Below are 144,179 nucleotides of genomic sequence, written 5' to 3'. Positions count from 1 at the left end.
GTGACATTATCCACGTCTTGACCAGTGTGCCATATTCGTCGAACCATCTTACCTTCTCATGCTAATTTTCGTTCACGCAAAGTAAATGTAGTGACCACGAGAGCACCTAAAGGTAAGCGGCTAGATAGATACGCTCATAGTCACCAAAGTTCGCTATGAAATGCTTCGCATTTAAAATTCAGCAGACGCCTCGTACTATGTGAACCGAAGTCATGCGGCGCATGCGAAAAGCAGGTGACTGTGATGCAATTTTTTTATTTAGCGAAAAGTGTCAACAAGACACTAAACGCAGCAAGAAATATTTACCTACAAAAATGTATGGTAAGCGTTGGCATAAATTTATGTAACCATACGTTTATAGTTACGCAACAATGCCAACAACAACCTTAGTATAACCTACACCAGAAGCGGTAAGCTGAAATGTAGCACTTGCGCTTGCAAGATTGGTAGCTTTGAATACTGGTAGGTAAACAAACATGTGTGGATAGTGCTTAAGTGCCACTAACGCTGATCCGAAGTTCCGCCTGTACTATTGGAATACATACTTGTAAAATCATGCTTGTAAAATCAGATAGACAGCACTGCAACCACAAACAGAATGAACGTTTGACCAACACCACCCTGGTATAGCGTCGTTTTCCAAAATAGTTCTTAGACGTGGTTTTCGTAGAATACTTCCTGCCACGCAAAATGCATTAGTTTGCTTCCTGCCGGCACGAAGACATACATTCTTTGCATTCGTCAAGTAATCGTTGCCAATGTACGTTTTAGAAGCTTTCTATTTTTCTGGGGGGGATGTTGCTCGTCGTTGCACTCGTGCGTTAACTAGTGTGCATTGCTGCCGCTAGAGGCGAAGCTGTGGTTTTCGTTTCAAGAGCGCTCACTAGATAGCTTGGCGCCGCTAAGGCGACGCGAAATAGGAGCTCACGGGAATACACCCTTAGGAGTTCACGGGAATACAGCAAATCTGGGAGTACAAGGTGATGTGGAATGGACATCATTTGAAGGCAGGGAAGTTAGCAGCAAGATTAAATTTGAGAAGTGATTGAGAGAAATGGGGGATGAGCGTTGGGCTAGGCAAGTATTCAGCTACTTGTTCATGAAGATTGTCGATACAAAATGGAGGAAGCGAACCAGAAAATTGACTGGTATATACTTAGAAAATACCAGGGGGCGAAACCAAAAAAAAAATTATCGGTTAAGAAGAAGGTGAAGGAAGCTGAGATCGATATGAGGAAAATTGGCATGATTACGAAGTCTGCACTAGAGATCTATCGTACCTTTAAGCAGGAAATCGCTAAGCAAAGGATCTATGATATTACTCGGGGTAGTTTTCTACTGTTTGAGGCCAGGACGGGAGTAGTGCGAACCAAGACATATCGTGTCAAACACGAAGGGGTAGACACGGTATGTAGTGCGTGTGGAGAGGAAGAGGAAACTGCCGAACACTTGTTAATGTTCTGTAAAGGACTTCACCCTATAGTTCAGGATGATGGCGCAGAGCTTTTCAAAGCACTGGAGTTTAGAGACTGAGGGGGCAAAAAAGACTTTAAGCGGGTAGAATTAACAAGAAGAAGGTTATCTGACTGGTGGCTAAAATCGAGGCACGAGTGAAAATTAAACCCTTCACTACAAAGTACGAGTCCTGAACCTCACTATTTAAAGGAAAAAAAAGAAATCTAGTTTTCAGAGTCACGAAGTATTACAGCTTGGTGGCGTGAGCTACCGCCCGATCTGAAGGGTACAGCCATATCAATCCATTCATCCATCGACGCTCGCTCCACCCCCAGCGCGTGCTCTAGTTTGGTAAGAGACCACAAGGTGGCCGCCATGTTTAAAACGCTCCCTCTCGGAACGCTTCCTTTCTCTTTCTCCGGGCATCACTCAAGGTGCGTCGATAAAGCTATTCATTATGAACACCGCTGAAGCCAAGGTGGCGGCATGCAGGGCTCGCACTATGGTTGCAGCGTGGGCTCGCCATCAGGGCCCTTCTCAAACTTTCCACTACATTCTATGATTGAAAATCTTCTGGCTTTGGTCTATACAGATGGATCACAAAGACGTTACACTAAAATGAAAACATTCTTCCGAGCCTATGTGATCAGTAAAAAGATTTGCTGCATCAGTATGTATTTATCTGTAGTACGTATAACCACGTATATATTAAACATTGTGATATAACGTGTATATAGAAACACACCGCAACAACGCTCTTGTCGCTTAGTTATATGATGATGATTGAGCACAAGTATAGAAGATTCATGGTTCACCGAATTTAACCTCTGGAGCAAGCTACTTCATGATCATTCACTTTGTGGATACGCGGAAAATTTTTTCCTCACGCTTCCGCATTCAAATTACCAAGTTCTGTTCTCGCAGTTTGTGGGCAGATATCAACTTGCTTAACATGAGATGTGGTATGCGGGTATGTGGCTCATACGTGTCTAGAGAAAAGTCCTGACGTAGTACGCGACGGCGTTATCACATTGTTCATGTTAAAAACAGACAGTCGTAATCGTTCAACCATTTTGCCCTCCAATGAAATTTTTTCTCATTGATACCCACAATTAGATTGTCCTCATGAAAAGTGCTACCTGCACCAAATGAAACTTGAACAGCGGCAAGCCTTTGTGAGGTGGTTGCACGTTAAAGAACCCATTGTGGTCAGAAACCCCGGAGCTCTCCACTACAAGGCGTTTTTATATTCACATAGTGGTTTTGAGACTTTACACTTCACATGTCAATAAGGCCTTCGTGATTGTATGGTGCGTGCTATCCACTTATCATCATAGATATGCTCGCATATATGTGCAGAGCTACCGAAGACGATGCGTGCAGTTTTCAGTTGTGATGACTCGACGGTGCGTACTGTATGGTTGTGAATCTTTGTGGCTGTTCAGGTTTCATTTGACGCTGATGGTACATGTGTGATCAGTCATCCGTTGCATAGAAGGTATTTGTATAGGTTAGCATTAGGAATATTTCACTTCATTGCATTGTCACTCAGGCTCCACTTTCTTCTGACGAAAGCCTCAGTTTCGATGAAAAGTCGTTCGATCGTACGACTAGATTGTTTGCAAAATTAATCCAAGCAATTCCATTTTTGTGATACACACAGAATTATCAAACCAAATAGTGCACATTTACGTTTCGCGCGGACTAAGAGATCAAGCTAGACGTCACTCGTTTTGCTATTTATGCCTCCGTTCCAGTCTATTTTCACCGGATCGATAGAAAAACTCATTCACTTGCCGGGATTCACCTGGCTTAGTAGGGCACGTAATTGAAAAGTCAGCTTAACAAGTTGAGTCTTATGCTGGCACCCTTGCTTATCATACGTCGCCGTTTTGTGGAGTAAAATTAATTTCTATGGCATTCTACATGCTCCTTAAATTTGGCGTCTGCAGTAACACCACCCATTCTTTTGCAAAGCAATAGCGCCATAAAATTTAGCCCCACTAAATAAAATTCATACTCTAACCGTGCTAAATGACAATTAAGTATAAATAAATTTAGAAATTAAAATAGTTGATAGAAATTTTCACGTACCTCAACGGCCAAATTTATCTCAATTGAAGAAAGGGCATGAACAGGATAATCAAGTGATATTGCATCTGAACATATAAGCTCAAAAGACACATTGTTGCAATAATTACATACTTAAATACCATTAGGTTACTGGTTTTATTCACTTTTCGCCAAATTGAGACATTTACAATTGAAAGAAGATACCACATCATTTTTTTGCCTGACATATTGAAGTCATTCCTATACATTAAATTCGTTTCGAATAAGTATACGTTGTATACATAGCGGTATAACTAACTTAAAGAGTACACTGACGTTTACAAAAGTTGAACGAAAAAAAAATGGTTCCAAATATGCATGTTACACCGTAAATGTCGTCGAAAGATGATAGTCTTGCTTCTGGAGAGAGCGAACAAAACGTTTATTTGATGTTCTGCGCAACAAAATCAGTGAATGGTATTCTGCAGGCGCTGCGTTAGAGTGCCTCGAGCGTGTAGCGGAGGTGAACGAGCGCATCAAAACACGTTAGACACAAGTGTCACCTGGCAGTTGTCTTCGAAAACGAAGGCGTGCAGCGCGTGGAGAAAGATGCGTACCAGTCTCGGAGGAGATAAGGTGTAGAACGCAAAGCGATGGGCAGGTGCCACCACTGTGACACCGTAGCAAAACGTTTAAAACACCTTTTTGAGCATCGCGTTGCACTGTCAGTGCAGCGCGAATAAACGCAACATTCCTTAGATTTGCTCGTGTGTGCCTCTTCTAGTATAAAGGCACACATAAAAAACATCGATGTGTTGTTATGGTGCCTTAAATATGCGAAATTATTGCTTTTTAGTTGCCAATCGCACGAGTATGAGCGCTAAATCTTGAGCAATGTTGGTGGGCGCTGCGGATGGGGTTAGCCGTTTGATGCCGTTTGAAGTATCGGTAAGGCGAAAAAACAGACAAGTGCACAGACAGGTGTTTCCGTCAAAGGTCCCCAAGAAATGGTATCGTCTTTGAAAAATGAACAAAAACGGGGCCAATCCCTTGAATATGCTCCCGTGGTTGCTCCGGAAACGATCCGGCACATCAATTTTGCCCTGGTGGATTCTTCCCAATCGCTCCAGCTCATCGCTCAGCGGCAATCATTGGCTGCTCGAGGAGTGACGTAGGCAGCCTCGCCACCGGGAGGCCATTCCACTAAAACCAACATTGCGCAGACCAAGCTAGTGCAGTGAGGATTGTGCGATTCGTTAGACCACATTAGGGAAAAAGAAATCGTTGTGTGCAACTTCTGGATATCACAAGCGACTACAAGCAGCAACGAAGGTTGTCATCGATGGAAGGTACTAAGTGGTTCTAAGAGAGAAAGTAAGAGAAAAGTGAGCCCCGTAACTGTCTGCTTCAGGGAGCGACACCGCAACAGTAGCTCACAAGGAATGGGGGTGAGGAGGGAGTAAAATAATAGGAATAAATGTATATATATAGAGAGAAAGATGCACTAGGCCAGCGAGCGAGGACACATCGAGGGGATAGGAGAGATAGGAAAGATGGAAACACTGTCGCAGGAGTCCGAGGACGGGGCACCACTTGCAAGAGCTCTTGTCGGCGTCAGGAGATGGCGTAGGGCAAGTACGGTAGGTCAGAGCTGCTCTGTCGTCGAAGGTAGGCATCGAGAATTACGTAGGGCCAGCACAGTCAACCAGAGCTACGCTGACGTCAGAGATCGCGAGGACACAACCGGTCTGCACGGAATCCAGCGAACGAGTGCCCAGCGACGGAAGCTAGTTATGTGAACGGCAATCGCGTGACGGTTCCTGACAGCGACACATTATGATCTCCCGAGTGGTGAGAGACTCGGTGGTCGCTGGTGTGGTGCAAAACTGGTGAGTGAGCTCTTCTTCAATTGCCTGTGTCACCTGAGTTATATGTCACGTAGTGCTAAGATAAGTAATGTTTGGTTGATGAGAAAACAGGTTATCACTATTAAGCTAGTTTACAGGTCGTCCGCAAACGTTAGTGGAAAGTCTAATAATGCATTATTTGGTCTAAGAGTGTTTTTATTTACATAACTTCAGTAATTTTAAACACACCACTCTAATATATGCAGCACTCATTAGATATGCGAATGGAAATTTAATGGCTGTGTGTCGATGATATAAATAGGTAATAATTGTTATCAGTAAACGTCAGCGGAAATTTCGGTAATGCGTTTTTTGGCCTAACGAGTCTTTTTCTTAACATAACTTCGGTAATTTTATTAACATCACTTTAATATTTGGAGCGTTGATTAGATACGCAGTAATAGAAATTTCATGGTTGTGGGTTGATTCTATAACTAGGTAATAATTGGTATAGGTAAACCTAACAGACTAACCAATATTTTTGGATTCGTCATCTTACAAAAGCAGTAAAATTTGTTCGCTTTTCATGCTAACAAACGCCGGGTTGAGGTCTACCACTGTGTAAAAATTATTTTGACCTATCGTCTAAGCTGTACTAAATAAAGATGAACAACTGAAACGAGATTTAGTTCTTTTCAAATGTAGTAAATTGAACCATGGCAATTGGTTTGGTGCATACTTTTAGAAATTACACACGCACTCATTTTGGTGAAATTTTTAATTGTATACGTGTAATCTGAAATATTATTTTTTGGGCGCCATCCTGCTTTTAGAAGAAGAAAAAAAGAGGGAGGAAAGCAGCTGAAGAGACCAGTGGTGAGCAATGCATAGCGAAGGAATGGTCTAGTCGCTAGGCAAACCAGGTTGTAGAGCTAAGAAAAACCGAGCGTTGGGTGAGTTGGTATTTCATTGTATATAAAGTTTCGAGCCAAAAAAAAAAGGACAAGAAGACAGAGAACACAGACAGGCACATTCGTTTTTTTAACCATATTTCGCGCAAACCACCGTCCCCAAACGTTGTGGGACGCCCGACGTTCCTGTGGAAGAGGAGGGAGGGGGTAAAAGCTTATTTCAGCAGACTGTTTGACTACCCAGCTAACGTAGGACGGAGGGGCAAATTATGAAAGTAAGAGAGAAAAGAGAGGGCACCGTCTCAAGAAACTACAATTTTCTGTGTTCATCTAGGGAGAAAGTAGTGCTACGCTGCATATATTTTTTTTCAGTCCTACATGGACGTGAATGCAATATTTAGGGAGGATGGGGAGTCCTGTTTTATTGACGAAACAGGTAAAACTCAAAATTTTCGTGGTCTTTATCACCTTCTCTCTGAAAAAATAAATGCTTGTTTCTAATTCTCCTTATGAACAGGGCTGGAATACCAAAAGCAACAACGCTGGTCTGTGAGCAGGACTACGAGGAGGGACGAACGGGTGCTTCTTTAAAAAGCTTCGTCCCTAAAACAGTACCAACATTTCTCGAAGATTATTTGCACTGCAGAGTAAAGGTATGCGCAAATGGTCTAATTTGCTTGAAGTATGGCGATGAGCACCTACTAAAGTGCACGTGTAATATCAGCAGTATTGTCTGATAAAATTAGAACATCATTTAGAGAGGCATTTCTGATGTCTTTGAGAGTACTGAAATTCGCTCATTCTAGTGAAAAAAAATGCTTTTGAATGTTTAGGAAGAACAAGACTATTCACTTAAAAATACATGGGAAACTTGCGTCCCTTTGAACTTTGTTCGCATCACGGATGTGTGTTTTTTTGCCGTAACGGCTGTCTGACACCAATGTACATAGAGTCGACTACATGATGATAAACACTGGTCTTGTTCTTTTGTGTTTGTGTGGTCAGTTTACGATGTTTGGTATACTCGTGTACTCGCATACTGCACGGAATTTAACGAGTACCCGTGACTTCAGTGTCCTCAGATTTTGTGCCGCTCGCATGATTTGCAGTTCCCGAATGTAACTACTTATTTTTGCTGAAATATACCGGAACCGATCTGCTGAACCCAGGGGTCTTCAATGAAGCTGATGAACGGTCCTTCGGAGATGGCGAAAAGTTGTTCCTGGTGGCCACGCTTTCTTGGTTTCCCGTGCATTTTTTTAAAGAATTATGGGCCTTATTTTGAAGCGCTGCGCTTAAACTTCAGTGCTGTTGATTTTGTGTGATCTGTCCCCTTTTGTTTTATTTTTGGTGGCGTTTTGCATGCTTGTTTCTTTTTGTCTTTTTTCCCAAATGATGAGCAATAAACCAGGATCGCAGCTTATTTTCGATGATTCAAATATTGGGAACTCCGCTGTTGTCTTAAATTTCATCTGCCACAGCTCTGTGGAAAAAAAATGAACAGATTCCACGTACACTTGGAATCAATAATATGCGAAGCATGAATGAGAAACGTTAATATGTCACTTTAAAATCAGCACAACGTTACGAGGTGAAAGCCTATGATGCCATACATGGCTTCAATGTCGTGATTAGTATGTTAGGATGTGTCGCTTACCTTCGTAATCTATTCACGTAACATGATACTAAGTTTAATACATGTAGAGCTAGTGAAACGTCCGCAAGCACGCTATGAGCTTGGTATGTTGTCATGTTCTTACATGACACGCTTGTCAAAATAATCATGTTTGCAACAGTCATATACCTTCGTCAGCCATTGACGTCACGTAACACCAAATTTGGTATGCGTGGAGCTAGCAAACGGGCCGCGAGAGCATCATAAAGGGCCCAATATACTCCAATGTAGCGTTGACGCACGCGCACACTGGGCACAGCGACACTGCGTTAGCAAAACGCGAGCGCTATATAGTCTGACACCAGGCTCGACTAGCGTCCTTCGGCGGGGCCCGACGGCAACCGGCGCGAAATGCGACATGCGGCATATCGCGCCGATGCCATAGAGTAACATTAGTCTATGCCGATGCATTACCCAGACAACATTGCGTGTCCTTCTTTTCTTGACGAAGGGACGCCGGACGCGCTGAAACGCGCATGCGTCAAAGCAACGCAGCGCGGGGTGCGCATGCGTCAAAGCAACGCAGCGCGGGGCGCGCATCCGGCTATATAGCAGGACTGGCGCCTGGCGTGGCAACGCCGGCGTGACGCGACGAAATGAACGCCGGTCAGCAAGCGCACCGCCTCAAGTCGAAATGTATTGGCGCCTTGACTGTTGCATGTAGTCATATTCTCACATGACAGGCATCTTATGATTATTATGTTTGCACCTGTCACATATCTTCTTCATTCATTGGCGTCATGTAGTACCAATTTTGGCTTATGTGAGGCTAGCGAAACGGCCGCGAGTGCATCATGAGTGTGACATGTTGGCATGTTGTTACATGACACGCATGTCCTGATTATCATGTTTGGATGTGTCATTTACCTATGTTGTCCGTTCCCGTCACGTAATACCCAATTTGTATAAGTGAAGCTATCTAAATGGCCGCCAGTGCATCATGGGCGTAGCATGCAGTCTTGTTCTATAACACGCATCTCATGATTATCATGTTTGCACCAATCACATACATTCCTCATCCATTCACGTACCGTAATATCTAAATTGGTATATGTGACGCTAGCTAAACGGCCGCGAGCGCATCGTGACCTTGGCATGTAGTCATGTTGTTACATGACACGCATGTCATGATTTTCATGTTAGGGTCTGTCGGTTGTGTTCGCCATGCAATAATGTCATACCATACCAGTTTTGCAACATGCCATGTGAATAAAACCACCGCAAGAGCTGCAGGACCATAAAATGTAAATCATGACATTTATGACATACTTGTCATGATTTTCTTGTTTTTACTAGCCAAGTATGTTCTTCATACAGTCATGTTATGCCATACCGATTGTGGTATCGATAGCATTATCGAAACGGGCAGGAGAGCTAAAAGTCATAGGCGGCTAGATAGATAGATAGATAGATAGATAGATAGATAGATAGATAGATAGATAGATAGATAGATAGATAGATAGATAGATAGATATGCTCAATAGGGTTGAGAGCTGGGCTACTTGGTGAGACATCATTTTACCATATGGTGTAGTAGCGCAAATTCGACGGGGACGAAGAGGACAAGAAAACACGACACTCGCTACACTCGCAACTAATTTTTATTTCAGAAGCAGCACTTCATATATAACCCATAACCCTAGCGACACAGAAAAGAACTACGAACACTGAATCATTGCCAACAGAAGCTTTTGCGCAGACTCAAGCGATAGTACACGGCAGTTAAGCTTAGACACTTTTAGATGACATAACTAAAACAGCCCTGGGTGACATCAAATAAAAAAAACAAAAAACTTTTTGCGGGAATTCACACGTGTTTGAAACGAAATTTTGAAACGACAAGAAGGAGAGTAAGACACATGCAAACACTGATCTCAATTAAGTCCTTCGAGGTAGCTGGCTTCTCGGTTACCAGAGAAATTGTCGAAGCCTTTCACATTAAAAAAAGAAAAGAAGTATGCATTAGTCAGTCATCGGTTTCGTTAAGTAACCGAGAAGCCAGGTACCTCAAAGGACTTAATTGAGATCAGTGTTTGCATGTGTCATACTCTCCTTCTTGTCGTTTCAAAATTTTGTTTCAAACACGTGTGAATTCCCGCAAAAATTTTTTTGTTTTTTGTTTTTTTGATTTGATGTCACCCAGGGCTGTTTTAGTTATGTCATCTAAAAGTGTCTAAGCTTAACTGCCGTGTACTATCGCTTGAGTCTGCGCAAAAGCTTCTGTTGGCAATGATTCAGCGTTCGTAGCTCTTTTCTGTGTCGCTAGGGTTATGGGTTATATATGAAGTGCTGTTCCTGAAATAAAAATTTGTTGCGAGTGTAGCGAGTGTCGTGTTTTCTTGTCCTCTTCGTCCCCGTCGAATTTGCGCTACTACACCATATGGTTAAAAGATATGCTCAAAGTCGCCGAAGTTCGCTAAGAAATGCTTCGCATTTAAAAGCACACAAAGTCACTCTGCAGTGCTTGGATCAGAGTTTAGATTTCCTCCATATAACTGACGCGTTACACGATCAGCATAGAATAAATAAACAGAGGAGCAAACACATGAAAAAAAATGCTAAAACATCTCACTAAAATGTCGTCTGAATGAAGTGAAAGTATTCGTAAAATATTCCACAAGTGCCCCGCAAAAGCTCTGGTTGGCGGGAGTCAAAAACCTGCGAAAAATGCTCGGGATGTTTTATATAACTCGGACCAGCCAGAGCGACACGCCGGTAAAGGATGCTCCGGTGGGGCCATGCAATTACCCCGGCTTACCGAAAAGAAATATCAGTTAGAAATGCAACGTTTTATCCACGCAATTTCTACGGTCAGCCAGAGCATTTACGTGGCGTATTTGCTCCGGAGGTCCGGAGCAAAAATGACTTCGAATAGGGAGGTTGCTAGAGCATAAACGTTTTACTCTGACCTGTGAGTAATTTTTGCTTACAGTGTAACTACTCCAGGCATTGCCTCTGACGTCAATTAGTTTTGACACTCAAGTCCTGCAAGTTCCCGATGCACGCTTTCATCGTTGCGTGTAGCACAGTTTCTAAGGTGCTGGAATCCTATTTTGTAGTTCTGATCTATCTTTTCGCAGCTGCATGAAGTATACCAAGTTTTTGTGGGTCTGTGAGTTGCTGCGAGGTGATGTGATATGGCTCGTTCACTAAGTGCTCACGTAAAGTACACCTGCAAGCTGTCATAACGAGGCAGTGCTGCGGGCCCAACTATCGGCGATATTGACAATGTTCCCAATGTACCAGTGCTTCAATTCCTAAATGGCGATTTGAAATTGAAATGAGAGCGTACCGCTTATCGTGATTATATTCATATACCCCTCTATGTGATTCAACAGTATGTGTGTGTGTCGAAATATTAGGTATAACTTGTTGTAAAAACACCAGCTTTAGAACTGCCACAGGACTGCCATTTTCGCGACCCAGCGTCACGGCAATTAACGGGCGCCGTATACCCCGCTGACCGTGGGAACGGCGGGCGCATGAAAGAGAGCAGGGAAGTGCAGAATGGGGTGCTCTTCTTCAAATGTCGCCACTGACGTTTGATTCTTTGTACCTACGGCGGCGTCTGCAGGGTCTTGGAAGGCTGCGATGTACCCCGAACAAGGTCTAGACAACGGGACGCATCGGCTGAGAGCCAAACAGTCTGACCGTTCCCAGGGGAAAACTTCTGGTGGCCAATCCGTATGACAGCACCCCAACAGGTTGTCACTCTCGCTAGTTGAGGGCCCTCTCCTAATTCAAAAGGGGTGGGGTCAATATATTATTAGGGCGGAGTTTCCAACAAGGAAACGCACATGATTAGACCCATGTAGACGTCGCTTGTCCTCAAGGAAGAGAGCGAGGAGACACGAGCAGGATTTAGGAGCAAGGATTTTGCCCTGCTAGGCAGACTAGTCGCTGACCAACATGGTTTAGAAACAGGTCAACAAGTATGTCTTCTAAAAATTTTTTGTGCGGCTCTGTATTGGCTGGCCACCTAAACTTAGCCGTTCGTCTAGTTGTGATGCGATATTAACGTCTGCAGCGTAGACATTGGGACTTCGCCTCGAGTTAGCTCAACCTGCCCGAGGTCACCTCCAAGCTCTAGCCTTCCGGAGCCACCAGCGTTGCAACACGGCCGACATCGCAGTCGTGCCAGAACTCTCTTCGACTTCTCGCATCCGATCGACTGGGACGCAACGCTGCCGGTCATCACACGTATGCCTTCACCTGTTTATATCTTCGAACTTGCTCCACCGTAGTTCTATTGTTGTTAGTTTGTGTAGTTTGTAATAGTTCTCTCTCGTAAGCTGATTTATTGTTTTTTATATGTATAGTTAGTTGTATCAAGTGTTGATGTATTTGGTAGTCGTATTGAAGTGCTGTACTAGATCCCGTGTTCTGCAATATCACTAGAGTAAAGTTTGTTTTGTTTTCTCACGTCTCTGATCTCTTCACTGTCTCTGCTTGCGTTCGGAACGAACTAACCTGCTGTCATTCCCGTCACCGACTTCGCGCTGGTGACGCTAGAGTGGCAGCATGTAACAAAACAGGCGTCCGCGACGAGGACGTTCCGTACAAGAGTAAGACAGTGAGGGGTGAAGGAGAACCGTGCGTACAACGTAGTGATAGAGTCGCACAGTTGAAGCTGTTGCATCCTGCATATGATTGCGCTGTTTTTATAGTGGCATTATAGTGACAGTTTGCAGTATGGAGTGTATGGATTTTGATAAGTGCATCACGCGTGGTAAACAGTTAGGCTTCGAGGGTGCCGAACTGAGACAATGGGTTAAGAAGCAGCAGGAACCGGCGCAGGCGTTAGCCAGAGAAGAGCGGGCACTGGCCCGGCAGGAAAAGGAAAAAGAAAGGGAGAGAGAGCGCGAAGAAAAGGAGAGCGAGCGCAAAGAAAAGGAGAGAGAACGCGAAGAAAGGGAGAAAGAACTAGAAGCAGCAAGAGAAGCGGCAAGAGAAGCCAGAGAACGCGAAGTTCAGTTACTGCAAATAAAGATTCGCCTCAGTGAGAGTAGCAGTGTGAGCCGATCCAGCAGTGAGCACGGCGATGCCGGGGAGGAGCCGATTTTGAGAATACACACAGGCAGACTGCTCGTCACCTTTAACGAAGGAAGGGATGACAGATGCGTTTATACGCCTGTTTGAGAGCATTGCCAGATGGCAAAAGTGCCCTGAAAGCCAATGGGCGACGGCGCTTTCTACATGTCTTACAGGAGAGACCCTAAGTGTTTATGGCATGCTACCGCCTACAGATGCAGCGGACTACACCAAGGTTAAAACTGCTCCCCTGAAGCGCTTTCGCTTCACGGCGAATGGGTTCTGAGACAAGTTTAATAAGGAGAGGGCAGTAGAGGGTGAGACAGCAACACAGTACGCGGCTCGCTTTAGACATTATTTCGATAGATGGGCTGAGCTGTCCAAAACTGAGACAGAACTGGAGTCCCTCCGCGCATTGTTGATTAGAGAGAAGTTTTTGCATAGATGTGGTTTGAACATGGCATTATATTCGAAAGAAAGGAGGGCGGAATCCCTGGGAGACATGCTTGAGCTGGCAGACCAGTTTTTTGAAGCTCAGGGTGGAGCAAGCATAGCGAAAACAAAGAAAGATGGTCCCATACCGGACGAATGAGGAAATACGAGAAAGGAGGCAGCAGCCACCCACCACTACCACGGTGCTATATTTGCAATCGTGGGAATCACCCGCCACACTTGTGTCGCAACAGACCTGCCGCTAATGTAGCCGTCGTCTGCTTCAAGTGTGCGAAAAAAGGACATAGGGAAAACGACTGCAGGTCAGGAGCAACGAAGTCACTCCAGGCGTCCTGCCTCTACGCACCAAAGGAAACGCGTGAGGATCTCATATGCGACGGGTATATCGAGTTAGGAATGGCGAAAAAGTTCCCGTCGTCAACACCGTAAGGGTGACACCACCGGAAAATCTGGCCGAGAACCTACCAGTGGCCACAGGGACTCTACGAGGCACAGACATATCAGTGTTGCGGGATACGGGGTGCAACACAGTAATCGTGCGGAGGAAGTTGGTGAAGGAAGACGAGATGACAGGTACAAACAGACTCGTCTACTTGTTTGACGGAACAGCGACGATGCTGCCCGAAGCACGGATTGAGATTTACACCCTCTACTTTACTGGCAATCTGACAGCACTATGCCTGCAAGATACACTGTATGACCTCATTCTGGGCATTATCGATGGCGTAAGACCTCCTAATGATCCCAGAAAGGAGACTGAAAAACCTGTCTCGACAAAGGAGTTGTATGAAGAGCCTGTAGCAGCAGCTATCACCCGTTCCCAAGCACATGCACAGCCGGAAAAATTTGCCATGCTTCGTACGCCTGGGACCACGGCGGGATTGCCGGGAGATAACTATGGCTGCGAGCAGAGGGGAGGTGCAACACTCAAACAGTGTTTTGAGAAGATCGGCAGGAAGCAAACATGCCGAAATGAATAGGGAAGCGTCGAGTATAAACAAGAACGGGGACTGCTGTACCGACAGTACACAGAGGCCAACGGACGGCTTGTACGCCAATTAGTCATTTCGCACTGCCACCGAGAAGCTGTGCTTAAAACAGCACACGATGGTATTATGGCAGGACACTTCGGCACGCAGAAAACCAAGGACCGGATCTCGGAGGAGTTCTTTTGGCCAGGCATCACAGCTGACGTAAAAAGGTTCGTCGCCTCATGTGACATTTGTCAGCGCACCGTACCAAAGGGCCGTGTACCACATGTACCACTGGGGCGGCCACCCATAATCGACACCCCGTTCAAGCAACTGGCGATCGATACAGTGAAACCGATTCACCCACTCTCAAAGCATGGGAACCGAAACATTTTGACTTTGATGAATTATGCCACCCGGTATCCAGACGCAGTGGCAATCCCGAGTATCAAAACTGAGCGAGTGGCCGAAGCCTTGGTCGAGATGTTCTCCCGATTTAGCATCCCCTGCGAGGTACTGAGCGACCGTGGCACAAACTTCACATCGGACCTGATGAAGGAAGTAGCGCGGCTCCTTTTCGTGCGCCAGCTCCACACAACCCCATATCACCCCATGGTGAATGGCTTGGTGGAAAAATTCAACGGCACCTTAAAATTAATTTTGAAGCGCATGTGCGCCGAAAAACCGAGAGATTGGGACCGCTACCTGGCACCTCTTCTCTTTGCCTATAGGGAGGTTCCGCAGGCCACTATGGGGTTTTCACCCTTCGAGCTTCTCTACGGCCGCCATGTGAGGGGACCTTTGGCCACACTGAAGAAGCTGTGGACGAACGCCGACTTGACTGAAGAGTCTAAGACGACGTACAAGCATGTCTTCGACCTTCGGAACCGTTTGGAGGGAACGTGCCGCCTAGCACACGAGGAGTTGGAAAAAGCCGGAGCACGGTACACGAAGCTGTACAATAGAAAGGCGAAGGAGCGGAGTTTCAACTCCGGAGACAAGGTACTGATTTTACTTCCCACCGACACGAACAAGCTGCTGCTGCAATGAAAGAACCCTTTTGAAGTCCGGGAAAAGAAAAGTGAAGCTGACTACGTCGTAGACACGGCTGGCGGCAGAAAAATCTTCCACGCCAACTTACTGAAAAGATACGAGGAGAGGGACAGCTTCTCCGCCGCCAAGGTGTGCAACGTGACATTTGGTGTTGTGGAATTGAGCGAGGACAAGAATATTCCAACCCCTGACTGGCTGAAACTGGAAGGAGAAGAAGACGTGAAGCTCTCCGACAAACTGGACGCTCAGCAGATCGGACACAAGTCTCGGAGCCGTGCTCATGCAGGCCCACGAAGGCAAGCTCCACACCACAGCTTCTGCCAGCCGAAAGCTGCTTCCACGGGAGGCTTCCTTTAGTACCATTGAACGCGAATGTCTCACGTTGGTATGGGGAATGCAGAAATTCTCCATGTAGTTATATGGAGTACATTTTTGTGTCCAGACAGACCACCAGCCTCTGAGTTATATCCAACAGGCAAAACAGCTGAACGCTCGAGTACTTCGATGGAGTTTACTACTCCAAGTGTACCAGTTCACCATTACGCATATTAAGGGTAGCGAAAACATGGGAGCCGATTACTTGAGCCGGATCTAGTTCTTAAGGTCTCGGGAGCATGTTATTTTTTTTCCTTTCGTCGTTTGTTTTCTGTTTTTATGAGCGTATTTCATTTTATAAGAAGTGTATTTTGAGTTATTTTCTTTTTGCTTGGTGCATTGGTTATTTTTACATGTTGTAATGCACATTGAAGGATTTCACTACAGTAGAGGAGCGCACCTGTTCCGTTTTGTTTCGTAGTATACATTCGTGCAGTGTATTCTGTATTGGTGGCGGCCGTACACGGCTATTTCTTTTTCTTGTTTGTATGGAGCATTGATATTGTTGCGTGTAACTGAAGCTGGCACTCTAACAATAGTTTTTTTTCCTTTTGTTGTTATTTTGATGCACTCTGCCTATTAATGTTGTGTATGAGAAGGAAAGTCCCAATGTCTCCCTTGTTGGTGGTGTTTTGTTCCTTGTTGTCGAAAAATTCCCCTCCGTGTGAGCAAATGTTATGAATAACATTCTGAAAGTGGGGGGCAATGTCACGGACTGCCATTTTGCGACTCAGCGTCACGGCAATTAACTGGTGCCGTACTACCCCGCTGACCGTGGGAACCGTGGGCGCATGAAAGAGAGCCGGGAAGTGCAGAATGGGGTGCTTTTCTTCGAACGTCGCCGCCAACGTTTGATCCTTTGTACCTACGGCGGCGTCTGCAGGGTCGTGGAAAGCCACGATGCACCCCGAACAAGGTTTAGACTATGGGACGCACCGGCTGAGAGCCAAACAGTCTGACCGTTACCACGGGAAAACTTCTGGTGGCCAAGCCGTATGACAGCACCCCAACAGGTTGTCACTCTCGCAAGATGAGGGCCCTCTTCTAACTAAAAAGTGGTGGGGTCAATATATTTTTTGGGGCGGAGTTTCCAACAAGAAAACGCGCATGATTGGACCCATGTAGATGTCTCCTGTCCCCAAGAAAGAGAGTTAGGGGACACGAGTGGGATTTAAGCGCAGGATTTCGCCCTGCTAGGCAGACTAGTCGTTGACCAACATGGTTTAGAAACAGATCAACAAGTATCCCTTCTAGAAATTTTTAGTGTCGCTCTGTATCGGCTGGCTACCTAAACTTAGCCGTTAGTTTAGGGTTGACGCGATACTAACGCTTGCAACGTAGACATCGGGACTTCGCCTCGAGTTAGCTCAACCTGCCCGAGGTCACCTGCAAGCAGTAGCCTCCAGGAACCACCAGCGTTGCAACGTTGCAACACCACCGACATCGCAGTCGTGCCAGTACTCTCTTCGACTTCTCGCATCCGATCGTCGGGGATGCAACGCTGCCTGTCATCACACGTATGCCTTCACCTATATATATCTTCGAACTTTCTTCTCCGTAGTTCTATTGTTGTTAGTTTGTGTAGTTTGTAATAGTTCTCTCTCGTAAGCTGATTTATTGTTTTTATATGTATTTGTTAGTTGTATCAAGTGTTGATGTATTTTGTTAGCTGTAATGAAGTGTTGTACTAGATACCGTGTGCTGCAATATCACTAGAGTAAAGTTTGTTTTGTTTTCTCACGTCTCTGATCTCTTCACTGTCTCTGCTTGCGTACGGAACGAACTAACCTGCTGTCATTCCCGTCACCGACTTCGCGCTGGCGACACTATAGTGGCAGCATGTAACAAGCACATTTGGTTCTTTCTGTGAAGTGGTGTCATGTGTGCTTCTGACATCTTAGTGGAAGTCTCGGCCTTAGACACTTTTCGCTCAGTGTGAGTGTTGTTTGCGCACCATCACTTTGTGCGCACCATCACTTTGTGTTTGCTCTACCCAAAGGATAATTTCTTAACTTGCCGATGTGGGCCTGTTCATATGTATATGTATATAAATAGTTATATTTTTTATTTTTTTTATTTTCACATTGAAACGACCGAGTGCAAACGGGTAGCCTTCACCAAGGCATGGTGACAACTCCTTTATTTTTATTGTGAAAGGAAATACATAGACACTCTCAGTGGACTTTTTGCCTGCGTAGGCGTCACCCAACGTATATCTACACACACTTATATATATGAATATGAAAGAAAGAAAAAAACAGAATAGAGAAAACCCTCCACCGGGTATAATCGAACTTGGGTCCTCTCAATCATGAGTAGATGGTGCTAACCACTGAACCTCTGAGCCACGTTCAAGCGGCCAGCTAATTATATTCACCACTTACAGCTGCTTATGGGCATCTAGGGGAGAACTATTGTGTCTTTAACATTATCACCAAGATGGCGCAAAGAGCGCGTGTCACCACATCGCACGGAGGGACGCACTCTAATTTGCCACACGTACTTTGCCCTGCTTAGAGGAAGGGAGAACGCTCCCTCGCGTGTGCTTGTCTCACCGTGAGGAGAAGGTGAAAATCGTACGTCTTGGATGGCTTCGCAGCTTTACCTGAATTGATTCTGTTGCAGTTACCGGGCGCACAAACGCCACTGCAATCATCGCAGTCGCCATTTGCGAATAGCACGTTATTCAGACACAGCGGAGTAAAAACTGAGACGCTTATTCGCGTGCATCTGTACCTGTAAATACGTTTGTCCGTTATTTGTGCGTCAGAAACGTGGGGCACGTTTTGATCTTCTTGCCATTGTGCACGTGACTTTCCAATTAGTTTTTATCGCGTTCATAATTAGTTTTATCATGCCAGGTGGGATAAAATTTTATCGCGCTCAGAATTAGTCAATTAGTTTTCTCGCGCCAGGCGCGCCGGTCGCGCCTGGCACCAGACTATAGAGTTCTTATGTTTTGCTAACGTAGCGTCACTGCGCCCGGCGTACGCGCGCGTCAACGCTACAATGGAGTATATTAGGCCTTTCATGATGCGCTGGCGGCTGTTTTGCTAGCTTCACATATACCATATTTGGTGTTACGTGATGTCAATCGATCATGAAATATATCGTTACGAGAGGGCACACAGAGAAACGATGTTACACCTAAGATATCTTATCACGACACCAAGCCTAAGTCAACGTGGCAAGCGAGAGCGTGCCCCACATCCCCGACTCACGTCGTCTTTCTCGCTGTCTGTTTTGGTTCTTCAGCGTGATGTAGTCTTGTAACATAACACCCGGGTGCAGAAGCACCGTCTCGGTGCTTTCTATGGTGTTGCGGATTGATAGAGCTTAAGTCGGAAGACATGAACAATGTCTGTAGACAACAGAATGGAGGGAGTTGACGACTACAGCGGGGATATCTCTTAGGTAACGTCAGTTACCTGGCGCAAGACGCGATAGGGTCCTGAGTACCAGGAAACCAGCTTCTCAGAGAGACCAACATGCCAATTTGGTGTCCACAACAACACAAGGGAACCCGGGGCAAAGGAAACGTCACAATTATGTGCGTTGTAACGTTGCTTCTGTTGCTCATGCGATGCTAAGAGGCGCTTCCAAGCGACTTCTCGGGCTTTGCGAGCTCTGGCAATAGTGTCAAGGGCGTATTCAGTGGGCGAATTGACAGCTGTCGGAAAGATGGTTCCGAAAGGTAGAGGTAGGTCGCGGCCAAATAAGGGATCGAATGGTGAAAACCGAGCGGTATCGTGGCGTGAGGAATCGTATGCAAATGTGGCAAATGACAATGCAACGTCCCATTCTAAGTGGTCAGAGGAGACGTACATGGAGAGCATGTCAGTTAAAGTCCGCTTGAATCGTTCGGTAAGCCCACTGGTTTGTTGATGCTAGGCCGTCGTAAATTTATGTTTAGTTTCGCAAGAGCGAAGCAGGTCGTCAATAGCTCGGGAAATAAAATAGCAGCCACGATCAGTTAGGAGTTGGCATGAAGCACCATGATGTATGGTGACATTGTACAGAAAGAAATCGACAGCATCTGTGGCACAGCTGGTTGGCAAAACCCGCGTGATGGCGTACCGGGTTGTATGATCCGTAGCGACCGCTATCTATTTGTTTCCGAAGGCAGACTGAAGGAAAGGGCCTAAGAGATCAAGACTAACTCAAAAAAGGGGGTCAATAGGAAGATAAAGTGGCTGGAGGGGCCGGCAGGATTCATATGAATTGTTTTCCGATGTTAGCACTGATCGCAAGCGGCGACGTAGCGGCGCACGGAACGATAAAGCCTGGGCCAGTAAAATTGACTCTGAACGCGGTCGTAAGTCCGAGAGAGACCAAGGTAACCGGCGATGGAGGCGTCATGGAGCTGGGCAATAACATTCGAACGTAGGTGAGAAGGCACCACAAGGAGCAGTTCCCGCGGATACGTGTTGACAATGTAGTGGTACAAGGTGACTTCTTTAAATTCAAACAGTCAAGTAGATGGATGGGGCGTTCGAGAGTTCAGCTTTCCAATAATGTCACTCAAGATGGGATCTCGGCGCTGTTCATCACGTATGTTGCTTAAAGCAGAGAGAGAGCACACACTGCGGTGTTTAATCTAAAGTCTCAGGAGGGCCCACTGGACAGCGGGCAAGCCGTCAGCGTCATGGTGTAAACGGCCAGATTTGTAAGACACTGAGTAGTCATATTCTTGGAGCCATAGTTTCCAGCGAGCAAGACGCCCAGTGAGATCCTTTAATGACGAGAGCCAGCGGAGGGCGTGGTGATCAGCTGTGACGGGGAAACGACGACCATGTAAGGAGGGCCGGAATTCGCAAACCACCCAAACTAGAGGAAGGCATTCCCGTTCAGTGATAGAATAGTTCCGCTCGGCCGCAGATATCAGATGGCTGGCATATGCGATAACGCGAACGCAGCCACTTTGATGCTGGACCAAAACAACACCGATTCCATGGACGCTGGCATCAGTGCGGACTTCTGTTTGGACAGACATGTCAAAATGGGCCAGAATAGATGGTGTTGTGAGCAAGGCGATGGGGTTGACGAACGTCGAAGCCTTCGCAGCGCCCCATGAGAATCGGAACACCTTTCTTCAGCAAGTCTGTGAGAGGTCAGGCCACGTGCACAAAATTGCCTATAAAACGTCGGAAGTAAGAACATAGACCTAAAAAGCTGCGAACTTCCTTAGTGCTGGTCGGGACGGGGAAGTTTTGCACAACTCTAACTTTATCAGATCAGGGCGTACGCCAGAGTAGTCCACAAGATGGCCTAACATGGTTATTTGCTGGCATTAGAAGTGGCACTTCGATGAGTTCAATTGCAGTCCTGCGTTGCGAAAAACAGAAAGAATGGAGGAAAGGCGGTCGAGGTGTGTTTCCAAGGTCGAGGAAAACACAACGACGTCGTCGAGGTAACATTGGCAAATTGACCACTTGAACCCGCACAAGAGAGTGTTCATCATTCGTTCGAAGGTGGCAGGAGCATTGCGTAATCCGAACGGCATCACCTTAAACTGGTAAAGACCATCACGGACCACAAAATCAGTCTTCTCGCAGTACATGTCATCGACAGCAATTTGCAAGTACCTTGAGCGAAAGTCGATGGAGGAAAAATACTTAGCCCAATGAAGGCAATCTAGGGCGTCGTCAATGCATGGTTGTGGTGGTTTCGTTGGTGTTGTGGTGGTTTCGTTCACGCGACATGTTTCAGAAATGGTATGGTATGACATGATTGCAAGGCGAACAAAAGCGACAGACCTTAACATAAAAGTCATGACATGCATGTCATGTAACAACGTGATACATGCCAAGCTCATGATGTGCTAGCGTCACATATACACAATTTAGTATTACGTACATGAATGGATGACGAAGTTATGCGAGTGGTGCAAACATGATAATTGTGAGATGCGTGTCATGTAACAACATGACTACAGGCTACACTCGTGATGCACTCACGGCTGTTTCACTAGTGTCACATATGCCAAATTTGGTAGTACGGTACATAAATGCATGACGAAGGTACGCGACTGGTTCAAACATGATAATCATGAGATGCGTGTCATGTGAGAACACGACCAAATGTACAGTCAAGGCGCCAACACATTAACGACGCTGGCGTTCATTTTGTTGTGTCACGACGGCGTTGCCACGCCATGCGCAGGCCCTGCCACATACTCGCAGGCGCGCGCCGCGCCGCGTATGGTGCAATGCAGCATGGTGCATTTCGCGCCGGTTGCCGTTATGCCGCGCTGTAGGGATACCGCACCGACGGACGCTGGTCGCACCTGTCGTGCCTTGTGTCATACTGTAGAATGCTCACTTTTTGTAACGTAGCGTCACTGTGCTCAGCGTGCGCGTGCGTCAACGTTACGTTGTATTATATTGAGCCCTTCATGATGCACTCACGGCCGTTTCGCTAGCTCATTATATACATAGTCAGGTGTAACGTGACGTTATTAGATGACGTAGTAGCTCTACGTATACTAAATTTGGTATCACGTGACGTCAATAGGTGACAAAGGTAAACGACACATCCAAACATGACATTTTTAATATGGAAGTCACGTATGGCCTAATTTACCTTCACCACGTAACCTTGTGTTGATTTTGAAGACATATCAACCTTCTTCATTCGTGCTTCGCATATCATCTATTCGCACTATACGTTGAATCTGCCAATTTTTTAGGTGTGAGCAGGGGCTCACGGCTGAATATGTAAGCGCCCATGAAGCGTTCTTCGAAAACACGCCAAAAAGGGCATTGACACTTCAGCGTCTCGATGTGTTCAACGAGAGATTCATTTTTTATTTAAAAAAAAGAGTGCATCAAATCCATCGAGCCAAGTGGTGTTTGTTTTCACGGGTGTGTTTGTCCATGTACTTGTGTATGAAAATTATGCGTTGTATCCTGACATAAAGATGTTTATTTAGTAAAAAAATCAATACAATAAAGAAGCACCTTTATTCGACACAGAAAGGCAACTTGTATCACGCTCAATGGAAGCCCATTGGAAGTGATTTGCCTCGCTCAAAGCACATATATATGGGTGACTCAAGTGCATCCAAGACACGACATTCGCAATTGGGCCAACACTCCTTTTTAACTTTGGTACCATCACACTGAAAGAATGAAGAAACAAAAAACTCTAAATACACATTATCACAAAAAGTATTTTGGCAAACAATGAAGAGTGTTCCTATATGAAGCCCCAATAAAACCTCTCAGAGTCGCACGCAGATTTTAAGCCTCCGACAAATAATCACGTACGCAGTGACATAAATAGTGTCATGGGGTCGTGAACTTCATAATAACATCAGTCGGCGTGTATAACAATAAACCCTTTATTTAACCGAGCTTGGGGCCGAGAAACAGATAGTCAAGCTGTGAGCGAACTGACTGTGCGCTTAGAGCATCGAAGAGCACGTAATCCGTCAATAATCTGAACTATGACATGCTGCGTCGGCCTTTATATATGCAGAATTGAACATGCGACAATAAGCCTTTTGCGGGTAGAAGACCTGCGCATGCGCACTTGCCTCGACTAGGCACGCACCATGATTTTTACTGGTCAAAACGCAATACCAATTGCGGAGCAAGCGACCTCTGGTGTCACCAACATGCAGATGCTTCCTTCAAAACAGGCGTGAAGGCAGGCCTCTGAAATTGCCTACCAGCATGCGGTGGACAGTTTCGGAGTTTAAGAGCCACCAGTTTTGATTTTGGTGACCTCCGCTAGGGGTGCTGCAAAAACTATGAAAAGGCCCTTTATAAGCTGTGGTTGCCTGGGAAGGAAAATAATCTCAGCTGTCATAGTTTGCACATTAAATTATTACAGGTGTTAATGCGGTAATCTGCAATGATCCCAGACATTCTAGCATGGTTTCTTTGAGGCACTATATACACGAGGAATAGACAGGCAACTCAAAAATAGAAAGGACCATGCATGGAAATACTGCCTGTTTTCCTAGTGTTACACACCTTGGTGATTGTGACTTTTAACATTTGATTTTTAAAAGTACAGCATTTAGTTTTTGGAAGCAACAACTTTACAGCAACCTAAAAAATGTGTGCTGGTGAAAACATCAAAAAGTGTCAAAACCCAAACACAGCAACAAGAAGTTTAGGTGTCCGAACTACTTGTTTAGGTTATGGTAAATGTGTGCCACGCATCTTCAAGTACTTGCAACTTTTTGTGGGAATGAATACGAGCACTACGTGTAGACCAGGGGCAATCTTATGCGAAATGAACTTCTTTTCTGAATGGCGATCGGCATCGTAGATGTTGAGATTGAATTTTTATGTAGCAAGAGCCCAGTTCGCCTGGCGCAAGTATGATAATGTACAGTTTACACGCTTTGCCAAGGGCTGTGTATATTTTGCATCTCGGCTGCCATGACAAAACTATTTGCACAAAAAAATGTTGCTCGATATCCTGAGATACGCTCAAATGCTATTTTGTGAGACCTTAGATATAATTCTGAAGACATTTAAGTTCGTACAAAACAAGACCTAAGTAATATATGACGCAGTTCTGATATGCCATATTTCAATTTTGATCACCAAATCAGCAAATACATAGGCATTAAAGCTTACGAAAAAAACGTCACGCGGGCAATTCGACCTCAAATATTTAAGCTGAGCGTTTGATTAAGTGATTTAGTTCAAACCTGCCGTAAAGTAGTTAAATAAATGAAGGCCAACACTTTATTATTAACAATCTAAACTACTACAACATTACTCAATCTTTATTATTAACGTGTTATCAAGAAAGTCTATAGCTTTCTTTTCAAGCTGACAATCGAAAGTCACAAGGCAATATAATAATTCTTGCGGTTTATTGTTAGAAAACCGCCTAATGACTATGTAAGACGCCGTAGTGGAGGGCTCCAGAAATTTCGACAACCTGGGGTTATATAACGTTTGCCTCAATGTAAGCCCACGGGTCTTGAGCATTTTCGCCTCCATCAAAAATGCGGCCTCCACGACCGGAATTTCGTCCACCGACAGACGCGTCAATAGCCGAGTGCCAAAGCGGCTAAACTACAGTGGCAGATTTAAAATCGTATATTAAGCTGTTTTTCTGACCATTTAAAGAGAAGGTGTTTGTTGAGAAGGAGGAAAGGTTGACCTGGAAATCGGGTTTTTAGCCTGCTACTGTTCACGTGGATGAGAGCAAAAAAAATATAAGAAAGAGAAGAGCATGGTGAGTGGTGAGTTTGAAGTAGCGCATGAGTCACTGCACATTTTTCCGTTTGATGGAGAACCCGACAAAAAGTCTCTTCATTAGATATATTAGGAGGTTCTCGCAAAAGGGGAATCTAAACCTGTCTTGCTTAGAAATGCAATATACATTTCATAAATATTTTCAAAACTTTAGATAGCAAGGCGTTGATGTATTGGGAAAATTGAATTCACGGCTAGTGTGCGCCATTTTAACTTCTGCGTCCGTTTGTTGATTCCCAGCTATGCCACAGTGACTGTTCGGATTGAATGCTTCATTAAACGTATTCATTATACACGTCGCACAACAGAGAGCTGTATGCAGTTTCTTGCTTCATATTGTGTCGAAATGGGTAAGGTAGCAAATAATTGTCGATTTTCCTGGATTCTGCTGTAAATTGTAGCAGCTACTGGGACATTCATCTATCTATCTATCTATCTATCTATCTATCTATATATATATATATATATATATATATATACATATATATATATATATATATATGTATATATATATATATGTGTGTGTGTGTGTGTGTGTGTGGATGTGTGTGTGTGTATATGTCAATATGAATATCTATCTGTCTATTTATTTATCTATCTATCTAGCCGCCTACAACTCTCATCTTTCCTGGCCGTTTAGATAATGGTGTCTATACCAAAATAAATATGACACAACACCACCGCATGATTAGCATAGTTATTACAAGAAACTATGACAAGTTTTAACAAGAAACTCACGACATGTATGTCATGAATGTTACATTTTACAATTTATGGTGTAACTGCTATTCCAATGTTTTCGTTCACATGATATACTGCAAAACTGTTATGGTATGACATGACTGCGTGTCGAACCTAAGTTACAGACCTTAATGAGGGAATCATGACATGCATATCATGCGAATCATGACTATACGCCACGCTCAAGGTGCGCTTGTGGTCGTTGTGCTACCTTCACAAATCGGAAATTTTGTATTACGGGACGTGACTGAACGAGGAAGATATATGACTGCAACAAACATGATAATCATAAGATGCATGTCATGTAAAACATATCTACAAGCCACGCTCATAGCACGCTCACGGCCGTTTCGCTAGCTCCACCTATACGAAATTTGGTATTACTGGAAGCAAATAGTTGAGGAAGATATACGACTGGTAAGAACATGATAAATATGGCATGCGCGTAATTGAAACATTGAGTGACATTTCAGCTTCGCTTTCAAGAGTTGAACGCGATAGTGAACCTGGCTACTCGTGCGTTCTTTATTCGCTTAGTGAATACTTATTGATATGTCTTGTTACATACATATACGCACGCACACACGCATATACACGCACACGCACACACGTACACGGCATATTGTACCAGCGCGCGCGCGAAGGGTACATACTGGTTTTTTACCTAAGCAAGAGTTGCATGGCCTCCAAGGTACACGCCGTGCGCTTGCCATCTCCGAAACCATAAAGAGTCTGACAGTCCCTCAAAGATGGCCACACATCATCACGCGTTTTCTGTTTGCTCGACTGACGCCTCTGGAAAGGCATATGTTTTTCGCTACACAGACATGGTTGTCCAACTTTAGAGCTGTTTAAAAGTTCCTGTGTGTTTTTTTAGCGGCGATGGCTGCACTATCCCGGCCTTTTTCGGCGTAGTTTCAGGCCTCCCAAATGTGTCTACAAATTGACGAATGGGCTCGTTTTCGTCAAGGTACCTGTCGAACAAAACGCCTTAAAGGGCCCTGAAACCCTTTTTTCAAATAACCATGTATTGAATTCACACAAGAGCTTATTGCCTCACGAAGTCAAGACCGCAAAAAATTTTAAGAATTCGTCCAGTGCGAGTGGAGTTACAAAGGTTTGTCGCATGCTGCAATTGCATTTTCATAATCATATGGTGGTTTTGGGACGTTAAACCATACATATCAATCAAATCAATTGCATTTTCTCTTCGCTCGTCCGGATGAAAGCGCTCGAAGCTAAGCAGGGAGGGGTGGCACGGGGCAAAGAAACTACATCAGCTGCGCCTCTGACCTTGAGCAATTTTCTCCTTTGTTCAAATGCGCAGCTTTGTCAGCGTGATCGTGTGCGCACGCGTGGAAACGTACCGGGCTCCCATGGTGATCTCTGTAACGAGCTATTACGCTCACGGACGATTTTAGGGGTGAAGCTTCTTATAGCAGCACCCGTTCGTTCCTCGTAGTCGTAGTAGTAGTGTGTAACAACTGTTACATTTTGACCTCCAAGGTGGTGCCGGTGGGAGATTTATTCTGTGCGTTGTTGAACAATAAAAAAATCGCAGCTTGCGCGTTAACTAAACCCCGAATTCTCCTGTCTCTCATTTCCCATTAGCAGCCATTGGCATGTACATTGAGCACTATCTGACAGGAAAAGGTTGCTACGTTACACTCGCTAGGCGTAACCTCTTGGTTTTAGAAAGGTTTAGCGAGCATTGGGTCGCAGTGCCATGAATACAGTGAACTACTATATACCATGAGATCGAGGTGGTTAAAGGTGGGAAGTAGACCCGAAGCGCAAGCCGTAAGAAAGTGTGCATGTGCAACCTCTCGTTTAGTCCTTGGAATGTCCGCTGAATGGCGGTGCTTCTATATGGAGAATATATGATGAAAACATGCGAGATGGTGGTACTCGGAGTATTCAATAGATGGACGAACGGACATAGAGACAGATGCATGGATGGACGGATGATTGATATGATGATATATGGTGTTTTTTGGCGCAAGGGCCATTTGATGGCCAAAGAGCGCCAGTTCATGGGACAAGGAATGTGGACAATGATTGGGATTAGCGGCTGTATAAGGGCTATAAAATTCCTCGCAGTAAGGCGGGTAAAAACATACAAGTAATAAAATTATAACCATGCCATGAAAGGTGTGTGTGGTGTGAATAGGTGACAAAAGTTGGTGATAATGAAAAACGATAGTGAACATGTATAGTGTTAGCACAAGTACCTCACTCGTTCATACTCTTGCGTCCAAGGGCCGTGAGGCAAGTGCTTTCCTGTGTAGCCACCGCAGCTAAAACCTCTCTAGAGAGGTCGTGCTACGGAATGCCTGGGTATATGATATAAAAATTATGAATTTCTTTTAAAAACGCTAACAATCAGTTATGACTAAAAGCGGTTCCCTACCAACGAACATTGCAGGGTGTAAAGGTATATGTTGTCGGTCGGGTAATGGAAAATGCTTTTTTCTTAGAGTTTCTAAGTATTTGCACTGAATTAACATGTGAACGACTGTTAATGCTTCACCACATCTCTCACACAATGGTGGATCGCCACCGGACAAAAGATATGTGTGTGTCGTGTATTTGTGTCCTATCCTGAGTCTCGTTAGTATTACCTCTGTATGACGCGATTTTGATACTGGCAGCCAAGGTGTGGCTTAATAATATGTAGTTTGTTTTGTGTGAGTGTATCCCACTTGCTCTGCCAGAAGTCCCTAAGTTTCGTTCGAGAGATGGTTTAAGATCAAGAGCCGGGATTAATATGGGTGTAGGGGCGGTGCTTGTGTGGACGGATGCAGCGAGCTGATCCGCCCTCGCATTGCCTTGTATCTCACGGTGCCCTGTCACCCAGAACACTACAACATGTTGTTTGAGTGTGTAGAGTGTGCACAAAATGGAGTAAAGTGAGACAAGGACCGGGTTTTTTTGTTTTTTAAGACTGTGCAGAGCCGTTACCACACTGAGGGAGTCTGTATAAATTACTGCTTTTTGTATTTGTAATTGTTTGATGTGTTTATCTGCCACAAGTAACGCATAAGCTTCCGCTGTGAAGATACTTGCGCCTGGATGTAGAGGGCCAGCATCCGAAAAGGATGGGCCGACAGCAGCGTAGGACACAGAGGAGTTGGACTTAGAGGCATCTGTAAAGAACTTGGGACGTGGGTATTTGTGTTGAAGTTCCAGGAAGTATGTTCGGATATGGGCAACAGGTGCATGTTTTGTAACTCCTAGGAAAGACACATCGCAGTCTATAGTCTGCCACTGCCACGGTGGCGGGTATGCTACAGGAGCCATTAAACTGTCTTCAAGTGACACTCCAGTTTCTTCAGCTAGGCCCTTCAGGCGAACTGAGACGGGCTGCCTCATCGAAGGCCTGTTTTGAAACAGAACGGAGCTCGACAGATCATTATTAGTAGAGTATGAGGGGTGCTTCTTGTCTGCTTTCACCTTAAGAAAATATACGAAGGACATGTAAGTTCTCTGTAGATGAAGCGACTATTCATTTGACTCAACGTAAGGCTTTCTACAGGGCTGGTGCGAAAAGCACCCGTAGAAAGGCGGATGCCCAAATGGTGCACAGAGTCCAGCATCTTCAAAGCACTTTGAGTTGCAGACCGAGAAACAACGGCCCCATAATCTAAGCGGGTGCGAATGAGGCTTCTATACAGATTCATGAGGCATTGCCTATCACTACCCCAAGTAGTACGTGACAACACGTTTATAACATTCATGGCTTTTAAACATTTTGCTTTTAAATACTTGATGTGCGGTACGAAGGTCAACTTGTTATCCAAGAATAAGCCTAAGAATTTATGCTCGGCTTTGACACACAGACGTTGTCCGTTCAGTCGAATGTCAGGTTCCGAGTGCATGCCTCTCTTTCGAGAGAACAAGACACACGTGCTTTTTTGTGGGTTAAGTCGAAATACATTTTCATCTGCCCATTTGGAAGCCTTGTTTAAACCAAGCTGAACCTGCCACTCACACAATGCCAAGCTGCATGACTTTAAGCCAAGCTGAACGTCGTCGACATATGTACAATAGAACATATTTCGGGGGTTGGACAAGCGCAAGGAATTCATTTTGGTAATAAAAAGTGTGCAACTAAGTACACCACCTTGTGGCACGCCTGTTTCCTGGACAAATGTTTGGGAGAGAACACTGCCCACACGGACTCGGAATGTCTGGTTTGACAGGTAACTTTCGATTATGTGAAACATTCTTCCGCGCACACCAAGGTGGGACAGGTCTCTTAAAATTCCAAAACGCCATGTTGTATCATAAGTCTTTTCAATATCGAGGAACACAGAGAGAAAATATTGTTTATGGGCGAAGGCGTCTCTGATCTGTGCCTCGATACGAACAAGGTGGTCTTTGGTGGATCTACTTTCTTGAAACTCGCACTGAAATGGGTCGAGCAAATTGTTTGTTTCAAGGATATGTACAAGTCGGCAGTTTATCATTTTTTCGAAGACTTTGCATAAGCAGCTTGTAAGTGCAATAGGCCTATAACTTGAAGCTAAAGAAGGCCCGTGCCCTCTTTCAAATTGGGAATAATAATAGCCTCTTTCCAGGAGGTAGGGATAGTGCCAGAAAACCAGATAGCATTGTACAAACAAAGTAAGGTTTTTCGTGTTTCGGCTGGTAGGTTTTCTAACATTTCATACACCACACGGTCAGAACCTGGGGCAGAAGTACTGCAGCAGTTTAGAGATGTTCGGAGCTCAGCTAGACTGAAAGCTTAGTTATATGCCTCGTATCTAGTGGATTTGTGTTCGAGTTTCTGCTTTTCTATTCTTGTTCTGTATTTTTGGAAAGCGTCAGTATAGTGGGACGAGCTGGATACCCGTTCAAAGTGTGCACCGAGGAATTTGCCTGATCTTCCAAGGTATCACTCTGAGTGTTTACGAGTGGGAGTGAATGTACTTTTCTTCCTGCTACCCTACGAACAATGTTCCAGACTTTGGCCTCTTGTGTATATGAATTTATCCCTGATAAAAACTTGTGCCAGCTTTCTCTTCTGGCCTGCCGACGTGTTCTCCTGCCTCGAGATTTTATTTTCTTAAAGCTCTCAAGGTTTTCCGCTGTCGGCGAGTTCCGCAGCAGCCTCCATGCCCTGTTCTGCTTCTTTCGCGTATTCTGACACTCAGTGTTCCACCACAGGACGTGTCGTTTGCCGGGCAGTCCAGATGTTTGTGGAATGCACTTGGCTGCTGCGTCAGTAAGAGAAGCCGTGAAGTACTGCACAGCTTCACCTATGCCTAATCCGCATATGTCAGTCCAACTTAAGTGAGTAATCGTTTGAAATTGTTCCCAGTCGGCTTTGTTTACTAGCCATTTGGGAACATGTGCAGGACATTCATATGTTGTAGGTGTACTCAAAACTAAAGGAAAATGGTCACTTCCATATAGATTATTTATCACTTTCCACTGAAGTAATGGTACAAGTGAAGGAGATGCGATACTGAGGTCTATGGAAGAGTAAGTTTTGTTAGCAAGGTTATAGTATGTTGCCTCTTTCCTATTCAACAGGCAAGCACCTGATCAGGTAGTTCGTCTATTAAAGACTGGAATAGATGTTTTTCAAGACGGTGGTGCGGGGATATGTACAAAGAGCAGACAGTGACAAGTTTGTTTAGAATAACTGCTCGGACAGCCACCGTTTTGAGGGAAGTTTGAAGGGGTAACTGTGTGCATGCTATACCTTGACTTACTATAACCTCTACACCACCGGATGGTGGCATGGCATCATCTCTATTCTTTTGGAAGATTACGTAGTTACGTAAAAAGTTTGTGTTTGTTCGTTTTAAGTGTGTCTCTTGTACACACAACACTATTAGATTGTGTCCATGGAGGAGCTCTTGTAAGTCATCGAGGTTTTGAAGAAGGCCTTGGATGTTCCACTGTAATATTCCTGTCTGCATATTTAAACAAGAGAGATGCTGCTGTGCGTACAAAGAGTATCCTGTGTTGGAGTGAGCTCGTTAATTCAGGTGGCAGGGCGATCGTCCGGCCCCGTTATTGGTTTTTTATTTTTCTTGGCGCGCTCCAAGGAGCCGCGCCGCAGTTTTGGTACCAAGGGTACCGTTGTGTCCATTGCCTCCTCAGAGACACTAGGTGCCCACACATGCGAGCTGGTGGTTTGGATTTTAGGCCTCGCCTGGTGAGGGGAGGCCTTGAGACCAGAGGACCCTGGAGTCTCCGGCCTCAATTCGCTAGGAGGCGGAGTAGACTGAACTAATGCCGCCTTGGGAGCAGGCACCACAGCCGACGGCTCGCTCTGCGCTGGCCGAAGGAGTGGCGAGGGCTAGCGTGGCGTTGCCCCCTGACGCGCCGCATCAGCATATGTAGCGCCATAATATGGCGACACTCATCTTGCCTCCTTGAATGTAATATTTTCTTTAATGTTCAATGTGATTATTTCTTTTTCTTTTTTCCAAAATGAGCAAGACCGTGAGTATGTGGCATGATTTCCGCCACAGTTCACACAGTTTTATGGTTCCTCGCCATTGTCAGAATTGTGGCCTGACACTCCACATTGTGCACAAGTTTGGTGACCACGACAGCTTTGTGAGCCGTGGCCATACTTCTGGCATTTAAAACAACGACATGGGTTAGGTATGTATGGTCTGATCGACGTCTTTGTGTACCCTCTTTGAATACTTTCTGGCAGATTACTGGAAGCGAACGTGAGTATTAGGTGTTTTGTTGGTGTTACCTTGTTGTCTCTTCTAATGATAATCCTTTGTATATTCGTCACATTCTGACTCTTCCGCCCCTCCAGGTTCCTCTTCAGTCAAGCCGAGCAAATCAGCATCAGATACTACTCCACGTTTGTGTTTATAGATCTGTGTGGCGTTACAGTGATGGGAGTGTCACCAAAAGTTGAAAGATTCTGTAGCTTTTCAAACTGTTCTTTTTCTCGAACCTCAAAAAGTAGGTCTCCGCTGGCCATTTTGGTAACTTTGTACCCGGCTCCAAGAGTTTCTGTGAGACATGTGGCTACTACCAAGGGGGATACAGTTCTGGCTTGCTTGCTGCTTATCTCACTATGTATAACATGAAAATGGGGGAAGTTCTCACTTGATCGGTTGAAAAATCCTAAGTCTTCGGTGCGCACGCGCTTTAAGGTGGTACGATCACTTAATAAGGGAAACGCTCTATGCATGCCAGTTTAATTTTCTTCAGAAGCGTTGGCGGCCACCCACCACGGAACCCAACGAGGGGACGCTACAAGTTTGCGGATGCTAAAACCTGCAGATGCTAGCCGTACAACACTACTATAACCCAATGCACCTAGACCAAGGTAGGCTATTTGCACAGGGTTAACCCTAGGCGCCAGGAAGTTTGGAAGTAGACAGAAGAGAGTAGAAGACATGACAGATAAATAGTGAGAGATAAAGACGAAGATGTAGAGAGAGAGAGATAGGTAAAGGCGACTGCCGATTTCCCCTGGGTGGGTCAGCCCAGGGGTGCCGTCTACGTGAAGCCGGGGCCAAAGGGGTCTGTTGCCTCCGCCGGGGGGCCTTAAAGGTACTATCACCCGGCCTCGGCTCAACCCCCCGGATTCCCTTTTCCCCGGACACGGCAAAGCCACGCACGGCTAGGCGTGGGAGGGAGCCAAAACCCCCCCGTTAGCTCGGGTCCGTGGCGTCGCTACACACCAAACGCCTACTTGCGCAGGCGCCCCTGCGGTGTGGACGGATGAACGGACGCAGGGGCGGATGCATGGACGAATGCAGGGATGGACGCACGAACAGACGCACACACGGACGGGCGGATGAACGTATGGACGGTCACACAGACAGACGCATGGACAGACGAACGCAAGAATGAATGGACGGACGAATGCTTCCCCTCACTCTCCATCATTCACTCCATGGATATGCTGCCATTTTTTCGCTCACAACCACCAACGGCGCCGATACCGATGGCGGAATTTCAGCGACAGGAGCTCTCTAGCGCTATCGCGTTAACACATGACTACAAGCCACGCTCATAGCGCGCTCGCAGCTGTTTCGCTAGCTCGACATATACCTAATTTTGTATCACGTGGCGTGAAATGACGGCAAAGGTAAACGATACGTCCAAACATGATAATCATGATATGCGTGTCATGTAAAACATAACTACATGCTACGCTGACACTGCGCTCGCGGCTTTCTTACTAGCTTCACATATACAAACTTTCGTATACGGGACGTGAATGGATGAGGAAGATATACGACTGGTACAAACATCATAAAAATGACGCATGTGTTAAGTAAAACAAGACTACATACGGTGCTCATAGCGCGCTCGCGGGTGCTTCTCTAGCATCACATATATCAAAATTGATATTACGGGACGTGAATTCATGGGGAACGCATATGAGTAGTTCAAACAAGATAATAACGACATGCCTGTCATGTAAAACATCACGGCATGCTATGCTCACTTTGGGCTCGCGGTCGTTTCCCTAGCTCCACGTCTAGCAGAAGTGGTATTACGCGACGTGAATGATTAAAGAAGGTATGTGACCGGTAGAAACACAATATTAAGACATGCATGTCATGTATAGGATTACGACATGCTATGATTATACAGCGCTCACGGCCATTTCATTAGCTTCACATATATCAATTATGGTATCACGTGACATTATAGACAACGAAAGTGAATGACACGTCGAGACATGATAATCATGGCATGTGTGTCACGTAAAACACGACTGTAAATCTCACTCATCGCGTTCTCGCGGCCATTTCACTAACTTCACTTATACGAAATTCGCTATAACTTGACGTGAATGAACGATGAACACAAATGCCAGGTGCCAACATGATAGCCATGACATGGAAGTTATGTACGTCATAATCTACGTACACCTTCGAACTTTGTGCGGATTTTAAAGAGGCATATCAATCTTTCCTATTTCTTCTTCGGAAATCATCTATTACCATTGTACTTCGAATACGCCAGTTTTTTTAATGGGCGAAGCTCTGAGGCAGTCGTTCATTCACTCCTCTGCAGTAGTGGTAGTTGTATGCAGCCACAAATAATAAATGAATAGATCAATAGATGGCGTTGTGTGTATATACTCTTGGAAATACTATCACCAAATCACGTTAACGATTTTCGTATAGTTCACGATGTTGTATAATAGGCGACAAGCCTGACAGACTGACACAGCAGGCAGACGGACAGACAGACAAACTGATGGATGGACCGATGGCCAGACAGGCAGGCAGACAGACACAGATAACAAGCGGACGGACGGACACACAGGAAGACACAGTTGGACAAAAGAACGGACAGGCAGACTGACAGGCTCCGACGTAAGCATGGACAGATTGACATTTATACCTACAGATGGATAAGAGTATAGATAAACATACGGACGAAATCACTGATGGACGGAAGAACGGACGCACGGACAGACACATCGACGGAAGCAAGCACGAATGGCCGGAAGCACGGAAGGGCGCACGTGCGGAGGGACAGACTGACGGAAGCATGGATGGACAGACGCATGGAAGCTTGGAGGAACGGACTGACGAACGGAAGCTTGGAAAGACAGACAGATGGAAGCAGGAACGGATGTACAGAAGCATGAATGGACAGACGGATGAAAGCACGGACGGACAGATGGACAGATGAATCGATGGCAGCATGGACAAATGGATGGACTGAAGCACGAGCGGGTGAACGGACGCAAGCACATATGGACGAACGGACGGAAGCATGAACGGATGGACGAATGAACGCAACCACCAATGAACAGACGGGCGAAAGAACGGATGGGAGAATAAGTGGAGGGACAGACAGACAGACAGACAGACACACAGACAGACAGACAGACAGACATATAGATAGATAGATGGATAGATAGATAGATAGATAGATAGATAGATAGATAGATAGATAGATAGATAGATAGATAGATAGATAGATAGAAGTCCCCAAGGCTTCAGCAGTTCGCGAAGAAATTGTTCTGATTTATTAGTTTACAGGTCAGTGGGCATTTTTGCATGTATTTAAGCACCTTTGAGCAAGATTAACCACAGGACACTTACAAAGTTGAAAACAGAGTAGCGCCTTCCAGGGTGCCTGGCGTGTTTGTTTTACGCTCACTTGTCGCCACAAGCTATGCCTTATATTTCCGGTGTGAATTTAGGCTAAAATATTAAAACGTGTGCAAGGAAGCACACAAGTGTGCACATCGAGGGGTGCAGCATGTGCTTCACAGTATCAATGCCGTTATGTATTTTAGTATAGTGTATGAGAAGAAGGAGCGAAAGCAAGCAAAGAAAAAGTGAACATGAAAACCTGATTGCTAACGGTGCAACGTCTTTGCTACTGCCTCGAAAAGTCGTTCTAACATTTGTTTTACCTAGCTCTTGTAGCTTCTCCTTGAAGTTTTTACACTTGGCAGTTCTTGATTCATATCTTCTCACACTGTCCCATGCAACAAACTTATGCACAACTAAGGACATGGTACGACGAATTCAACGTTATGACTCCAACAGGGAGCATAAAAGTTATGTTAGAAACTATTGAGAAAATTTCTTAGGAGTGCGTTGAACAGATATTTTGCAATAATCGTCATCATGATCAGCCTGACCACTCCCACTTCGAGACAAAGGCCTCTCCCATGATCCGCCAATCATCTCGATGTTGTGCTTTCTGCTGCTACGTTATACATGCGAACTTTTAAATCTCATAGGTCAACCCAGCTTTCTTTCTCCCTTTCGCACGTATACCTTCTCTAGGAATCCAGACAGTTACTTTTAGTGAGCAGCACTTTTCCTACCTTCGTGCCACGTGCCCGGCCCATTTACACCTTTTTCTTGTTTTCAGCTATGATATCCTTAACCCCGGTTTGTTCCCTGACTAACTCAGCTCCTTTGTCTCTTAAGGATACACTTATAATTTTTTCTTCTATCGGTCGCTTCGTCGTCCTCAATCGAGGCTGAACCCACTATGTAAGTATCCATGTTTCTCCGCAGTCAAATATCAGCAAAAATTAGCTATGCCATACTTTCCTCTTGGGGGTTAGTAGCAGATTGTCATTTATGATTTGAGAATGCTTGCTGAAAGTGGTACGCCAAATACTTATTCTTCTAGTTATTTCTCGCTCATGGTTCGGCTACACGGTTACCGCCTATCTTACGTAGACGTATTTCTTTATTACTTCAGCGTCTCTCTACCTATCGCGAAGTGCTGTTTTCAGCCTAGACTGTTGCACATTACTTTATTTATGTGCATAATGATTTTCAGACCTACTCTTCTGCTTTCTGTGTCCTGTTCAGTACTATAGAGCGGTATTTTGCCCCGTAATCACTCGTAAAAGCATTGCCATCAGCAAAACGTAGGTTAATAAGATACCCTCCCTTGACTCTTAGCCCGCCCCGCCACGGTGGTCTAGTGGCTAAAGTACTTGGCTGCTGACCCGCAGGCAGCGGGATCAAATCCCGGCTGTGGCGGCTGCATTTGTAATGGAGGCGGAAATTCGTGGGCCCGTGTGCTCACATTTCGGTGCACGTTAAAGAACCCCAGGTGGTCGAAATTTCCGGAGCCCTCCACTACGGCGTCTGTCATAATCATATGGTGGTTTTGGGACGTTAAACCCCACGAATCAATCAATAATTAACTCTTAGCCCTAATTCACCCCAATCGAGGTCCCTGAAAGCCTGCTGTAAAAACATCGTGAACAGCACTAAAGAGATTGTATCCGCCATGTAGCCTTCGTTATTTGTATTCTGCCGATTTCTTGATGTAAAAATGTGGGGGCTGTGGATTTACTTTATATTTCTTACGGTATGTTTATGTAGGGTTCGCTGATGCCCTGAGTTCATAGCACCTAAATTATTGCTGATGTCTCGACTGACTCAAACACGTTCTCGTACTCTATAAAAGATATGTATTGGGGTTGGTTTTATTCCGCAACATACCATAATTGAACAGGACTCAAGGAAAATAATAATATTTAACTTACAACACCAGGGCAAATCTCCGCAAAATGTATAGGTCCCAAGCCAGATTTCTTCCTTGCTTCTCTGTAAAGAATGTGCAAAAATTTCATTTAGGTTACACTAAACGTGAAAGTTGCAGTAACTGCAGAACAGGTATTCCTTTTTCTTCAGCCTTTAAAAATGTGCCGACTCTTCGTACTCTATGGTGCGAAATTAAATCCTAATTTGGGTAGCAGTAGCCCGCTCTATACTCCTCCCACCCGCATCTTTATCTTCCCATTTTCTCACTTTCCCATCTGTCTTCCTCGCCCTTATTGCCTTTTGCTTCTCCTTTGCTAAATTAGGCGTTCTATGGCAATTCTATGTTTTACTTTCGCACGCAACTTTTCTTTTCCACCACACTCTCATCTCTCTTTCCCACCCTTAGTTTCCCTTCACACACTTTCGTTACCACACAAACTCAGTCCTATGCTTTATTTTTTGCCCGCCTCCTCTGACTTTTCTTTGTGTTCAAGTACCACCTCTCACCCTTACCTAAATTGCCCTTCTTTTTCGAGCAAAGTGCGGGAGCAGGATAGCTTTTATTTTATGATGTTGAAACTAAAGCTTCAAAAGTCCACAGTAGACAAGAAAACGATGAGAGTAGCACTTGTCGTGGTCGTTCCCTCGCTATGCTACCAGATGTTTTGAACCGAGTAGTAGACCAGGTTGTGACACAAGGTATGATACGACGGTCAGGGCACATAAACTGTTCCACACTTAATTCTTAGTCACTCAAATATTAGTCACAGCATATCCGCGGAGTGCATAGTGTTGAGTGGGGTGAAGCGTCAGTCCGTTCATTTGTTCTTGCTTCCGTATACCCGTATGTCCGTCTGTGCAACAGTTCATCCTTCCGTGCATTCGTCCATGCTTCCATCCGTCTGTGCATCCATCCGTGTGTCCGTGCGTGTGTTCATCTTGCGTCCATCTGTTCATGCATCCATTCATCCGTCCGTGCATCTGTCTGTCCGTCCATTCATCTAGTGAACATTCCAAGTACCCCCCTCTTGCATCTTTTCATCATATATTCAGCATATTGTCACGCGATTACAGAAAGACCACAACGTCTTTTCACTAGGAGCAGCAACACTGGACATCGAGCCGAACCGAACGTTAGAGCACAAGCACCGCAAACAGACTTCTTTTTCACACCATGGCACATACTCGCATTGGCATGGCTCAACCTCGTTCTATGCGTGCTGCATTATCCCCTTCGAAAAAAGTACCACCCTGATGACTAATGCCGAATAAAAGTTAAAGTAATCGCGTGCACGCACAAAGACGCATAATGAGGTAGTGTCAGGTGGCTTGGGGGTAGTGTGGCTTTATCTGTGACACATGAACAATGTTTGCCTGCTGGGAACATCAAGATCGCCGAGCTGGGTCTTCAGGCAGGATTTTGCAGTTGACATCTGTGAGGCGCCGTAGTGCTCTATAAGGACCGAAGTAGCGGTGAAGTAACTTTTCCGAGCGGCACCTTTGGCGAATGAGGATCCACAGCCACACAAGAACACCGGGTTGGTAAATACATGACGATGAAGGGAGTTGTACCTCTGCGAGTCGATGCGTTGTTGTTTTTGGATCCGCTCGAGTGCAAGCTAGCCAGTCGCGTCGGCGAGCCGGATAAAGTCGTTCGCATCAGTAAGAATTTCGGTCATGTCAGGCAAAAGCAAGGCATCCAGCATCGTAATAGCTTTTCGGCCGTGAAGCAACCGGAAAGGAGTGAAACCCGTAGTCTCTTGAACCGCAGTGTTGTAAGCGACCGTTACGTGTGGCAAAAGCTCATCCCAGTTTTTGTGATCGCGGCCAACGTACATAGATAGCATGGCAGCGAGCGTCTTGTTTATTCTCTCCGTCAGATCATTGGTTTTTGGATGGTAAGCGGTCGTTTAGTAATGAGATGTTCCACTATGTCTCATGACGTCTTGCATCAATTGGGCTGTAAAGGCTGTTCCACGGTCAGTGATAAGAACTGTTGGTGCTCCATGGCTGCGTACAATGTTCTTGATGAAAAAACACGCAATCTCATTAGCGGTACATTGTTGTAGAGCTTTCGTTTCGCAGTACCTTGTTAAATAGTCAGTAGCGACTACGATCCAGCGGATGCCATCATGTGACTTCAGAAAGGGCCCAAGCAAATCCATGCCGATTCGTTCAAACGGTTGTGACGGGGGTGCAACAGGCTGCAATAAACCAGCAGGGCGCACAGATGGGGCTTTGGGGCGCTGACAATGATTACACATTTTAACGTAATGCTTGACATCCTGGGTGAGCTTTGACCATTAGTAGCGAGTCCGAATCCGGGCAAGGGTACGTGCGAATCTTAGGTGGCCGGAGGAAGGCTCGTCGTGGCAGGCAGATAAAATATCAGCACGTAGCCCTGGCGGAACGGCGAGGGGGTATTCAGTCGCAGAAGGTTCGAAGTTCTTTTTGTAGACGATGTTGTTGTGGAGACAAAATGACCCTGAACGTGTGTCACAAAACGAGCGCTGAAAAAAGGGCGCGTCGCCAAATTCTCGCGACGAAGCACCATAGAGATGCCTCGAAGACAACGATAAAGAAGAAAACAAGCATCGAAAGACTCCCTGGGTGCGGCGTCCCTCTCCCCTCGTAAGCGTAGTTTCACCGACGAACCTCCTCGCATCGGCAGCCGAGCAAGCTCTGGAAAGTTCTCGATGGAAAGGGGCGCGGTGATGCAGGGTTGCGTCATCTTTCGCGGACGGCCCTCGTACCATCTCGCCCTTTCCCCACCCTTCGCTGCGTATCGCGCCGACGAAATGATGAGAATTTTCCGGAATCTCGCGCGGAAGGTATTTAACTGAGCAGCAGAGATGGGAGATCAGGAGAAGAAGGAAGTTAGCGCCAGTGTGCGTAGGGTATTCCGCCATATCGTTGGCGAAGGTTTTGTCCTCAGTGACAAAGCAGCAGAACAAGGAAGTTATCGCCAGTGTGCGTGGGGTATTCCGCCGCGTTTGTCGGTGAATGTTTTGTACTTAGTGACAAAACAGGAGAAGAAGAAAGTATGCGCCAGAGTGCGTAGGGTGTTCCGCCTTGTGAGCGAAGCCTTTTGTCTTCCGTGACAAAAGAGGAGAAGAAGAGGATTTCCACCTGAGGGTGAGGACTCGAGCTAGAGGCAAGAGTGTGTGTCTACCGCTATCGAGCGAAGACGCGTGGCAACAGCTGCGTGTGTGAAGCCGACGTGTTTCCGGCGAAGAAGGTTGGAGCCTGGAGAGCGGCCAATTGAAGACGCGAGGTTTCCTGGAAGAGAAACTTCGGGGGCAGCGGAACTACAACAACGCTGGACTTTGAGTGAGTGATTCTCGGAAGAGTATCATTCAGACTTTTGTTTCAAGAACGTTGGACTGAATAAGTTTTCTAACTCTTTAGTCTTTAAGTGTCTTGGTTGGTCGATGCATGCGACTGCATTGTAGTGCGTATTGTTGTCTGTGTCCGTTCTTTCGAGTGTGGCTGATTGTACTGTGTAGTACATGGTTGATTGGTGACATACTGTATTCAACTATTGTCGAGTGTGCATACTTGTGTATCGTTTTGATTTGCCATAGCTGAGAATATATTTTTGTTTTGTTTATCAACTCTCAGCTCTGACTTGTTCTTTGGGCCACAGCCGGCGTCCGCTGGCGCGCCAAATAGGACCACTTCTAAATTGTCCACGCTTTCGTGGTGCGGTTCACGGGGCCGATACATCGGCCCTTGGAATTAGCCCGGCGATCGCCTCCCTAACTAATGGGACCCGTGACAACATGTGAATGCCGATGATGGACTCGAGCTGTGACCTTGAAGGTATTTGATAAGTTGGCAGATCTCTGAATCATTCCACTGTTGTTGGTCAAAGTCAGATTTACTGACTGCAATAAGAAAATGGCCATAGGTGTCAACGTCGCTTGATGTCGTCGCGAGGAGAGCACGCGAAAGGCAATCAGCATCAGTGTGCCTGCGGCCCGACTTGTAGACGACTGTAACTTCAAATTCTTGAAGGCGTAAGCTCCCCCTCGCGAGGCATCCTGAAGGGTCCTTGAGATTGGCCAACCTATAATGGACATAATGGTTCGTACCTACTATAAATGGACGGCCATACATATACGGTCGGAACTTTGTTATCGCTTAAATAACAGCAAGGCATTCCTTATGGGCAGAAACAGCGCACGAACTCACGGGACCAAGAGAGGAGACACAAACAAGCGCTGACTCTCAACTGAAGAATTTATTGAAATATACAAGTTATCTGATTTTATAAGATAAAAACGCACAGAACATGAGCAGAAGGCCGGCGAAGGATTGTGTCGACGTCGTTAACAATTTTGTGCAGAATTCCCTTAACATGCGGAAGGGTTTATATTGGGCAAAAAGGGCGTTGTCTCTATGCACGATTAAAAGAACACTCCAGAACCTTCAAAACCAGCAGGTACGCGAGTTCACCTTCACACTGCCACACGTGTGGATGCAGGCCCTTGTTCAATGAAACGACAGTGCTCCTCAAACATACCGATCAGATCACAAGAGAACTAGTGGAAGCTTTCTTTATCAAAAAAGAAGGGGAGTCCTGTGTCAGTAAGAGATCAATAACTTTACATGAAAAAGAAAAAAATTTAATCGGTATCATGTTTGTTTGAATGGAATATGCCGCACCTGCGCAGTTACCGGTAGCACAAAATTGTTAACGACGTCGACACGGTCCTTCGCCAGCCCTCTGCGCATGTTCTGTGCGTTTTTATCTTATGTGTTCAGATAACTTGTATATTTCAATAAATTCTTCAGTTGGGAGTCAGCGCTTGTTTGTGTCTCTTCTCTTCGTCCCGTGAGTTAGTGCGCTGTTTCTGCCCATAATGTATTACCAACTAGTCCTACTTTCAGTCTTGCTTCAAGGCATTCTTTCTCCTTGGTCGAGTAGTCAGTTTCCGCAGATGACAGAATGTGACTAGCATAAGCTATGGGATGTTCAGCGCTGTCTTGTCACTGGACGAGCACTGCACCAAGGCCGATGTTTCTTGCGTCAGTGTGAAGTTCGGTGGTGGCATCTTCATCGAAGTTGTCTAGGAAAGGTTCACTCTAAAGGCGCTGTTGAAGCGTGGAAAAAGCGGCTCTCTGCTCCGGACCCCACACGAAAGGAGTATCCTCCTTCGTTAAGCGGGTAAGGGGTTTAGCGATGTTAGCAAAGCTCTGAAAAAAGCCCCTGTAGTAGGCGCAGAGACCCAAAAATCGGCGCAAATCCCGTTTGTTCGAAGGTGCAGGAAATGCAGCAACGGCCATGGTCTTTTCTGGGTCGGGTTGAATGCCATCGTGACTGACAAGGTGGCCGAGGAACTTTAGTTCCTCGTAGCCGAAATGACACTTCTCCGGTTTTAGCGATAGGCCTGCGGATCGAATAGCGACGAAGACAGACTGAAGTCGTTGTAAATGTTGCTCAAAAAAAAAACAAAGACGTCGTGTAAATAGATGATGCAGGATTCCCACTTTAGACCGGACAGAACGGCGTCCGTCATTTTTTGGAACGTTGCCGGTGCAGAGCACAATCCAAACGGTAACACTTTGAATTCATAGAGGCCATCGGGAGTTATGAATGTTGTTTTTTCCCCTGTCGTGTTCATCGACCTCGATATGCCAGTAGCCGCTGCGTAAATCCATTGATGAAAAATATCGGGCATGTTGAAGTCGATCCAGTGAGTCATCTATGCGTGGGAGAAGGTAGACGTCTCTCTTCGTCACTTTGTTGAGCTTCCAGTAATCGACGCAAAATCGAAGAGTGCCGTCTTTCTTTTTAAAAAGTAGGACGGGTGACGCCCATGGACTGTTCGAGGGATGAATGACGTCTTCGTCGAGCATCTGTTTCACCTGAAAGCGTATTCCCTCTTGTTCTTTTTGCGACACGCCGTAGGCGTGCTGTTGTATAGGCCGTTCGGTAGGGTGCGTATTAATGCGGTTCTTCACGGTTGGGGCCTACTTGATTCAGGAAGTGGACGCAAAGCAGTCAGTATACGTACGTAAACTCATGCGTGCCTGCTTCTGCTGCACAGAGGATAGCTGGCAATTCACGTCAACATACTGGCTAATGCAGTATCACCCTCGGCAGCAGTGGCAACCGGAGCGACAATGGAACACTCTTCGTCGTCAATGGCTTGAAAGATCGCGATCGCTGTTCGCTTTGCCAAGTGTTGGTACGGGGCGCCGGAATTCGTCATCCGAAGCTGAGTCCTCCGACGTTTCAGTTGGACGATAGCGCGCGTGGCACAAATCTGCAGAGCCAAGAGCACCGAGAGGTTAGTTTCCGTGATTCCACTATTCTTGATGTCACAGTCGCTCTCCACAATTACCAACATACTGGCTCGCAGCGGAAGTGTGATGGTGTCGTCAGCATTTCGAAGTGTTGTGGCCTGCGCAACTGCATCCTTTTGTTTGGCTGTATGGTCATTAGAGAACGTTATGAGCAGGTCTCGAAGGTTAATAACGGCTCCATGCTCGCAGAGAAAATACATCCCGAGAATTAGGTTTTGGGAGCATTCGCGCAATACTATGAAGGAAGCAATGTTTGTCGACTCACGAAATCGGAGCAGGCCAGTGCATATTCCCAGTGGTGTTAATGGATGGCCTCCCGAAGTCCGGAGGTCGGTTCCATGTCCATGTCCCCAAGGTGTCATTACCTTTATTAGCTGTGCAGCGAGGTCGGCGCTTAAAACGGAATAATCGGCACCCTTATCTACCACAGCGTTTAACGGGTGGTTGTCAACAAGGACAGAGATGCGAGCACAGACACGCTTGTCGTCGATAGCACACGTCGGTGAAAGGAATTGGTCGGATGTCGGCCGGCAGTTTGGGGTGGGGGGGGGGTCTTGTAACGGTCAATCAACAGCGACTTCACCTTCAGAGGTCGCTGTTCTTAGTTTCCTCGGCGCGAGGTCGTAGATCTAGGCGATCTTACTGCAAGGACGTACGCAAAGATCGATTGTTGGCCAGGTGACGTGGAATGCCGTAGAGATGGTGAGCGGGATTGGCGACGCGAAAGGGTTGAGGAATGCTGGCTTGCCAAGTATTCGGCGATAGCACGGGGCCGCTCACCAGGTCTGGGTTGACGAGCATTCGCACAAAAGCCAGGAAGACCCGTGTGCCTGTTTGTGCACTGACGGTAGGTCTGTCCCGACAACAGAGAGGCCTGTTGTCGGGAGCACGCCTTACACTAGATTCCCGTGTAAGGGGTGGGTTGCCGTATTGCGGTGGTCCTGAGTAGAATGACCGCGCCGTCTGCAGGGTGCACGGACGGGACGGATAGCCAACAGCCGGTGCAGGAGTACGTATTGCTTCCGCGTACGTTGATAGCGGGGCTTCGGCTGCACGCGGGGCCGTCATGGGTTGGACCTCGGATGAACGCAGGGTCGTCATGGGGTGCACCACCTGCCGAACATCTTCGCGAGCGACATCTGTTAGAGCAGCAACATGGGGCTCAGAAGACACCGCGTGCAGCTTTTGCTGCTCCTCGCACACAATACTGCGCACGAGCTCCGTCAGGTCTCTTATAGTCATGACGTCAGGTGTTGGCAGGGCCGATGACACTGACGCAAGACTGCCAGGTCGCTCATACTGGTACGAACGCTGCCTTAGCATTCTCTTCATTGCCGTGACTTCGCGGAGGAAATCCTCTACAGTGCTGGGAGGGTTCCTCACTAGTCCAGCGAACAGCTACTCTTTAACTTTCCGCATCAGGAGGCGCACCTTCTTATCTTCCGTCATTGAAGAGTCAGCTCGCCTGAACAGCCGCGACATGTCCTCAACGAACATGGCAACACTCTCGTTCGGACGCTGAATTCGGGAATCGAGGAGCCGTTCCGCTTGCTCCTTTCGGTCAGAGCTTCGGAAGGTATTCCGCAACTGGTTGCAAAGCTCTGGCCAGGTTGTCATAGTGGCTTCATGGTTTTTGAACCAAGTGCGCACAGAGTCCTCGAGGTAAAAGTAGACATACCGAAGCTTTCGCTGCTCGTTCCACTCGTTGACGCTGCCGCAACGGTTGTATACGTCAAGCCAGTCGTTGACGTCCTCGTAAGGGTCACCGTGGGATGGCTTCGGGGTTCGCGGGACATTAAAGAATCAGGAAGGAGGCAGCATCGATGTCTTTTGGGTTTGCGTTCCCGCACCAGCCATAGTACTGCCGAGTTGTGGAAGTGGTCCGAATTCAGGATGTAGGCCTAGTTGTCGCCTGCTACGCTGTAGGTCAGCTAGTTCTTCCAAGTTGCGACTAGTTTTGGGACCATGCTACTGATTGCAGTGCATACAACACTACCCAGCACCTCCGCCTGAAAATGTCACGCGATTACAGAAAGACCACAACGTCTGTTCACAGGAGCAGCCACACTGGAGGTCGAGCCAAACCGAGCTTTAGAGCACGAGCTTTCCAAACAGTTCTCTTCTTTTTCACACCATGGTACATACTCGCATTGGCATGGCTCAACCTCGTTCCATGCGTGTGGCAATATAGAAGTAGCGCCATGCAGCGGGCATTCCAAGGACTATTTAGGAATTTCTGTTAGCGCCACTGGCCTCCATATTTTCACCTCAATTCACTAAAGCATACCCGCTAATCAACCAACCTGCCTGGTAATTCCATAGCACAACCATGCCTCTATAATAGTCAAACCATTGCCTCGCAATGTCCACCCTCAGCATCACATCGCTCGCCGCGTGGCTCACGCACACGCCCTTCACAAGAGTACGGACAAGCTGAGGATGCCATTTGGGTAGACACCGCTTGTACAGCACAGCAACTGTGGCAGTTGCCTACGATTCTACGCTACCTCATACCCTGATTCACCGCCTTCCTTCAGGCTCTACAACTGAGGAGGCAGAGAAGACCACCATCGCTTTAGCCCTTGCACAATCCGATGCACAGCACGTCTTGACTGAATCAAAAACTGCTCTGTACAACTATGCCAGGGGCAGGATACACCCCTCTGCCTGGCAGTTGCTGAACACCCCCACACACTATTTACCGCGAATGGTAGAGCTTTAGTTAGTGCTAGATCATTAAGGGAACCACGAAAATGAGGCTGCTGATAAATTGGCCCGAGGATCAATTTGCCGGGCTCAGGACAGCCTCGATTCGGGCTTCTCCAAGGAGCGGCCGCACACTTTCGCAGAGCTCACACAAATAATTACACTGTTTGAACCGTCAGATCTACCCTCCCCCAAACCCCTCTCTAACGCACTCCCAACAAATCCTTTGGAGACGTCTCCAGATTCGCACTCTTTCTTCCCCTCAGCTGCTGTCCCACTACTGTGGCACTTACCCGGAATGTTCCCTCTGCGGCGACCCTCACGCCACCCTTTCCCATGTCCTATTAGGCTGCCTTGCTGATCCTCTTCCGCAGGGACAGCCTGCCATCTCAAGCTGAGAGGACTGGGAGGCCCTGCTCTCGTCTGGGCACACGGCGTTGCAGCTTGCTGCGGCGACTAGTGCAGCCGCTCTCATCACGATGAGAGGCATGGCCATGTAGGCGTGGTGTGGGACCAAGTGGTGGCCCAGGGATTCCGGGGGGTCCAACACACTTCCCATTATAAAGTTTTTCTGTCTGTCAGTCCAAGGACTACACGAGAGTTGGCACTCACGCACTTTCTTATAGCCTGCGCTTTGTGTCTACTTCCACCAGTCACCGCCTCTGATACTAGTTCACTATATTTATGGCAGTGCAGCCCAACCGTAGCTAAACCTGTTTAGAAAAGTTTATTGTCACAAACGTCAATAACATTCAATAGAACATATTTACATGTTGGCATTTCATTTCTGCCGGTGCATCGACACATCAGCCTACCAATACCAGGCCGGCCGAAAGACAAGTTTTACTCGTCCATCACAGACCAATACAAAAGGGCAGGACCAGTGCCGAAGGAATTCTTATTCACCGAGGAAGAAGACCTCCTCCGAAAAAACAGACAGCAGCTCCGAGTACAGTCGCTCTAGGATCGGGAAGAGGGCGCGGTGGCGGCGGCCCGCTGCAACCACCTCGCAGCGGTTGCCCCAGAGGCAGAAAAAGTCAGCAACAATGAGAAGAATAACGAAGCGGCCTCGCGAACAACGCCCAGAAGAAACGAAGCGATTTACTCTGGGGCAGCAAAATCCATTATGTACGGCTCTCAAAAAAAAAAACACGAGCAACGACACAGTGCCTCAAAAAATGCAGCTTTTTTTCCCGAAGAGAGCAGTTCGTGCAGTTGCTGACTGAACCATTCTCCGTCTTTCGAGGTGGTCGAGAGTGGGAAGCACACCCTATGCTAGGCACCACGTGAAGTCCCGGAAGTGTCTAGGCAGAAAAGAAGCAGTTGGCGTGCTCCAAGACACCCGACTAGAACGAGCACGGTGGGCTGGGAAAACCAACAGAAGCAACAAAGCAGCAGTTGTCTCAACTACGTGGTTATTCAACACATCTATGCCAGGACAGGTAGACTGGACATGAAAAAATGCAAAAGTTGTTTCATAAAATGCAGGAAGTGTTATTGACTCTGGCCCCCGGTTAAGGCGCACATTAGACTTCGAATGCCGAAGGTTAGTACACAGAAAGTATTATGCAAGCGTTCGTGCGGGACATTCCTCCCTTTCACTAAGCGCAAAAGAAAGCGCCATGCCAGTAGCCGACAGCGCATGGACACTGAAGGGAAAGCAAAGCCTCCCTGAGGACGCCGCTGTCCAAGCGCCGCTAGAGAGACCAACTCAGTGCCGCCTGATCATAAAAGGTAACACAAAGCTGACTGCAGTGATCGCACGGTACGTAAAGACGGTTGCACAATGTGAGAAAGGTGCCAAAAGCGACCACAAACTACAGTCTGCGCAAGGTGCATCCTCTTAAGAAGAGGAAAGTCGAAATTTCATGCACCCTGAATTTTTAGACTTACTTTTTTGGGAGCGTTTATCCAAACGGATTCGGAAACGCCATAGTGATTGTATGAAATACCTAAAATACGAAGAGACGCCGCCGGCTGAATAGCGAAACCGGTGCTAACTCGGAGTTTGGAGAGCCAATGAAGAAATACCAAGATTTGGAGATGTTCGACCCTGCACCTGAAATGTCGTCATACTGAGAAAATACACGCAGGCTGCGTGAAAGGCTATCTTCATCTGAAAGATGCAAGGTTATGTCGTCAGCGAAAGCTGCGACTTTCACGACACTGCAACCAGGAAGCGCAAAATCCCGGACGCGTGAATCCGTGTCTATAGCACGCAAACATGGCTCAAGGCTGAGGACAAAGAACACAGGAGACAATGGACATCCCTGACCAACCCCACGTGGTAGGGAAAAGGGAGAACTTTGCCAGCCATTCAAAACTATTGTGCATTTGAGACCAGTGTAGTCATTTCTAATCATTTCCACAAACGAATGAAAAAAGCCAAAGACTGTGACCACATCAAAGATATACGTCTGCTCTAGGCGTTCAAATGCTTTTTCTTAATTCAAAGACACAAGGATACCACGCGCAGACCGCGACAGAGTATGGACTGTGATATCACGTGTAGTAAATGACAAGCTATGTATTTCTCTTCCCAGCACTGAAGTCTGGTGATGACCTACCAGGGCGTTCAACAGACCCCTCAAACGTTGAACGACTACCATCGTGAATACCTTAGATCAACGTAGAGAAGCATGATAGCTTTCCAATCTTCGGGATTAACAGAAGAATCGTCACCTTTTGATATAAGCACAATGTGTCCATTTCGAAATCTAGATGGAAAGACACCGTCCTCGTAACATCGCCGGATAACCGCGGTAAAGGTAGAACGAATCTAATTCCAAAATGTCAAGTAAAACTCAACAGGAAAACCATCTGGCCCAAGGGCCATTCCACGTTTCATTATTTATGTGCCACCTTTACGTCTTCAGCCAACGGAGGGATGTGCAGGCAATCCGTAGCTCCTTGAGGAACACGGGACAAACTTCTGAGCATTGGCAGTGTTTCATCACAGTTTGTCTGCATGGCCGAACATGACATTTCTTCAAGCAGTTCCAAGAAAACAGATCGATAACGCGTAGGAAGTGGCTCCGCATGTGTATTTGGGCTGCCATAGAGACAGATGGCTGTGGTTGCCCAAAATACGAATGTATTTTGTAGCGCAGCACCTCAGAATGTGCACAATGGGTTGTGTCTGCAGCACCATGCTGCTGCTGCCAGGGCCAAAGCAGCAGTGAAGCGCTGAAAGCGTTCACGCTGTTCACTGCGAAGCCCGCATAAGAGGAGAAGGCGTTTCGACGCGCAAAGCAATGAGTAACTTCATTGCAGTATCAGCGAGCTCTTCAGAAACGTACAGACGAAGTGAAAGCCCCTCTACTGAGCAGTGCAGGCACCACTGCGTTTTGAGCGCATCCCAATCTTCAGGACTAGACGCCTTGAGCGACACATGTATTTCGCGTGACAAATCTGAACTTGAACGCGCGTCTCGCAGGACGCGAACATCAAGACGCCACGGATTTTCTGAAAGTAAAATAGAACTTCGAGCTTCAAGACAATAGGCCGATAATCAGATACGTACACAGGAGTAGGTGAGAAGGACAGAACGCATTATTCGGAGACGAACGCCTCTAACGCAAATGGCATATAAGCCCAGTCGAGGCTGCTGCAGGATCGTCCATGGCACCATGTCCAAACAAAGATATTTACATGCACTACATTGTGCGCGTCTAGTAATGAAAAGTGGTGGACAAGGCGTCGCAGCTAGCGTTAATTCCAAGCACACCGTTCCCAGCCAGGACCTTGCACATCAGTTCGTGCATTTAGAACGCAGTTGAAGTCGCTAACTAGAATGACATTACGACCGTCAAAAACACATCCAGGTCCCTAAAAATCAATTACACGGTCCAGCTTGTGATCGCCCATACACAAACAGCATCCTTCATCTGAAAGAAACGTAGCTGCATTCTAAACTCAAAACGCTACCCACACCATTGTAAAACGCATAGTGATCCTCTAATAAATACCGAATAAAAATAATACCTACTCCAGTAAAACGAGATGTAGCGAAAAAAATACGAATCTAGTTTGAACTTTCGTCTTAAAGCAATCGCGTAGGATAGCGAAAAGAAATTTGTTTTCTGCGGGCACAAAACATTGCAATTCGCAGCAGAGGCAACACTGACCACTTCATCCTGCTTTGCCGGACTGCGAAAACCTTGAACGTTCAATGATGTAATGTGCAGTGTAGTAGCCATAACAAAAATAAGAACTAACCTGCACGCATAGTTCTAGATGGTGTCGTGGAAAGTGTCTAGGGGACGCTTCCTCAATTAAATCAAAACGCACTGTTCAACCGTCCGGAAGAACATCGAGGTTTTTTGGACCATTGGCAATTACCACGGCCATCACTGCGTTTATCCGAGCAAGAGCTGGAAGTGTGCCCTCGCTTGGTTTCACGTGGAGCTCCCATTTCGTCATGAAATTCGCCAAAGCTAGACAGTCCGATCTTACCATCCAGTCCCAGGCTGATGCTATCTTTCGAAGACGTATGCCGTGGAGGTAGGGACTGAGCCGCCGGCAAGCTTGGATCTACGCCTTTGATACTGGCAGCACTTTTCACGTCTCAGCAGGGTGGTGTAGGCATTCTCTGTGTGGGCGATGTTTCACGTGTACGACGCGGCGTTAATGTGGACAAAGCGGCAGCAACAGAAGAGGATGTGGACACTTCGGTACTGTTTTCTGGTATAACAGGTGTCGTAAGGTCAACTCCAGCTACAGCAGCCTGAGAACTAAGCACATTTGTGCACTGAACATCAAGTGGCGTCAGAGAATGGACGTCGACGCCGATTGCTCGGCAATACGTTGCGTCTTTTGAAGCACACGGAGGAGGAGGAAATAACTTAATTAAAGAAAAAAACTGCAAGATGTGGGAGCACTGTCTCCTTACCCTAGGCGGCAGCCATGAATCCTTGAGCTCGGGCGGCTTGCTCGACTTGCCGAACGACGTCGAGTTCCACTTCTAGGTCTGCGCTTAGGAGTGCGGTCTCCCACTGCTCTCCATTGCTGTATTTTTTATACTGCCCTGTCACTGAGGGGCAAGCCCACACTATATGATAGAGATCCGTTCTTTGATTGCAGAACTTACACAAATCTGAGTATATCTCTGAGTAGAAGTAGCGAAAAGTTACCGGGTTGGGGAACGTGTTGGTTTGTAGGAGGCGCCATGCAGTCGCCTGCTGCTTGTTGAGCGAGGTATGTGCCGGGGGGAATCGGACCCTTCCTAGCCTGTAGTGTTTTGTGATCTCTTCATAACTAATCTTGCGGTCCCTCTCCGTCCCCGGACTTCGCGCTGCGCCTGTTCGCTGGCCAATTCTCGAGCCAGGTCGTGCGCGATTTCGTTTCTGGAAAGGGAGGATTGAGCAGGTGCCCTTATAATATGAACTACCCGCTCATCGCAAAAATTAGCCAGAATTGTTAGCGCTTCCGGTGACATCCTTCCCTTGGCATAATTTTTAACAGCGGTTTTGGAATCGCTGATCATGACTTCTGCTTTTGTCGAGGCTATTGCTAGTGCTATAGCCACTTCCTCCACCACTTCTGCTTTTCTGTACGTACAGGGCCACTGACGTTGGAATCCCTTTGAATATTCGTAGCTACGATTACCATGCTACGCCCATTCTCGTATTCTGTTGCATCTACATACACCACGTCCCGGGCGTTGCTGAACTTTTTATGTAGGCTTTGCGCCCTTTCTATCCTTCTAGCATGGTGATGCCAAGGATGAATATTTCTAGGTAATAGAGGCACCACAATATGCCCCCTTGCCTCCCGCGGAATGCCCTATTTTACCCCATGTCGTACGTTGTACGTGACGCCAATATTGTCCAAAATGATTGATTGATTTGTGGGGTTTAACGTCCCAAAACCACCACATCATTATGAGAGACGCCGTAGTGGAGGGCTCCGGAAATTTCGACCACCTGGGGTTCTTTAACGGGCACCCAAATCTGAGTGCACGGGCCTACAACATTTCTCCCTCCATCGGAAATGCAGCCGCCACAGCCGGGATTTGATCCCATGACCTGCGGGTCAGCAGCCAAGTACCTTAGCCACTAGACCACCGTGTCGGGGCAATATTGTCCAAAATATACCTGCCCGTAGTGCTATAGGTTAACCGATCATACTGTGCCATTTTGTGGGCCTCTATTAGCTCTGCGAGCGTGATATGTAGCCCTAGAGCCAAGAACTTGTTATTCGACGTAGTTAACGGTAGACCTAATGCTTGTTTATATGCTTTCCCAATGATGCAATCTTTTTGCTCTGTTCGGCTGCGTGTAGTTTAAGATATGCCGCGACGTACACAATGCGGCTGACTACAAAAGCCTGGACAAAACACAATAAGATGCGTTCCTTGATATCATAGTTTTTGTTGGCTATTCGTTTGATCAGCCTGCTTGTTTGGTGGACGCTGTTCTCTAATAGCCTGATAATTTCTACATTGTGCTCATTCTCAGATATACTAAGGCCGAAAACTCGTAGGTTCGCTACTGTGGGTATTTTAGTTCCCCCGGCAAAAGCGTTATGTTTAGCCTTTCCTGTATGCTTTTGCGTCCCCTACATGTGGGCCTATAAATTAGCAATTCCGACTTTTCGGGAGAACATTTCAGCTCCTCACTTTCTACATATCTCTCTACAGTGTCAACGACATCTTGATATGTTTTCAATGTCGCCGTCACTCCACCCTACTGAAAAATCCTGTACAAATAGGACCCGTATCATACGATGTTATTGGATACAGGGATTATGGGCCATATGGGGGATACAGGGATTACGGGCCATATGGGGGATGCAGGGCTCATGGGGCATATGGGGTATATGGGCCATACAGGAGTTAAGGGGTTTGTGGGTAATATAGGTGATAGGGGTCCGAGGAATTCTCCGGTCCTGCTGAAAATCATAATATAGTGCAAAAAAGAGAGAACAGTCACACAAAACCACACACCATATAATTTTAAGCAAGCATAAACTAGCCCAAAACAAGTCCTTCAGCAGAACAACCCCGGTTACTTTGGGCAAGTAGTAAGGGTCATAAGTAATGTTTGCCTAAGCATGGTAATAAGGCTATGCCAGTTTATAAAGTGTAAAAAATATGAATATTTCACAATGGGCAATTTAATGGTGCTTCGAAAGTGCAGTTGATTAAAGGGGTGGAAGTGCTGTATGTAGTGTAGTGTCGGGACATTTGAGAAAAACAAGACAAATATTTTTGCATCCTCGAATTTATTTATATGATCAAACATTTTGCAAGGAAGTGTGTTTATCTTTCTCAGCCTGCTAGGTGCATGCATATCTGCTGGCCGATTCACAAATTTTGCAAAACCATTTGGTTAGTACTGGGCAAATACATGTAGCACTTACTAAATACTTTAGTTATTTGTTTAACTGTAAGTTAAAACATAAAGCAAAATACCATAAGGAGTACTGACACAAAATTTTGCGGCTAATATAGCCTACGACATCGATTCCCTTGAACATGCGTATATCTACAAATTAGATGAACAATTATAGCTCAGATGGCCAATTATATGAATATTAAACTTTGCGTGCCTGAACCAGTGCTATATGCCGCATCTCGCATCATTGAATCACTGAAAGTGACCTGAAGCTGAGTCCCAACTTCCAGGTGCCACCATTGTTGCCGAGCTCAGAGTTGGCACAGCTACATTATTGACATCATAGTCGTTGTTGCCTTTTGGCCACACTTGTGCTAGCAGGCTACTATTCAGTGACTGCTGTGTCCACGCCTAATGTAAACATATGGAACGTGAGGATGCCCCAAGAAAATCTTTGCACCCAAACGAGAACGATCAACTTGACGACAACGACATTGTGCTGCATATGCAGCAGCAAAAGAATGTGAGCACATAACGCAGGCAGCACGAAAGTGCGTCAGTGTTCTGTGTGTAAGGAGGAAGAAGAACAATACGCCATGGTGGACCATCTCTTAAGCCAGAAGCGCCGAGCGGGAGCTGTTTGCCCCAGCGGCTTGATTACTGTGTCGGTTGTCACCGCCCACTTTAACATTGATAGACCTGCTGTGCAAGTGCTTACACCTGGAAGCCCCGTTTATGTGTACCATTTACCACACTAGCTGGCATATATTTGTTGCATTCCGTGGCTCGTGTTCTCAGAGCTGTGCCAAGATAAAACTAGTCTGTAATAAACAGACAGCAATTGTCCATCTGTCCCATGCTGCAGCAAGCAATCCGCCACATTGTGACTAATAGGCTGTCAACAATGTTAATACTGCAAGACAAAAATTTGCGTCAGTACCTCTTTAAGCAATAATCACTAGCCACAACCTCCAAATTTCTCACTGTCAGGGCCCCGTTGAGGGGCACCTGTTTGTCCTCTTGATGCACAAATACTCCAACACGGGGCTACTATGAGGCTCTTGTTCTGAAGCTGAAGGACACTCCACAGGAGCTTTGTGGCCTCCTTGCATCACGACCGCAGCCAAGCCCACTGCTCCTTCTTCTGCCTCTCAAATGAACCTGCAGGGGAAAAATGTCTCTGTGATCGTTTTTTCTTGTGTGGGAGTTAACATCGTTACACTCACTCTCAAATTATTGCTTTAACACTTAAAACTTACTAGCACAACTACTTCAAAGAACAAAGTTTCAATAGTGAAAATTGATCCAAGAGGTTCCACAATTTTGAATTCAAACAGGTAAATAGAAGGTCTCGCAGAAGAATATGCGTGGAGCTCTAGGCACGTGCATGAGTTGTGATCTGTGGTCTTAGCACAGCATTTAGAAGGGCACATGTCTTTTCTACTGAGAACGAAAAATGGGGTGAAAAATGTGAAGTAAACAATTAGTAGGGGTACACAAATATTCATATTTTTGAATATCTTTTGAATAATGTTTGCTATTCGATTCAATTTGTACTGCAAATTTTGCTATTTGAACTATTATAACTTACCAGAGACAAAATAAAGTCAATGTCTGACTGATAGGGACCCTCCAAATTTTTAATATGTTTCACCTCATCACACTCGTATTGCGTGAAAGCTGCCTTTCTGGCTCTGCTACGGTCACAAATGTACTGACTCTAGAAAAGGTTGATCCTAACAAGGAGATGATAGGTGTGGCAGAGGCAAGGGCTTATTTATAGTGGTTTTTGACCTGAAATTTGATCAACTCTTCGGCTGCATGAAATCGTGCATATAAACACATTCGTGCATACATAAATTCAATTGTGCAGTGCCTTATTCTTTAAGGCAACTACGAAACGCCACCTTACCAACACTTATCAATTTTGCCAAAAGGAAGACTTTCATCTCATAAGAATAAACTTTGGAAGCCTCTCCAACTTTTTTCTAGAATTTCACATGAAGTATTTGAAAAAAATTCTAGAAGTATTCGAGAAATTTCAGAAAAATATTCAATTTGCACACACACTTCAATATTAGAATTCACTTTGGCACACATACTATAACAATAAAGTTCAAGAGAAGTGGGAAAACCAGAAATAGTTGAGCATTTTATCGCACACTTGTGCCACAGAGAATTATTCTCCTTGTTCTTCAAGCACTTTGAAGATGTTGAAGCAGGCAAAACCATATAAAGCATAGCCAATTAAGGGCACACTTGCACCAGAGAGAGCTTTTCCTCCTGTTTTTCAAATGCCTTGACGGTAACATTCAATGTCCAGCAATTTAAGGGCCCCGGTCATCTACTGTCATCACCTAAATCGTTTTCAAATTGTTCTTATAAAGTGTAGCAGATGGCAGATATACAGGAATTAGGCATACTAAAATGGGCATTTCTTTCACAAATTCAGTATAGTATACACAACACTCTCCATGAAGCAATTTAAGTCGCCCGGCAACCCTTTTCGGGCATGGTCAGAAAATGCTGCCGAGGATAGTCGAGGCACCTGAGAGCATGTGAGACAGGCATAATAGGGCAACACGCAGCGTGTTATTCATAATTTATTATCAGTCACCTGAAAAACGCTGTTTCCCCTGAACAAATAAGGCTCCGAATTCAACTGACTGCGCTTCAAGTGCAATGTGTACAACCGAAACCGGAGGCTGCCACATGCCCGTGCACCTGTTCGTGATTACACTGAGAAGAAGCCCTATGTTTGAAGAAAAAAAAAGGGGGGGGGGAATAAAAATAAAATAGCTCAAGTTCAGAACGCACGTTGATAAAAAGGCATAGCTTCTTGTCCCCCAGTCATCCCCTCCCGCGTGGCTTTGAGTGAGCTCTCTCGAACGAAAGGTAAAAGAAAGTACGTAAAGCATGTGACGAATTCCTGTAGCTCCGCTAGTACTTCGCAGATTGCAAAATTTTTTCCAACAGTCGATTTGGGATGAATAAGTTTCTCTAATGAAGACATTTGATGATTACTTGGAAAGGCTTTTCAGGGCTTCTTCATTACAAGGCAATGCGAACATGTGCCTGTAACATGAAGGTAGGAACTCTTCAACCTGATATGGTTTTATTATGGCACAACGTAGTCATCACAATTCCAGCTTCCAGTTTTAAATTTAGTCGACCTGTTCCAAAACTTTACCCACTGTACAAACCACACCTTTAAATCAGTAAACTATTCAAAAATGAAGAAAATGCAATTATTATGTGAGTAAATACAGTACATGGATATAAAAAAGATAAGTGCAAGCAGCAGGAGTGTAAATGGCATGCATGAGGAATGTCGTGGAACTGGTAGAGATTAGTATTAATGCATCAACAGCAAACAAAACAAAAATTTTCAAAAAAAAGCACAGCTGCCTACTTTGTTATATATGAGGGCCAGAACTGTAAGCGGCAGTCCCCCCACTGGGTGCTGCCCCTCGAAAAGCAAAAAAATTTTATAATTAAGTCAGCCATAAAATAAGGTGATTCCACACAAGCATGCAACCACAGCTGACACAAATGAGCACTTAAACAGCATTAAAAAAGAAGCGCCCAAGCACAGCCCCTAATGAGCCCTTTGCAGCTACACGAGCTATCAACAGCTGTTTCTCTGAAGCATGCATGCTCCTGCACCCTCCTCTGAAAGAAGGCACCGCGCAATAGCCAGCATGCTTCACACCAAATGCTGGTGCAAAAGCCCCCCGAAAAAATGAGAACTCAGGACACAATGTCATGTGGAAGCCGCTACAGTGCTATGAGAAAAGCATGCAAGAAAGTTATTCATTTCAAGCCTTTGCCTTTATTTTGCTATGCATGGATGAGTCATGTCAATATTCCTCGAACCAGGGTGCAAATGGCAACTATTGGCACCCTTGTTCAAGAATTATAGCAATTGAGAATCGATATTAGCAGTTACCTCTTTTGGATTCAATCTCACTTAACTCTACAAAACAAAACGCTGGTTAAAGCAAATGTGAGTGCTCCCAAGAGTGAAGGGTTTTTGTGTTGTTAGTGACTAATGACGAAGTCTGGTGAGTCAACTTACGAGTCCACTAAAATATGATTATCTTTTTCACCTATAGTTTCAGTGCTCCATAAAAGCAATATATTGCATAATAGGTGCTCCAGCTGGAACCTTGCAGTGTCTCGTGGCAGTGTAGCGGCCTCCCTCCACATGGATTTGCGCCTTGAGCTCTCAATTTTCACAGCTCACACATATCTCAATGCACAACCATTTGTGCACCGACTCAATATTTATAGCTGAGAGGCCAGAACTACAAGTAGGGGGGGGGGGGGGAGTCGAGGTTCCTTGACATGCCCTCCTGTGAATTTCTTCCCGGGACATTCTCATAAAGTATCTGAGGTGCCATCTCTTTGAATAGAGATTACCTTACTGGGTTGCAGTCACTATATAAAGGTCTGAGATTAAAAGGTTGTAACTGCAGCACCAATTATGCAACACAATACTGTTAAGAAGCATTGAAACCATGTGTGGAAAAGATCATCAACTGGAGCACCAATTATACAACATATTGCTATTAAGGAGCATTGAAACCATGTGTGGAAAAGATCATCATATTTTAACGGGCTCGGAAGTCGACTCACCAGACTTGTCAGACTTGCATTGAACCGCGAGTCTGAGTCAATCAATGCGAGTCTGAGTCTACTAGTAAGGATTAAGGAAAAAATATATTTTATGAGTGAGTGTGAATGATTCGCAGATTTCTTTTTAACCTATGCAGGGTGCTGCTCAATATAAGCACGCAGAGACAGGGTAAATGCAGAAGTGGTTCAGTTGGTAAGGCAATGTGTTATGATATAGAAGAGTTCTTCGGTTGTCCAGAGAAGTGTTACAATATTAAGTAGTACCATCGATCATCTTACATCACTGCCGAGAAAACACTGGCCAGAAAAAATTTGAAACAATGCAGTGTGATGTTTTGCATACCAAACAGCTTCTAATAGCACCTTATTAGGGCATCAGTCAGTCAGTCTATGATGAAGATTTTATAGATGATGCTGTGCAGTCACTGATAAGGTGTTTTGAAAGAGAGTCTCACACAGTGACACTGAGGAGTAACAAGTATTCACCGACTGCAGCAGGGGAGCCCCTGGTCAATACTGCAGTCTACATGGAGGGACTAGTCGGGCTGGTGGCGGAATCATTGCTTGAAGCATTGAATAATCTGGAGTGCCTGAGTTTCATGCTTGTGATGAGCAATACTTGATTGTTTCACAATCATTGTTAAACCCATTTGAGTTGTCCAGTGATTTAACTAGCCATTCATTTAGAATAAAATATTGCAATGGCAATTATATGGACACTTTCAACAGCTGCTACCATTGAACATAAGGGCGCAGTTACGAGTGCTGGTGCGTGCTATTTGGATAAATATCACTACACGGCTTGTTTACGTGGTGTGCTTTCAGCACTTTCTATTCGTTGAGACTACTGATAGCACAAAAACCCACTCACTCTCAGAAGCACTGACATTGACTTTAACCAGTGTTTCGTTTTGTGAAATTGAATCTGAAGAGTTAAGTGGTAATCTTTCTATAGCATTCCCATTTGCTCCTATTTCCTTCATTGCTTCATGCTTGTAACAAAACTCTGAGCTCAGACTTTATCTTTGGACCCCAACCGGCATTTGCTGGCATGCTTAAACAGAGGTGCAACAGCCAAAATACCATTTAGAGCAATTTTCGGAGCAGCAAAATGTTACTTTTGGAGCACTAAATTCCAAGTTCGGAGATGGTTATGGAAAAAAAGAACATGCATTTTTATCATGATATAGCGAATTTGGAGCACTATAAAAAAGGCGGCTTACATTTAGAGAAAAACATGTATAAACAATTCAACATAACCTAAATTATGTAGTGTGAGCATAGTATTTACTACTATTTTAATGAAGGTAGTATTTTGAACCACCTCTCTAAGGAACCCATGATAAAGTCCATATTAGCATTTACTGCACCTGTTAAATCAATTGACAAAGTCTGAGAATTTCAATATCAATCTGCCGATATTGTGAGCTTGAAATTTGGAAGATTAGTAAAAACGAGAACTAGAGGTGGTAAAAAAAAACTGGTGCACAATTTAGTTTATTTCTGTAGAGAAGCATAAATGTCACGCACTGCTTCAAATGATTGCCAGTAGCTTATTTATACGTCGGTAACTATACTGGTACTCAGAATTTAACGGTGTACAAACGCATGAGAAACTGAGCAAAATGTGAGGTGTCCCAGTATCGCGAACAGCCCCTTGTAAATCTCAACACGCTTTTTCGCGGGCACCGGTCTAGCGCGGCAAAGGTGACTCAAGCAGCTTTAGAACCAAAGACAACAAGTTTGCTGACCACTCACCACCCCCTTCCAACCCACCCTTTTCAGCATGGGGCTATGTGCCGCTTCGGCTACCTTGCAAGACGAGTTTGACCAGATAAAGTAACAACGGCGTACGCCTGTTGCCCCGGCGACGGTACTGGATATCTATCGCCAAGACCGTGGCAAGGACTCAGCTTCCAGCCAAAATTTGTTATGTGCCACTGCTAAGGTAATCAACGCCGGCATTTGCAGCACGTCGAGCTTGTTCGAGCCTTAATAAGCCATAGCCGCGTTTCTGGCAAGAGAACTTACATTTTCCGCGAAGGGTTGGTGGCTACACCAACACATTTTTGTTTTAAAGTTCTGCCGTCCCGCCGATACGTATCTGTTGTGGTCAGCGGACCGATAGGCATGCAGTGTTGCTACTTTATCTGGTCGATCACGTCTCACGAGCATAGGGTGGGTGGCTAGATTATTTTAGGTATATTCTAGGCACTTTACTTCGGGTCTGCGCGCTTTGACTGATGGCGCAAAGCTGCAGGTGGCCGACATGGCCTGCACTGCTCACCGCAATTAGTACACCTGAAAAAAAAATTGAGGCTGGCTGGGCATTTTGGCGCAGCGTGGTGCAATTTTAACAATTTCACGGGTTTGGCGCAGCTCGGTGCAACAATCGGGAATTGTATCAAATTGGCGCGATTGGCGCAGCTGTTGCACCCCTGCTAAAAGGACCTGATGTTAAATTGTTCAAGCTTTAGCAGTGCATTTTGGGGGCTGTTAAGTCAGCCATTGGAGTCTACCCGGTTACTGCCTCCAATTAAGGGGTAGCAACAATAACTTTTCTGCACCATGTATCTACTTTGCCATTACTGAATAAGACAGCTCTGCGGGTGTATGTAAACACTGCCTTATTTCAGAGCACTGTGTCGATTAGAGAAGACCGGCAAGTCCCAGACTTCCACGTATTTTTTACCCCATTGTAATCATTTTTAAGCATGTAATAATGATAGCAACCAGAAGTTTATACTAATTTGTTCAGAGCCTTGTGTTCTATTGACCGAACCAAAGAATGGTTTATTTTGTTTAAAAAATTGCATTTTTTGCTCCTGTACATGATTTTGGACGTTTTGCACACTTTCTTTTAGATCAAATGAAAGTTATTCTAAAAGATCAAGTTCAGTTAAGTACACCACCATGTGTTGCTTGAGTATGTGCACAAACAATCAGCATGACATCTTTTGCCATTTCAAAATTATCATACTGACATAACGAAAAATGGCATTTCGAGAAGATGGAGCTCTACTTATGCAATGAAAATTGCAGTTTTTTCTGTGCTGACCTATTTTTTTAGTGTGCCACCTTATCTATTTCACTGCGTCTGAGTTCGGTAAATGCGTAAACATTACTAGTTGGACAGCTTTTTCTTTTCGCTAAAGAATGCTAAACTTCATGCTTTTCGTCAATTTACAAAGAAAATAAGCTACAAATGCTACAAAAGCTACAATAAGCTACAAAAGGGCCATTTACTTTCAGGTCGCTTGTTTCAGTTGATTAAAAAAAGATACGCAGGATGAGGACAATACTGTAATATCTCAAGCAAGCGCCCCCAACCAAGCTAGTTCCATCCTCTTTCTTTCAAGATATTCAAAACATGCATGAACAACTGAGCAAGCACTCCCCCCCCCCCTGCCTTCCTGCCATTTCTGCAGTTTCCTTCACTTTCTTTATTTAGAAGCGCAACGAGGTTGCAGAATCATAGTGAATTCATGCATATTTATTAAAAAGTATCAGTTTCGTTGGAAGCACATGCGACTTTTTCACCACAATCTTGATTTTTGATGCAAGACCGAGCAAGACCCCCCCCCTCCGATTCTCATCACCTTCACCATAGTGGGAGCACTTGCTCAGGATTGCACAGTACATGAAAAATGTGGAAAAAGAATCTGCTTTCATATCTAGCAAACAATGAAAAAGTACTTTCTTCTAATTTTTGCTTGCCCTGCTTTCTTCATACACAGAATTAATAACATAACCCTTACAAATATTATTCAGTTCTGCACACTATTTCGCAATGGAATATGGTGCCCGCTGATATTGTGAACTCCTCTTCTGTCAAATTTATGAACAGAATTCAGAACTTATATGAACACCTTGCTTACTGTACAATGTGCATATTTATTGCTCTTACTTGCTTTGTACATAAGGTCTATTTATTTTCCTCACATTTTTGGGTATTCAAGTTCAACCCATTCCTGCATGGGCCTGAGAAGAGGCCTGCAGTATTGCAAAATGAAATAGAAATAAGCTACTTTGAAATTCACATAAACTTGGTTCCCTACACTGACAGACACACGTAGGTTCAACCCTGTTCAAGAAGCATGAAGTTGGCAGACTTGTCAATTATTCTGCCCATTGAAAACATCAATGCTATTGAAAGCTAAATTTCTTAACAGTACACACTTGCCTGATAGCTTCCTTTGGAAGCATGTGAAGCCCTGTCAAGGTGAGGCATCATTGGGAAGGACTGTGGTAGCGGCTCAGAAAGTGTAATACTGGTTGTGATGCAGCAATGGCTGAAGTGAAATATAGGCCGTGGTGGTGGTAACAGCAGCTGCAGTGTTTGTGCCGAAGGAGCCTGACCTGGAGGATATGACTGAAACCTAAGGGGCGACAGATAATAGGTATTAAGAAATCATGAAAAAGAATGTTCACTACATTATAGAAATTTGCAACTTAGAGTGATGGACAGCTGAGCTTGTTGGTAGAGATTTATGATGGACTTCTGTGAACATAATAAGCGAGAAGCGTAGCATGTAACGGGTGTGTCGTGGGTAGTCCTTACATTCACAACATAGCTCAGGGGCTAAAGAAAGTGATTAATAGACACAACATCAATGCATTATGGCCACCAATAGACTAGGTAATAGGCGAGATATAATGTCATGCTGAAAAACAATGAGAGGGGACAAGAAGCTGGACTCACATTTGTTTCGTAAACACACCAAAAGTTTTGTTGATTACCATACAGGCGTAAAGTAAAATGTTCCTTTTAGCTTCGGCCATACCTACATAGGGCAGATGGGCCAGTGTTAACTATAGATGAATGAAAAAAAAAGAGAGCGCGAACTACAGGCTCACCAAAAATTCTATCTTTAAATTGTCGAAGGTGTGTTGAAAGCACAGGCCGACCAAAAAAAATGTGAAGCTCACTCAATCACAAAATGTATTTGCACATATGGCTCATTCAGATTCTCATTTATGGCCCAATCCAAGTTTGAGTCACTCGGCTTGTGAGGGAGTTTGCCGACCTATGGCTGAGAGGGGTTCTGAAGTCTGCCATTCCTTGCCTCCAAAGCATCTATTTGTTGCTCAATCCACTCGTTCCATTGTAAAAAGTTTCTGGAGGAGGCTCAATCAAACAAGCTTCTAATTGCCAGAGCCATCTTACAGGGCTCTTTTTCTTTCTTGAATTGCTGCCTTCTGCGACTTTTTTTTGGAGGGGTGGTGTGGTCTTGGGAGTGTATATATAAACCCAAAATATTACCACTCAGTAGAGATGCTTTAAATGCCAAAAAATTCCCAGTAAGCACTCCTAACAGAGCAAGCACCTCCCTACTTTCGTCAAGAGGTGCTAAATAAGTAGCCTCTTCTCCTCTACCACCATCTTCACTGTTTCTATTTGCCGAGTGAATGCGAAATAAAGCCGTGTATGCATGGGCATTCAAGAAAGTGCTTAAGTAGATGCACAGATGTGCATTTTTAATTCTCAGTGATTCTTCCACTTCCATGTTAAATATTGACCGATGACTGAGCAAGGGCCTACTCTTCAAACCTTGTCGAACTATCATTCACTCTCCAGGAGCACTTGCTGAGAATTTTTCGATAAACACAACATACTACGAAGTCTGTATTTTCCAGTAACACGCACCTCAAAACTAGAGTGGCAGTAACTACTTTACTAAGTCATATATTACTTCATAGCTAGCCGTGAATATTCACCTGAATAATATACTGTCTGCTGTGTTGCTGACCGCCACAGCTGCATGTGCTCCTTAATTTATAACTATGCAATAGTTGCACATCATATTTGCAGACTGATGTTTATGCAGTGATTTAGCCACATGAATTTATGCAAATCATTACAAAATTAACTGCTTCATGAACGTCACAAACATACAGTCAGCATGAGTATAACTTGAGAAGCTTGCTTTGGCATGTTGACACTCCAGAGGTACATTTCAGCTCATAAAATACAATGCCTATATCTTTCAAAGTCAAAATGGCCCCCGAATAAAAAGCAATTAAAATTTCATGATGCAACACATATGTGTTGTACGATTTCTTTAGTGTGCCCGTCTATCTTATGAGGTCCCAGCTTTCAGTTTTTTACGCAAAGCACCCATGTAAGCATGCCTCGGATAAGTGTGAAGTGTGTGCTAGAATTCAATTTCAGGGTTCTGAGCAGTGCAGTGCAGCTGAAATTCATCGAATATTGAGCAATGTGTACAGCACCACTTTCAATACATAACAGCAAGGCACTACAATAGTGTAGGAAATTAGAAGCATGATGCACAATATTTACAATGCAGACTGACTGGGAATGAAGCAAGTGTAAAACAATGATTTTGTTGACTGAACGGATCAGATAATTCGGGAAAATCATTGGGTCAGAATTTTTGGGCTGAGTAATTCATTTCCCAAAATATTGCAGTCAACTCAATACAGCACAGATGGTATACCATGGTTGGACACAGAGTGAGACTCTAGTGCTGCAAACTGCGTGCAGTCAGTTCCTAAAATGCTGACTGGTCATGAAAACAAAATGATAAACGGGTGCCATTTTGACATTTCTCTGGCACTACCATGATCTACTCCAGAACTGAAGGTGCAATACAAACAGTGGAAGCATTCCGATGAGCGCAAAAAAATTCAAGTGAACCTTCTTTAAGAAGAAGTGCATGGCTGCTGTGTTTGGGGAAATAAATGGTGGTGTTTCCTTGATGAAATAGGTGAGGCATAAACCCACAAAGGCTCATGAGATTTGCCATCTGCATCGGCTCCTAGTTAAAGATATCCGTGGCACACTGTTTCGCTGGCCGCGCTTTTGGAGACATAGACAGGGCTTTTCTTTCAATTGTGTTGCAATCTGGTCATTTGCACCATCATAGTCGGTTGTGCAGATGTCGAAAATAGTGCCGAATGGGAAAAAATGTTCAGATTTCCTTGGAACAAAAATATAAGATTGAAGTGGATTTTGTGGAGAGATATGGTGAGTGGTATAGCCTTTGGATGCCTAGCGTAAGGTGAGTAATATTTATCGACAATCCTGCATGGATGGTTTCGTTTGACACATTCGGTATTTATGTACAGGCGCTCCAAGAAAAGATCCATGGCAGGTTGACTACGTGCCATCAACATATTGGCACGTCGAAAGAGAATCTAAGGCGCCAAGACTGAAGTACAAAAGTCGTTTGGATGTGTAGTTTTCATCATCACAACCACAATCACTATATACACAGCTACGACAAGCATACGGCATTTGCTTTAAAATGCACGGCCGCTATGCAACGTGCAGCCAGCTCCGAGCATGATACAGAAAATAGCAAGAGAGAGCAGCCAACAGCCACACGATATCATGCCAGGGGTGACACCGTGGAATCCACGGCACCAATTGCAGTGATGTATACACAATTAGTAGTGGCTAAGAAGGCGACGACTTCGCACCAGTTGGAAAAAATGATGTGTCAGTAATGCTATGTAGACAAGAAAGGGCGCTCCACTATCCTATTTATAGAACAGGTATACAATGTGTTGCTAGTGATTTCAACTGTTCCTCCAAGGATTCATTCCGTAGTAGTCAATTTATTCATACCTGATCTGGTGCACATGCGAGCAGGACAGGTAACAAGGCTTAACAAACACGGTGCCTGACTATGAGGTGAGCATTGCCTAGACCAGCTTGTTCACCAAAACAATGCAATGCCGAAACGCCTAAGAAGCTCAACTTTACTAAATAAAAGTCGCTGTCATTCATGCACATTTGAACATTTTACCAGGCCGTCACCGCTGAACACGTAGTTTTAGTAACATATGATACTCATTGCACATGATGAACGTTGATACAAGATACTATATATCCAACAATCTGAGACAGCGACAGTGTTTCAATTGCAAATGCAAAAACAGCTGAGCGCCCTCACTGAAGCAAACGCGTAAAAATAAGCACATTAGTCGGTGATGTGCATTAATAGCAAGTGTAAAATTAGTTCAAAGACGTGACAACCAAGGCCACGCCACTTAAAAGAAAACACATAATTGTGATAGCACATACAGTCAGTTGTTTGCCACTTCAAATGAAAATATTATTTGGCAATCACAGCACATGCTTCTCTTTTGTGGTCAGTCGTAGGTGCAGCCGTGCTAATGTGTGCTAGAAATTTGCAGCATATGCGTTGGGTTACCATGAAGAAAGCGAGTGACACGGATAAACACCAATACTCAAGGAGTGATGCAGCACACGGAGAGCCATTGAAATGGTAGCTGGTGCAGACTGCACGCATCCCATGAGCCTTTGCAAGTTTATGCCTCACTAATTCATGGGACATGGCATGACCCTCACTGCAGTATTGTAGGTCTAACTCTCAAATGTCTACAGAGTGCAATTAAGAATAAGCAAAGAGAGATGTCATAAGTGACACTGTCTTTTTTTTTTCATGACAACATGGGGCCACAGAGAAAGCAGCGGGAAGTTCAGTCGCCCAACGCCCTACAGACCTAACTTAGCTATCTCTGATTGCCATATTTTTGCTAACATGAAATGCTGGCTGGGAGGCCTGTGCTTCCACCCAGTCCTGTTCTTCGCTCTGCTGCTTGATGCAGACTCGCTTACTGAACTTCTAGGCGGAGAGTAAAGGAAGTTGCAAGGCAGACAGTTCTGATGAAGCCCTTGATCAACATTTGTTGGGCTGAACACTAAATCACTGAGAATCTTACATTACTAAGTCAAAAGTGTAGTTGCTAAGTATTAGTGCTGTTCTTTTTCTTTGTAAGAATCATCCTGGCAAAACTGACCTATTTACGTGTGGTGCCAGTATTGTTATTAATTATTTCTGTACCATTCTCCTTTCTTGTAATTCCACTGCAGCTTGGGCTATGCTAGGCTGCAGTATTGTGAATGAACAAATTAATGAGTTGGTGCTACACACTGACAAATGTCTGAATCAAAATGGCAAATATGTACAGATGTAGCTGGTATATGTACCTAAACGTTTCAAATGAAGCAGTCTTCATTTTCGCTCTGGTTACTACTTCACGACCGAACAGAACTTGAAAAAAAAAATGCAACATAGAATGAGTGGCCCTTGCCTAGCCAATTAGCACAAATGTACTTGAATGAGCGACTATTGTATAGACGTGCGGCTTGTGAAAGCAACCAGGACATTGGAAGTTAGCATTTTGTATATGTTGTTAAAATCAGTTTTACTATTAAACCACATTTACCTTCCAAGTTCTGACGTTCTTTTCACAGTCACTCTGGTAGAAACGATTGTGTTGCACGGCGAGTCGTTTTTTTCTCCATCTGCACGAGGTGAGTAAAAATACTTTAATCAGAGAACACATAAAGTTGGAGAGCAGGCTACTATAAATAACCACACAGAAATGAAAACGTAGAATGTGTGACTATTACATGCGAACAATAAATAAATGCAATGTAGTGCAGGTTGGCCATCAGGAATAGCGACGTCGACTTGTTCATATATTAATAACTCTACCGGTGTCACACCCGACGTTTCCAGCGCCATCAGGGCCGACCCGAATGTGGTTTTTGATCGCGATCAACAGTGCCAGCTACAACTTATGTCACTGTGCAGCCGCACATAATACATTTTAATCCAGATCGGTCATGATTGCGATCGAAAGATCCCATGGGACACGAGTGTGCGGTATTAGGTGCAGCATTCCAACATACACAACACACGGATAAAATGTGCCACATAAAAAATAAAACGCACACGCACTCAAACATGTTTTCGTTGTGCCTTCCTTTGTTCGCCTAAACGCACGCCAGCGAAAACGTCATGGAAAATAAAATGACACTCACCTCAAAGAAGGTGTACCTCCCTGTAATAGCAGCTCTTCTTGATGTCCTTACCCGGCTCACTTTGTCGATAAAGGCCTTTTTTGCCATATCGGCAACGCTCAGCTGAATGAAGCATTTCTCGAGGTTGTCCACAACGGCACGGTAACCGTCTTCGCAAACGACGAACGTGACTTTTGGTGCACCCCGCATTTCAAATGACTCTTCACGGTTCTACAGAACCACATCTGTTTCACGCCTGCCGCACAGTTCGATGAGGCATAGAGGCTGCACACAGGAAACGTTTAAACCCGGTAGCACAAGACAAGCAACAAACCCCATCGCACAACTTGCAAGCGCCATATTGACGACGAATGACTCAAAAATGGGCTTGTCTTGGCCGCTTGTCGTTAACCGACTCTCCTGAAGTTACAATGAAAAAAAAAACTTGAAGCTGGCGAGAAAGAAAAAACTCGTTGACACAATTTCAAATCCATAAATTCACGTTTTTTCGCGCGCATAAAAAAGCGTGCAGTAAGTTTGATTGGTCTCATTAGTTTTTTTTTTTCATGCAACCAAAAATTTGTATTTTGGCTTCCGTAGTGCGGCTGTCAGCTGGTGTTGACTTATGGCTCGTAAACATCCGGTCGCGCAAAATTGCAAATGGCAGTTAAGCAATCTGCAATGATCCCGTTGATTCTCATCGACGCAGTAACAAACCGGACCTACCTACAGCGGAGAGCATGTGAAAAAAAAAAGCTTTTTTGAACTTCACTAAGCTTCCCAGCAGATTATTGTTCAGCAGCATGCCGTGACGGCATACGTTAACTGGCGTACATAAGCATACATAATCGCCAAAAGAACGCCACCAGTACACACAGCTTCGAGGAGACCAACAAAAAAAAACACATCAAAGATAAAATTCATCCGTGTTATTCTAGATTAACGACGAAAGCATGAAGCGCAGATACGCGAGATGTTGACTATTTTTTGTTCAATACACAGGGTAATGGTAGAGATATTCTCGTCTGGGCCCCGTAATTAATGTGTGGTGTTTAGAATTTTTTCACGAGCCGTAAGTGTTACATAGATGAGTATTCAGCTGACCTTACTGTATCTGTAAGCATTAATATATTCTTTATCTTGTATATGCATATGCCAGAATTCAGCGTAAGTAATAGTATAAAAACAGCTGAGCTGTGGAGAAGAATTATCTTTGGCTAAGTTGTAAATTATGCGTAAAGCTCTGTTTTGAATAACGTGGAGCTTCTTTAAAGTGCTGCTAGTAGGAAGAACAATTAAAACGTGAGACAGCTAAACGCACGAGACTGGCCTGCACATCCCTCAGCAACATTTATGGTAACCAAACACCTAGAGTTTTACATGGCTGGCACAATTTTTATGTTTCTAGAGCTGCAAGTCAGTGATTCCTGTCATAGCATATGCTTTACCCCGTGGCAAAAAGTTATCCCTCTCGTATTAGCCACAACAATTTCTAGTGCACTTTTCCCAGTCACGCTTCATTTTACTAACCGAAAATTCTACGAAGATTACGATATTACTTGACGCAAATTCTACGCGCAGCTTCTTGTTGAAGCAATGCTAACTGCAGCCACATGCACTCCGCAGTTGTAGAAACATAACATTAATTTGCTACATGTTGCCACTAAAACTGCCAGTGCTCAAGCTTCACGCACAACACTATGTGCGTTCAAGGAGCTGCAAACTAAGTGGAACGCCTACAGCCACTTTACGACAATCGAAGCCTGCCGCACTGCATGTGCACAAACTTCACCCATAAGCAACGAAAGCGAGGGGTGGGGAGACAGCCTGCGTGACTGAGGAAGAAAACGAGGCTGCAGTCGCTCTTAATATCTACAGACTCCGCGCTTACTCTCTCGTCTTCGATCTATCTGTTACGCCTCCAACGCAGACAGCGAAGCCACATGACCCAGGAGCACACGCCTTGAGATCAGCTCTCACACACAACTGTATGATCGGTGCCATAAGTGCATGGTCATCGGCAGGATTCTCTCTTTAGGGGTGCAAATGGCTGGTGTAGGGCGAAAGCACTGCCATAGCTTGGGTGGGTGCATGTGCTAGTGAGGCTTGCGGGGGACAACTACCCCATTTTTTTCCCCTTACTGACACCCATGCATAAGTGTGCAAAACAAAATGAGTAATAGATACTGACAATCTTGTTAATAATAAGTTAAACAGGAAACAACCCAGTATGCTTCTCTATGTGACTCCTAGCTGGCGTAGGATCCAGTGTTTCTCCTGAGTGCTAATCAATATTAACATGCTGAAGTCGAAGCGACGCACGAGAATTCACAAGTTATAAGACTCGATTGCCATCATAATACGGAAATACAAGCTTGACAGAAAGTATTTCTTGGTTTTCTTATATAGGTGTATAACTTCCTTAAAGTAAATAAAGAGGGCTAACACTAGACACTTCAATTCTTTGAAGAATGAATTCTCTCTGCAGTTACACTACACCAACGTTTTTTTTTAAACCATGCTGCATGGCACTGCAAGATTACTTCCCTCAATAAAATGAGAGAGATGTCTTCAAATGACGTTTTCTAGGCCTTTAAAGAAAACTCAAAATGGGCAAGCAGAAAATGCACAAGTTTGTGTCACACAGTTACTCAGATAACACATTTCAAACAATGCACATTCATGCACCACATCATTTGAACTGAACAGCTAATGGTCACAATACTCTTGACTTGCAAACAAGAGTGGCTCAAGTTGTTGTTTTCAACTTCCATGCATTGCTTTAAATGGTTTATGAGTGTGTTTGGTGGCACAAGCTTTCTTCTTCCTGATACTTCGCTGGGCTATCTCAGAGAAGGCGCACAATAGCAAATAATTCTCCATGCTTTGTTTTGTGCACTTCCACCTGAACCATTGAATACGGCTTGTTGCACGCTTTCGTGTACAGCATCATCCTCATTGGATAGCTATTTGTAACGATACTCATGTCACAGCACATGAGCATCTTGTGCACAAAGCAAAGCATGGAGCATTATTTGCTATTGTGCACCTCCTCTGTGATAGCACAGCCACGTATCAGGAACAAAAAAGTTTGTGCCACTAAACTCTCTTGTCAACTATTTTAAGCAATGAGTGGAAGCTCAAAACAACAACTTGAGTCACTCTTGTTTGCAAGACGTAAGTACCGTGACCATTAGCTGTTCAGTTGGAATGATGCGGTACATGAATCTGTACAACAAGCTGTTTTCAAGGGTTCAGATAGAAGCGCACGAAACAAAGCGTGGAGAATTATTTCCTCGTGTCCACCTTGTGAGTGATAAACACAGCCAAGTATCACAGACAAGCATTCTTGTGCCACAAAAACACTCTCATGAACCATTTAAAGCAATACGTGGAAACTCAAAATGAAAACTTGAGCCCATTTTGTTTGCAAGACATGAGTACCGTTGCAAATAGCTGTCCAATCGGCATGATGCTGTACATGCAAGCATACAACAAGCCGTTTTAAAAGGTTCAGATAGAAGCGCACAAAACAAAGCGTGGAGAATTATTTCCTCGTGTCCACCTTGTGAGTGATAAACACAGCCAAGTATCACAGACAAGCATTCTTGTGCCACAAAAACACTCTCATGAACCATTTAAAGCAATACATGGAAACTCAAAATGAAAAATTGAGCCCATTTTGTTTGCAAGACATGAGTACCGTTGCAAATAGCTGTCCAATCGGCATGATGCTGTATATGCAAGCATACAACAAGCCGTTTTGAAAGGTTCAGATAGAAGCGCACAAAACAAAGCGTGGAGAATTATTTCCTCGTGTCCACCTTGTGAGTGATAAACACAGCCAAGTATCACAGAAAAGCATTCTTGTGCCACAAAAACACTCTCATGAACCATTTAAAGCAATACGTGGAAACTCAAAATGAAAAATTGAGCCCATTTTGTTTGCAAGACATGAGTGCCGTTGCAAATGGCTGTCCAATCGGCATGATGCTGTACATGCAAGCATACAACAAGCCGTTTTGAATGTTTCAGATTCAAGCGCACTAAACAAAGCGTGGAGAATTATTTCCTCTTGTCCACCTTCTGAGTGATAACCACTGCCAAGTATCACAGACAAGAATTCTTGTGCCACAATAACATTCTCATCAACCATTTAAAGCAATACGTGGAAACTCAAAATGAAAAATTGAGCCCCTTTTGTTTGCAAGACATGAGTACCGTTGCAAATAGCTGTCCAATCGGCATGATGCTGTATATGCAAGCATACAACAAGCCGTTTTGAAAGGTTCAGATAGAAGCGCACTAAACAAAGCGTGGAGAATTATTTCCTCTTGTCCACCTTCTGAGTGATAAACACAGCCAAGTATCACAGCCAAGAATTCTTGTGCCACAAAAACACTCTCATCAACCATTTCAAGCAATACCTGGAAACTCAAAATGAAAAATTGAGCCCCTTTTGTTTGCAAGACATGAGTACCATTGCAAAGAGCTGTCCAATGGGCATGATGCTGTACATGCAAGCATATAACAAGACGTTTTGAAAGGTTCAGATGGAAGCGAACGAAAGAAAGCATGGAGAATTATTTCCTCTTGTCCACCTTCTGAGTGATAAACACAGTCAAGTATCACAGACAAGAATTCTTGTGCCGCAACAACACTCTCATCAACCATTTCAAGCAATACCTGGAAACTCAAAATGAAAAATTGAGCCCCTTTTGTTTGCAAGACATGAGTACCATTGCGTATAGCTGTCAAATGGGCATGATGCTGCACATGCAAGCATATAACAAGACGTTTTGAAAGGTTCAGATGGAAGCGCACAAAAGAAAGCGTGGAGAATTATTTTCTCTTGTCCACCTTCTGAGTGATAAACACAGCCAAGTATCACAGACAAGCATTCTTGTGCCACAAAAACACTCTCATGAATCATTTTAAGCAATACATGGAAACTAAAAATGAAAAATTGAGCCCCTTTTATTTGCAAGACAAGAGTACTGTTACAAATAGCTGACCAATGGGGATGATGCTATACATGCAAGCATACAACAAGCCGTTTTGAAAGGTTCAGTCAAAAGCGCACAAAACAAATCGTGGAGAAATATTTGCTAATGTACACCTTCTCTGTGATAGCCCAGCCAAATATCACGAAGAGGAAAACTTGTGCCACTAAACACTCTTGCCAACCTTTTCAAGTAATGCATGGAAGCTCAAAACAACAACTTGAGCAACTCTTGTTTGCAAGACATGAGTATCGTGACCATTAGCTGTTGAGTTGGAATGTTGTGATATATGAATGTGTACAACAAGAAGTTTGCAAAGGTTCAGATGAAAGCACAGGAAACAAAATCTTGAGAACTATTTTCTCCTATTTAGCTTTTGAGCAATAAACACAGCCAAGTACATTTTACGAGCAAGCAAGCTTGTGCCACCCAAACACTTATTCAACTATTTAAAGTAATGTGTTGAAAGTTAAACTGTATATTTGAATCAATTTTGTTGTGAGACAGGAGTAGCATTAGAAATACTTAGTTGGCCAGTGGTGAAGATACTTTCATGCAGACGTACAAGAAGCCGTTTTCAAAGGCTCAGATGGAAGCACACCAAACGAAATTTTGATAATTATTTGCTCTTATTGTGATTCTGAGGAATAAACACAATAAAGTACCGTTCACAAGTGAGCAAGCTTGTGCGAAGCCAACCTAACTCTCAGATCGACCATTTTGAACAGTGCATGGAAAATTGATCTGAATATTGGATGTAGTTTTCTTTCAACAATACCAGTAATGCAAAACCTTTTTAATGTGTTTGTATGTAATTATTTTGTACTTGTACAGATTAAAGACTTCATCGATATCTTTCATTGTGTGTGTTTAGACCAGAGAGCGCAATTGCTATGTCATAACAGAGACGCCTTGCCTCTTGACTGTGTCGTGTGCACTTTTGCCTCGAGGTCCAAGCTTCGTGGAGCTCATTCGCACTCTTCCTTGGTAGTCCTGCATGGCCCCTTGTGCTTTGTGCCTTGGTGCAATGACAGAGCACGTGAGCGAGGCTTGGTCGATCTCTCCTGAATATAAGGATTAATTGTCTTTTCTCTTCTTGTGTATGTTCATATAATAGAAAATTACTCACTCACTATTTTCTGTTAGAGATTTCTCATAGAAAGATTATTCATTGCACAAATACAACATTTAAAATATTGTTTTTTTTCATAAATTGAACAGCAATATTTGTGCAAATATAACACGTGTACAACTAAGGTGATCAAATAAAATAAAGTTCTTTGATAATTATCTGATATACTTATCTCTTATACTTTTGCACATACTTGCATCTCATGATATGAACTAGTTAAAATTGGTTATTTCTTGAGGTTGTGTACAGCCAACTAATGGAGCTGAAAAACTTAGTATTTTAGCCCTTTCAACACACAAAAAAACAAAAATGTTATGCATGCCTAGGTATTTGGTCTAATAAGTTTACTGATGTACTACATTGACTATCAAGGTTGACATTGAGCCGTATCAAGTCCTATGTATGGCCCCCATTTAGCCCCATTAGCTCCTATATTGTGCTAGATGAGAGTCCTACATACCAAACCCATAATGCCTGTATAGCTCCTACATACCCCTATATGTCCTGCCCAGGTCCCATTCAGCTCCTACATACCACCATATAGCTCCTGTATAAGACCCATCTACCCCCATTTGGTTCCTGTACAGCTCCTGTATTAGCTCCTGTAACCCCTGTATTGAAGCATACGGATCCTGTATGGAATTATATAGGTTTTTTCAGTAGGGCAACCCGTCACCCAGAGGGTGATGTCGTCTGCGTATATACTATGTCTGAGGCCCCCGATATGGTCGAGATTTGCGGGTAGGCCAATCATCGGCAAATTAAATAACAGGGGAGCAGCGCTAAACCCTGTGGCGTCTCTCTATTGCCCAATTCAATCTCTTCAGACCTTCCCTCTCCGACCGAAACTCTTGCAGTGCGGTCGGATGGAAAGTCACTCACATATGCGCAGGTGCGCTGTCCTATCCCAAGTCCCTGACGATTCTCCAATATGGCTCTGTGTGTGATGATATCGAAGGTCTTAGTGAGATCAAGGCCAAGGATAGCCTTAGAGTCTAAAGATATTGTCCCCACGTCGAGTATTTGATGCTTAACCTGTAACATGATGTCCTGCGTTGATAGTTTAGGTCTGAAATGGATCATGGTATGGGGGAAGAGTTTGTTCTTCTCCATGTAGGTAGTGAGACGCACAAGCATCAAGTGCTCCATGAGTTCACCTATACATGAAGTCAGTGAAATTGGTCTAAGGTTATCGAACTGTGCTTTTTTTCCGGCTTCAGAATCCTAATGACCTGAGCAGTCTTCTATTGATGTGGAATGGTCCGAATCTCCCAACACTTATTCATGTACTCAGTGAGAGCCTTAATGGGTTCGTCGTTAAGTTTGTGAGCATCTTATTAGTTATTTTATCAGGTCCCGGAGCGAACCTCGGATTTAGTCGAAGGAGTTCGAATCTAACCTCGGCCTACATTATATCAGCATCGAGTATAAGGTTGTCATGCCCCTTGTAACCGGGAAGTGGTTCTTTTGTTGCGTTTGCGAAGTACTTTTTTCATAGCTCGAGGAAGGGCTCCTCCACTGTTCCTGCATAGTTATGTATTACGTGTTGCTGCTTATGCATTTGTGCAGTTTTTGTATTTTGCGAGTCTAGAAGACTTTGGAGCATGTTCTAAGTCTTTGACATCTTCATTTCTCGATCCATCAAGTTACACGTGGCTTCCCACTGTTGTTGGTTCAGCCTATTCGCTTAAAGCTCTATCTCCTTTTCTAATGCAGCTACATACTTTCTTGAATTACGATTGTATTTTTGTCTTTTCCAGCGCTTTTGAATGCTCATCCTTGCCTCCCACAGATGCAACAGTTTGCTGTCCATCTCCGCCATTCCCGCTTCTTCGAGAACAATTTTAGTGACGTTCTTGACACTCTGCTGGAGATTTTATACTCATTTTTTTATATTTACTATGGTATCATCCGAATCCTTCTCTCGAATCCTGCTGAAACAGTCCCACTCTACAAGTGCAAGTTTTCTGCCTTGCTTTTTTTGAGGGCCTGCACCCACCGTTATAATAACAATATAATGATCACTGCCAAAATTCTGCTGTGTGCTTACCCATCGCGAGTCAGCTACATTTGTCGTAAAAGCTAGGTCCGGTGTTGTGCCATTACTAACGCTGTTGCCTATTTTTGTGGGCTCCTCAAGATTCGTTATCAGCGTAAGGCCCTCGTGTTGAGCGCCTGCCCGTAAGTTGTGTCTGTTTGTATTCTCGACAGTGTATCCCCAAGCCACGTGTGGTGCGTCGAAGTCGCCGACTATGACGAGCGCCTGTATCTTCGCTATGCTCAAGGCTTTGCGGAAAAGTGTACAAAACTTCAGCTTCTGTCCGGGTGGGCTATAACTGTTAAGCAGGAAGAGGCTTCCCTCTTTCTTACGGGAGGGTATTATCTCTAAAAGGACGTGGTCTATGCTGTACACTCCGGTATCATGCTCTGCAGCCGCGAGGTTTTTATGCACCAGAGTTGTGACAGTCGCATTCTCTCCAGAAGTACTATACGACTTGTACCCTGATAACTTTGCCGTCCTTCCGGTCTCCTGCAGGGTGACGACTTCTGGCGCCTCCCTGTTTATCACGAATTGCTGCAGGTTCCCTTGTTTCCTGTGGCAACCGTGGCAATTCCACTGTCAAATAGTCCAGAGGTTACGTGGCGCCATGTTGATTTATGGGATCCTCTCCGGTGACTTTGCTGGTTTTGATTTATACGGCCCCGCACCAAACGACCTATTGTCCTTCGGCGCGCTCTCTATGGCTTATACCCTGTGCTCGAGTCCATTAAATTGCTGCTTTAGTTCGACATACTTGCAAGCCGGTAATTTTTTGATTAGCGAGGTTATAGGATTGTTCAAAGAAATGTTTGATGAACTGCAAAACCAAATTACATGCATGTTCGTCGAAGTAAAGCATCAATGCGCATGGTTCCTGCACCAGCGGGAAGGCGGACGCGCCGAGCGTCGCATCGACAATCAAGCTTTCGTTCGGCGTTTCATTAGAAGGAACTCGTAGGGGTGAGGCCAGCACAACGTCGGTGACCTCCTCCACGTCCCTCGAGTCGGTATTTCGTTTCGTTGCCGGTGTCACTGGTAGAAAGGCACCAGCGACAGCATCTCATTAAGAGCGGCGGACAAGGCAAACCACAGTTGGGCGGCCATGCCCGCACCGTCGGCACGGGTGGTCACATCCTTAACCGACGTGGCCGTGCACACAGCAGCGACGACAATACGGTGTTGTGCACTGGGCTCGTAGAGGATCCTGTGGCCGCTTCTTCGACATACACCCTAGAGACCACGGTAGTCGAACGTGGCACGGTGACCAGAGGTGCTCTGGTAGTTCGGCAGAGAATTAGTGGTGGTCATCTATATTTAACAAACCGCGTTCTAGTGATGACGCCGCGTCGAACACTCATAAAACCACTGGTGACAGGCAACACCTCGTCATATTGGAATAACGATTAGACGAGAGCTTCGTTGGAGACGAACAATGGCAGGAACAGGCAGGCGACGTAGGTCACTTGTGGGCCAACTGGAACGACTTGAACACGCTCGCCACCAATCACCAGGCAGCCAGCATTAACGATTAGAGACATGGAGGCCATGCTCTTCACGGTGACTTGGAAGTTTCGAGCTCCCTGATGCTGCACGCAGTATACCTCTGAGAGGCCGACTATTGAGGCCGTCGCATCAACAACGGTCTGGGCACTAGTCCCCGTAGGGGCAACAACGTCGAAGACAAGCGCCTTTGAAGGCGTCCAAGACGCTACTGGCACTATGGTTTCAACTGATGGTGTGCCCCTGACGTAGAACGTACAAGGACGTCCGCAGCTAAAGCCAATGGAGATTACGCGCAGAGAGTTTAACGTGGCAACTCTTTCTGGTCAGATAGTGCACAAAGTACGTCCTTCTGATACAACTTTTTGTTAGTAAGCATCAAATTTAAAGCAAACTTTGTTGGAGATTAAGTCAACAATACTTGTCTCTGTAAGTTATTTCACCAGAAACAACTATATTTTGATTTATGATTACCGTGCGTGGGGGTCCTCCTCAATTGAAAAGGGTACGTGCATGCCGCTTCTCTAATCCGGCCATAAAGGCGGCTAATTACTACTAATACGATGACGATATGCATCGCAGACGTACGACCCACGGCATAGGGAGCTTCACTCTCAAAAGCCACCTGTATATTCCTACCAGGCCAACTCAACTAAATATGTCGCAGAGTGGTGGGAGTCTCGCGTAAAAGTTGCATAATTAGTGATGGTTAGGGATAGCGTATTTTTTATTCTGTATGTAATATTCATATTTATTGAATGAAGTACAAACATTGCTTTCAACTAGTGGTGAGACGCTAATGTTGCGTTGTGCACAACTACTATTTGAAGGTGCTGTTGCTTCCATCGCATCTACTTGAGTCAAACGAAACGTCAAGTGAAGCGAAATCTAAGACGCCCTTTACTGAGTTCTTAACGCGTGATCTAGTGCCTCCATATACGGGGTGGCTAGTAAACGTTTGTGCAGTGCGAGCAGTTAGTGTTTACTAGCAGACGCTGCATGCATCAGCCTTGCGAGGCGAGAGAAGAAAGGGGGGTGGAGTGACAGTTGACACCAGACCCGAACATGCTGCTCGTCACCAAGCTGCATAGCCTCCTTGCCAGTGGCATCGATGTTTCTCTGCATTGAGTTTAATCGCATGTGGGAATCCAGGGAAACGAGCAGAACGACGCCCTGGCGAAATAAATGCGTCACTCTGCCGTCTCTGCACCGTGCCGTGGTGGCTTCAAACTTTTTGAGGCTCACATTGGGGAGGCTTTTGGTACGCTGCTACACTGCCGATTGTGTAACCAGGATGAAACTACTAATTCGGCTGCCTGACCGGGGTTTCACCAGCAGGGAGAAGTCCCTTCCACTTTGCTTACGCATAGACTGCTCCTGGCCTGGAGCCCGGCGTCATCGGCTTGGCAGAGCCTCGGCCCCTGCGTGCACTGCGTGTGGGGCAGATGGCATCATCAAGCACGTGTTTTTTGTTTGCCCAGCACTTCGCACACAACGAGACATTTTGCAAGCCGCACTCCGTCGCTATGGTCTCCCGCGGCTACACAGAGCGACGTCCTATTCACTACACGGGAGCATACCCAGGTCTTTAAAATGGATCTTCACTTCCTTGAAGACACTGGACTGGACAACCAGCTCTAGGCACCCGGCAACGCATTTAACGAGATCTGATGGTAGCGCCCGAACACAGAGCCTAGCGAGTAGGTGCAGCAAACCCGAGTCTTACATTGCGTAGGCTAGCGAGTAGACGCAGCAAAGCGGACTTGCACATGCATACTATAATTTAATTTAGTTGTGAGCAGAAAGGTCTCGGCTGAATATGTAAGCGCCCAGAAAGCGTTCTTTGAAAACGCGCCAAGAAAGGCATTGGCACTTCAGCGTCTGATTGTGTTCAGCGAGTTTCATTTTCTTGGTATTTTTGGCGGTTGTTACTAATGATGTGGAGGTGGCCCAAAAAGGCTGATTTCGCCCGCTGGTGCACTGTCGGGTGCCCATAGAAGCCGCCCACAGTGTCCTCGGTCATGGACGCCATTTCTCTTCTCTCTTTTTCACATCTTTATTGCCCTCATCCCGCCCCTATAGGCGGTGAGTAGTAGTGCCAATTAGAGCTGCAGAAGTTGCGTCTTTTTATTTCTTGAACTTCTCTCTCTCGAACATATGGCACGAGATGCGAGGCGCGAGCATGCGCTGAGGGGAGGGGGTTCATGACACTGCCAACGCCGAATTCTCGAGTAGGTGCGACTATACAATGCTCCGCATTTAGAGAGAAAACAATCAGATATCCCTAATGTCGACCATGATAAAAAATGATATACACTGTCAAGTATCGTCAAGGCAGTACTTTTTAGAGGTCCGTTCGGTTGCATTTGCAAATCCAGGCGTGGCCGCGTCAGCTCCCGCTTCTTTAAATGTTTCGTACATTATTCTGGTTGTTCTTTATTGCGACATAGGCTTGCGATTAAGACATAATATTTTTTCAGGTGTATATGTATTAAATGTGCGCTGCTAGGCCAGTGTTGTGAATGAAGTGAAGTAGCGTCTTGTGCAGCGTGTTGTCATGTATCCAGCAGATGTAACATGGTTGTGTCACTGTTGCAAAAGGCCGCCTTTAAAAAGGTGACGAGAGCGTTCTGGTTGTAACTCTAGACATGTCCATATGACAAGGTGTGGACCTGATTGCATTACTGGTGTGGTACAATACAGACACTTATCACCAACTGGTAAATGCGGCCAGTTCCATGATGATATAACGGCTGGTCTAAAGGCCACCACTGCCTGATGCTTCCTAAGCAAAACTTCATCGGCCCTATTAATGTCAAGGGGGCAGAGAGCAGACACACGGTGCAATAAAAGCACGTGTATTTTGCCAGGGAACGTTTTTATGGGTATGGAGTGATTTTAAGAGCTAAGGTGGAAGGGCGATAGCTGGTAGGTCTATATCTGGAAAGCAGTGCGCCTGCTGGTCCGCAGCAAGGTTGTGTGGATTCGCCGTGTGGCCCTAAATTGAATGTACCTTGACGAAAGTAGCTCTATTGTGGTTCATCTTATAAATCGCCTTGCAGATTCCCATCGCCTTGTGAACTTTTTTGAGCTCCATGATAGCTCCTAAGGAATCAGTGAATACGTTAATTCCCTTCATCGTTGGCAGCTTAGAGGTGGATTTCCTAGACTTCGTCATAGATAGCTTGGAATTCTAACAGAAGAGGACTAGATTTCGTAGATACAGAGCGCCTTTGACCTCTAACAAAATTATGCCAAGTACTCAGGAATGATGTCCTTTTATTTCTTGTAGGATAGCCGCATTTGTATATTCTTTGAAGGTTTTAGTGCATAGGGCTTTCATGATGAAGCGTTTGTCAATTGTAGCTGATGTATCAGTTCGCCATTACTTTGCTGTCTTGTTAGGTGAGAAGGTGGTGAATTGTTTGTGTTCTCCACAAATATACGGGGTTTTCGTAAACCATTTTTTGTGCAAAGTTACTCTCCATACTATTCTCGTTGAGGTGAGTGAACTTTCCGGCGAGTTATTTGAATTCAAGTATGCGAAGCGGGGCGCGGTTTTCTAAGACTTACCACTCAGCTATGATTACGTAGCTAGAGTTCATTTCGAGGCTGCACCGGGCCTTGTCAGGCCTGTCTAACAATTGACCAGGTGGCGAGGATGCCCAAGATGGTGACAGTTGAAACCAAAGACATCACTCCGGAAGACTTCGACGAAGCGGGGTGGACAACCGTCCTTGGCGCCCGGCGGAAACGAGATCTGGCAAGAAATTCATCGCCTGCTCCCGCTGCCAAGCCTACGAAAACACCGCGATGAGGCATGGTGTCAACGTCCACTCCCGCTTGACAGTTCAGTAGGTCCTAGCCCGTTCGAGATTCGCTCGGCTGTCGAGAGACTAGATAAAGGTCACTGTACTGCCTCGCGGAGGGCTTGACGTTTCGAAGGTGGACTTGGTACTGCTGTCTAGAGCTCTCACTATGGCCCCTGCGCTCACTGAGCAAAAAGCACCAGAGCGTACAGTCAGCCAAAATGAGGTACAGATATACTTATTTCAACTCCGACCAGATCTAACGCAGTCACTAATGCTGTGATTGAGAAAATTCACACGAAAGTAGGCGCTTTCAATGTTTCTACTTATTTAGCAAAGGCTTCATCAGGAATGTTAACCCCTCGATAGACAAGCATACCCTCAGAGGCATAATTGGCATCCAGAGAAACCTGGTCGACAATAAAGTCAAGGGAATCAAAAACACGTATGTTGTGGTTATTGCCACGTGCATTTATGTTGGTGCCCACTTCATCGCGCTGAACCGTCCTCAGCTTATCTACAGTGTGGCGTCGGTGGCTTGTCGTTCCGTCGCTCGCGCGCTGGACATGCCTTTGGTAAGCAGTGAGCAACCACGTGATAATCTGATGCTTACCAGCGAAGAGAGCACGGGTATTCCTTCCGCCGACGCTATACCAGGCAGGCCGTTCGATCATTGATTGATATGTGGGGTTTAACGTCCCAAAACCACCATTTGATTATGAAAGACGCCGTAAAGGAGGGCTCCGGAAATTTCGACCACCTGGGGTTCTTTGACGTGCACCCAAATCTGAGCACACGGGCCTACAACATTTCCGCCTCCATCGGAAATGCAGCCGCCGCTGCCGGGATTGGAACCCGCGACCTATAGGTCAGCATCCAAGTACCTTAGCCACTAGACCACTGCTGCGGGGCAGGCAGGCCGTTTCGAGGCCACCCATAATTTTTCACGCATTTTTTATGGGCACAAGTTCGCTCAATTAAAGTTTATTTCTTTTCAAATTGCCTCGTCTATGTCCTTACAGGCCAAGACCGCCACGTAAGTGTGAGACTTGGTGGAGGTGCTTATGGTTGGAAAACCCACTTCAAGCCGTGAAGCTAGCCCCTTACGAAAAGACGACCGCACTGAAGCAGTGAAGGTAGAGAACTCGGGAGAAATCCGAACCAATCGAAGGCACCTGAGACTGCCTCCGGAGTACGGACTGTTGCGAAACACTGAACGACACGTGGAAGCCCATCCTTCTACAACGATGACAAACGTCACGGCGCCCGCTACGTTTACGTTCCAACAACCGAAAAAACCACCCAAGCTTCATGGCTCCGCCTGCGAAGACCCGCAAGAATGGCTGGACAGGTTTGAGAGAGTCGCATCGTATATTAAGTGATCGGAAGAAAACAAGCTGCGCAACGTCTATTTATCTCTCGGAGACTCCGCCGGCACTTGGTATGAAAACCAGGAGACTTCCTTGACGACTTGGGACATCTTTAAAAGATGACTGGGATCTACATTCCCACATTCCTACCGAAAGGAACAGGCTAAAGTTATGCTCTAGACCCGTCAGCAGCACCATAATGAGCCTGTAACTGTGTTTGTCGAGGAAATTCAGAAAATCTTCTGACACGTAGACGACGATATGGTTGAGGAAAAGAAACTCCAGCACCTGATGCGAGCCATGAAGGGACAGTTGTTCGACGGCCTCATTCGCAACCCGCCGAAGACAGTTGCAGAAGTGACAGAGGCGAAACAATTGAAAAGAAAAACTTGACCTGCGAGCCAGACATTACAACCGCAGCTTGCCAGCTGTTTCTTCGGGCAACGTGAACTTCGATACATTAGACGCTGATAGTCTTCGTGCTACTATACGGACCATATTTCGCGAAGAACTTCAGAAATTGCTCCCTGTGGCTAGACCACACGTTGCACCTCTGACAGGCGTCATTCGCGACGAGCTGCATCAGGCGCTCGGAACAGCATTTTTGAACCAGACAGTCTTGCAACCAGTGCCACAGCCCGCCGTGATGGCGTATGCCGATGCCGTTCGTAGCCAGATGCCTCTGGTCGCGCGCACGGATACGTACACACCGTCACCGTCCCCCCCCCCCAGCCCTACACGCCGTTACCACGACCACCACTGGAAAGCCGACCTATGGCTTATCAAGAAGCCACTGCGAAGAAGGCTGACCTTGGCAGACACCAAACCGACGCCCGTTATGCTTCCACTGTGGCGAACCCGGCCACGTACTCCGAACATGCCCTTACCACCAAATGGACCTACGGGGTTTTAGCGTCAGCGCCCCCCGCCCCCTTCCAGGCCAGCGGCCGCATGAAATTGAGACATATTTGATAGAAATGAAAGGACAAGCGCAGTTCTGCCCCAGGTCGCCTTCACTGCAATGACACCGCACGCAGTCGCCAAACTCAAGGCGTTTCTACGGAACAGGAGAGCGATCTTCAAGCCCTCGCCAGGGAAACTAACGACAGCGACGTGAGGAGATGACGCCGCTTCTCAGTGAACCAAGCAAAACCCTTCAACGCCACGAGCCATTGCCGCGGCGCGACAACTCGATGGCGCGACGCCACGATCTGACGCTGGGTCACTACGAGCTAACACCGCGACAACGCCCAAGTTCGAAACTTGCACTCGACGCATTCATGACCAGTCCAAAGAACACACCGCACAATCAATCACTACTTGACTTTGTAGCCGTATGCTAAGTGCCGACTAACAGGTCATGATCGACGGACGTCAAGTAACTGCGCTCGTTGACACTGGCGCCGATAACTCAGTTTTAATCAGACCGTTTGCAGCGCATCTGAGGAAAGTCAGAACTACGTGGGACGGACCACACATTCACGCGGCAGGAGGGAATCTCGTAACGCCAATTGGACGTTGCACCGCGCGAGTGATTTTTCACGGTAGTACGTACCTAATGAACTTTGTCGTTCTGCAACAGTGCTCACGTGACGTCACCCTTGGGATGGAATTCCTGACCAAAAGTGGTGCAGCGATCGACTTCAAAACGAGATTCTTTTACGTTTACCAGTGAACGTTTCTCGTCACCAGAATGCAGCGGCTACCAAAGTGCCCCCTCGCAATCCTTGATGATGAAGTGACAATCCCACCTCGTACAAGCGCCTTCCCATCCGATGAAACGGAAGAAAAATTAGCCCGGGTCGTGATCAACGAAACAAATGCACAGTTGCTTGTCGATCGACAAATATGTGTCGCATGAGGCGTGGTGCAATTACATCGAGACCGAGCAGACATTGTCGTAACGAACTTCAGTTCAAAGCACAAGCACTTGAATGAAGGCACGACGGTCACATTTGTAGAACCGATTGAAGAAGTAGGAAGCGCATGTACGCTGTCACAATCATCCGCCGATGTATCCTCTCTGATGAAAAATGACCCGACCTTTGACGTCAATCCTGCCCTTCCAGGGCACAAGCAAGAAAAGCTACGCAGCCTTCTTCTGGGCTATGCCGAATGCTTCTCAAAGACTTCGAAAATCGGACTCATGCCGATTGCGAAGCACTGTATAAACACCGACGAATCAGACCGACCCATCCGCCGGAGCCCATATCGCGTTTCACCACGAGAGTGCGATGCAATCAGAACACAAGCCGACAAAATGCTTCACAAAAACATCATTAGGCCATCGAATAGCTTGTGGTCTTCACCCGTCGTACTGATGAAGAATAAAGATGGTAGACCGAGATTTTGTACCAATTACCGCATACTCAATATCATTACGAGCGAAAATGTGTACCCACTACCGAGAATCGATGACGCTCTTGATCGACTATGCAGTACCAAGAACTTTTCCTCGATGGACTTGAAGAGCGGATATTGGTAGATTCAAGTCGATGAAAGAGATAAAAAAACTGCATTCATTACACCGGACAGCGTATTTGAATTTCAAGTCATGCCATTTGGACTTTGTTCTGCACCCACCACATTTCAACGGGTTATGGGCACAGTTTTGGCAGGACTCAAGTAGAAATTCTGCTTCATTTATTTCGACGACGTCGCTGTTTTTGCAGCGTTTTGAAGAACACCTCTAAGGGCTAAAGGCAGTACTCGAGGCAATCAAATCGTCGGGTCTAACGGTAAAGTCAGAAAATCGCCGCTTCGCCTACGAAAAACTTCTGTTTTTCGGCCATGTAGTCAATCGTGACAGCGTACGCCCTGACCCCAAGAAAACAGCCGCCATCGGAAACTTTCCACCACCAGCTGACAAGAAGGTAGTGCAGAGGTTTCTGGGACTTTGCGCATATTACAGGCATTTCGTCCAGAACTTCTCACAAATCACCGAGCCCCTTACTCCCCTCTCGAAATCCAATGTGAAATATTAGTGGCAGAAGCCACAAGAAGACTCCTTCCGGGAACTTCAGCGACGGCTACAGTCGCCACCACTACTTGGTAATTTTGATGAGGACACCGACATCGAGGTTCACGCAGACGCAAGTGACTTAGGGCTTCGCGCTGTTTTGGTCCAAAGAAAGAACGGGCAGGAACAGGTCATCAAGTACGCCAGCAGGTCTCTTTCGATGGCTGAATGCAACTACTCGACAACCGAAAAGGAGTGTCTGGCTGTCATCTCGGCAGTCACAAAGCTTCGACCGTACTTGTACGGCAAGCCACTCAAAGTAGTCAGCGACCACCATGCCTTGTGCTGGTTCACTAACCTGAAGGACCCGTCTGGTTGCTTAGCTCGTTGGAGCCTGCGGTTACAGGAGTTCACCGTAACAGTGGTCTACAAGTCGAGAAGAAAACATTCAGGCGCAGACTGCCTGTCAAGAACACCTGTTCAACCAGCTTCACCTAACGACGATGACGACGACGGTTTTCTCGGGGTAATCAGTGATAGTGACTTCCCCGACAAACAACGCGCAGATTCCGACCTACGCAGCATCATTGACTTCTTAGAAAGCCAAACCGATTCACCACCCAAAATGTGCAGTTGTGTCATCTCGTCACTGTGCCTCCACAATGACGTACTCTGGAAGAACTTTGCACCAAATAGGCCGACGTACCATTTAGTCGTACCACACAATCTTCGGCAAGAGATTTCGCAGGCGTCTCACAACAAGCCAACCGCCGGACATCTAGGATTCACTCGTACTTTATCAAGAATTCGGGAAAAATACTACTGGCCACGTCTCAACGCCGACGTTGCTGACTGTGTAAGAACCTGCCGCGACTGTCAACGGCGCAATACCGCATCTGTTCGGCCGGCTGGACTTCTGCAGCCAATTGACCTTCCAATGAAGCCCTTTCAGCAAATTGGTATGGACCTACTTTGTTCGTTCCGGACATCGTCCAACGCGAACAAATGGGTAGTAGTAGCTATGGACTACCTCAAGCGCTACGTCGAAACGAAACCGTTATCGTCAGGGAGTGCACCTGAGATCGCAAGACTATTTGTGTGGAACACCGTTCTCCGTCGTGGCGCACCTGGGGTCCTCAATACCGACAGCGGAACGGCGTTCTCCGCAGAGCTCACACAAGACATGTTGCGTGTCAGCCACACCTGTCATTGCCGTACGACAGCCAACCACCCCAAGACCAACGGCCTCACGGAACGTTTCAACAAGACGCCTGCCGGTATGCTCGCTATGCACGCGAACGTCGAGCACAAGACGTGGGGCGAAGTTCTACTCTACGTTACGGTCGCGTATAATACGGTGCAGCACGAGACAACGCATGTGACGCCTTTCAAACTTGTTCATGGCCGAGACACTACGACTACGCTAGACGCCTTGCTACCACACGTCGATGATGAGAACATCGATGAAGATGTTGCCGAATTTCGAAAACGAAGGGCCATCAATATACAGACAGATGACGACACATCCGATGTGGTCGACCTTATGTCTGACGTCATGCAGGCTCCTTCAATGCCTCAGCTAGCGAAATCAAAGCCAAAAAATTCCGCCATATCCACGAAGTGAATGATGATGAGTGGGCGAAGCTCCGGAGGTAAACCTGGTAAACCATGAATCCTCTGTACATTTTGCCCACTCGATTTTATTACATCGCTCCCCCTAGCGTACGTCGCCGCACTAAATCGAACGATTGCCTTCAACCAAGGACACGCGCCATATGTGACATCATTTCTATTTTATAAGATCTCGCGTCTTTCATCAACTACAAGTACCGTTTTCTAGTTTATAACATCTTGCATCTTTTCATCATCAGCTACAAGTACCACCATCTAGTAAACACTACAAGAACTAAACGAGAGGTGGCTACATACAGGAGACGGTACCGCCATCTAGTGAACACTGCAAGAACTAAATTAGAGGTGGCTACATACAGGGGACGGTACCGCCATCTAGTGAACTCTGCAAGAACTAAACTAGAGGTGGCTACATACAGGCTACAGGGGACGCAGAGCCCACGCCCTAAGGAGCTTCGCCCCTAAAAGCATAGAAAGACGAATAGTAGGTTTAGAAAGTTTCAATCGGCAAATGCTGACGTAAAGAGGCACTCATACAAATTTATGGCAAGCTCGATCGCCTGGAAAGGCCAATTCCTCAGCCGAAACCTACGATAACAATTCTCACGCCTGACTCGGGATTCACGTCTTTTACGGGACCCCAACCTGTGCAGCCCACGCCCCCTCAGCCAACAAAACCGATAGGTGAAGTCAACACACAGGGGTGTGGTGGGGTTCTTGGCATAAAGAGACCAATATGAGCACGCTGCTTCGAGGACAGCAACAATCTTGAAAAATAAGGTGAGGATTTGAGCTGTTTTTCACACCCCGCCGCAGATGTCTAGTTGCTAAGGTTCTCGGCTGCTGACCCGCAGGTCGCGGGATCGAATCAAGGCTATGGCGGCTGCATTTCCGATGGAGGTGGAAATGTTGTGCGCCCGTGTGCTCAGATTTGGGTGCATGGTAAAGGACACCAGGTGGTCGAAATTTCCGGAGCCCTCCACTTCGGCGTCTCTTATAATTATATGGTGGTTTTAGAACGCTAAACCCCACATATCAACCAATCATTCTGTTTTTCACACTTTATGAAACCAATCCACAAACATGCAACAATCAAAACTCACCGTCGAAAACAAAACATCTTGCAACCTATGTACAGCGTCTGCTCACATTTGGGTGCACGTTAAAGAGCCTCAGGTTCTCGAAATTTCCGGAGCCTTCCACTACCGCGTCTGTCATAATCATATGGTGGTTTTTGGACGTTAAACCCCACATATTGTCGCTACATAAAGACAGAGGTCGTATTGAAGAAGCTGAGAAAGCAGCAGTGGGTCGGTCTTTTTTTATTTACCGCGCGGGATCGAATCCCGGCTGTGGCGGCTGCATTTCCGATGGAGGCGAAAACGTTGTAGGCCCGTGTGCTCATATTTGGGTGCACTTTAAAGAACCCCAGGGAGTCAAAATTTCTGGAGCCCTCCACTACGCCGTCTCTCATAATCATATGGTGGTTTTGGGACGTTAAACCCCACATATCAATCAATATCAATCAATCAAACTTTCTTGTTGTTCCTTTCTGAATAAATGCGTGCAGATGCGCGTATGCACTGTCACCTTCGTTCTTCTCGAAGGACGCACGTGGCTTTTGGCTCCTTCCGAAAACAGCATCGTCTCGATGCGCAGCTGTCGCGCTCTACTTATAAAAATGCACATATGCACTGGCACCCTCAAGACAAGCGAGAGTTGGCTGAACAGGTAGGGTTTGATCTGGACGACAAGCCTGATCTCGGGTGAGCGGTTTCGGCGATTGCAACTGCAATCGCCATCATGAAAGACTTGGTAGTTGACGTCGTTGAAGCGTCGGATGACTCGGTGTGGGACGAAGTATCGTCGTAATAGTCTCTCTGAAAGTCCGCGTTGAAGTACTAGGGTACAGGTTGATATCTTGTTGCCTTGTGTGTAGACTACTAGTTTATGTCTTAGGTTTTGCAGTTTCGCATCTTTGTGTTACTGGTGCCAAATACGCACGTGGGCTAGCTGTCGGGCTACTTCGGCGTGCTGACCAAATTCTTCAGCATCAGCATAAGTGTCATCGCACTCGTGCGGTAGCATAGCGTCCAATGCTGCAGTGTCTTTGCGCCCGTGGATTGAACTAAATGGCGTCATTTCGGGATGTCTCCTGCTGGACGGTATTATAGGCTAAGGTCACATGAGGCAAGATTTCATACCGGTACTAATGTTTTACGTCGGTATACATGCAGAACATGTCTGGGAGGGTCCTATTAAGGCGCTGAAGTAGTCTGTTTTTTTGGGATGGAACGCAGTTGTTCTCCGGTGAGCTGTACCGCTGAGCCTGAAAACCGACTCTAAAAGTTCTGCCATGAACGAAGTTCCCCTATCTGTGAGGACAACTGTTGTAGCACCGTGCCGGAGGACGACGTTTTCTACAAAGAAATGAACCGCTTCTGCTGTTGTGGCCCTTGGCATGACTTTCTTGTCCGCGCAGTGAGACAGGTAATCAGTGGCGACAATGATTCATCTGTTCTCTGCGGTAGAAGTTTGCAATGGGCCCAGTACCTTCAATCTGACTTAGGCGAATGGCTTTGTTGGCACTTGGACGGAATGTAATAAGCCTGCCGGCTTGCCGAGGGCGCTTTGCGTCTTTGTCAGTCGGCCCATGCTTGGACGTGATGTTTTACAGCAGCAGGTAGCTTCGGCAAGTATTAATTTTTTGCCGTGACGACAATTTTCGAGTGTAGCCAAGATGACCGGAAGTAACTTCATCATGGCAGGCTTCCAGAATTTATTTTCGCAGTGATGCCGGGACAACGAGCAAGTATGGGCTGCCAGTGAGAGAAAAGATTTTATTGTATAGAAGCGTCGTTCCTTAAGCAAAATGACGACAGTCCTCTGGCGAAAACTCGCGGCACGTCTTCACGTTGTCCTCCTAAGTAGTGGATAAGCGGAAGCAGGTCGGGGTGACTGTGCTGCTTTTGGGAAATAGTGAGCGCATTGATGACTCCCAAGAAAGCGGCGTCCACATACGCGTCATTATTAGCGGCAGGCTCAATGGGTGACCGCGAGAGACAGTCTGCGTCAGTATGCTTCTTTCCTGATTTTTAAATAATGGTCATATGAAACTCTTGAAGCCAAGGGCTCCAGAGTGCCAAACGGCCGGATGGGTCTTTCGATTAGGTAAGCCAGCAAAGTGAGTGGTGATCGCTGACGACCTTCAATGAGCGGCCGTACAGACCCGGTGAAAATTTGAGAACCGCCCTGACCACGGCGAGGCATTCTTTCTCGGTAGTCGAGTAGTTCTCCTCCACGTGAGAGAGAGCTCTGCTGGTGTAGGTTATCGCTTTATCGGAGTTATCTTGTCGTTATGTCAGTGTTGGTGTGAAGTGCTGTTGGCGCTTCCTGGTCAAAGTGCGCAAGAACCAGAATTGTTTGGAGGCATTGCCGTAATTCAATGCATACCGTTTGTTCCTTTTCGCTCCAAAGAAACGGGACGTCCTCTCGTGTGAGCCGTGTCAAAGGCCCCACAAATGACGAAAAGTAGGCGATGAATCGTCGGTAATAGGCGCCGAGGCCTAAGAAGCGTCTCACAACTCTTTTGTCATGTGGGGCCAAAAAGTTTTCAACAGCGTCAATTTTGTCCGGATTATGTCGAACACCTTCGTGGCTGACCACGTGGCCCAGAAAGCGAAATTCACTGAAACCAAAATGGCACTTCTCTGGTTTCAAAGTCAGGCCAGAAACCAGTTCTCTGGTTTCAAAGTGACTTAGGCGTACCCCAAATGTAGCTGAGAAGACAATAACGTCGTCTAGATAGAATAAACATGTCTTACACTTCAGTCCTAATAGCACTGTGTCCGTTAAACATTGACAAGTGGCTGGCACAGAGCCTAACCCAAATAGAAGCAATTTAAATTCATAAAGACCATCGGGCGTCACGAAGGCAGTTTTTCCACGGTCTCTCTCATGGACCTCTATTTGCCGATAGCCACTTTGCAGGCCCATTGATGAGAAATAACGTGTGTGCCGCAGCCAATTAAGAGAGTCATCTATGCATGGCAGTGGGTAGACGTGTCTCTTCGTTACTTGGTTTAACTTACGGTAATCTATTCGGAAACGCAAGGTGCCTTCTTTCCTTTAACCAATACCTAGAAGATGCCAAGGGATTCTTTGAAAGCTGTGTTACGTCATTAAGGAGCATTTTCTGAACCTCCTTTTTAATCTCCTCGCGTTCTTTTGAAGCTTACAAGGCATGAATTTTGCCGCATTGGTCTCGCATTTTCCTCAGTGATTCAGCACTGAGTCAGTGGTGTTTGCTTGAGCTTCGACAAGCACTAAAACGATTTCGGAACTTGTGTATCAGCTCTAGTTGGCGCTGTTTATCTGAGAGTGACAGCGTAGAGCAAATGGCGACAGACAAAGGTGTCATGCGGGGACCTTAAGATTTTAGATAATCAGCACGGTGGCCTTTGAGATCACTACTGGCCGAGCGTCGTACAACATGGCGACTACAGCTAAATGCAAGGCCACGTGTCGGTCTGTTCATTCAAGCGTGCTGCTCGGCCGGTGCGCGTTGTCTTTATTGTGAGCACCCGCTAGCACCCGAGCATGTGCGGCCGGCTAATTAGCTAATTGGCTGAACGGTGTACTTCGAAGTTAGGCCTGCACAAGCTATGACCAAGCTAATTACACCAAGTCATGGTAAGGCCTAGGTAATTGCGCCACGTCTTGAGAAGACCATGCTGATAAAGCCATGTAAAGTAGAACCTACATGAAGTAAAGCCATGCATGCTAGTTGATGAGCTAACTAAACCTTGCTAATTATTGCAAAATTATTCAAAAGCACGTTATGCAAAGCCATGCTAATTAACTCTTACGAATAATATGACAATTAGTATCCTGCTATTTAGGATTACACATATTAGCCTAATACTGATCATTGTATTGCTAATTGCGCCCAAGATAATTGCATTTTAATTGAATCATAATGAATGAAGACAAGACGGCTCATTGTAATGGTCATTAGGTCTCAGCCAATTAGTGCAATCCAACTTGAGACGGAGCTGATTCTGTCTTCACTTCGAAGCCGATCATGCACGTGAGTACACGACCATCTTAAAAACTTGCAAGACGCAAGGTTATCATAAGCTCCTCCATGGCTCCAGCCTTGCACAAGTAGTGCAAGCTCACCAAATTACTTTATATGCAAAGAAGCTATCGCTTAGCATTCACTGCTTCAAACGCTTCACAGTCACATTGCCACCATCACAGTCACGAGTTGAACTCTGGCCTTCTCAAAATGAACGAGTTTGTGTCCGAGTTCACGCGTCAGTCAGTTTGATTGACAGACGCCCACGGCGAAGATCGAGTACGCCCACCACGTTTGCTCATAGTGGGCAGCAGTACTCATGTTGAGCCGCGCGATTAATTTATGAGCTTCATCGCGCAGACTATGCACACACACACGCGCAAGTAAAAGTGATATCACTACGCGGCTACAATGTTTCGCATTCAATTTCACGGTGCTCACAACGTTACTAATCACAGCCGCGTCGCCACCAGGATGCGAGTGCCCCTGGTGGCCACCTGTCTTTATATTTATCTACAATTGCGGCCGCCGGGCGCCGGCTAATCCCAAAAGCCACGCTAAAATATTTGAGAGAAGCAAAACGAGCAGCTCAAAAGTGCTGCATGTGCACCCTTGCGGCCTTCGAGGGTGGCGACTTTCATGCCGCAGGTGGAACGAAAAAAATTACCCCAAAGAGGAGAAACGTGTGTTGAGGACAGGGGAGTATTTAGTTGGCAAAAACACAGCGCGGCAATCACAGTGACGTTGCGGCGCTGTTAAAATGTTAACTGAGTGGCGACGCTGACGTGCTGGCACACGCTGATTATTTGATAACCGCCGCAAACGTCCCTTATGCGTTTCCAACGTCATGCACGTTCTTGTTGTCATTTTTATGAACGCTGCTATCACGCGCTCCGCACTATCTTCATGTCATAGCCACTGCAGAGCAAGCTTGGAAGAAACTCGTCTGCCGAGAATCTCGGGCCATTCTTCATCGCATCCCAGCCACAAAGATGATTTGGTATTGTGAACTCAGTTTTTATTTAGTGCTTGTGGAGAAAGTGAGTATGTGGTTGGCGCCCTGTATAGGTTTTCGCCTTATTGCTTTATTAGAGGCCCACTGCGAGGGCACATTGATTTGATTTGATATGTGGGGTTCAACGTCCCAAAACCACCATATGATTATGAGAGATGCCGTAGTGAAGGGCTTCGGAAATTTCGACCACCTGCGGTTCTTTAACGTGCACCCAAATCTGAGCACACGGCCCTATAACGTTTCCACTTCCATTGGAAATGCAGCCGCCGCAGCCGGGATTCGAACCGGCGACCTGCGGGTCAGCAGCCGAGTACCATAGCCACTAGACCACCGCGTCGGGGCACTGCGAGGGCACAAGCTTCCAGCAAAGGAGGCGAGATGGTTGGAAGAAATTAAAGCCAGTTTCTGTTTGGATGCTGTTTGCAATGAAATTCAACATGAAAAAACTTGGTTTGTCTCTTTTTGCTTCCCATTGCTTTGCTTCTAGGCTATTTTACAGGCTTGTGGGGGGAGGGAGAAGGTTGGTGTAATATGATTAAGTACCCTACTCTTTTCTGACATTGCTCACAGCTTATTAGATTTTTAAGCAGTCCATTGTACAGATTCATTCACAGGCACTAAGGTTGTAGCAGGAAATCACATTACAGACAAAAGCAATATTCAGGGTATGAGAAACAGGCTAGCGGAGTTATGTGGTTTACAGAGAACATCGCGAGATACCAGACTGTTTGATCTGCTTTCCCTGTCGTTATCGATACCGTCATACAATACAGCACGGGGTCCAAAACGATCTCCATTTGGCACGAGGCGCGAACATGCGGCACAAGACTCGAGACGCGACAATGTGCAGTGGGGGCCTAGGCGACCCCGCCGATGCCGGATTTGCTAGTAGGTGCGACTGCGCCATGCTCCGGATTTAAAAAAAAAACAAGCAGATATCCCTAATTGCGGCCATGGTACGAATGGTGTACACTGCGAAGTCTCGTCAATGGAGTGCTTTCAAGTAAATATTGTTACGAGTGACATTGTTTATTTACAGATGAGGTGAAATGGCGTTGTGAAATAGCAGCGTATTTCTGAGACAGGCCTAGAACTCTTCCACCCAACCACACAGTCCAGGCGCCGCTCCACTACACTTCTTCTTCTTCCGCGCCCCGTAGGCTCGCACATCTTCTTTTCATTTCCCCCGGTGGCAGACGAAGCTCGCCGAGCGAGTTAAATAGGCCTATGATGGTACTGTTTGAGGCGGGCTACGTGAACAATTTGCGTAGTGCGCGAACGCCGGTCATTGGCTGTGACTTGGGTGACAACGTAATTCACGTTACTGAGACGAGTGACTATCACGAATGGGCCGGAATAGTTTGCTAGAAACTTCCTCTACAATCCTTTTCTACGAACAGAAGTCTACAGCCACACGTAGTCACCAGGAAAAAACTCTACGGTGATATGCTTGGCATCGTAGCGACTCTTGCTGTGTTCTTGCGAGGACAATGTTCGAAGGCGCGCTAGTTGACGTGCTTCTTCAGCGCGACACAAAGTCTGAGCGATGAACAGATCTTCATGGTGCGAGAAAGGTAATAGAGTGTCCAGAAAAATCTGTGGATTTCGTGCGTAGCAGAAAGAAGAGCGAATGTCCGGTAACTTCATGCTTGGCGGTGTTACTCTCGTAAGTAACAAACGGTGAGGCGGCGTCCCAGTTCCTGTGGTCAGCATCAACGTACATCGATAGCATGTTCGTGAGAGCTCGATTTGTTCTCTCAGTGAGACCGTTTGTTTGCGGATGGTAAGGGGTGGAGTGGCGATAAGAGGAGCCACAGAGGCGCAAAATGTCTTCAACGAAATCGGCCATAAATTGTCGTCCATGGTCACTGATGACAACACGTGGAGCACCGTGACGCAGTATGACCCGTTGTAACAGAAAAGAAGAAACAGCGGCTGCTGTGGCCGATGTCAGTGCGTCCGTTTCCGTATAACGCGTTAAATATTCCACGCACACTATAACATATCGGTGGTCCGATGGGGTCTTAGGAAGGGGTCCGAGCAAGTCGATGCCGACTTTTTCAAAAGGGGATGCCGTTGGAGGGATGGGCTGCAAATAACCTGCCGGGGCAGTGGTGGATCGCTTGTGGCGCTGACATATAGCACAGCTGGTGACGTACTGTTTTGTGCTCTTCCACATTTTCGGCCAGTAGAACCTCTGACGTAGTCGATGTAGCGTACGTGTGAAACCGAGATGACCGGATGTTATGTCATCGTGCGCAGAACAAAGAACGACTTGGCGTAGGCTTTCTGGCACCGTTAGAAGCAACGGGAGGCCATCGGCTGAATAGTTTGTTTTATACAGCAAGCCATTTGAAATTTTAAAGTGCTTGTCGACGGAGTTATGTGCAGCTTCGAGCAAGGGTTTCAGAGTAGGGTCGCGCTGCTGCTCACGTTTGAAGCTGCTGGTATCTGGGAAGTCGGACGAGACAGAAACTAAATAGTCATCAATGTCATTGTCGTCAGCATTGGTGTGTACTGAAGGAAGGCGGGCCCGTGTGCTCAGATTTGGGTGCACGTTAAAGAACCCCAGGTGGTCGAAATTTCCGGAGCCCTCCACTACGGCGCCTCTCATAATCATATAGTGGTTTTGAGACGTTAAACCCCACATATCAATCAATGAAGGAAGGCGGGATAAGCAGTCGGCATCTGTGTGACATCGTCCACTCTTATAGATAACAGAAAAGCTGTACTCTTGGAGGCGCAACGCCCAACGAGCCAGCCGGCCAGGCGGGTCACGAAGTCCCACAAGCCAGCAAAGTGAGTGGTGATCGGTCACTATTGTGAACTCGCGGCCATGTAGATATGATCGGAACTTCTGAACGGCGAAGACGACTGCTAAGCACTCGAGCTCGGTGACGGTGTAGTTTGTCTCTGCTCGGGTCAGTGTCCGACTGGCATATGCTACGACGTGCTGGCGGCTGTTGCAGAGTTGGACAAGCGCAGCACCAACACCTAGCCCACTAGCATCAGTATGAAGTTAAGTCAAAGCATCAGGATCAAAATGCTTTAGGATGGGTCCTCAAGTCAATAAAAACTTCAGCTATTGAAATGCAGCCTCACATTTATCATTCCACAAGTACGGTGTGTCTTTATGAAGAAGGGACGTCAGGGAGGGGGGAGGGGCAAGTAGTGCGAAGTTCTTAATAAATCGGCGGAAATATGAGCAACGACCCAGAAAACTTCGCAGGTCCTTCACTGTTCGTGGTGGTTCAAGGTCGTGAACCACTGCGGTCTTCTGTGGGTCTAGTCGCACGCCTTCTTTATCCACGAGAAAGCCTAATACGAGAGCTTGACGTTCTCCAAAACGACACTTCTTTCAGTTTAAAACAAGGCCAGCTTCGCGTAAGCATTCAAACACAAGCGACAAGCAATGGTTATGCTCTTTAAAAGTCTTGCCGTAGATAATCACGTCATCTAAATAGCACATGCATATTTTCCATTTTAGTCCGCGGAGTCAACGATGCAACGATGCAACAACGATGCATTGATTTAGCCACAATGCACGCTTATCCGTCTCAGCAAAGCTGAATCAACAATGCATTTCCATACCATTGGTAACAGTAATTGATATGCTGCGGTCACGAACGTTCTAATAATGATTGATTGATATGTGGGGTTTGACGTCCAAAAACTACCAAATGTATATGCGAGACACCGTAGTGGAAGGCTGCGGAACTTTAGACAAGCCGGGGTTCTCTACATGCACCCAAATCTGACCACCTGGGCCTACAGCATTTCTTCCTTTATCGGAAAAGCAGCCGCCGCAGTCGGAATTCGATCCCGCCGCATGCGGGTGAGTAGTCGAGTACCTTAGCCACCAGAAAACCGCGGCGGGGCCTGTACGTTCTAATATTTCACTCGCCCGGACTGCCTGACCAGCCCGGACGTCACTTGGCGCTGTATGAGCTCACAATTCGCTAAGTGAGACTCACTGCTATATATTGACAAAAGGGCATAATTTGCGGTTTACAGGTGAATTCATAGCTGGTAAAGGCACCGCGACACAAATACTTACTGCACAATTATGCGGCGGCACACGCTCGTAATGGCAGCAGCTGGTCAGCCAGCAGTCTTGCGAGGACTTTGTGGCGTCAAGGCTTCCACTTTGCGCCGGCCGAGTGGCTTGGCGAACACTTACAAAAACGTCGCAATTAAGCCCCCCAGTCGGAAACTTCGCTGTATCGCGGGCACTGTTGGTTAAGCATCAAACTTTTCTGTCACCGAAGCCATCGTGTGGTGTTTGTGCCGAGCAGTGCGTCGTGTTTGTGAGGTGAAAATTTTTCTAACAATTCTGTAATCATGTGAGGATGTGATAAAGCTTGTAGGTGCACGTAAATTCAGCTGGCGTATTCTGGTGAAGAATGCCATGTTTGCCTGGAACAATTATTAAAAAGAAAACTCGCACTTTATTTGCAAGAATGAAGTCAACATCATTCACGCTCGGCAAACACAAAATACGCGTGACTTGCACTGCATTTTTTCTAAGATGAACAAGCTTTAACTATCCAAACTAGCCTTTTGATTTTATAAGCTGATAATATTGATTCGAAACTGTTCATGTAGAACAACATGAAGCATACTAAACCTGAAATTCGGCAGCCACCGCGTATTAAATGCAAAGCATTTCTTAGCGAACTTCGGCGACTTTGAGCGTATCTATTTATGAATCTAGCCGCTTGCGTTTGCGTGCTCTCGTGGTCACCCCATTAATTTGCCTTCAACCAAAATTAGCATGAGTGGGTAAGATGGTTTGACGAACATCACGCGCTGGTCAAGATTGATTGATTGATATGTAGGGTTTAACGTCCCAAAACCACCATTTGATTATGAGAGACGCCGTAGTGGAGGGCTCCGGAAATTTTGACCACCTGGGGTTCTTTAACGTGCACCCAAATCTGAGTACACGGGCCTACAACATTTCCGCCTCCATCGGAAATGCAGCCGCCGCAGCCGGGAATCGAACCCGCGACCTGCGGGTCAGCAGCCGAGTACCTTAGCCACTAGACCACCGCGGCGGGGCGCTGGTCAAGACATCAATATTGTCACAATACCTTCGCGTACATCGTCAAACACTTCGCGCCAGACAGTGGCACATACCCACGGGCGGTTATGAGCCGCTGGTATGCGGGTATGCGCCACAGCTGATTGACACTGAGCATCTACCTAGGAACGAGGGGAACACACATGGGCAATTTTAACGCGCGAGCGTTAAGAAATACCCGACATCGGTAGCGTCGACCCGATGAACGCAAAGAGTTAATTTCAGGGTCCAAGCTGGTATCGAACCCAAGCATTCCGCGTGGCAATGAAGCATTTTACCACAGAGCTCCACGTGGTCTCTGAACTTCCTTTCAAACAGATGCTAATCTTCCCGAAACGTCAGTAGTTGTTGCAGTGCTGCCCACCCAGTTTTGTGAATATTACATAAGTGTTCCTTTGATACAGCCGTCTCATCTGGTTAACGTCAATTGTGCTTAGTTGCCATGCGCTGAAGCTGATTTATGTAGCAGTGTCTAGGTACAGCATCCTCGCGAGCATCAGCGCTTTATATCAGGTTCTGCTGTTGCTAGAACACATGTTCCAGTTGGCATCGTTGTGCAAGTGAAAAGAACTGGTTATATAAACATGTGCAGCTCTTTACATATGTCTGTGCGTGTGATAATTGTGCACATATTTAGCGTCATTTCATGACGTGTCGCTCAATAAAAAACTTGCAACATGGCCGCCTCTTTCCGCATGCTTCGTATAACGTCAATTCCCAGGTACTTGGGATCAGCCGAATTTTTGCAAGTCAGAATTGAGACGCCCACCTCGCATAATGTGTCCACGTTGTGATAGTCATAAATCGCTAATGGCGGCGACGGTGGTCTCGAAATAGCGATGTGTGACCAAAAGATGAGGCACGCTTTGGCCGCCTTTGCCGCTCGACGCACAAAATGCTACAACAAACAGATCATTGCTTACTTGACACATTTTTCCTCCCTTGGTGTCTTCCTATGCGTAACTGTTTTCAGGTACGTGTCGAGGGGCGCTTGTGTCAGTGTGCTGCTCGTTTTCGTTTAAATTATCTAAATATGTAGTTTCTACGAGCCGATCACACCAAGATGCATTAGGGTTTACTTATATTTGACATAATCGCGGCACTAGTACACGCGAAGCCACTATCCGATACTAGACAATATAGAACCACGAGAACACATGAAGGTATTACAGGAACTAGTATGGCACATATTGTGGCATCTGTATATTGTGTCATGTCATGGTCACTATATTATGCATATTCAGATATTCTGGAAAAATGACTGCATGCTCATACTGTCCTTTAGGTCATTATGTTATAACACAAGTGACACGCTCCGCAATTGCTTTATTCATATATTTTGTGTTACATGTCTAGACGAGTCACTCATTACCGCATGTTTTCCACTTGCTAAGGCACATTTTAAGTGCTACGCATTTATTTGCATACTGCAGGTACTTCTAGCATCTATCTATCTATCTATCTATCTATCTATCTATCTATCTATGTATCTATCTATCTATCTATCTATTTTGCCGCCGTGATCGGGATGCTCCCGTGTTGGCCCCCTTAACTCTGGGTAATCGAAAATAAGTATGGAAGGGTAAACTGGTTTGAAGAAGATGGCGATAAGATAAATAATGACAGGATTCCATTGAATAAGTGTCACACCATTATCGCCAGACATGTCTGGCACATACCCGCATGCCACGGGAGTTGGACATGTGTCGCAGGTATGCAGGTATGTGCCACAAGTAATTGGCAGCATATATCTACCACGGGACAGTTAGAACAGGCGTTTGTAGTTCTGATGTGAGAGCCTGCAACAAAAGCGGGCATCGTAATCATTGAACCGACCAATACAATGAATAAATATCAGAATTCTACCAGGAACCAAACCCCGCATCCTGCGCATCAAAAGTGTTCTATCACAGAGCCATACTAGGTATCCGAAGTGCGTTAGAAGTAGACTCTAGTGTCCGTTAGATGAGAATCTTTTTTTGCAGGACAGATTATCCAATTTTACAAACAATACATTTGTACTTATATAATACGGCCGTCCTGTCACTTTAACGTTAATTGTAGCTAAGTGCCATCCACTCAATTCGATTTAGAAAGCAGTGTCAAGGGCTATCATGCTTGCAAGCACAAGCGCTACATATCAGCTTACCACTTCTGGTGATGTGAATACCAATGTTGTGGTGAGTATCATTACGTATGTTTGTAAACAACTGGTTATATGAAACATCTACGATAGTTAACATGTGTCGGTGCGTTGATTCGTACACGAGAAGGAACGATGAGGATGAGTATGTACAAGTGAGAACGATGAAGTGCCTGGAATGTGCTTACAATATGTTTAGCTTCAGTTCATAAAATTCCGCTCAGTACAAAAATATTACACAAGCACCTTCCCTCCACATACTTCGGATTCCACACACTCTCAAGATACGGGTAGGTGCCGAACGTTTCGCATTCGGGCTGAAGCAATGGTCAGGAAAGCACGTAGAAGCAGTGAGATAGACTGTGAATTACACGCAATTCCCTATGCTGTAATTCGTGTCAGTCACACTTTCATATCGTGGCATGCAAAGCTTGGTATACATTAAGTCAACAATAAGGTAGGTGAGAGACAATGCGTAGGTGACTAAACTACATGTTACATGCCAGGCACATCAAAGCATCCCTGTCATGACTTATCGGTCACGCTCCTCATACGTTGATGCCATGATATGCAAATTTAGTTTGAAATGTCAAGTCACTGAGACGACGACTAAAACAGACAGACATAAAAGGCAGGTTCAATTTTTATGCAATGATTGTAATATCACTTCACGATACGTGTGCTTCTCGTACGCTCCAGCCATGCTATTCTTTTATGCGTGAATGAGGTTCAAAAAGGCCGTGGCAGCAAGAAGGTGCTGACGACAACTTCAGGATCTAAATATGTGCCAGGTATGTCATATTGCTCTAAAAAATTTACATTCATGCTACTGATAGGCAGCTTGCATGCTATACGAATTTTATAGTCGAATGCATAGGGTTAATCAAACAGCCATAATACCCCGAAGGTAGAAACAGCTAGATAATAATTTCTCATACATCTTTAGCTTAATTTTAATCCACTGGACTACGGTTTATCGTTCTCATTTGTATGAGCTATGCTAGAAAACATTCGGTACACATTCCCTTAAAAAAACGCTAACGAGTACCCTAAGAAGTAAACGAGGATAATATGTTTCACTTGGCATGCCTTTCTTGGCTTTGTTGTTTTAATATATCGTTTATGTTTTTCATAAGTTCAAAAGATGCATTGAAGATTTGCCTTAGTTTAGGCTAATAAAGTGGCCAAGAGAACACAAAATTGCTGGCGGAGAGAGTAATAGATAGATAGATCAATCGATCAATCGATAGATAGATAGATACATAGATAGATAGATGGATAGATAGTGAGATATATAGATAGATAGATAGATAGATAGATAGATAGATAGATAGATATAAGTACTCTTTGCTTGCCTAAGAAAATAATCACAGTGAGCGTGACTTGGTTAACAGCTCGACCATAACTCACCTTACGGACTGATTTTGTAGCTGCACCAATTGATCTTTAAGTTTCAATCCTCTATGCTGTAACACAGTGGAAAAAGGCTTTGTAAGAACTAGCGGATAATTATATTTCGAACATGGATTTGTACTGCACAAAATATTTTTGTGTACGCTGTCAAATTTTGTCTTCCTCCTGCAACACTGCATTCAATATTGAGATAAAAGAGTAGCCACTCAGAATAATAGCTGTTTATCACCAGTGCTGTTTAAACTCGCCATTAGTTTATCATCGGTGAACTACTCCTTGAAAAGAAAAATCTACTGTACGCAAAATTTGTGAAAAGACACCATAACAATCTTTCTGAATTCAAGCGGTACAGAAATTTTGTAACGAAGCACCTGAGAAAAACTAAGGACGCGTACTATGAAGCTCTCTTCAAGAGCAGCACTCGTGGCGACGTGCTTTGGCGAGAAATAAATAAGCTTCTATATAGTCGTTCTCGATACAATGCACTTGAGTTAAACATAGATAATAAGATAGTAAAGGGTCAAGAATTTGCTAATAAAGTTAACGTGTACTTTCCAACGCTGGTGTCCTCTGATTTATTAAACCCTATCGTGCCTGAAATAGCGATTACAGAGACTTTCTAGGTGTGCCAAACAAGAGTACTGTATATTTTTAAACACAACTCCTGAAGAATTATTGTCTGTATTTATGTCACAAAAAACAATACTGCTCGGGACATAGATGACCAACAAATTAAGCCTAATAAAGCAGCACTTGATCTTTTGTTACCCGTTCTTACCATCTGTTTATTACTTGCTTATCTATGGAAGTTTTCCCAGAAAGAATGAAGCATGCGAGAGTTGGTGTCTTATACAAATCTGGTGACGGAAATATGTTTTCTAACTATCTTCCGATCTCCATACTTCCTGTTAAATCTAAAGGGCTAGAGAAAATCATATATAAACGTGCCATGTCTGTTTGTGAAAAGTACTTTATATTATGACCGCATCAATTCGGCTTCCGACGGGAAATGTCCACGGAACTGCCTCTTCTCACACAAAAACAACTCATTTTAACTCATTTTAAAAGAAACTGTTAACACAAACTGTTAACACTTGGTGTTGTTATTGACTATTCCAAAGCATTCGACAGAATCAACCACGAAATACTCTATGCGAAATTGCGTCAATATGAATTTCGCGGAACCCCACTTGACTTTCTGAAATCGTATTTACCACCACGAAAGCAATCTGTACTTATAAATGACAGCCAATCCTCTTTACAAACCATTACGTCAGGTGTACCTCAGGGCAGCATAGTATGGCCCCTACTGATTAATATTCATATAAACGACATAACAAGTGTCAACAAATGTGTGGACTTTATAATTTAAGCAGATGACTAGTGAATTTTTTCATGGTAATGATTTGGGTAAGCTTGCAAACACAGCCAACATCATTCCTAACGACATTTTTATATGGAGTACTGCAAATTATTTATTGATCAGCACAAAAAAAAACCTAAAGCTGTGGTATTTGTACCGGTTCAGAAGGCTGTCTGTCGTGGTTTGAATATACACCTAGGACCAAAAAAATTGTGGTTGTCAAAGAAGTTTCATCATTAGGAGTATTTTTATTGAAAATCTTAATTGGGACGAACACGTTATTAAAGTAACTAGAAATATACCTAGAACGTGTGGTACACTCTCTAAAATTCAGCAGATTTTTCCAGCAAACATTAAACTTTTACATTATAGTACGTTGTTTTCATCTCACATAAACTATCGTAGTCTAGTGTGGGTAGATGCATCCAAGGAAAATTGGAATAAAAGATTTTTCCTGCAGAAAAAAAGTGATTCGTCATAATGCAAACCTACCATACGACGCATATACAAGTGATTTATTCAGAGAACATAACATTTTACCGATCGATTGCATACCCAGCTTTAACTTTATTATGAAATACAAAGCTTGCTACCAAACAATGCTTGTTTTCTCAAACTGTGTAACCTCAGGAAAACTTCACAATTCCATTATGACATTCGGAAAAGGCCTTTCCGGTTCGTTCCTTAATTGCGAACTTATCATGGTTTGAGAAGACTTGAACAGTATTCCTGCTTGCTTTAACATGTTTGAAAATAAAAACATCGCTATCTTTATTACACATAAAAAACAACTTAAGAAGCTTCTCGTCCAGAATGGCGGCGTGTAGTTTAGCTTCTAATTGTGCGGTTAAAATACTATATGTAAAAGAAACGCCCATCAATATTGGTCGTGTGTAACATGGCTTCCTATGATGTTTGCTTTCTTTGCCATTTTTTTCTTAGCTTTTTTTTTCTACGAGTAAAACATGTAACACTTCACTCGTCAGTGTTACCTTTGTACATCGAAACTTGTGCTTTTTGCATGCCCAGTGTTGTAAACGTTTTATAATCATTTTGTAATGCTTTGTTAACCGTCTACAAACGTGTGCATTGTTTCATAATTGACCGTACGCTGTTTTCTTGTTTTATTTGTTCTTTTTCTCTTTGTGGTTAGCTTATTTTATGTAGACCTGAAAACTATATAATTTGATGCCTTTTTTTCATTCCCTTATTTTTTGAAGTTTGAAAATCCACGTCAATTTTTTTTCATGTTTGTACTTTGCGGATTCGTAATGTCAAGTGAAAAGGGGTAGGAGCCTCGTCAATCGGCTAATATTGCAGCTTTTTGCTCTTATCTTTGCGTTTTCTTTCCGCAACTCTGTAAAGAAAATGCTCAATAAAACTGAAACTGGAGCTGAAAATAAGTATAATCATGAGCCAGCATGGTCTCTTCAGCCCCTTGCTCTTCGACTGCATTCCAGAGATACATGCGCCTAATTTTAGGGCATTTGGTGCAGTGACTTCGATGAGTGAGAGCACGAGTACAGAGAAAGCAGGAGAGAAAAAAAAACACCGGAAAATTAGAGAAAAAAACAAAATATAAAAGCGGTGACCTCTTCCGCGCCGATCGCAGGTAGTGTATGAGGACGACGATCACGGGTGCGCTCGTGACACGCGGCATCCGCTGGCAGCGTACAGTTGGGGCCAAAGAAGGTTCCTGGACTGGCTCCGCGTATTCTCTGCACGTTCCGGGCCGAGCAGCCTCAAAACCTCTACATTTGACGCCCAACGTGAATATCCCCGCCCCCAGGCCACAGATATCAAGCCCAAATTAAGGACGATGCTGGAAAATGTGCTCCTCGACATCCATCCGGCAATTCTATTCGACTCCCGAAATTGCCCCCTTCGAAAATTTTAGTGGCTACAAGGAGCTCTGACAACTGGAGCGGGCCTGCCTGGATATCCCGCTTCGTGACTAGCGACGAGTTTCAGCTGCATCAGCCGGTTCAGATACTCCACGGTATTTTTTAATCCACGGCGATAATGCCCGACGAGATGCGGCGCGTCTCCGTCTCGTGGCGGTACATCGCTCCTTTCATCGGCATTGGGCTACCCGTGCAGGCATTGGAGGGCGTGGCGAGATCGTCCACTCGGGCGTCCATTCGTGAAGACAAGTGAAGTGGTGGTGATGCTGTCGCACACGACTGAAAAAAGTGCGCGCCTCTGAGTGCCTGCGGCTGCGACAACACCCGGCGCCGTTCCGCCGCGACAGAAGCCGGCACAATGATGAAAAAAGCATCAAAGGCACCACGTGTGCGCCCTCTCTCCTCGCCAAAGGCGCTTCCGCTACACTGAACAATCTTTTTGTACCTATCGACAAGCGAACTCAATAAACATCGAGAAGAAAGGCGTGAGTCACTGCCTGGTTGCGTCACGGGTCGCAGAAGGTTAGAGAAAATTATTGCTCCTTTCTTAGCGTTCGATAAAAGTTCCACAACTCAGGGCGAACATATAGTGAGCAGCTGATTATGGTGATCAGGAGGCGAGTTTTGTGCCACCGTGCAAAAGAAATGTGAAAATGTTTTCCACCTGCTGGTGAAGGCTTTTATTACAAGCAGGAGGAAAGTGCGTGTCTTAACAACCGTGGGCGAAGACGTGATCTGCAGTCGCAGCACGCGAGTGGCCAACGTGTTACCGGCAAAGAAGTTTCGTTAGGGGAGTGCCGACATTCGACGAGACGAGAGTTTCCTGGAAGAGAAGCCTTGGGTGCAATGGGTCAACAATTAGCGCTGGAATTTCAGTGAGTGTTTTCTTGAAGAGGAGCATTCAAACTGAGGGAAATTTTAGATGCGTCAAAAATATTACAAGAAGAAAGACACACAGAGGAAGAGCGTCAACTCGCAGCTAACGGCCAGCGTTTGACGACTGCCACATGAAGGAGTGACCACCACCGATACGCGACTTGTCCAGACAGCTACAACAAAAACGACACACAAATGCTCAGGACTTGCTGGAACTGGCGCTTCACCAGTAGTATAGCCGTTAGGTTACGCTCTAGCCGACTACTAAGTTCGTCAACCTGAGTGAGTCCGGTGTGCCTCCACTTGCGGAAGGCGGCGGAGTTGGCCCCTCTGCGTGGATTGACTGAGCTGGGATGTTGCGTTGTGTGCCACGTGTGATCCGTCGTGGCCAGGACTAGCAGCTACCGCATCACCAGCCTTTCTCTACTTTCGTCGAAGGAGACGGGGCAGTATGGGAACAGTGCCAGCAAGCGCCGATCGGAGGCAGAAGAGGAGGATGACGATTGCGGGTGCACTCGTGGCAAACTTTTGCCGATCAAATCATTGAATAAGTTGCTCGAAGACCACGTCAGTTGCCCACAAATAAGTTCAGTTATAGCCATACATGCTTCCGTCAATGCCGAGAAAGCAGGAGTGGGCATCTATTCAACGGCGTTGAATTGGTATTATTCACTGTGACTGCCCAATTTTACGCTAATATTCTAGGCAGAATATTTGGCAATGAGTCTGGCCATACGCAATCTGTTAACTTATATCTTTTCGGTTGTCATACTAACCGATTCTTTGTTTGCGCTGCTGTGACAATACCAATGACATCGCCTTGTTTATTAGAATTTGGTACATATATACCCAATGAAGTTTGTTGTCCGTTTGGTTTCAGTGCCAGGTCACACTGCAATAAGACTAAATGAAACGGCGGACACACTGGCGGCCGCGTCAATTTAGGACCGCATTCTGAATACTTTAAGACCTTGCTACCTATATGTAAAATTTCTGCATATTTCAGGAACACACAGACTTTTCTGTTCTATATGGCGCAGAATTTTAGCACCGCAAGTGTCATTTGTACTGCGCGTGATGTGCAACCAGACAATTTGAAGTGACATTTGCTGAATTGCGATGCAGGATTACACCTTTAAATATTTATTTACACAGATCTGCTTTTGTTTCTTCTCCCATTCTTACTATTGTACACAAGCAGAAACTCCGCAGCACTGAAAAGCCGAACGTGTAAAAATTTGGGGCAATAATTTCCTACATCAGCTTTGCAAAAACATGGACTTGAGCTGCGTGAAACGGTACTACTTTCCCTAGGGGCTTCGGTGCTAGGTCATTGCAACAAAGACATATATGTAGCGGTACATAACCATATACATGGTGTCCCACGTAATTTAGTCAGACCTTTAAAAAATGCAGGAATACGCAAATACGACGCGACCAAATGCATCTTAATGCACGTATTTGGTCGCGTTACCTGGAGTTAGACTATTTTTCGTGCTCTCAAATATTGATAAATTAGATCTGTTTTATTATTTAACTTTTGAAAGAACAAAGATGGATAAAAAAATTTCAATGAGAAAGTTGTGGATCGGTTTGCAAAACGTGCAATTAGACAGTTTTGAACTTTATACTGGTAAGTATTAGTGTTTTTCTGCTAATTACAGAAGCCCACGAAATACAAAAAATATCACGAGACAAGCCCACTTGTGCGTCAGTGTAAATGAGTATTCTAGTGATCCCTAACGTTCCAAGTACGCTTCCCTCGCCCCAGTTTATAAGAGCAATTAGCAGTCATAGTGATTATTGTTTTTGTGGCCGATATCAAAACGTGTTCATCGTAAAGCCACCACAATCATTGCGGCCCTGCCGAGGCGGCACAATGGGGCAAAAACAATGGTCGTTCTTATGCGGAACGTCAGGTAGCACTAGAATCATTGTGCGCACTGGCACACAAACAGGTTTGTAATGTGGTATTTTTGTATTTCGTGGGTATTTGTAATTAGCAGAAGTACACTAGAACCTAAAAGATATAAAGTTCAAAACTATCTAGTCGGACGTTTAGCAAACTGATCTTCAACTTTCTCGATTGAAATATATTATCTATCTTCGTTTCTTGAAAAGTTCGTTAATTAAACATATCTAATTCAACAATATTTGAGAACACAAAAAATAGTCAGACTAACTACAGACAGCGGGGAGCAACATGCATTTGGTCGCGTCGTAATTAAGTCTTCCGGCCTATTTTTAAACTCTGGCTTAAGTTACTTGGGACGCCCTGTATAAGAATTAAAACGGCTACCAAGCGAATCTCACAAATACACACTTCTTACTAATTTTAGTCATTTGCTGTGATTTTTCATAACTTCACTCTTTTTAATTTTGAATTTTTTATACCAATATATCATATTCTATTAACGCAACTACTTTTTTGTTTATTTTAAATAGTTTAGGCATTCCCTCACCCCCCACCCAAAAAACACACCACTCCCACGCGATTCATGGCTGATCTCCCTTGATGATTAAGCCATTCCTCTTGGGTCCAACGAACCAACGTGGCAGCCCCTGGCAGCAGGCAGTTGCGGCCGAGGCTTAGAGGAATAAACAAGGCTCCTGGTCTAGTGCCACGTCTTCCCTGTGGGGGCTCTGGACCAGGCAGCCTGGAAACCCTCACAAAAATAACAGCTATGCCGCAAAAGCAAAGCAATGAACGCAATAACAACCAATTGGGTTGTTACCGCAGAATGGCAAGGAGATCAAAACGTGCCCCACGTTTCTCACGCACAAATAACGCACGAAACGGGCTACACGTACAAATGAGCGCGGATAAGCGTCTCAGTTGTTACTTCTCTACGTCTAAAAAGCGCGCTCATTTCACAAACGGAGACTGTGCAACGATTGCAGTGATCTTTGTGCGCCCGGTAAATGCAACAGAATCGTTCCGGTGGAAGCGAAAGGTCAGCCAAGGCATACGAACCTCCCCACCATGAGATAAGGTCACGCTAGTGAGCGACCGTCTTCTCCTATCCCCGTGGCAATGTACGCGCGGGAGACAAAACGCGTACTCTGCGCCATGTTGTCGCTATTGCTTAAAACACGATAGTCCCCCTTCCCCTCAAAAGCTATCACTAGCGGCAAGCAGTAGATATATATAGCTTGCCGTTCAAACGTTTCTGGACAGGCTCTCCCGTGGCTCAGCGGTTGAGGCCTCGCATCCTAGACTGCAACGTCCCAAGTTCGATTCCGCTCGCCGGAGTCTTTTTCTGGAGTTTTTCTTTTTTGCATTTTCATATAGACATATATGCATATACGATGAATGACGGCGATGGTGACGTAGACGGCGACGTCGATGCCGGTGGCTAAATGCCGTCGAGAGTGTCCATATATTTGCTATCACAACAAATATAAAAATGAGGACAAACAAACATTCCTGGCGATGAAGTTTCTTAGAGAGGTGGAACCCGCGTACCAATTTTTCGAAGGAAGCATCATTACCCCTTGACTGTCCAAGCACACCAGCAGAGCGTACCAAAACCTTTTACTGCATAATTTTGACCTTTTCACTGAGGGTCCCTGGGCACCACCATAAACCTCTCTGGACTCTTGTCATTGCGTGTTTCCCCCCCAAAAATGCCCTGCCGGGGATGTGAAGTCGACTTTGAAACTCTCATGCAAAACCCCAAAAAGGAGGATTACTTTGTCTTCATAAAAAGGTGCATAAAAAGGGGTTGAAAACTGACTGTGTGAAGGAAATTAAGCATAATAAGAAAGGAAAGAAAAAGAGTAGACAGTGAAGCACAAATTTTAAAATTGATAAAAGTGAAACTAGAAAGACAGAAAGTGCATCCATATTCACGAATTGAATGATGACGAGTGAAGCTCTGTAGGTAAACCTCATAAACAATGAATCCTCCTTACATTTTGCCGACTAGATTTTATTACAACGCTCCCATAGCGCACGTCGCCGCACTAAATTGAACAATTGCCTTCCACCAATGACAGGCGCCATTTGTGACATCAATACTATTTTATTACAACTCACATGTTTCATCGTCAACTACGAGTACCGAGGTCTAATTTATACCATGTTGCAGCATCTTTTCATCGATGGATGTACAACTGGATGAATATGGCTCTACCCTATAGATCGGGCAGTGGCTAGCGCCACCAAGCCGTACTACTCAATGAACCAAAAAGTAGATTCATTTTTTTTCTTTGAAAAAGTGAGGTTGAGGATACGTCCTTTGCAGTGAAGCGTTTAATTTTCAATCGTGCTTTGACTTTAGCGACCAATCAGATAACCTCCTTCTGGTTAATTCTACCCACTTAAAGTCTATTTTGCCCTCCCTGTCCCTAAACCCAAGTGCTTTGAAAAACTCTGTGCCATCATCCTGAACTATAGGGCGAAGCTTTTTACAGAACATTTTCAAGTTTTCGGCAGTTTCATCTTCTTCTCCACACGCACTGCCTACCAAGTCTACCCCTTCGTATTTGGCACGATATGTCTTGGTTCGCAATACTCCCGTCCTGGTCTGAAACAGTAGAGAACTACCCCGAGTATTATCATAGATCCTTTCCTTGATAATTTCCTGCTTAAAAGTTCGATAGACCTCTAGTGCGGACTTCTTAACCATGCCAATTCTCCACATATCGGTCTTAGCTTCCTTCACCTTCTTCTTAACCGATAATCCTTTTTTGCTTGATCCCTGCTGTTTTCTAAGTATTTACCAGTCAATTTTCTGGTTCGCTTCCCCCACTTTGTATCGACACTCTTCATGTTCAAGTAGCTGAATACCTTCCAGCCCACGCTCCTCCCCCATTTCTCTCAATCGCTTCTCAAATTTTATCTTGCTGCTAGCTTCCCTGCCCTCAAATGATGTCCATCTCATATCACCTTGTACTTCCTGATTTGGTGTATTCTCGTGAGCTCCTAAGGCAGGCCTACCTATTCCACGTTGCTTAATTTATAATATTGCTTGGACTTCGTATCTTATGCACAAGACCGCATTGCCGAACGTCAGACCAGAAACCATGACCCCTTTCCATATTCCTCTGACAACATCATACCTATTGTAATTCCACAGTGCTCTGTTTTTCATTACCGCTGCATTCCTGTTACCTTTAGTCGTCACGTATATTTCGTGTTCCCTTGAGTAATCGGCCCCATCGCTTATCCATACGCCCAGATATTTGTATTTATCTGTTATCTCTAGCGTGACCTCCTGTATTCCAAGCTCACTACCTTCAATGTCTATAAAAGTCATGACTGCTAATTTTCCCTTACTGAATCTGAAATCTAACCAATCTCCCTTATTACCGCTGATGTCCAGCAATCTCTGCAAATCTTCCTTGTTGTCGGCCAATAGCACTATATCATCTGCGTACATCAATGCTGGTAGTGCCCGTTAATGAGTTTTCCTTGTTTGACGAAAGAAAGGTTGAAGTCCAGTTCAGTTCCCTCTAATTTCGCCTCTAATCCTTGTAGGTACATCATGAATAATGAGGGTGACAGGGGCCACCCCTGCCTAAGCCCCCGTTTGACCTCTGCAGGCTTGGACACCTGTTTTTCCCACTTTATAACTACCTTGTTACCTTTATAGATATTCTTTAAAAGATTAGTGGCTACATGTTCCACGCCTAGTGTGTCCAGTATTCCCCACAATTCCTCTTGAACCACTCTATCGCATGCTCCCTTGATATCCAAAAATGCTAACCACAGGGGCCTGTGTTCTTTTTCTGATATTTCGATGCACTGCGTCAGTGAGAACAGTTTGCTTTCTAACCTCCTGTGTTTCAAAACAGATTCTGCAGTTCCCTCCGCACCCCTCATCGTGTATCCATGCCCGCAGTCTTTCTTTTATAATCTGCATCTTTTATAATCTGCCTGTAGACCACTGATGCCACTGTTATAGGACGGTAGTTGTATATGTCAGCTTTGTCCCCCTTTTCTTTAAAGATCATTCTCATCCTGCTAAGTTTCCATCCATCGGGAACTTCACCATCGAATATTAGTTAGCTCACTGCCTCTCTCAAAGCCTGCTTAGACGTCGAACCTAATGACTTTATCAGCACAAACGAAATGCCATCTGGGCCTGCTGATGTACTACTAGGAACCCTTTTCTCAGCCCTTTCCCACTCTCGTTGTGAAAATGGAGCCATTGCTTCACTTGATTCGTCCTTGTCTATTGTGGGACATGAAGCACTTCTTTGTTGAAATTTTTCTGTCACCCTTGTTCTTATATATTCAATAGCTTCGTCCCCTTCTAGGATAGCAAATTGGGCTGTAGTTGTGAACCATTGCTCTAGGCTCGTCTCATTTCTTAGGGAGTTTAGTTGGTTGCAAAGTTTTGCAGCTGCCTTTCTATCTTTCTAATGTGCTTCAACCACTTAGATCCCTTTCTTCTGATCTTTTAATTGATCAGAAGGGATGCATCCTTTCTACAGTTTAGAAAGGTGTCCCATTTTCTTTCAACATCATCTGTCGGTTCACGCCGCTGCTTAGCATGTCTGTGTTACCTAGAGGCTTCCTGACGTTTTGCTTTAGCTCTCTTAACTTCCTCATCCCACCAAATCTTGGGTTTTTGTCTTATTTTCCGGGGTGACTTGTCACGCGTCTCAGCAAGTTCTAGCTCAAACAGTCTAATTAGATTGGTGTATGTCCACACTGTTTTTTATCTTCCGTGATTACTTTCTCAATTTGTTTATTGGCTATTTCAATTTGCCTTTCTGGATAAAAATTTTTCTGTAGTTGCTCATCTTGTCTCCTTCCCACTTTCACTGCTCTTCCAAAACTTAGCTTGATACGTTAGTGATCTCTACCCAGATCTCTGGAGCCACCATCTATGTCCATTCCCCTGAGATTATCATACATCCTATGTGACATCAGTGCATAATCTATTGTCGACTGCAGCCTTCCTACCTGCGATGTTATTTGCCCTTCCCACTTCTCGGTACTGTTACAAATGATCAAATCAAGCCTTTCACACATCTCCGTGATCATTTTGCCTGTCGGGTCGGTATACCCATCTATATCTTCCATGTGCGCATTCATACCTCCTAATATAATTATCTCGCACTCTCTTTCTATCTCCTGAATGTCGTTTGATATACAATCTACCATTGCCTGGTTTTCCTCTCTGACCTTTGCTCCCGTCCACAAGTACACGAAACCAAAGAGTGTCATTTGACCTGCCACTTTCCCTTTTAGCTATAAATCTTCCTTGCACTCCTGCTTGACTCTTTCCCATTCTGTACTTTTATGAATGAATGCCCCAATATCACCCCCCTTTCTGCTGCCTTCTGTTCTATTACAATATTCCCATACGTAGTCCGGATTGCAAGGTGGTTGCTCCATGTCCCGAAGATGTGTTTTCACAACACCATATACCTTCAGCTCCTCCTGCCTCAACTGCTCTTCTATCTCTTCCCACTTCAGCCTGTTCCTACCACCCTTCATGTTAATATACCCTATGACTGAATTGGCTCGGCACTCGTTGCTACATCTATTTCTGCCCCAGACTCTACCTATCTTAGATACTGGGGCCACTTTTGAATCGTATCTGTCCATACCACCTGTCAAAAAGTCTGCCTGGTTGTTTTCCTCGTTAATAGCTATCCTGCACCCAAAAGGGCCTTCTTGCCCCCCAAAAAAGCTACTGCGAGTCCTGCAAGTCGCCAACCCACCTAGCACGCTATCATCAGCTACAAGTATCGCCATCTAGTGAACACTGCAAGCACTGAACGAGAGGTGGCTACATACAGGAGACGTACAGCCCAAGCCTTAAGGAGCTTCGCCCCTAAAAATTAGCAGATCCCGCGTACAGTGGGAATCGATGATATGCGCAGCACGAATGAGAAAGGTTGTTATGTCCCTTTGAAATTAGCACAACGTTACGAGGAAGATTTAAATAATGCCCTGCTTGAATTCCGTGTCATAATTATAATATTTGGATGTGTTGTTCACCTTTGTCATCTATTCACGTCACGTTATACCAAATTAAGTATATGTGGAGCTATCAAAACGGCCACGAGCACGCTATGAGCGTGGTATGTTGTCACGTTCTTACAAAACACGCGTGTCAGGATTCTTGTGTTTGCACCAGTCATATATTTCGTCATCCATTGACGTGTCATAACACCGACTTTTGTGGATGAGGAGCTCGCAAAACAGCAGCGAGCGCATCATGAAGGGCCCAATACACTATAATGTAGCCTTGAAGCGTGCGCACACTGGACCCAGCTACGCTACGTTAGCAAAATGCGAGAACTCTATAGTCTAACTTCAGGCGCGGCCAGCGCGACAAGCGTCCATTGGCGCGGCCCGATGGCAACTGGTACAAAATGTGACAGGCTGCATTTCGCGCCAATGTGTTACCCAGACAACACTGCGTCTCCCTCTTTACACGGCGGGGGGACGCCAGACTCACTGAAACGCGCATGCATGAAAGCAACGCAGCGCAGCGTGTGCCTGCAGGTGTATGGCAGAACGGCGCCTGGCATGGCAACGCCGGCGTAACGCGGCGAAATGAATGCCGGCGAGCACGTGCACCGCGTCACGTCGAAACGTATTAGCACTTTGACTGTGGCATGTAGTCATGCTTTCACAAGACACGCATCTCATAGTTATCATGTTTGCACCAGTCAAATACATACGTCATCTATTGACGTCTCGTAATACCAAATTTGGCATATGTAAAGCCCGCGAAACAGCCGCGAGCGCATCAACAGTAGGGCATGTAATGATGTTGTTGCATGACACGCATGTCGTGATTATCATGTTTGGATGTGTCATTTACCTATGTCGTCCGTTCGGGTCACATAATACCAAATTAGGTACATGTGAAGCTAGCGAAACGGCCGCGAGTACATGATGAGCGGAGCATGCAGTCATGTTGTTACATGACACTCATGTCATCTTTATCATGCTTGCTCCATTCATACATTTTTCATCCTGTCACGTCCCGCAATACCAAATTTGGTATATGTGAAGATAGTGAAACAGCCGCGAGCGCATCATGAGTGTGGCATGTAGCCAAGTTATTACATGATACGCATGTCATGATTTTTATGTTAGTGTCTCGCCCTAGTGCTCACCATGCAATCATGCCATACCATACCTGTTTTGAAACATGTCTTGAGAAGGAAACCACCGCAAGAGTAACAGAACTATAAAATGTAAATCATGACATTCATAAAAACATGTCATAATTTTCTTGTTATGACTAGTCAAACATGTTTTTCATACAGTCATGTTGTGCCATAATAAGTTTGGTATCCATGGCACACCGTGGTGGTTTAGCGACTAAGGTATTCTGCTGCTGACTCGCAGGTCGCGCTTTGAAATTACGGCTTCGACAGCTGGATTTCCAATGAAGGCGGAAATGCAGCCGTTTGGGCCACCTGGGGTATTTTTTATGTGGTTGAAATTTCCTAAACCCTCTACTACGGCGTCTCTCATAATCATATTGTTGTTTTCGGGCGTAAAACCTCACCTATCCCTCGATACCATTATCGAAACGGCCAGGAGTGCTAAAAGTTGTTGGCGGCTAACTAGATAGATAGATAGATAGATAGATAGATAGATAGATAGATAGATAGATAGATAGATAGATAGATAGATAGATAGACAGACAGACAGATAGATAGATAGATAGATAGATAGATAGATAGATAGATAGATAGATAGATAGATAGATAGATAGATAGATAGATAGATAGATAGATAGATAGATAGATAGACAGATAGATAGATAGATAGATAGATAGATAGATAGATAGATAGATAGATAGATAGATAGATACGCTCAAAGTCGCCGAAGTTTGATAAGAAATGCTTCGCATTTATTATTGGCTGATCCCACGCACAGTGGGAATCGATGATATGCGAAGCAGGAATGAGAAAGGTTGATATGGCACTTTATGATCAGCACAATGTTATCAGGCCGATGTAAATTATGCTCCACATGACTTCTATGTCGTGATTATTATCTTAGGACATATAATTTACCTTCGTCGTCTATTTTCGTCCCGTGATACGGAATTCGACGTATGTGGAGGTACAGAAACGGGCGTGAGCGCTATCAGCCTGGCATGTAGTAAGTTTTTACATTACAAGTTTATCCCGACTATCATGTTTGGATGTTTCATTTACGTTTGTCGTCTATTCACGTCACGTATTACTGATTTTGGTATGTGTGGAGCTAGCTAAATGATCGCGAGCACGCTGTGCGCGTAGCATTCAGTCATGTTTCACATGACACGCATTTAATGATTATCATGCTAGGACGAGCCCTTTCCCTTCGCCGTCTTTTCACGTCACGCGATACCAACTTTTGTATATGCGCAGCTGGCGAAACAGCCGCAAGTGTGCTATGAGCGCAGCATGAAGTGATGGTTTACATTACATGCATGTCATTATCATCATGTTTGGACGGGTCGTTTACTTTCGTCGTCCATTCATGTCATGTATTGCCAAATTTGGTATATGGGGACCTTGCTAATTGGCCGCGAACTATCAGCGTAGCATATAGCAGTCGTCTTTTACATATTACGCATATAATGATTCACATCCTAGAATTTGCCATCAACCTTCGTCGTCTATTTACGTCATGTGATATAAAAATTTGGTATATGTAAACTAGGAAAACGGCCGAGAGCATGCCATGAGCATGGCATCTATTCATGCTTTACATGTCACGTAAGTCTTGATTATCGTGTTTGGAGGTATCTTTTACCTTCGTGATCAATTTGCGTCCCGTGAAACTAAATTTGGTATAGGTGAAGCAAGCGATATCACCGTGAGCGCATCAGTAGCGTGGTATGTTGTCATGTTTTACATTACACGCATCTCAAGATTTTGATGTTTGCACCAGTCATGTAGCATCGTCATTCGTGTATGGGACCAGGGATCAGCGTGACAGCAGGTGCGTGCGTCAGGCAGCTAGTGCTGCCCCGTTTATTCAGTCCGTCACATTTATAATACACTCTGGGCAACGCCGCTTTCATCAACACGCGATAGCATCAAGATCGGGCGAAGCACCTTGAGCTTATCGTGCGTAGCGCACGAGTGAGGCGCGATACGATACAATTCGTTCACGTCCTCTAATAAGAAATTAGGTATATGTGAAGCTAGCGAAACGATTGAGAGCGAACCGTGAACGTGGCATGTAGCCATGACTCACAATACGTTGGCACCTGTCATATATGTTCGTGTTCTCAGCATTAGCAGCAAGATGCTGCATTGAGTGCGGCGGCTTTCTTTCACGCCTACTTTGGCCCTCGTAGAGAGTAATGTGGTCTACGCTCGATCGCGTGCCCCTATCTTGTAGTGGGAAAAACTCGTACGTCATGGAAAGCCTTGGAGTTTCGTGGGAACGATTCTGATGTAGTTACTAGGTGTAAACGTTTACTGCAATCTTTGCACAGACTCCGTTTGCGAAAAGAGCGTGCTTTACAGACACAGCGAAGTAACAACTGAGACGCTTATTTGCATTAACCTGTACCTGTGAGTACGTTTCGTACGTACTTTGTGCGTGAGAAACTCGGGGCTCATTTCGATCTCCTTGCCATTCTACGCGTGACCTTCCAAGTTGTTGCTATCGCGTTCATTGCTTCACCTTTTCGGCAAAGCTGGGACTTTTCATTTCTCTGTCATTTGTTGCACTACCACTTTTTCTTTAGATCTGGCTATCTATTTCTGTATATTTGTTTCTCTATCGTTCTATGTCTCTTGCTGCCCTTCCGTCTAATTTACTACATTCTCTTCTCTTATTGTACAGCTTCACTTCTAACTATTTCACTGGTTTCGCTGGCTCTAGTTTGCGTAAGAGACTTTTTGTGTAACACTTGTAGCTGCTGTGCTCGGTAGTGGAGCTTGACCCCTTCTGGCGATATAGACACACGGCACCTGGTTGCTAGATGCTGACACCGAATATTTTAAAGACGTTATAGAAACCTCTGTGGTCACAAAAGCAAGAAAAAAATTGGAAGGAAGTCACAGACAAAAAGACAGTCGAAGAAATAAATAAATAAAAATCAAACAATCCAATGCAAGAAACACTGAATAAACATAGACGAGAGCAAAAAAGAAGAAGAAAAGAGGCAGAAAACACAAAACTTAAGGGGAGCTCTTAAGGTTTGGCACCACTATCGTGAAGCTCCTCATTTCTTTTTTCTTTTACAGTGAATGTATAACTTTCCTGCCATTCATGTGCGTTGCCTGTCTAACGATTGACACCAGTTACGCAGATGAAAGCTATTTTGAAGCCTGATTCTGATACTTTTTATAAAAGATATGCGGCGCTTAGGGTACCCTTTGATAACCTGTGGAGATCGATTTTCTGTTGCAGTGCTAAACAGTTGAATAAATTGGTATCATACTGAATAATATGAATTCACGCTTCATGCATTGTTCAGTTGCACAGTTTCACATAAGTGGGCAACTCTTTTTAGCCTCATGTCCTTTCTTGCTTAAGTACCAGCACTCAGCCACCTTCAGTTTGACTCTTAATGACTTTTAATTTCACAGCAATGCAGTACCACTGCCGTTAACTAGTCAAAGGGATAGCTTGGGTCCAGCGACGCTAGTCTATTGTACAAGTCCGCAGCTACATCCGGAGGTAAGAAGGACAGCAGGTGCTCCTACTTGTACTGCTGGCTGGTGATACCCAGTAGACGAAAGTGTGCCTCAAACTAGAGGAATTACGTGCTTGGTCTGTTGGGCCTACAATGTGGCAGATTGAAATGCAGGAACTCCGCCAGCACAGCACCACTAAGTGAGGCATCTTTTTGAACGTCAGAATTGGTAGGAAGGACAGAAGAGCCAGCGAGATCCATGCAAGATAGTTGGGGCTGCGGGGTCTTTATCGGGTCACCATTAACTGTCGGCGTTAACACGAGAAAGAACCTGTCCCGGCAGCGTTTAGTTTCGAACGGATTTTTTTTGTTCCGAACCTACACACGCCACGTGACCGAATGCCATCTTTTTTTCTTTGAACAATAGATAGATTGGTAGATAAATAGAGATAGATAGATAGATAGATAGATAAATCGATAGACAGATAGATAGATCCTCGCCTAAAGAAGCAGATTATCACTGATGAATGCTTCGCATATAAATTGATGGTATATTGAATGGCAATAGGTTGTCGAAAGTGTATATTTATTGACAAATTTCTCACTGACAACCATCTCACAGCTTTAAAATTTACGAATATGTGACAGCTCAAACCACAGTCGCATAATCAGTCGTGAGCGGGTAACATTGACTACGGTTAGATAAACGTGAAATTGGGAAGAACTGTCTGCGAATGCGCAAATCTGAAAGGCATCTCGTAATACCGATTCAGAGGTACGAAGAAAGAGTGACTGTCATGAATTCCTCGCTTATTGCTTCGTTCAATAACTCTACTGAATGACTAAATGTGCAAGAAGCCACTTAGAGAAAAAATAAGCGTGGTCACTCTGAGAAGTTGCTCCGGCGCTACTTCGGCCCTTACAAAGTTCTGCGCCGACTCAGTGACGTTACGTATGAAGTTCTCCCTGAGGGCACCTCAAGACGTTCCCGTCGGTTTCCACAAAGTGATGTGGTGCACGTGTCAAGACTCAAGTCATATTTCTCGCGTCATCCATCGAACGTGCACTAACTTACCATGCAATGACTATTTTTTTGCCACTTCGGTTTTTTTTTATTGTCTTGTGTACTTACTCCTTTCTTTATGGACTTCTTCTACGACGCCAGCCCATTTTTTTTCCTTACGACGGTGTTGTTGGGTTCCATGGTAGCATCATTTTTTTCGCATTTTTTTCTCAACGCTCATTACCAGCATCGAGCCGATGCTTTTCGAGGAGAGGGAGTAATGTCACAGGTAATGGGTATGAGCCATCAACTGTAGGGGGAATCCCTTGGAAGTGAAGAAAGAAGAGGGCTTTTGCGTTCTGGTCTGAGGGCAAGCAAGACGTCGTTTCGTCGCTCTCTGTTATTACGTTCGTGGCAATATAATCTTGAGATGCGTGTCATGTGACTACTCGCCTACATGCCACAGTCAAGGCGCCAATGCACTTCGACGTGACACGGTGCGCGTGCGCATCAGCGTTCGTTTCGTTGCGTCAAGCCGCGTTTCCATGCCAGTCGCCGGTCCTGCCATATACTCGCAGGCGCGCGTCGCCCTGCGTTGCTTTGACGCATGTGCATTTCAGCGCTTCCGGCGTTCCTTCATCACGAAAAGAGGCCGACGCAGTGCTGTATGGGTAACGTAGTGGGTGTGAAATGCAGCATGTTGCATTTCGCGCAGGTTGGCGTTGGGCCATGGTGGCGGACGCTAGTCCCGCCGGTCACACCTGGCGTCAGACTATAGATTTCTCACTGTTTGCTGACGCGTAGCGTCTCTGTGCACAGCGTGCACGCGCATAAATGTTAGATTGGAGTACATTGCCCCTTCATGATGCACTAATGGCCGTTTCGCTAGCTCCACATAACCAAATTTTGTCTCACGTGACGTCAATAACGAAGGTGTAGGAATGGTGCAAACATGATAATCATGACACGCGTGTCATGCAAGAACTTGACAACATACCACGTTCATAGAGTGCCCCCGGCCTTTCTATTAGGTTCACATATACTAAATTTGGCATCACGTGACGTGAATAGATGAAAAAGGTAAACGACATATCCAAACATGATAATCATGGCACAGAACTCTTGTATGGCATAATTTATTTCTACGTCGTAACGCTGGGGGGATCTTACAGTGACATATCAACCTTCCTCATTCGTGCTTCGCATTTTATTAATTCCCAATCTACGTAGAATCTGCCAATTTTTTCGAAACTATCTATTTATATCTGTTTATGCACTCACTATAGGCTTCTTCGGTGCTTTTCTCTATTTCAAACATTCTCTATTTCAAACAGCGTATGAAGAGCACAGACAATGAAACGCAAAAATATTGAGATGTGGTGAGCTTACCTCAGTTTCTGATAACTTCTTGGTAGGTCAACTTATGCCACAGTTATGATAGCACAATCACTTTCTCAACATGCTAGTTCCGCAGTTAAAATATTACATCACTAAGCGCGAATGCATGTTAAGTAGCAGGATGCATGTTAAGTAGCGACGAACTGCTAACTCAATCATGTAACTTCTTTAGGACAATGTTAGACAACCAAGCCCAATAAAAATATTGCTATGGCATCGACATATTCGCTTCTCGTATACAAATAATTTACAACTTTGTCGCGTAAAACACAGCAGTAGGTGGTAAATAATTAATAGGTTCGCAGCAGCCGAAGACAAACGAAAACGGCAGCAACTGTCAATATTAGCCACACACGTTCTCATTCACTTACTAATTTGTGTATTTGAGAACCGCTATGAGTTGTTTGCAGCTTTTCTCATCAAAAAACAAAACATTAAAACAGCCGCGCCTGGCTTATCCGAAGCTGTCGCTTCTTAGCTACGCCCGCCGATGGGGACAAGCCCCGCAGCATCTGCGCTGAGTCTGCCAGCTGCGCGAGCAGAGTGTGAGCTACAGAACTAGGGAGGTGCGAAGCACGCCAGGAATGTCATTTTAGCTCCTCCGACCTTAAACGTGGAGAGGAACGAACAATGACGTCTGAAGGACGTCGTACGCACATGCTGCGAGTTTTTCAATTAAGCAGAAAAAAAAATTCTACTAGCAGTACACAGCAGGTCAACATCCTGTGCCTATATATATGGGGTCAATGGTAAAAGGTTCGGCAGTGCGTAGTCTCACGTGGGCGATAGAACGTTATTATAGTGGAAGCGCGTTGTCCTGTCTCTCGCCACGCGTTGAGTGCTGAGGCGAGAGAGACAGCAAAGTTCTTTCTTGGCGGGACAAGGTGGCCTCTGTCTTGCGCTCAAGTAAATTGACGTCACGACACCAGATGAAGGACTATGCATGCCGACATGCTGGGACTCTACCAAAACAGTGTTATCCACTCACCTCACAATTACTGGCTGCAACATTCGCACTATTATTATTTCCGACCAACAGGAGGCATCTGTGACGAAAAAAAATGCTTTCACCAAAAATGCCATGAATTCATTTTACTATTGAAAGTGCTCTTAGAAAGGAGTACAGGTTCATGCTTGAAGTAATTTTTCGCTATTCACAAGCAACGATCCCTTAATTTTCACAGGCGTCCTGTTTCGTTGTTCCTCAAGTTGAATGTGAATGCACTTTTGTTTAAGCCTCCTAGTTCCCTTACACTAGTGGCTACCATGTGTATTATTTTGTTTAAAAAAACGAAGCGAATACAGTATTTCCGGATACCACAGCTGATATCTTCGCGGCTTGGTATTCAAGCTTTTCTCGAAACAATATTATGAAATATGCGTCCATTAGACCTTTATTTATGTTATTTCTTTATTATGATTTAGCTCAACGGGTACCACCTGAACTAAAGAGACATATTCCTCCACTAACTCTAGAGCTTCGCAACGTATTGCAAAGCGCCGTTCACTGGTGAGACTGTTCCTCATTACTATAGTTTTATGTGTAAATATTATGAGGTCTGGTTTTCTACTTTTAATATCTATTGCAGTTACCATGAGTTGTTCTTCTGCTGCTGAGTTACTCATCAATCCATTGTCATCAGTGAATTGTAATTTACAAAAGTTCTCTCCATTAGCTCATATCCCTACTCTTGCAAGTCTAGGGCCCCCAGAACTTGTAAACACGTGGTTACTAGAATTCTTGAGACCACGACTCTCTGCCTTACATCCTTTATTTGGATTCTGTCACTTTCTCAAATGAAAAACTTCGGTGGTTGTTGATTCAATCTAGGATTATTCTACTGTATTTATATGTCCTTCGTGGATGGCCTGATTCCAACGTGTGTCCATGACTGCTTGTATATCGACCAAATCAAATACCTTCGCAAAGTATATTAGGTTATTTGATTTATAACTTGTTTAGGAATTTTCTTAATCCCGTTTAAGGAGTGGTTTTGCAAAAATACAAATATAGTGGTGCTTACTCAAAAGGTGTACATTGCATATATAGTATTACACTGATAACAATTAAGCGTTACATCATTATCTATCTATACGTTAAACAATGCAAAACGTTAACACTGCCACAGTTTCATAGTCAGCGTAATAACAGAAGAAAATTCGAGATGAAAGCCAAACATATGATACAAAAATGATAACTGTATCAGTGTACATCACTAACACCAGACACACAACTCAGAAAGACAATAATGAACGCAATAGTTATAGAGTCGCTTACGTGTTGCTGATAGAATCGTTTGACCAGCAAGTACTGCAAATGTTACACAGTGGGCTCTGTGACCATCGCTTCTGATAAGGCGTTCCACTTCCTAACAGTGCGCAAAAAGCTCGAGAAACTAAACGCATTGTTGAAGCAAAGGCAGTCTAGGAAAGTGGGATGCTGCTTATGATGTATTTTATTGGAACTGTTGTAAGAAATCTAGGTATTTGAATCTATTTTAGTTTTGTTATGCATAATGAGGTACAAAAAATTGAGTCGGAATAGGATTGCACGACTACCTATTGTAAGATGATTCAACTCTGATAGCATCTGTATAGGCTAGTCGGTGCGTCTACATCTGATTCAGAAAAAAACGCGTGGCTTTTTGTTGCAAAGCTTCAATAACAGCAGTGTGATTTTGGGTGAACGGTAACCATGTCACACACTCTTATTCTAATATTGGGAATATGATCGTCTAGAAGGGCAAAAGCTTGTAGATAGGTAAACTGTATTCCGCCCATTTCTTTACACCTGAATGATAATATTAGTATGGTCGATTGTAGAGTAGCCTGTATGAAATCCTTCTTGGTCACTTGGTTGATTCAACTGTAATATTATCTTTACACTAACTAGTATTATTTTTGTAAATATCTTGTAGAGAACGAACAGTAACTTTGTTGTCCAGTAATTTTTCTTGTCCTTGACGTGCCATTGCTGGAGCATTATGATGATGGTGTTTTTATAGGATTCCGTGGCCCACTCTGTAAAGACACCCTTTGTATAAGGATAGCAGGGTACCACAGGTTAAACAGGCAACTGGGAGGAATGGCTGAGCGCACTCGGGACTTATTTTCTGATTATGAATGTTGATTTCTCACTATCATAAAGGGGATGAAACTTTGGGTAATACTTCATACTTGAACGGCACCGCAACCACACATGAACAGAGGAAGGTGTTAGGACAGTGAAGCTTTGAGCGCAATCCTGAGTAGGGCTCTCGTTCGGAGCAAGCCTGTTTCATGTACGTCCTTTCCTCAGTCCGTGCGTGGCTGTACCACCCTCTCATTATGAAGTGCCACTGTTAGTAGCTGCCACTCTAGCGTTGCCAGCGCGAAATCGGTGACGGAAATGACAGCAGCTTTGTTCGTTCCGTACGCAAGCAGAGACAGTGAAGAGATCAGAGACGTGAGAAAACAAAACAAACTTTACTCTAGTGTTATTGCAGCACTAGGGATCTAGTACAACATTTCAATGCTACTAACAAAACACATCAACACTTGATACAACAAAAAATACATAAAAACAATAAATCACTTACGAGAGAGAACAACTACAAACTACACAAATTAACTACAATAGAACTATGAAGTAGAAAGTTCGAAGATATAAACAGGTGAAGGCATACGTGTGATGACCGGCAGCGTTGCGTCCCTTACGATCGGATGCGAGAAGTCGAAGAGAGTTCTGGCACGACTGCGATGTCGATGGTGTTGCAACGCTGGTGGCTCCGGGAGGCTAGTGCTTGCAGGTGACCTCGGGCAGGTTGCTAACTCGAGGCGACGTCTCGATGTCTACGTTGCAGACGTTGATATCGCGTCTCAACTAGACGAACGGCTAAGCTTAGGTGGTCAGCCGATACAAAGCCACACTAAAAACTTCCGAAAGAGATACTTGTTGATCTGTTTCTAAACCCTGTTCGTAAACGACTAGACTGCCTAGCAGGACAAAATCCCGCGCCTAAATCCTCTTCGTATACCTTCGCTCTCTTCCTTGGGGACAAGAGACCTCTGCATGGGTCCAATCATGCACGTTTCATTGTTGGACACTCCGCCCCAAGAAATATATTTACCCCACCCCTTTTTAATTAGGAGAGAGCCCTCAACTAGTGAGAGTGACAACCTGTTGGGGTGCTGTCATACGGCTTGGCCACCGGAAGTTTTCCAGTGGAAACGGTCAGGCTGTTTGGCTCTCAACCGGTGCGTCCCGTAGTCTAAACCTTGTTCGGGGTACATCGCGGCCTTCCACGACCCTGCATATGCCGCCCTAGGTACAAATGATCAAACGTCGGCGGTGACGTTCGAAGAAGAACACCCCATTCTGCCCTTCCCGGCTCTCTTTCATGCGCCCGCCGTTCCCACGGTCAGCGGGGTAGTACGGCACCCGTATATGCCGAGACGCCGGGTCGCAAAAATGGCAGTCCATGACAATGCCCCCCCCCTTTCAGGATGTTATTCATAACATTTGCTCACACGGAGGAGAATTTTTTTGACAACAAGGAACAAAACACCACCAACAATGGAGACATGAGGACTGTCTTCTCATACACAACATAAATAGGTAGAGCGCATCAAAGTAACAACAACAGGTAAAAAAACCATTGTTAGAGTACTAGCTTCAGTTACACGCAACAATATCAATGCGCCATACAAACAAGAAAAAGAAATAGCCGTGTACGGCAGCCATCAATACAGAATACACTGCACGAATGTATACTACGAAACAAAACGGAACAGGTTCGCTCCTCTACTGTAGCGAAATCCTTCAATGTGCATTACAACATGTAAAAACAACCAATGCACCAAGCAAAAAGAAAATAACTCAAAGTACACTTGTTATACAATGAAATACGCACATACAAACAGAAAACAAACGACCAAAGGAACAAAAAAAATAGCATGCTCTCCAGACTTCAAGAACTATTCCCGGCTCAAGTAATCGGCTCCCTCGTTTTCGCTACCCTTAATATGCGTAATGGTGAACTGATACTCTTAGAGTAGTAAACTCCATCGAAGTACTCGAGCGTTCAGCTGTTTTGCTTGTTGGATATAACTCAGAGGCTGGTGGTCTGTCTGGACACAAAAATGTACTCCATATAAGTACATGGAGAATTTCTGAATTCCCCATACCAACGCGAGACATTCACGTTCGATGGTACTATAGGAAGCCTCCCGTGGAAGCAGCTTTCGGCTGGCATAAGCTGTGGGGTGGAGCTTGCCTTCGCGGGCCTGCATGAGCACGGCTCCGAGACTTGTTTCCGATGCGTCCGTTCGAAGTACTATTGGGTGGTGCAAATTTGGTAGCCGTAGTATCGGCTCCGTAGATACAAGTTGTTTGAGACTTCGAAAAGCCTCCTCGTGGGCTGCTGTCCATTTCACTGAGTTAGCTTCGCCCTTCTTGGTTAAATCTGTAAGGGGAGCGCTGACTTCTGCGCAATTCGGGATAAATTCGCGATAGTACCCAATCAAACCGAAGAAGGCGCGCACTTGTCGCTTGGTTGAAAGACGTGGTGCAGCTTCAATCTTCTCGAGTGTTTTCCCCAATGGTTGCAATCTGCCCCTGCCAACTCAGTTTCCCAAGAAGTCGATTTCTTCCACACCAAGTTCGCAATTACTGGGGCGCACTGTAAGCCCGGCCCTCTGTATGCGCTCAAAAAGCAGTTCCAGAGACCTCAGGTGCTCTTACCACGTCTCGGTGGCTACCAGTACATCATAGTAGTAATGGTCTACACCGGGTATACCTTCTGAAACCTTCCGCATCAAGTTAGCAAATACAGCAGGCGCTGTCTTGATGCCGAATGGCATGAAGCGGAACTGATATAGTCCCGATGTCGTCGAGAGGGCCGTCTTCGCTTTGGACTCTTCGGTCAGCGGGATCTGCAAATAGCCCTTCACGAAGTCGAGCTTCGAGAAATACTTCTTCTTTCCCACTGTAGCAAACACCGCGTCAGTTCTTGTCATGGCTTCGGAGTCGCCCACCAGAACGTTGTTCAGGCGTCGAAAATTGATACACAGTCGATTTGTACTGTCGGGTTTCTTTACCAAAATGACTGGCGAGTTATAAGGTGACCCTGATTTCTCAATGATGCCGAGCTTCTTCATCTCCCGCACCTCTTTCTCTACACCTTCCCGCGTTGCAAAGGGAAGAGGGTATTGTTTCACGTGAATGGGGATACTCATGGTGAGTTCGAGGTTGCAGTGGACCCAGTTACTTTTGCCCGGGTCATCCGAGAAAATACGAGCGTGGTCCCTGACAATTCTTTGCAGCTGTCCGATCTGCTGAGCGTCCAGTTTGTCGGAGACTTTCGCGTCTTCTTCCCCTTCCACTTTCAGCCAGTAAGGGGTTGGAATATTCTCGTCCTCGATCGATTCCACAACACGAAATGTCAAGTTGCACACCTGGGTGGAGGGGCTGTCCCTCTCTTCGTATCTTTTCAGTAAGTTGGCGTGGAAGATTTTTCTGCCGCCAGCCAAGTCTACGACGTAGTCAGCTTCACCTTTTTTTTTCCTGGACCTCAAAAGGCCCGCCCTTCCATTGCAGCAGCAGCTTGTTCGTGTCGGTGGGAAGTAAAATCAGTACCTTGTCTCCGGCGTTGAAACTCCGCCCTTCACTTTTCGATTGTAGAGCTTCGTGTGCCGTGCTCCGGCTTTTCCAAATCCTCGTGTGCCAGGCAGCACGTTTCCTCCAAACGGTTTCGAAGGTCGAAGACTTGCTGGTACGTCGTCTCAGCTTCTTCAGTCAAGTCGGCGTTCGTCCACAGCTCCTTAAGTATTGCCAAGGGTCCCCTCACATGGCGGTTGTAGAGAAGCTCGAAGGGTGAAAACCCCATACTGACCTGCGGAACCTTACTATAGGCAAAGAGGAGAGGTGCCAGGTAGCAGTCCCAATCTCTCGGTTTTTCGGCGCACATGCGCTTCAACATTAATTTTAAGGTGCCGTTGAATTTTTCCACCAAGCCATTCGCCATGGGGTGATAAGGTGTGGTGTGGAGCTGGCACGCGGAAAGGAGCCGCGCTATTTCCTTCATCAGGTCCGATGTGTAGTTCGTGCCACGGTCGCTCAGTACCTCGCAGGGGACGCCGAATCGGGAGAACATCTCGACCAAGGCTTCGACCACTCGCTCAGTTTCGACACTCGGGAGCGCCATTGCGTCTGGATACCGGGTGGCATAATCCATCAAAGTCAAAGTGTATCAGTTCCCAAGCTTTGAGGATGGGTGAATCGGTCCCACTATATAGATCGCTACTTGCTTGAACGGGGTGTCAATTATAGGTGCCCTCCCCAGTGGAAAATGTGGTACACGATCATTTGGTACGGTGCGCTGACAAATGTCACATGAGGCGACGAACCTTTTTACTTCAGCTGTGATGCCTGGCAAAAAGAACTCCTCCGAGATCCGGTCCTCGGTTTCCAGCGTGCCCAAGTGTCCTGCCATTATACCATCGTCTGTTGTTTTAAGCAGAGCTTCTCGGTGGCAGTGTGGAACGACTAATTGGCGTACAAGCCGTCGGTTAGCCTCTGTGTACTGTCAGTACAGCAGTCCCTGTTTTTGTTTATACTCGACGCTTCCCTTCTCATTTCGGTATGTTTGCTTCCTTCCGATCTTCTCAAAACACTGTTTAAGTGTCGCACCTCACCTCTGCTCGCAGCCATAGTTATCTCCCGGCAATCCCACCGTTTTTCTAGGCGTACGAAGCTTGGCAAGTTTTTCAGGCTGTGCATGTGCTTGGGAACGGGTAATAGCTGCTGCTACAGGCTCTTCCCTCAACTCCTTTGTCGAGACCGATTTTTCATTCTCCCTTCTGGGATCTTTAGGAGGTCTTAAGCCATCGATATTGCCCAGAATGAGGTCATCCAGTGAATCTTGCCGACATAGTGCTGTCAGATTGCCAGTAAAGCAGGGGGTGTCAACCTCAATTCGTGCTTCGGGAAGCATCCTCGCTCTTCCGTCAACCATGCAGACGAGTCTGCTTGTACCTGTCCGCTCGTCTTCCTTCACCAACTTTCTCCGCACGATTACTGTGTTGCACCCCGTATCCCGCAACACTGATATGTCTGTGCCTCGGAGGGTGCCTGTGGCCACTGGTAGGTTCTCGGCCAGATTTTTCGGCGGTGTCACCCTTACGGCGTTGACGATAAGGACTTTTTGCCATTCCTGAGCTCAATATACGCGTCGCATATGGGATCCTCAAGCGTTTTCCTTGGTGCGTAGAGGCAGGACGCCTGAAGTGAGTTATTTGCTCCTGACTGGCAGTCGTTTGCCTTATGTCCTTTTTTCCCACACTTGAAGCAGACGATGGCTACATTATCGGCAGGTCTGTTGCGACACAAGTGCGGCGGGTGATTCCCACTATTTCAAATATAGCATCGTGGTAGTAGTGCGTGGCTGTTGCCTCCTTTCTCGTATTTCCCCTTCTCGTCCGTTATGGGACCATCTTTCTTTGTTTTCGCTAGGCTTGCTCCACCTTGAGCTTCCAAAACTGGTCTGCCAGCTCAAGCATGTCTCCCAGGGGTTCCGCCCTCCTTTCTTTCAAATATAATGCCAGGTTCTAACCACATCCATGCGAAAACCTCTCTCTAATCAACAATACACGGAGGGACTCGAATTATGTCTCAGTTTTGGACAGCTCAAACCATTTGTCGAAGTAATGTCTTAAGCGAGCCGCGTAATGTGTTGCTGTTTCACCCCCTACTGGCTTCTCCTTATTAAACTTGTCTCGCAACTCATCCGCCGTGAAGCGAAAGCGCTTCAAGAGGGCGGTTTTAACCTTGGTGTAGTCCACTGCATCTGTAGGCGGTAGCCTGCCATAAACGCTTAGCGCCTCTCCTGTAAGACATGTCGAAAGCGCCGTCGCCCATTGGCTTTCAGGGGACATTTGCCCTCTGGCGATGCTCTCAAACCGGCGTATAAACGTATCTAAGTCGTCCCTTCTTTTGTCAAAGGTGACGAGCAGTCTACCTGTGTGTGTTCTCAAACTCGGCTCCTCCCCGACATCGCCGTGGCAACACGGCGATGTGGCCATCGCCGTGCTCACTGCTGGATCGGCTCACACTGCTACTCTCACTGAGGCGAATCTTCATTTGCAGTAGCTGCCCTTCCCGTTCTCCGGCTTCCCTTGCCGCTTCTCGTTCTTTCTCCCTTTCTTCGCGTTCTCTCTCCTTTTCTTGGCGCTCTCTCTCCCTTTCTTTTTTCTTTTTCTCTTGGGCCAGTGCCCGCTCTTCTCTGGCTAACGCCTGCGCATGTTCCTGCTGCTCCGCAACTCATTGTCTCAGTTCGGCGCCCTCGAGGCCTAACTGTTTACCGTGTGCATTCCACTTATCAAAACTCATACACTCCATACTGCAAACTGTCACTATAATGCCACTATAAAAACAGCGCAATCATATGCAGGATGCAACCGCTTCAACTGTGCGGCTCTATCAACATGCTGTCCGCACGGTTCTCGTTCACCCCTCACTGCCTTACTCTTGTACGGAACGTCCTCGTCGCGGACTCCAGTTTTGTTACTAGCTGCCACTCTAGCGTCGCCAGCGCGAAGTCGGCGACGGGAACGACAGCAGGTTAGTTCGTTCCGTACGCAAGCAGAGACAGTGAAGGGATCAGAGACGTGAGAAAACAAAACAAACTTTACTCTAGTGATATTGCAGCACACGGTATCTAGTACAACACTTCAATACAACTAACAAAATACATCAACACTTGATACAACTAAAAATACATATAAAAACAATAAATCAGCTTACGAGGGAAAACTATTACAAACTACACAAACTAACAACAATAGAACTACGGAGGTGAAAGTTCGAAGATATAAACAGGTGAAGGCATACGTGTGATGACCGGCAGCGTTGCGTCCCCGACGATCGGATGCGAGAAGTCGAAGAGAGTTCTGGCACGACTGCGATGTCGGCGGTGTTGCAACGCTGGTGGCTCCGGGAGTAGTGCTTGCTGGTGACCTCGGGCAGGTTGAACTAACTGGAGGCGAAGTCCCGATGTCTACGTTGCAGACGTTAATATCGCGCCACAACTAGACGAACGGCTAAGTTTAGGTGGCCAGCTGATACAGAGCCACACTAAAACTTCTAGAAGAGATACTTGTTGATCTGTTTCTAAACCATGTTGGTCAATGACTAGACTGCCTAGCAGGGTGAAATCCCGCGCTTAAATCCCCCTCGTGTCCCCTCGCTCTCTTCCTTGGGAACAAGAGACCTCTACATGGGTCCAATCATGCACGTTTCATTGTTGGACACTCCGTCCCAAAAAGTATATTGAGCCCACCCTTTTTTAACTAGGAGAGGGCCCTCAACTAGCGAGAGTGACAACCTGTTGGGGTGCTGTCATACGGCTTGGCCACTAAAAGTTTTCCTGTGGAAACGGTAAAGCTGTTTGACTCTCAGCCGGTGCGTCCCGTAGTCTAAACCTTGTTCGGGGTACATCGCGGCCTTCCATGACCCTGCAGACGCCGCCGTAGGTACAAACAATCAAACGTCGGCGGCGACGTTCGAAGAACACCCCATTCTGCCCTCCCAGCTCTCTTTCATGCGCCCGCAGTTCCCACGGTTAGCGGGGTAGTACGCGCTCGTTAATTGCCGTGACGCCGGGTCGCAAAAATGGCAGTCCATGACAGCCACTATCTTTCAAAAGGTAGCTGCATCTTGCTGATAGTTACATAAGACGCCGGAACCTGGAGGCTTACCAAAATGGTTCAACTTATACTACGAATGCCTCGCCCGCCAATGGAAAGAAAGCTTGTAACCTTGAGATACAGGAAGAGAGAATGGTAAGTTAGGGAACAATCGGGGTTGAGTATATCACAGCTGAAATCAAAATAACAAGAATTGCACCATCTCCCGCTCAAAGAGTCCATTGGTAGATGCGAAGCAGTGGACGCTAACGCTGACACTGGTGGCGTTCACGCTGGTGCTCATCGCAGCGTAGCAGAGGAGGGAAACCTAAAGAGGCACAAAGAACACAGTGATGGACCTGTGTTTGCTATTCGAACTTGCCAATCGCTGCTAATGGGCAATGAGAAAGAGGAAACTCCACCTGGACGCACAGATCCACAGACCGTATTCAGTTAACGTGCACGCTGCAAATTTTTTGTTGTTTAACAACGCACATAAGAAATTTCCCGGTGGCACTAACGTTGAGGTCAAGAGCTAGTGCCTATAATTACTAGGTGGCCAGAGAATGGTTGTGCAGCGTGAACCATCAGTTTTCCAATAAAGAGAACTTGTTATCAGACGCTGGCAGCGTCGACGGGGCCGCCCTTGTAACCCGCAACCCTGTTAAGGTGCCTGCTGCGGTCCTTTCTGTAGTGACACTGCGACCTGCTTGCGCGACAAGCGCTGCCTCTGCTACGGTGACAGTCACGGCAAAGGACCATGTAATATGACATTCTGCACTGCCTCAACTGAAGCGAGAACCATGCAGCGAACAAGCCGCGCTCCCCCTCCTGGTAGCTTCAGCACAAAGCAGCCGTTATCCTTGCCTCGTTAGATGGCTCGTGACTCCCCGCCAAGAACTGAAGTGCTTCCGCTCCTCTGTAAGCAACAGCGACAAGCGTGGTGGTGCATCTGTCCTTAAGGTCCGCTCTTTCCACGATGCTGTCGCCGGTAGCCGCGGAATGACCTCAGATACCACCTTGCAACCTTCCTCAAGTGCGCACGCCACCTCCTTGTGCCTTACGACTACCTCCACCGCTTCTTCAAGTCCACCAGACTCCGTCAACGACCCAACATGATATCGTCATGGGCAGCTGAGTTTTAAAGAACTCAATTTCGTTTTTTAAGGGGGGGCGGGGGCAAGAGATGCGCGCTCAGGCGTGTGCTTCGCACATTGCTGTTTTAGTAATGCGCTACTCTGGCCTGTTGTGCTTCTTCTTCGGCAAATATTTTCCTCGGCTTACTCGGGGGCCTTCCATTCAGCTGCATCTGGTGTGTCGCGATTCGACCCTGCATAAGGATGATTCGTTACTTTCTTTTTAAAGACGATAGTCTTCCTTGGGCACCTTCCACGCAAAAGTTTTGGTCTGTCTGTCTGTCTGTATGTCTGTCTATCTGTCAGTCCGTCCGTCCGTCCGTTCTTCCGTCCGTCCTTAACGGTTCCCTAGACGACGCCGAAGTGGCCAAACAATAATATTTGCGAGATGTTTCAGCAAGCGAACGAAGGAAAAAGGACAGGGTAGATGGAAAGAGCGCTGACTTTCAACTAACTTTATTTCACAGATTGGCAAGAATATGTACATCTAAAAAAGGATGATTACGGAGCATGAAGGTAAAATGCAAGCCTAATTTACACATCAGTAACAAAGCACGTGTGACGTGTCCTATATTGCCTCAAAGCCCAGCCAGGTAATCACGTTTAGCCTGTGATAAAGCAACCGAGGAAGTTCTTACGCATTTATCTCCTAGTACGTGTATTTTTTCGGCTTCGATAATTTCTTGGGTGAGCTAGTCCCTGTGCCTTGCAACTATAGAGCACTGATCAAAGAGGGGGGTGCACCCACAATCTCGGCAATTAATGCCAAGATGCCCTTGTAGCACATAGTGCAAATTGTTCCGGTGTTCTCGGAGGTGGTCATTTATGCACCTGCCAGTTTGGCCGACATAGATGCACCCACACGTCAGTGGAAAAGTAAACAACTTCCACTATGCATGGGACGTAGCGTGTCCTGTGCGCGACAGAGCACGAGGCATAATTTGCGCAAGGTGTATTGACCCGTTTGCAAAGCCTCTGCAATTTTTTCCAGTGCAGAAAAAACCACAAGAACGTTGGCGTCTCGAGCGATCTTTTTAGCCTGTGTGAGATGTAGTGCACGTAAGGTAGTACGGCAGGCCGGCTCTTTCTGACACTGTTTCGCTCATCCGGTTTGTCGCCTCGCTTCACGACAGTGACAAGCTTTTCTGCCACCGAAACGAGAACATGCGCGGGGTAATCAGCTTTGGTGAGACGCTCCACTTGTAGAGCAAAGCTGCGGTGTACCATGTGGGGGCAGGACTTCTTCAAAACGTTGGCAAGGCAGAGATAGGCAACGCCCCGCTTGATCAGTTTAGAGTGAGCTGAGCTGAAGGTCAGAAGTGGCTTGCCGCTTCTTGGTTCATACATCCAGCAAACATGTCGGGATTCTAGCAAAAGCTTTCAATCTTGAAACTTCAGGTTGTTATCAGTGGATGATTCATAGGTTAGAACTAGTGGTTTCAGGCACTCTCGGAAAACAGTCAGCACGTCAGAGTAAATGGTCGGAAAATTGTGACTTTAACATTTCAACAACACTAAATAGTCATCAACCAAACGTCAAACTCTAAAGACTACAGAGTCATCAAGCTTGTGTGACAAGACACAATCATGATGTGCTAGAAATATATCACTGAGAATGGGTGCCAAACATGAACCAATACATTCTCCACTTTTTTGTAAGTAGTTTTTGTCTTCCCATGATACAAAAGTGGCCTTTAAATTGAAACTCAGTAATTTTAATAAGCTGTTGTTATGAATTCCAGTACGCGTTTGGAACGCTGATGATCCGAAACGGTCTATTGACTCCTCTACACATTTAAGTAGTTGTTCATGCGGCAAAGAGTAATACAAGTCTTTAAGATCCACAGACATTGCCGGGAGTCTTGTGTTAGTTCACCCAATAATGTCAATAACAGCGTCAGAGTTGTTGACAAAAAAGGGTCGTCTAATGTTACATTTTTTAGCTTTTTCTGCAACAAAAGTGCTACCATCTTCTGCAAGGTCCCCCTTTCTGTTAGTTGGGGTGAACGCTCTTTCTGTCTACCCCGTTCTTTTTCCTTTGTACGCGCACTGAAACATCTCGCAAATATGACTACGCACCAACTAGTCCAAGCTTCCACTCTTGTGGACCAAACAATGCTCTACACGGCCGACTCCATCCGCAGCACCCACCAATATTGCTCAAGGCTCAGCGTTCATACTTGTGCGATTGTCAAATCAAAAGCAATTATTGCACATATCTGGGCACCATAACAACACGTCAATATTCTGTGTGTCTCTTACTAGAAAAGGCATGCATAAGTAATCATAAGGATCGTAGCGTTTATCACGTTGCGCAGACCATGGAACGCTTGCACGAAAAGGCAAGTGTTGCCAATTCTTTGCTAAGAAGACACAGTGGTGGCAACTACCCGTTGCCTTGAGTTCTATACCTTATCACCTCCAAAACGAGCGCGCGGGGCGTGCGCGCTTTGTTTGCCAAGATAACTGCCAGACAGCGCTCATGTCTTACGTGTGACATGATTTGATGCACTCGTTCGCCTTCGCTGCACGCCCGAGGCACTCAAACGCGGCGCCTTCAGAATACCATTCACCAATTTTCTTGCGCAGAACATCAAAAAAACTTTATTTTGCTCTCTCTAGGCGCAAGACTATCATCTTTTGAAGATATTTACAGTGTAACATGCAGATGCGGGGCCAATTTATTATCTCTGACCCTTTTTTCTTTTTACATATATTTCTCTCCTTACACCCTTACTCCTGTACACTACTGCTGAGGTGTCCTCTCATGCAGAGTCTGTTTCGGGGTACACTTTTGTTTGCATAACCCAATTCGAAACAACTTCCCCCCCCCCCCCCCCCCGAGTTGAGTGAGCGGTGAATGTTGGAGACAGGGAGCGGACGCGCATGCGCAATGAAGCTCTATAGCCTAGGGAAGGAATGCTTAGAAAAGAGAGAGGGAGGGTCAGCGCAGACCAGCAGACGCTGCCTGCATTGGCATTGTGAGGCGAGAGAGGGAGAAGTAGACGCATGCGCAAGGGAGCGTGAATGCCAGGATCAAGCTCCCTCATAAGATGCTACGCATGAAAATGAACACGGGCCGGGTACACATAAAATAGGTGGGATACCCACTGCTCATGTAGGGTAACTGATCGGACTTCAAACAAAGGCAAACACGTGAGAGGGTGACATTATTAGGTGATCAGAAAGCACAAGACTGGATTCGGGAACCTGGGAGAGACATTTGCGTAGCAGTTGGTGCACTCAGGCTGATGATTAGGTTGGTATGTGGGGTTTAACGTCCCAAAACCGTCATATGATTATGAGAGACGCCGTAGTGGAGGGCTCCGGAAATTTAGACCACCTGGGGCTCGATAACGTGCGCCCAAATCTGAGCACACGGGCCTCCTTCATTTCCGCCTCCATCGGAAATGCAGCCGCAGCTGCCGGGATCAGGCTGATGATTACTACGACAACGTTGATAATGATGAAAAAAATTGCCCGCAGCTTCCCTCGGGGGAACACTGAGGAGGATGCGGACCATATAATTGGTTAACGGGGTGTTAAAGTGCGACTTACTTGGGTCGATGGCTAAATTGGTTAACGTGGTTGTGAAATGTGGTGTTAAATTGCGACTTACTTGGGTCGATGGCTAAATTGGTTAACGTGGTTGTAGGAGGGGATGTTAAATGAGTGAACACGTACACACGTATGCGAAAGGGCGGCGCTGGTCGAAGGGACGTCGATCATTGTGTTTGTGGATTCGTTGGAATTAATTTCACCGCTACCTTGGACGTCGACGCGCCGTACAAGCCAACCGACGAGCGGCAACTGAGCGAGCGAGCGCCGACCTTGAGTATATATACAGCACGACGGCGCATGCACTGTCAGCTGTTGAATGTTCTCGAAGCGCGACGCCACATGCGCGTCCACTGGAGAATCAGGAGAATTGTAGATGTCGAACGCGGTGTGTAGAGGAGGAAGGGTGCACAGATGGTGGAGGAGTGAAGCGCGCGCGGTGTGTAGAGGAGGAAGGGATGCACAGATGGTGGAAGAGTGGGCGACGGCGCGACGGCGCATGCGCGCGCGTCAGCTGTCGAATGTTCGAGAAGCGGTGTGGACGGCGCGGACGGCGCGGACGGCGCACTACAAGGCGCGAGTATAAGATGCTTCCGCATCTAAAATTTCTGTTCTGAACGATTCGTTTACATGAAAAAACGAAATATAATAACGCATACTTCAAAGGTCATCTTTTTAACGTAGGTAACAAAGTTCACACAGGGCGTCTAATGAGCCCAGTTGGCAAACATTGTGTTCAGTTTTTTAAGAACTTTTGCATGAATACATACCGGAAGACAACATTTAAAATTGTGAAAAATAATACAGCTTTCATTATGAGTGGTACGTGATTTCCACAGTTCAGCAGTTGTCGGGGGTTTCAGGCGTCAATCTATTTGCTTAACCTGCAAAAAGATTTATACAATATGAAACAAAACACTAAAATTCAAGTCATTTCATTCACAAACAATTCATACTTAAGTTCAGTCACTTGCTATTGATTGACAGTTCATTCACTTGCCTTAATGATAATTGGAAGCATTGTGTGTTAGGTGTGTATTGGTAGTTTTCTTTTCGTTCATTTCAGTTAGTCGCCCTCACAGTCTGCATACTTAGCTTGTTTTAAGATCAAAGCTTATAGTTAGATCATGAAGAGGGCTGATGCGCAGAGAAACGGTGACCATATTGTTGCCATAGCACCAAACCGTACATGCACTGACGGCACACCGCCACCATGAAGTCGGTGAAGAAGTACCTACAACCTAATACCACTATTTAGTCTCTTCGCTGTCTCAGTAGGACCCTAAATATTCTTCTTGGCTATGCTCCAACTTACTCAACATTGCACTCTGCGTTCTTCCTCCTTCGAATGCTTGCTTTGTATTTGTGTCACGGCCATTTTTGCAGCGAAAGGCCCTCTTCAGGTCACTCGCAGTTGCACGTTTGTCCACCGGCGGCGGAACCACTGCCGCCGCCGCCGGCGTTTGTAATCACATCGTGCGAAATTAGAAAAAACCTTGCACCAGTGCTTGCAATTTGTCAAACTTACCTTAGGCCGGCATGAATTAACACCAATGGCACTGTGGGGCTCGTAGCCGGGTCCGCTGTATGCAAGCCCAGTATTCGACCACTCAGCTACACCGGTGCTTGTGAGTTGCTGTCAAACTTGCCTTAGGCAGGCATGACGTCAAGAAACCAATCGCGTTAATACGGCTAATAAAGCGTTTTTTGACAGCGAAAGAAGAACCCGTAGTCGCACAGTGCGAATAACGCAACGAGTGGGCCGTCCAATGCTCCAACCCTTTACAAAATCTTGTTCTTGTTTCCCTAATAACTGTGGCGCATATCCACTTCAGCCTTAATTTATCGTCGTCGTCAGCCACTGCATGGACAATTGGCACAAAATTCCTTGCGAGTGTTTAGCGGATACCATGCTTCTCAGAAGGATGATCAAAAATAGCATAGTGAATACCGGCCTACCACCAAAAAACTTATTATTAATTCCCTCGTGGGTACGAAGAAAGTGCGCTTGCAGTAGTTAACCAATCAGTATTTTGAAAAGCTTTTGAAAGGCCGCTCTTCTGGCTTTCGCTGTGACTGTGCTGCACCTACCAAGCAGACCTGGCTTTTTTTTTGGTATCCGAATTTTAAATGCGAAGCATTTCTTAGCAAACTTCAGCGACTTTAACGTATCTATCTACTATCTATCAAGCCACCTACGACTTCTAGCTCTCCTGACCATTTAGATAATGGTATCAATACCAAACTTGGTATGGCATAACATGACTGCATGGAGAACATAATTTCACCAGTCAAAACATGAAAATTATGACATGTATATCATGAATGTCATGATTTACATTTAATGATCCTGCAGCTCTCGCGGGGTTTTGTTCATTTAGCATGTTGCAAAACTAGTATGGTATGAAATGATTGAATGGCGAACACAAGCGACTGCAAACATGATAAGCAAACATGATAAACTTGAGATGCGTGTCATGTAACAACATGGCTATAGGCTACGCTCATGATGAGCTCGAGGCCACTTCACTAGCTTTAGATGTACCAAACGCAGTATTACGCGACGCGAACGGATGACATAAGTAAATGACAGACACAAACTTGATAATCACGACATGCGTGTCGTGTAACGCCATGACTGCGTTGCACACTAGTGATCCGCTCACTGCCGTTTAGCTAGCTTAACATATGCAAAATTTGGTATTACGTGACACCAATGGATGACAAAGGATGATGACTGGTGCAAACATAATTATCATGAGCTGCGTGGCATGTGAGGACATGACTACATGCCACAGTCAAGGTGCCGATACATTTCAACGTGGCGCGGTGCGGGTGCTCACCAGCGTTCATTTCGTCGCGTCACGCCAGCGTCGCCACGCAAGGCGCCGGTCCTGATATATACTCGCAGGCGCGCGCCGCGCTGCGTTGCTTTGACGCATGCGTGTTTTAGCGCGTCTGGCGTCCCTCCGTCATGAAAAGCATCGACGCAGCATGTCGCAAGTTGCGCCGGTTGCCGTCGGGCCACACCGACGGACGCTGGTTGCGCCAGTCACACCTGGCGTCAGTCTACAGAGTACTCCCGTTTTGCTAACGTAGCGTCGCTGTGCCCATAGTGCGCCTCAGGCAGCGGTACATAAGAGTATATTGGGTCCTTCATGATGCGCTCGTGGCCGTTTCGCTAGCTCCACGTATACGAAATTTCGTGTTACGTGTGACGTCAATGGATGACAAATGTATATGACTGGTGCAAACATGATAATCGTTACAAGCGTGGAATGTAAGAGCATGACAACATACCACGCTCATAGCGAGCTCGCGGCCGTTTCCTTAGCTTAACATATACTAAATTTGGTATCACGTGACGTGAATATATGACAAAGGTAAACGACACATTCAAACATAATAATCATGACACGGTAGTCATATAAGGCATCTCTTACCTCCACCTTGTAACATTGTGCTGATTTTAGAGTGACATATCAACCTTTCTCATTCGTGCTTCGCATATTAGCGATTGGCACAGTACGTAGGATCTGCCTTTTTTTGTATCGTGATACATTCTAAAATACCTTTGTATCTCTGTAGAGAATTGTTTTAAGGTGCTTCTTCTACAATGCGATACTTCACAGGGGAGGAATAACTCGTTACTTTTTTCTTGAAAAAGGGCTCACCTCTTTCTGAAGGTTGAAGGAATACCTGTGTGCTACACTAAGCAAAGATACGCCACTGGTTACCGACACTGTGAGAAATACTAACGGTTCCCCTCAAGCAGGAACTGGCCTATGTAATGATGCACCTGATGCTGTGATAGAAAAATTACGGAAGCCGAAGTCGTACGCTGCGGATTAATGTTACAGATGTTAGAGGTAAATGAAATATCTCCAGGGCAGCTGTTTGGAATTGTTGGTTTGTCATATTACAAGGTTAAAACACATAAGACCAGCACAGAGCAGACGCATGTGACGCCCAAGCACTGCGCTCGTATCAATTCAAGCCTCTTCTCTGTCCTTGTCCTATGCGCTCTCACCCTACGTCATGACACAACCATATGTTTTCTGGGCGGCAAGTCATTTCAGAGCCTTGTGTTGACGCTGAGCCGACGCTGTCTAATTGACACCCCATTTTAGACGCGGCTGCTTGTTAAATGCAACAATCATCTGAGCCATAATAAAAATGTGCGAAGAAAAACAGCACCATCTTTTCTAGCATTGCTTTGTCTGCTAGCACTGCACAGCAGCTGTGAAGAAACCACTTGATATTTGCAATTGAAGACGCTTAGCAAGCGCTTTTGTCGTAAAAACACGGCCTATGGGCCACGTAGCTGTCGACGCCGGATTGACTTAGTCTTCATAGCTAGTAAGAATGGTCAGTGAATTGACTGGGACCGATCGTCGCAAGATCAAGAAAAACTATGTAAAGTTTCTGAAAATGAAGAAGCTTGCAGTGGTCACGCAAGACTTCAAATAAAAAATCTGGTCGATTCTATGGCTATAGTTGGCGAAGAAATAAATTGGCAGCATATCCATGGATTGAATGATAGAGAGTGGGGCGAAGCATTCGTCCGTCCATTTGTTCTTGCTTCCGTCCGCCCCTGCGTCCGTCTGTGTGACCGTTCAGGCGTCCATACGCCCGTCCGTGCGTGCGTCTGTTCATGCGTCCGTCTCTACATTCGTCCATGCATCCACCCCTGCGTCCGTTCATGCATCCATCCGTGCATCTGTCTGTGTGTCCGTTCGTCAATCTATTCAACACTCTAAGTACCACCATCTCGCATCTTTTCATCATATATTCCCCACTTGGAAGTACCGCCATCCAGCGGACATTCCAAGGACTAAACGAGAGGTGGCACACGCACACTTTCTTATGGCTTGCGCTTCGGGTCTACTTCCCACCTTTAACCACCTCGTTCATGGTATATACTAGTTCACTGTATTCATGGCACTGCGGCCGAAAGCTCGCTAAACCTTTCTAAAACCAAGGAGGTTACACCCAGAGAGTATAACGTAGCAACCTTTTCCTGTCAGATAGTGCTCAACGTACATGCCAATGGCTGCTAATGGGGATCGCAGCGTGTGCGTTATCTAAAAGCCGAAGGCTCCTGTTTCTCATTCCCCATTAACAGCCATTGGCGTGTACATTGAGCATTAGTTTTTATTGTTCAACAACGCACAGAAGAAATCTCTCACTGGCACCACCTTGGAGGTCAAATTGTTACACTTGTTACATACTACAACGGTTACGACGGACGAACGGGTGCCGCTATAAGGCCGCGTTCACACTGAGCATTCCGGCCGCCGAAAGTGCTCCGAATCCGATTCGGCGGCGGCGAGATCCGCCGAAAGGGCCCTGTCCGCGCCGATCGCTCTCGGACCGATTTTTGCGGTGTCTGCCGCCGAATCGGTCACCGCGGACCAATAGGAGCGCTAGTCAAGGAATTTTGAAAAATGGCGGCCAAGCCCTAATCACTTGTTATGCTGCAGTGCACGTAACTAGATGTTGAAACCAACGGGAGTTTAACCTACTCTGTGCCTACTGCGCCTCCATATTTCATGAAAGAGGTGACGGAGCTTGCTGTTGGCGTGACCGAGCTTGTTGCGGTCTTGCAAAGCAAAACGAACCCACCAACGCCGCTTGCGTCAGTGGTTTTTCTGCTCTTCGTGCATTACAAGACAGCGACTTGCCAGCAAAGTAAGCAGCACTGTCTTTTCTTGCTTCTTGCGTACGAGAATCATCAAAGTATACACCACTGGATAGCGTAGTAGCGTTTGCGAGCCGCGACAACAACCAGGTGACAGCGCATCCATCCCGCGTTCGCCCCGTAGTAGATGGCATATTCGGCGGCACGGGGCGCGTCCAGTGCGAACGACGCTGTGTTTCGGCGGCAGGGGAATTTCGGTCGCTGTAGAAAGCGGTTGTTTCAGTGTGAACTAGGCTTTAGGAGCTTCACGTCGGCTGCTGACTCTGGTCTGCAAGTGCTAAGGACGTCCCTGATCGTTCTACGTCAGGGGCGTCCGTCAGTAGGAGTTATGGTGCCCGTAGCGTCTTGGACGCCTTCAAAGGCGCTTGTCTTCGACGTTGTTGTCCCTACGGGGACGAGTGCCGAGACCGTCGTTGATGCGATGGCCTCAATAGTCGGCCTCTCAGAGGTATACTGCGTGCAGCATCAGGGAGCTCGAAACTTCGAAGTCACCGTGAAAAGCATGGCCTCCATGTCTCTAATCGTCAATGCTAGCTGCCTGGTGATTGGCGTCGAGCGTGTTCAAGTCGTTCGCGTTGGCCCACAAGTGACCAACGTCGACTGCCTGTTCCTGCCATCGTTCGTCTCAAACGAAGCTCTCGTCCAAGCGTTATCCCCATATGGCAAGGTGCTCACTGTCACCAGTGGTTTAATGAGCGGGCGACGCGGCGTACTGACTGGAACGCGGTATGTTCGATTGGAGATGAACGCCGCTAATCCTGTGCCGAACTACCTGCGCATCTCCGGTCACCGTGCTACGTTTGACTACCATGGTCTCCAGCGTGTATGTTGAAGACGCGGCTCAGGGGACCATCTACGAGCCCAGTGCACAACACCGTATTGTGGTCGCTGAGGTATGCACGGTCACGTTAGTGAAGGATGTGACCGCCCATGTCGACGCTGCGGGGACGGTCACCCAGCTGTGGTTTGCCCTGTCCGCCGCTCTTACTCAGACGCCGCCGCTGGTGCCTTTCCACCAATGACACCGGCAACGGAACCAACTACCGACTCGGGGGACGCGGAGGAGGTCACCGACGCCGTGCTGCCCTCACCCTTACAAGTTCCTTCTAACAAAGCGCACAACGAAAGCGCGATTGTTCATGCGACGCTTGGCGTGTCGGCCTCCCCGCTGGTGCAGGAACCATGCGCTTCGAAAAACGCAGCGCACTGCCCTGCAAATGGCGTCAGCGTCTCTTCTCTGACGCCACTTGATATTTGGTGCGCAAAT

General features: G+C 45.7%; 1 protein-coding gene and 1 long non-coding RNA gene across 3 annotated transcripts; both read right to left on the bottom strand.

The window, feature by feature from the left end:
* Positions 1-22,767: 22,767 nt before the first annotated feature.
* On the bottom strand, positions 22,768-138,090 carry LOC142817892 (uncharacterized). The gene is made up of 5 exons (XM_075895838.1): positions 137,982-138,090; positions 122,844-122,901; positions 102,739-102,794; positions 37,772-37,832; positions 22,768-22,943 (listed from the first exon to the last, which is right to left on the bottom strand). The coding sequence occupies exons 1-5, from the start codon at positions 138,023-138,025 to the stop codon at positions 22,818-22,820; spliced, it is 345 nt and encodes a 114-aa protein (XP_075751953.1). The 5' UTR covers positions 138,026-138,090; the 3' UTR covers positions 22,768-22,817.
* Positions 54,882-68,595, bottom strand: LOC142817893 (uncharacterized). 2 transcript variants are annotated; one of them, XR_012895409.1, is made up of 4 exons: positions 68,583-68,595; positions 67,982-68,060; positions 62,946-63,141; positions 54,882-55,285 (listed from the first exon to the last, which is right to left on the bottom strand). It is a non-coding gene; the product is annotated as an uncharacterized LOC142817893 (long non-coding RNA). The 2 variants fall into 2 exon arrangements; XR_012895408.1 differs by lacking the exon at positions 68,583-68,595 and having other exon boundaries at positions 67,982-68,256.
* Positions 138,091-144,179: the final 6,089 nt, after the last annotated feature.

Source organism: Rhipicephalus microplus, chromosome 5 (genome assembly GCF_043290135.1).
Source record: "Rhipicephalus microplus isolate Deutch F79 chromosome 5, USDA_Rmic, whole genome shotgun sequence".
Taxonomy (NCBI): Eukaryota; Metazoa; Arthropoda; class Arachnida; order Ixodida; family Ixodidae; genus Rhipicephalus; species Rhipicephalus microplus.
The sequence above is the reverse complement of the archived record's forward strand: the minus strand, read 5'-3'. Positions and strand labels throughout refer to the sequence as shown.

What these genes read in the sequence shown, in the direction of transcription:
- LOC142817892 (XM_075895838.1), bottom strand. Translation starts at nt 138,025, where the DNA reads ATGAAAGCTGTATTATTTTTCACAATTTTAAATGTTGTCTTCCG. An exon ending in ATTTTAAATGTTGTCTTCCG is followed by an intron (nt 122,902 to 137,981) that starts GTATGTATTCAT and finishes TTTTCGTCACAG; the next exon opens with ATGCCTCCTGTTGGTCGGAA. An exon ending in TTGCAGCCAGTAATTGTGAG is followed by an intron (nt 102,795 to 122,843) that starts GTGAGTGGATAA and finishes ACTGTGTTACAG; the next exon opens with CATAGAGGATTGAAACTTAA.